At 36.4% G+C, this 144179-nt stretch overlaps 6 protein-coding genes, 1 long non-coding RNA gene and 1 other non-coding gene across 15 annotated transcripts; 6 read left to right on the top strand and 2 right to left on the bottom strand.

The window, feature by feature from the left end:
• Positions 1 to 58184: 58184 nt before the first annotated feature.
• Positions 58185 to 58256, top strand: TRNAD-GUC (transfer RNA aspartic acid (anticodon GUC)). The gene has a single exon. It is a non-coding gene; the product is annotated as a tRNA-Asp (tRNA).
• Positions 58257 to 71053: 12797 nt separating this feature from the next.
• On the top strand, positions 71054 to 93359 carry LOC110793438 (anaphase-promoting complex subunit 4). Of its 2 annotated transcripts, XM_021998315.2 has the most exons (20): positions 71054 to 71212; positions 71381 to 71469; positions 71592 to 71703; positions 73275 to 73366; positions 82881 to 82964; positions 83160 to 83399; positions 84328 to 84402; positions 84973 to 85124; positions 85988 to 86148; positions 86229 to 86329; positions 86428 to 86502; positions 87563 to 87742; positions 88633 to 88715; positions 88823 to 88921; positions 89305 to 89409; positions 89906 to 90044; positions 91030 to 91257; positions 91364 to 91516; positions 92748 to 92829; positions 93065 to 93359. In XM_021998315.2, exons 2-20 carry the CDS (start codon positions 71401 to 71403, stop codon positions 93166 to 93168), a joined length of 2334 nt encoding a protein of 777 aa, XP_021854007.1. In that variant the 5' UTR covers positions 71054 to 71212; positions 71381 to 71400; the 3' UTR covers positions 93169 to 93359. The 2 variants fall into 2 exon arrangements, with proteins under 2 accessions (XP_021854007.1, XP_056687160.1); XM_056831182.1 differs by lacking the exons at positions 71054 to 71212; positions 71381 to 71469; positions 73275 to 73366 and having other exon boundaries at positions 71611 to 71703.
• LOC110793439 (uncharacterized) lies at positions 73970 to 76675 on the bottom strand. 2 transcript variants are annotated; one of them, XM_021998316.2, is made up of 3 exons: positions 76057 to 76675; positions 74423 to 75889; positions 73970 to 74339 (listed from the first exon to the last, which is right to left on the bottom strand). In XM_021998316.2, exons 1-2 carry the CDS (start codon positions 76155 to 76157, stop codon positions 74899 to 74901), a joined length of 1092 nt encoding a protein of 363 aa, XP_021854008.1. In that variant the 5' UTR covers positions 76158 to 76675; the 3' UTR covers positions 73970 to 74339; positions 74423 to 74898. The 2 variants fall into 2 exon arrangements, with proteins under 2 accessions (XP_021854008.1, XP_056687161.1); XM_056831183.1 differs by having other exon boundaries at positions 74423 to 76675.
• Positions 93360 to 95723: 2364 nt separating the features above from the next.
• LOC130464069 (uncharacterized) lies at positions 95724 to 97697 on the top strand. Its single transcript, XR_008924363.1, has 4 exons — positions 95724 to 95977; positions 96137 to 96186; positions 96651 to 96925; positions 97399 to 97697. It is a non-coding gene; the product is annotated as an uncharacterized lncRNA (long non-coding RNA).
• Positions 97698 to 101213: 3516 nt separating this feature from the next.
• Positions 101214 to 107024, bottom strand: LOC110793436 (calmodulin-binding protein 60 C). 6 transcript variants are annotated; one of them, XM_021998311.2, is made up of 9 exons: positions 106799 to 107024; positions 106366 to 106542; positions 105341 to 105416; positions 104991 to 105055; positions 104148 to 104644; positions 103885 to 104045; positions 103587 to 103790; positions 102745 to 102982; positions 101214 to 102420 (listed from the first exon to the last, which is right to left on the bottom strand). In XM_021998311.2, the coding sequence occupies exons 2-9, from the start codon at positions 106488 to 106490 to the stop codon at positions 101855 to 101857; spliced, it is 1932 nt and encodes a 643-aa protein (XP_021854003.1). In that variant the 5' UTR covers positions 106491 to 106542; positions 106799 to 107024; the 3' UTR covers positions 101214 to 101854. The 6 variants fall into 6 exon arrangements, with proteins under 6 accessions (XP_021854003.1, XP_021854005.1, XP_021854006.1 ...); XM_021998313.2 differs by having other exon boundaries at positions 104148 to 104641; positions 106799 to 107010; XM_021998314.2 differs by having other exon boundaries at positions 106366 to 106484; positions 106799 to 107010.
• Positions 107025 to 120767: 13743 nt separating this feature from the next.
• On the top strand, positions 120768 to 122144 carry LOC110793443 (protein FAR1-RELATED SEQUENCE 5-like). Its single transcript, XM_021998321.1, has 2 exons — positions 120768 to 121564; positions 121667 to 122144. The coding sequence occupies exons 1-2, from the start codon at positions 120768 to 120770 to the stop codon at positions 122142 to 122144; spliced, it is 1275 nt and encodes a 424-aa protein (XP_021854013.1).
• Positions 122145 to 129953: 7809 nt separating this feature from the next.
• Positions 129954 to 131520, top strand: LOC110793432 (uncharacterized). The gene is made up of 2 exons (XM_021998303.2): positions 129954 to 131120; positions 131235 to 131520. Exons 1-2 carry the CDS (start codon positions 130034 to 130036, stop codon positions 131252 to 131254), a joined length of 1107 nt encoding a protein of 368 aa, XP_021853995.1. The 5' UTR covers positions 129954 to 130033; the 3' UTR covers positions 131255 to 131520.
• A 3055-nt stretch (positions 131521 to 134575) lies between these two features.
• On the top strand, positions 134576 to 135700 carry LOC110793442 (F-box/kelch-repeat protein At3g23880-like). Its single transcript, XM_021998320.1, has one exon. It carries the CDS (start codon positions 134576 to 134578, stop codon positions 135698 to 135700), a length of 1125 nt encoding a protein of 374 aa, XP_021854012.1.
• Positions 135701 to 144179: the final 8479 nt, after the last annotated feature.

Here is a 144179-nt window from a genome sequence, read left to right as displayed (position 1 = left end):
GCCTGCTTTTGCATTGCTTGGGCGAGCTAGGCGCGCTGTGGCGCAGCACCATCGCTGCCCACACGCGTCTTGCTCGTCGCTTGTGCCTTGCCTCGTCGCCCTCGCCCATCGCATAGCACACACGGCCAGCAAAAATGCCTCGCGCGCGCCCCATGCTATGTTGCTTGCTGCATTCGTACCGCACGGGCAACGAGCTCCCTTGCTCGTCGTCGAGTGCCCGCACTATACAACACCCCTTAAGGGTAACACGTAGCGTCCTTTGCTTTGTGCATGCAACATTCATGAGCGATTTTTAATTTAAAATTAACGACAAATTAATAAATCATATTAATTTCATAATTTTAGGGCGAAAAATCAAAAATTTATTAATCAATTAATTTCCGATTAACATGGATTCAAATCTAGGTCATAAAAATTTTAAATTTATCACAAATTAAAAAATTTTATGGTGGTTTTTAATCATGGATACCTAATTAAATCGTCAATGAATTATGAAAATCAAATCAAATTCTAAATTATTCGAATTTCAACAAATTAATTACAATTACAAATTAGGTTGTATAATTAACAAGCTTAGGCATTCAAATTTGTTAAACATATACAGTAGGTCAATCAAAAATTCAAGATTTAACAACAAGAATTGCAAATATTTAATTTAACATCTTAAAATTATAAACTTTTGCGCTCGAAAAACTAAAGCCTCCGGAAAGTCATAGCTAAGCTTCGAATTTGGGAATTCTGGTTTTGGCCGAAAATTAATATTTTTGTCAAAATTTTAGAATGCCATTTACATGCGGAGTTGACCCAAAAATCACTCGATTTGGTTGAGTAACGAAGAAACTGCCGAAAAACTGCGTACATATAATTAAATAAACGCAATTTGCAATTAATTAACTATTACGAAAATTAATCACCCGTTTTAATTCTTTGCAAATTTGTAAAATTTAACCATGTTAAGCAATAATTGATTATGCAATTAATAAGAGGCTCGTGATACCACTGTTAGGTTATGATACATATGAACAACATAAATCATGCAGAAAAACCTATATGCCAGGATTCAAATTAATTTCACATAACCAAATAATTAGTCTAGAATGCATACACTTTGTAGCGTGCCCTCCCTAGCTGCGCCCGAACCGAACAAGAACAAGTCTTTAGGACTCCAAGTGTCGTCCCTCCGTAGAAAGTCCACAGCACGTCCGAATCCGCCTTAAGATTGACCAACTAGAATCGCCCTTAAGGTACTAGTAATATTCGGCTGATATGGGACAATAATATGACTGAATTTTGCTCTCAAAAAGTCACTTTGAATACTTGAAACTCGTCCTTAAATTGTGAACCTAGGCCACATATTTATAGGGGTGTGGAAAGGGAATTGGAATCCTACTAGAATACTAATTAGCTTAATTAGAATTATATTAAAACTCTTATTAACTATTTTATCCATTAGGATTAGGAATTTAATCATTGAACAAATCCCTTTAGATTTAGGTTTTGTATCGGACACAAACACACGCATACGAGCATGGCGCACAGCCCACGCAAGCCTTGCGGCCCACGCGAGCAGCGCAGCTTGTGAGGGGGTCGAAAAAGCACGAGGATAATGCGTGACCTCGTCCCTCGTGGGCGTGACGTTTCTTTTTGTCAAATCAAGTGTAATTGGATTTCCTGTGAGTTTACACCCAATTGACTAGTAATATAGGAGTCGCCATTCAGTTTTTAACGATAATGAGAAAAACTGACAAAACCCGGTTACCGTGACATAAAGGGAGTGCAATTATGTTTGACCACGACGGCCATAGGTTCCCTTGTGATCCCTGGTGTGGGGATCGCTCAACGTACACCCGCAAGGTAGAGATTGAGGGTTCGGGGGACTGTAACTACCGAGAGGAGTACTCGCTCTTCGATAACTCCAGAGGCAGGATATCCTTACTAGCTCAGCATAAATAATTGAAGGGACATGTGTTGACTATTAAACTAATCTGAGTTGATTTTAACAATATGCAACACATAATACTAGATCGATCACGATTATCTGGTTTAGATTATTTTAAGGGACCTAGCATGATAGTTCAATTTCCCAAAATATTATCTTCATTAGGCGTGATAGAACAATCAAATTTAATAGTTTAACAGTTTATAAAAGGGCGAGGAAAGCAATTAAATCATGCGAAGGGACACATTACGACGCACCCTTGAGAGGTGCGTCACGGTTCTCAGAAAACTAACCACTTTGGCTTTGCTATTTCTCCTTTTATTTAACGAATCTCAAGTTCCCAGGCTTAATTCTTGAACTACAAGGGACAGGATACGTTCTGTTCGATTTTTGGATCGATTGCGACAGAACGCGTGATCAATTTCGCAGCGTGAGGCTTAGGCTTAGGGGTTGGAGTCAATACTCAAAATATGAATTGTGTGTTGTGTTCACGTCGAATTTGGGGCTGTATTTATAGGGAAGAGTTCGTGGAAAGATAGAATTGTAGAGCTCTAATCCAAGATGAATTAGGAGAGAACACGTACCCAGATAATTTCAGCGCCCAGGGCTGGGCGTTAAAGATTTCGGCGCCCACCTCTGGGCGTTGAAAATGGGATCCAGGCAATTTCAGCGCCCAGGGCTGGGCGTTGAAAATGATGTTTGGGCCGAGTTCTTTGTCAGATTTGGACTCTTAGAATCCGGAGTGTTTGAGATTTATCCGAGTCTTTTAGTGCGTATTAACTTTATGACGGAATGCGTCTGGGCCCGTTACGAACTCTAGGTTCGTTAGGATTTTAATTAAAACGTAACTCTTATTTTCGAATTATACTAGGAATAGGATTTCTCTTGCAAATTATATATCTTTTAGGATTTATGTTGGAGTGAAACACCTAATTCTGACATGTTTCTATCTTTTATGTCTTGCCACTTTTAGCAACTACCCGTTACGGCAATTACTATTTTTAGCAGGTTTCTATAAATAGCAAGTTCAGGTGAAATGAAAAGGGTGATCGAGATTCGTTATTTTATAGGAGATGTGTTTCCAAGTGGAGATTTATGTTCTCATCATCGAACCTTCCCTTTCGGGAATGGGGACAAAAGTAGGTGTCTACAGTTAGCCCCCACTTTGACTGAGTCTCGGGATGAGACGATGGTCAAAGTACTGGACGGAGTGCGTCACACAAGCTATAGTGTTTGGGCCGAGTTCTTTGTCAGATTTGGACTCTTAGAATCCGGAGTGTTTGAGACTTATCCGAGTCTTTTAGTGCATATTAACTTCATGACGGAATGCGTCTGGGCCCGTTACGAACTCTAGGTTCGTTAGGATTTTAATTAATACGTAACTCTTATTTTCGAATTATACTAGGAATAGGATTTCTCTTGCAAATTATATCTCTTTTAGGATTTATGTTGGAGTGAAACACCTAATTCTGACAGGTTTCTATCTTTTATGTCTTGCCACTTTTAGCAACTATCCGTTACGGCAGTTACTATTTTTATCAAGTTTCTATAAATAGCAAGTTCAGGTGAAATGAAAAGGGTGATCGAGATTCGTTATTTTATAGGAGATGCGTTTTCAAGTGGAGATTTATGTTCTCATCATCGAACCTTCCCTTTCGGGAATGGGGACAAAAGTAGGTGTCTACAGTTAGCCCCCACTTTGACTGAGTCTCGGGATGAGACGATGGTCAAAGTACTGGACGGAGTGCGTCACACAAGCTATAGTGTATGTGACTTGTTTTGCGAGGGTCTCACAAGCCCCCGAGTGATAACATTTGACTTAAGGGTCATTACTTGAAGTGTCGACATATCCCTCACGTGTCATTGGGATTTGTCAACGGATAGTATAGAAACTCCCTCACTTTGTTATTGGAAGTATCTAAAGCTGTGTAGAAACTCCCTGACTTTTTCATTGGAAGTAGCTACAGATGTTTTTGAAATCAAAGCTATAAAGTGTAACTGGGCCTGGCCAAGCCCAATCACGAGGTAAAATGTTTTTAAAGATTCTCATTTTCAGGGTTAGCTAAACGAGAAAACCCCCTTGTTTTTATAGGACGTAAAACGAAGGAAAATCCAGCACATCGCTCTTTTTTGGAAAAACGGAAAACCAATCCTTTAATTTTCGGAAAAAGGGAAAACCAGAAAAAATTATCGCTGCAGCGACTAAGGCCCTGCGCGGTTAGTGGCGCAGACCCCGCCGGCTAAAGATGGCGAGCCTGTCCGCTAAGGGTGGACACCCCCTCCGATAGAAGTGGACGAATCTATTTTGAAATTTGTTTGTGTTTTTTTTGAAAATAAGGACCTACGCGGTTTGTGACGTAGACCCCGCCGGCTAAAGATGGCGAGCCTGTCCGCTAAGGGTGGACACCCCGTCCGATAGAAGTGGACGAATCTGTTTTGAAGTTTGTTTGAAGAATAAGGACCTACGCGGTTTGTGACGTAGACCCCGCCGGCTAAAGATGGCGAGCCTGTCCACTAAGGGTGGACACCCCGTCCGATAGAAGTGGACGAATCTGCTTTTATGTTTTGAAAATAAGGACCTACGCGGTTTGTGACGTAGACCCCGCCGGCTGAAGATGGCGAGCCTGTTTTTGTTTTTGAAAAATTTATTTTCTTTTCATTTTCGAAAACTGAGGACCTGCGCGGTTAGTGACGCAGACCTCGCCGGCTGAAGATGGCGAGCCTGTTTTTGTGTTTTGAATAATTTGTTTTCCTTTCGAGGGATGCTCGGATTTAGTTGCAACCTGAATGTGGGTTGACAACGTGCTCAGACGGACCATTGTCTCGTGGTCATCATCTTTTGTGGTTTTGAGCTAGTCTTTACGGCTCGATTTTTCCACCACTTGGTCTTTGATCAGAGCACCATGTGCAAGTATCAGCGACCTTTGTCTTGAGGTCGTAATCCGGTTTTATCTTTTGAGATTATCCAAACACGGGACTTCGTACGGCGTAGTCTGGGAATGTTGTTTTAACTTTGCATACTCTCTTTTGAAATATGTATTTTTTTCGAGCCTTCAAGCACTCGTGCTTGACGGTCATTTCTTTTCGAAGAGGTTCCTTGGGGATACGCATTTTGTAATGTCCTTGATCGTGTTTGGAATCGTGCTCGTGAGTGCGAGTGATCTTTGTAGTGGTGTGCTACTCTTAACAAAGCCGTGAGGTGCGGCCTTCAGTAAAGAAATCGGCAATTTCGAGTCGAGTGGATATGGCAGGGCCTTATAGAAGTTTGGGTCTGGGATTATTTTCGGCTCCCATGCCTGGGCGTCAAAGATTTAGGCGCCCAGCTCTGGGCGCTGAAAATGATTTCTGGCGAGGTTTCTTGATGACGCAGTCAGCCTCTTGTTCGTTCGTTCGTTTGCTTCACTTGGAAATTCTACGTTTTCTCTTTTTTTGTTTTTCTTTATTTTTGGAACGTAGAATTTTATTAGAGATCACAATGAGCTGAGTGATCGTGATGATTTCTCGAGAAGCCGTAGCCGATTGGTGGACTACGGTGTTTGTCTCTTTGGGGCGTTTATTTAAAGGAATTATCGCTCTTAAGGCGTACAGTTATTGCAATAGTTGGGCGAGTCTATATGGCTTGAGGAACATACCTTGAGGCGTAAGACTTTGATCGTTCTTGTATATATTTTTCCTTTTGAACGCGTTCGTGAATGATGATATGTATGTGCGAACGAGCGTTCATAGAATGGCCGTTGTGTGCGGTCCATTAATCAGTTCGCTAGAATCATTTTTTTTTTTGAGCAATGACTGATTTTGAATAGTTTGCTTAGAAGCTTGATAGGGGTCAGGCCCATTCATGAAGTGGGCTCAAGCATCGTGCCCCTTTCGATCGTTCAAACATTTGCAATGAGTTTTATTTTGCTATGGTCGTTTCGTAGCTTGGAGCCCCCAAGTATGCATGTTGGGATGCTTCCTTTTCGCGTACGATTTTTGGTAGGTTCTTTCGAGAAAAATGCCTTGAGGTTTCGCTCGTGTAGGTGCGAGCTATCCCTTCCGTGGTAGGTAATATTTTGCTACCTTTAATCCTTAATGTAGAAGTCGTGTGGCTTGCATTTTGAATTTGGGCGATAAGTAGCCTTTGCCTCATGCTCTAGGTCGCGCCCGAATAAGTGCAATATGCCTTACTCTTTTTTAGACTTGTACCGTGGGATGGTTGAACTTATGGTGCGACGTAGGCTTGTGTGGCCTAACAAGCGTGTCTTAGAACATTCCTCCAGGTGTTGGGATATCATTATTATTTTTTGCATTGGAGTACTTCATCACGCCTCGTTCAAGTAAGTGTAGCACCTTCTGCGTGGGTGTGCACAGCTTATTACTTCGTTCGATGCGAGGATTCATAGATGTTTCTTTCTTGTTTTTATATCTGGGCAAAACTTGGCTAGCAGAGAGATTCAGCGCCCAGGCTGGGGCGTTAAAGATATCGGCGCCCAGCTCTGGGCGTTGAAAATGATTTCTGGGTATAATTTGACCGTTCTTATCCTTGATTTTTCTTTCTCTTTTGCTTTGGAACGACGTAGACTGTGTAACGGGCGCTTATAGGGCGAGCGTTATGTGCAGTAGTTTGATCGGAGTTTTGGTGACTCGCGATTTTCAGTTACCCTTGTTAGTGGGGTGACATTATATATTCTAAGTAGTGCTTAGAATTTGGGAGGGGTTGTAGCCATTCTAAGGTTCGTTTTACACGATTAAAGCTTAGGATTGTGCCCCTATGACGTGTGTATAGCATTAGCGTCGAGAATTTGCGCTAAAATCGTCATTTCGAGCATTTTTAGAGTGTTTTTCTCAAGCCCCCAATTGTAGCTACAGGATTGGCTTGGTGCTATAATGCTTGGCATACGTTTTTATGCATTCATGGTGACATGGATCATGAATAGTTTGAATCAGACTCGTTTAGCGCGAGGTACATTCGAGTAGTGATTTGCATAGCTTCAGTGACCTGAACTCCATGTTTCTTCACTATCTAATAGAAGAATCTCATAGTTTCAGTGACTTGAACTCTATGCCTACTTGGGTATAGAACATCAAACAATAGAATATCAATAGCCACTTGAAAGTCTTTTGAATATTCTGTTCTCCTTGAAGCACTTGTAAAGTCTTCTAAGAGATGTCTATTCTTTAAAAGCCACTTCTAAAGTCCTTAAAGAATACGTGTTCGGATTTTCTAAAGAACTTCGAAAAGCCTCCAGATTGTCCGTTTTATGTTTGTTGTTCGCCTCGAATACTTTCGAGGTCTATTTTCTCCCACTTGTCATTTTGGAAACGAATCTCCAAAAGGACATCATTTGAGCAAACAAACATTATGTTCTCAAAAATTCGTGGTAGAAACAATACCCTTGTGTCTCATTTGAATAAATCACAATGAAACATATATCTATATTTGGGCCTTAGTTTGTCGAATGACAAACACTAAGCTCCCACTGAGTTTAGCAACTCTTTAGATATATATAATTGAAAAGATATCCTGAAATTACTTTTCAATAGCTTTGACGAATTTGGTTTAGTTTGGTGGTAGTTGAGTATTTTGTTTTAGAAATTATAGGAAAAGTCTTTATGATTCATCATTGATCGAATCAAGTACTAATTGACTTCGATCATTCCACTTAGATATGCCACATCTCATGGAGCTAGATTGTGAAATTACAACACACAATCATTGATGATCATTATTGGTCTCAAGCAATCATTAACATGATCTATTCTAGATCTTTATGATTTCTTACCAAGTGGGATTTATACTTCTGAATCTTTGAACTAGTCAATCAGATTCAACTTATATCACATTTGAGTAAATAAACCTATATTCACTCAAATCCATGTGAAATAATAAAGTCATAAAATCTTTCTTTAGCTTTGAACTCTATTGTCTAGGCGTTCTAACAATAGTTCATATCTTTTGTTACTTTCAACCAGTAAGACTAGTTGTCTTAAATTGATTTAGAAATCAATGAACTTTCAAAAGTCCATCAAAATAGAGCTTTTGAATGTTAACTTATTGATATGGTCTAAGCAACAATGCCAAAGATTAGTGGAACTCAAATCAAGGGGTTGATTTGAACCTAGTAAAGTTCTTTAAAGAGTTGTTTGTTTTAATCAAGCATATTGACTCAACCCGTAAATGACCATTTTATTCAAATAAACAAACAAACAAGCATTGTTTTTGTTCTTCTGAATGTGAGTCTTTCTGTGTTTGAAGCAGAAATTTAGGGATGCTGATTATGGAATAAAATAGCCATTAAGTTCCAGCCTTGAAAGGACTTAAAACAAACTAGATGACCCTACAACTAATGTAGCATTGCCATGCTTCATTTCCCACTTGTAGGTCATTAGTGTGGCCTAGCTTCCATTGTTTGAGTTATTACCGAAGTAAGAATCCAAGCGGTATATGATACCAAGGAAGTTTGATTGCTATGTCACTTCTCTTTAAACACTAACTTTTAGGTAGAAACAGAATCGAAAATTCCTTTCATTTGTTCCTTGTTTTCCTATTTCTTGTACCATTTCTTATAGTCTTAAGAATTGATTCTTTAGTGTTGACTTTTATACTTTGTTAGACATGTCCAATGTCACTCCAACAAGGTTCTTACCATTTAATTTATGTTGAATATTCTGTTTCAACTAGATGATCTTACCAGAAGCTTCTAAAGTTCTCTAAGCATCGATCTATTAGAATGTCTAGTGTCTAGACTCATTCGAGAATTAAATGGAAAAAGATTTTAGGTTGTTAACCATTGGTAAAGCTGAGCGTTTAAGCTCAATGCTTTATGATCTCAAAACTATAGTGTATTTTGAATTCACAAGCACCAACTGGTTTGCCATTCGATTTTGATACTCGAAAACAACCATAAAAGTCGCTATAAGAAACATACATTTTAAATTGCTCATTTTCTCTCATTTCCGTGAATCGTTCTTGGATTCACTACCAATCGAGGAAATTTACTGTTACCTTTCTAAAAGGATTTACTGCAGTGCAAGATATTTAATTATAAACAATAATTAAAACATACATTGAAGAATGCAAAGTCTTAAACATTTATCGTGAATAATAACTTGAAATTAAAGCAATCATGCAATTTTAAACAAGTTGTTGGCATTTCATTCGAGTTTATTGTTCCGGCAGGTGTGAATAAAATGATTCCAAGATCCTAAAATCATTGAAGAATTAAGCACAGTTTGTCGACTCAATTCTAAAACATTTTAGGTAAGCAAAAGCCTTTTGCTAATAGTCTAGAAACTACTCTTGGTTGATAGGTACGTCTAAGAACTTATTAGGTAAACCTATTGATTTTTCCACGACATAAAAGGACTCCTTACTTATATCGTTGAGTTTCACCAAAAATAAAATGTACTCACAATTATTTGTGTACCTTGCCCCTTTAGGACCAATAAGTAACACCTCGCTGAGCGAAAACTATTACTAGATTGATGTAAAGGATATCCAAGCAAGTGTATATTTTGGCATGGCACCTTTTAACTCAATTTTTAAGTTTGGAACTTAAGGCTCTTACTATGTTGGTTAGATTTTAAGTGAACTAAAATCCTTAATCATGCAACATAATCAAGCCGCAATCTCATGCATAATTAAGACATATTTAAAGCAATAAATAACTTAAAGCATGCATAAGATAAATGTGATCTAGTATGGCCCGACTTCATCTTGAAGCTTCAACTTCAAAGTCCGTCTTGAAAATCTCCGTGGGAGGCACCATTTTCTTCAAATAGGATAAGGTATAATTAAAACTAATTACAACTATTTGATGGTACACAGACCATATTTGAATTGAAAAACAATTTTGGTACTTTAGACCAATTACATTCAAATTAATGGCACGCAGACCATATTTTCTATCCTATTTGGGCCATACTAGTCACTTCATAACCTGCAAAACAGTACATATACAATATATACCATTCACCCATTCATTACCATGAATGGCCCACATAGCTGGTTAGTAAAACACATTATGCATCACATAAACATTTGCAGCAATTAATCAAGGGCACCAATAATTTACAAATTATTCAGTCCTTATTAATTCTAATCAAGTTGTTTTAACCTTAAGGATTTGTAGACCTAATCAAGAGTATATGACTAAAAGGGCTCCCACTTAAACCAATAAATTCATATGCTTTACTAATTTTAAACATAAAAATGTATTTCTAGTCTAACCGGAAACATACAAATTTAATTAAAATTTAAAGCTCATATAAATTTATAATTGAATCCATAAATTTAATTTAATTTCAGTCGTATTTAAATTAATTCATGATTTTAATTTTAGTAAAATAATTAGAATAAATAAAATTTATTATAATTACAATATTCAAAATTAAAATCCAAGAAAATAATTTAAAGCATTAATTTTAAAATTAATTAAAATTACGTAAACTGAAAATTTCAAATTAAAATTTCAAAACGATCTAATCGCAACGCAACAACCCCACGCAACGCACGCCCATGGGCCACACGCACACAGCCATCGCTGGCCATGTGCGCGCAGCCCATGCGCTGCGTCGCATCGCTGCTGCTCCCCATCGCAAGGCGCGCGCCAGCGCTCGTCGCAACAAGCATGCTGCTGACCATCGCTGGGCGCAGCGCTCGTCGCACGTCGCAACAAGCACGCTGCTCGCCATCGCTGGGCGCAGCGCTCGTCGCACGTCGCAACAAGCACGCTGCACGCCATCGCTGGGCGCAGCGCTCGTCGCACGCACACTAGCGCTCGCTGCGCGCGAGGCTCCGCACGCTTGCGCGAGGCAGTGTGCGCTGTGGCGCAGCACGCTTGCTGCCCACACGCGACTGCTCGTGCCTTGCTCTCGCCCTTGCCCATGCGCCCATTGCTCACAGCCCACGACACAAGGCAGGGCTGCTGCCTTGTGCTCGTGCACCATGCCCTTGCTCGCTGCATTCGTACCGCATGGGCGACGAGCTCCCTTGCTCGTCGTTGCATGCCCGCACTATACAACACCTCTTAAGGGTAACACGTAGCGTCCATTGCTTTGTGCGTGCATGTTATATGAGCGAATCGCATAAAAATTAAGAATTTATTTTCAAAATTAATGACAAATTAATAAATAATATTAATTTCATAATTTTAGGGCGAAAAATCGAAAATTAATTATTTAATTGATTTCCGATTAACATGGATTCAAGTCTAGGTCAAAAAAAATTAAAATTTAACATAAATTTACAATTTTTATGGTGGTTTTTAATCATATGTATCTAATTAAATTATAACTAATTATGAAAATCAAATTAATTCTAAATTATTCCAATTTTCAACAAATTAATAATAATTACAAATTAGATTGCATAATTAACAAGGCTAGGTATTCAAACTTGTTAAACATATATAGTAGGTCAATCAAAAATTCAAGATTTAACAACAAGAATCGCAAATATTTAATTTAACATCTTAAATTTACGAAATTTTGCGTTCGAAAAACTAAAACCTCCGAAAAGTCATAGTTAGGCTTCGAATTTGAAAATTCTGGGTTCGGCCGAAAAACATTATTTTTGTCAAAATTTTAGAATGCCTTTTACATGCGGAATTGACACAAAAATCACTCGACTTGGATGAGTAACGAAGAAACTGCCGAAAAACTGCGTATGTATAATTAAATAAACGCAATTTGCAATTAATTAATAATTACGAAAATTAATCACCCCTTTTAATTCTTTGCAAATTTGTAATTTTTTAACCATGTTCATGCAATTTAGATTATGAAAATAATAAGAGGCTCGTGACACCACTGTTAGGTTATGATTCATATGACAAAACATAAATCATGCGGAAAAACCATAAAGCCAGGAAAGCATATTATTTATACATAATCATTTAGCATAGTTTAGATGCATACACTTTGTTGCGTGCCCTCCCTAGCTGCGCCCGAACCGAACAAGAACAAGTCTTTAAGACTCCAAGTGTCGTCCCTCCGTAGATAGTCCACAGCACGTCCGGATCCGCCTTAAGCTTGACCAACTAGAATCGCCCTTAAGGTTGCTTAGGAATTTCGGCTAATATGGTGCAAGTGTATGGCTGATTTTTCTTCAAAATCTTACCTTTAGAATACTTCAATTGTGTCCATAAGTTATGACCCTAGGCACCTATTTATAGAGGTATGGAAAAGGAACTGGAATCCTATTAGGATACGAATTAATTAAACTAGAATCCTAATCGAACTCTTATTTAATTAATTTATCCTTTTAGGATTAGGAATTTAATCATATATCAAAACCTAATAGCTTTAGGATTCGTATAGCACACAAACACACACACGCACGCACAACAGCCCAAGAGGGGCGCCATGCGCGCGCGCGCAGCCCGCGAGCTCGCAGCCCATTGCCTCGAGGCCCACACGCTGCCGCAGCCTTGGCGCGCGCTGGGCCTGCCTTGCGGTCGGCCTGGCGCAGCCTTGGCTGGTGCGTTGTGGCGCGCTGGCTTGCTGGGCGATGGCCCGGCTTCGTGCTGGGCCGTCGTCTGGCAGGCCTCGTCCGATGCTAATTCGTACGATACGCTTCCGATTAATTTCCCGATTCCGGAATTCATTTCCGATACGAACAATATTTAATATTTCCGAATCCGGAATTAATTTCCGTTTCGAACAAATATTTAATATTTCCGTTTCCAGAATTATTTTCCGATTCCGATAATATTTCCGATTCAGACTATATTTCCGTTTCCGGCAATATTTCCGATTCCGGGAATATTTCCATTTTCATCAATATTTTCCGATACGTACCATGTTTCCGTTTCCGGCAACATCTACGACTTGGATAATATTTATATTTCCGATGCGATCCATATTTCCGTTTTCGGCAATATCATCGTTTCCGGAGTATTCATTTCTTGCTTGTGACGATCTCAGCTCCAACTGAAACCAAGATCCGTCGATTCCGAATATCCATAGATGGAGTATTTAATGCCATTAAATACTTGATCCGTTTACGTACTATTTGTGTGACCCTACGAGTTCAGTCAAGAGTAAGCTGTGGATTAATATAATTAATTCCACTTGAACTGAAGCGGCCTCTAGCTAGGCATTCAGCTCACTTGATCTCACTGAATTATTAACTTGTTAATTAATACTGAACCGCATTTATTAGACTTAATATTATATGCATACTTGGACCAAGGGCATTATTTCCTTCAAGAATTTGTATCTTTAACGACAACCTAATTACGACTGGTCAAAAATCCTGTCGCAAAAGACTTTTGCGACAGCGCTAATAACCAAACAAAGACGGGAACAACCGTCGCAAATGTCTTTTACGACGGGTTAACGACAGGATTTTTCATTAACGACGGCCCCCTTTTATGACGGTTTCGCGAAAGGAAATCCCGTCATTAATCAATGATTATTGACCTTTAGCGACGGGATTTTCCGTCGTTAATGGTACAATTTTTTGTAGTGTATATTAAGTTAGTTTATGATTTTAAATTGAATTTCATTTTAGATTTATTTTTTAATTATTAGAGTGTTTGATTTTGGACGAAACCATTAGATTTCCTTCGTGCCGCTCTAATATTGGATTTAATGTTTGATTTTGGATTGAATTTTATTTTAGATTATTGTTTGATTTTGGATGATTTTTATTTTAGATTTATATTTTTAACTATTAAAGTGTTTGATTTTGGATGGAGTTGTATATATTAGTAATTAAATAATTAAAATATCAATGTGACACATAATTAATTATCTACGTGGCACTCGAATTTTTTAATTCAAAATTAAATTAGAAATCTTATTTTTCATTGGCCGAAACCAAGAGTAATCTTACGTGACACTCTAATATTTTAGCAAATATGTCTCCTTTATATATAAGACTAGTTTTGAAGCCCGTGCGATGCACGGGTTTCGTTTTATTTTTTCTTTTTAGTAACGGTTTTGTATTTATGTTATTAGGTTGTCTTACGGTAAATGAATGATTTAGGGTTTTTTTTTGTGTGGAAGGCAATTAGTAACTATTAAAAACTAATAATTAAGTTCATTTGGAAGATAAGGACGACACAAAGATATTTTAATTATGTTACCCCACTTTAAGTTAGATTGATAATGCCGTATAATTTAAACACAGTGAAGATAAACACTATTTAAACTTATCCAAACATCAATAAACCGAATGAAGAGACTAAGATATATGCATCTTTTCCTCTACGTCTAACACCCACAAACATGGAAACAAAGTCAACCAAACCCACGCCAATTGCAAGAATAATTAATTAGCTTATTTAGTGTACCATATATATGAACTATACCTCTATATGTCAATTTACGAACCTCCGAAACATCAAGATTTATATATATCTTGGTTGACGGTGAAGTGGTTAGATTAATTTTTCCTGTATAAAGTAAAATATATAAATATATGGTTCATAAAACAATTTTTAAGAAATACATGAGACATAATATGTGATACCATTACCTAAAAATTGTTTTACCATGGTAGATGTAACAACTATAGCAAAAGGCTTAGTGGAATCACCAAGTTGGGTTTTTTGTTGCGAATTAATTAACTCTTTAGAATAAGAAAAAAACTAAATAATAATAACACCATAAATAATATATTTAATTAACTCTTTAGAATAAGAAAAAAAATGTGTACCACTGGTCTTCTATTTCGATAGAATCTTCAACTTCATTCACAACCATACCAATGACATCTAAAAAGAGAAAAAAAACAACCAAGGAAAAAAAAAGACAAAGTGTGAGGGGGTCGAAAAAGCACGAGGCTAATGCGTGACCTCGTCCCTCGTGGGTGTGACGATTCTTTTTATTCAATCAAGTGTAATTGGATTTCCTGTGAGTTTACACCCAATTGACTACTAATATAGGAGTCGCCATTCATTTTTAACGACAATGAGAAAAACTGACAAAATCCGGTTATCGTGACATAAAGGGAGTGCAATTATGTTTGACCACGACGGCCGTCGGTTCCCTTGTGATCCCTGGTGTGGGGATCTCTCAACATACACCCGCAAGGTAGAGATTGAGGGTTCGGGAGACTGTAACTACTGAGAGGAGTACTCGCTCGTCGATAACTCCAGAGGCAGGATATCCTTACTAGCTCAGCATAAATAATTGAAGGGACATGCGTTAACTATTAAACTAATCTGAGTTGATTTTAACAATATGCAACATATAATACTAGATCGATCGTGATTATCTGATTTAGATTGCATTAAGGGACCTAGCATGATAATCCAATTTCCCAAAAATATTATATTTATTAAAAGTGATAGAACAATCAGATTTAGTTAGTTTAACAGTTCATAAAAAGGGCGAGGAAAGCAATTAAATCATAGAAAAGGGACACATTACGACACACCCTTGATAGGTGCGTCACGGTTCTCAGAAAACTAACCACTTTGACTTTGCTATTTCTCCTTTTTATTTAACGAATCTCAAATTACGGGACAGGATACGTTCTGTTCGATTTATGGATCGATTGCGACAGAACGCGTGAACAATTTCGCAGCGTGAGGCTTAGGCTAGGGGTTGGAGTCAATACTCAGAATATGAATTGTGTGTTGTGATTTCACGTCGAACTTGGGATATATTTATAGAAAAGAGTTTGTGGAAAGATAGATTTGCAGAGCTCTAATCCACAAAGAATTAGGAAAAAACACGTACCCAGGTAATTCCAGCGCCCAGGCCTGGGCGCCGAAGATTTCGGCGCCCAGAGCCAGGCGTTGAAAATAGGGTCTGGGCTGTTTTCTTAGTCAGATTCGAATTCCTGAAATCCGTAGTGTTTGAGACTTAATCGAGTCTTTTGGTGCGTATCAATTTCATGACGGAATGCGTCTCGGCCCGTTACGAACTCTAGGCTCGTTAGGATTTTAATTAATACGTAACTCTAATTTACGAATCATATTAGGAATAGGATTCTCGTAGTTTTCTATCTCATTTAGGATTTATGTTGGAGTGCAACACCTACTTCTGACAGGTTTCTATCTTTTATGACTTGCCACTTTTAGAAGCTACCCTTTACAGTAGTTACTATTTTTAGCATGTTTCCATAAATAGCAGGTTTCTATAAATAGCGGGTTTCGGGTGAAACGAGAAGGGTGATTGAGATTCGTTATTTTATAGGAGATGCGTTGTCAAGTGGAGATTTATGTTTTCATCATCAAACCTTCCCTTTCGGGAATGGGGACAAAAGTAGGTGTCTATAGTTAGCCCCCACTTTGACTGAGTCTTGGAGTAAGGCGATGGTCAAAGTATTATACGGAGTGCGTCACACAAGCCATGGTGACCTGTTTTTTGCGAGGGTCTCACGAGCCCCCGAGTGATAACATTTGACTTAAGGGTCATCACTTTGAAGTGTCGACATATCCCTCACGTGTCATTGGGATTTGTCAACTGATAGTATAGAAACTTCCTCACTTTTTCATTGGAAGGATCTAAAGGTGCGTAGAAACTCCCTCACTTTGTCATTGGGAGTAGCTACAGATGTTTTTCGAAATCAAAGCTATAAAGTGTAATTGGGCCTGGCCAAGCCCAACCACGAGGTAAAAATATTTTTAAAGATTCTCATTTTCAAGGCTAGTTAAACGAGAAAACCCCCTTGCTTTTATGGGACGTAAAACGAAGGAAAATCCAGCACATCGTTCTTTTTTTGGAAAAAACGGAAAACCAATATTTCAATTTTTTTTGTGGAAAAAGGAAAGCTACTCACATCGTTCTTTTTTGGAAAAAACGGAAAACCAAAAGCTACTCACATAGTTTTCGGGAAAAACGGAAAACCAAAAGCTACTCACATCGTTTTTGGGAAAAACGGAAAACCAAAGGCTACTCACATCGTTTTTGGGAAAAACGGAAAACCAAAGGCTACTCACATCGTTTTTGGGAAAACGGAAAACCAAAGGCTACTCACATCGTTTTTGGGAAAAAACGGAAAACCAAAGGCTACTCACATCGTTTTTGGGAAAAAACGGAAAACCAAAGGCTACTCACATCGTTATCGCTGCAGCGACTAAGGACCTGCGCGGTTAGTGACGCAGACCCCGCCCGCTGAGGGTGGGCGAGCCCTGTCCGCTGAGGGTGGACGTCCCTGAATTCATTTTTTTGATTTGGGAACTCGCGTGGTTCGTGACGCGATCTTGCCAACTGAAGATGGGCAAGTTCCTATTTCTTTTGTTCTTTGTGATTTCTTTTTGAGAATTTCTTTTTATTCATTCTTGTAGGAGCGAATTCTTTCGAGGGATGCTCGGATTTAGTTGTAACCTGAATGTGGGTTGACAACGTGCTTAGGCGGATCATTGTCTTGTGGTCATCTTCCTTCATGGTTTTGAGCTAGTCCTTACGGCTCAATTTTTCCACTACCTGGGTCCTTGATTGGGGGACCATGTATAAGTATCAACGGCGACCTTTGTCTTGAGGTCGTAAACTGGTTCTTTTTTAAGATTATCCAAACACGGGACTTTGTACAGCGTAGTCTGGGAATATTGTTTTAACTTTGCATAATATATATTTTCTTTCGAGCCCCCAAGCATTCGTGCTTGATGGTCATTTCTTGTCAAAGAGGTTCCTTGGGGATACGCATTCTGTAATGTCCTTGACCGTGTTTGGGATTGTGCTCGTAAGTGCGAGCGATCTTTGTAGTGGTGTGCTACTCTTAACAAAGCCGTGAGGTGCGACTTTCAGTAAAGAAATCGGAAATTTTCAAGTCGAATGAATATGGCAGGGCCCGATAGAAGTTAGGGCCTTTTTTAGCCTGGGTTCATTTTCGGCGCCCAGGCCTGGGCGTTGAAATAATTCACGCCCAGGTGGGGCGTTGAAAGTGTTGTTTGGGCTGGTCTTTTGATGACAGAGTTGGCCTCTTGTTCATTCGTTTATTTCACTTGGAAGTTCTATGTATTCTCTTTTCTTTTGTTTTTTCTTTGTTTTTAGAACGTGATGATTTTCTTGAGAAGCCATAGCCGATTGGTGGACTACGGTGCTTGTCGCTTTGGGGCGATTATTTTAAGGAAATGTTGCTCTTAAGGCGTACAGTTATTGCGATAGTTGGGCGAGTCTATATGGCCCGAGGAACATACCTTGAGGCGTAAGACTTTGACCGCTCTTGTTGTTGTATATTTTTCCTTTTAAACGCGTTCGTGAATGTTCGATACTTAGAATGATGATATGTACGTGCGAACGAGCATTCATAGAATGGTCGTTGTGTGCGGTTCCATTAATCAGTTTGCTTGAATCATTTTTTTTGAGCAATGACTGATTTCGAATAGTTTGCTTAGAAGCTTAGTAGGGTTCAGGCCTATTCACGAGGTGGGCTCAAACATCGTGCCCTTTCGATTGTTCAAACATTTGCTTCGAGATTTTTTTTTTTTTTCTATGGTTGTTTCGTAGCTTGGAGCCCCCAAGTATGCATGTTGGGATGTTTCGTTTTGGCGTACGATTTTTGTAGGTTCTTTCGAGAAAGATGCCCTGGGGTTCCGCTCGTGTAGGTGCGAGCTATCCCTTCCGTGGCAGGTAACGTTTTGCTACTTTCAATCCTTAATGTAGAAGTCGTGTGGCTTGCATTTTGAATCTGGCGATAAGTAGTCTTTGCCTCTTTTACACATGTTCTTGGTTGTGCCCGCATTAGCGCAATATGCCTTACTCTCCCTTTTTTAGACTTGTACTGTGGGATGGTTAAACTTTATGGTGCGACGTAGGCTTGTGTGGCCTAACAACATGTATTAGAAAATTTCTCCAGGTGTTGGGGTATCATTATTATTTTTTGCATTGGAGTATTTCGTCATGCCTCGTTCAGGTACTCGAACAAGTGTAGCACCTTCTGCGTGGGTTTGCACGGCTTATTACTTCGTTCGATGCGAGGATTCATAGGTGTTCCTTTCTTATTTTTATATCTGGGCAAAACTTGGCTAGCAGAAAGATTCAGCGCCCAGGATGGGGCGTTAAAGATATAGGCGCCCAGCTCTGGGCGTTGAAAATGATTTCTGGGTATATTTTGACAGTTCTTATCCTTGATTTTTTTTTCTTTCGCCTTTGCTTTGGAACGACGTAGACTGTGTAACGGGCGCTTGTAGGGCGAGCGTTATGTGCAGTAGTTGGATCGGAGTTTTGGTGACTCGCGATTTTCAGTTACCTTTGTTAGTGGGATGACTTTATATACTCTAAGTAGTGCTTAGAATTTGGGAGGGGTTATAGCCATTCTAAGGTTCGTTTACACGAATAAACCTCAGGATTGTGCCCCTATGATGTATGCATAGCATTAGCGTCGAGAATTTGCGATAAAATCGTCATTTCGAGCATTTTTAGAGTGTTTTTCTCAAGCCTCCAACTGTAGCTACGGGATTGGCTTGGTGCTATAATGCCTTGCATACGTTTTTGTGCATTGGTGACATGGATCATGAATAGTTTGAACCAGACTCGTTTAGTGCGAGGTACGTTCGAGTAGTGATCTGCTACTTCTCTTGTAAATGTCGTATTGTGCGACATTGCCATGGTCAAGGTAGCCACATGTTGAAGTGTGCCTTGACCAACAGCTAGGTGCCTTTCTTTACCCATAATCATATTTAGAAATCTTCTTGACTCACTTGCAACATCGAGATAAACGCATACTTAACATAAACCAACGACACTTTATTATGTTTGAAGAAGTCTTTGAAAATCATTTGAAAATTATTTAAAATTCGAGTCCTACTGTGTACAACCCGAGGTGTCCTAAGTAGGTTGACTTATAGAAGGGTTCGTACAGGATTACATGAGTGAATCAAAATACTGTTACAATTTTTGGAATGCTGTCTAAGGATTTGCTGGAAGCCAAGGTGCAGGCGTCAAAATATACTTGTGCCCGTTTGGCATATGCTTTAGGCTTTTAGGGCCATCTTTTCCAGAATTACGGGAATATAAACTGTTTTCAAATTCACTTAGATTTACTTGGTGTATGTCTGCACAAAAGGTCAAGGTATACTTAGTTCTTTCCCTAGCCCTTTCATTTTAATTTTTTAGCCCCCAGTTGCTATTATGTCTTCCCATTAACGATGTTTTTAGATTTCGATCTTAGATGCCCGTGTCATATGTCTAAGTAGGGTGGGCCTTGGTTAAGTTCCAAGTCCTATTGACAATGTCTGATTTTCTTTAAAGGGGATTAGCAAGCATTTGAGTTGCCATGAACGGGTGCCCTCAGTTTGAAGGAACGATGGGGTGATGCCGTAGAACAATCCTCTTTATTGCAAGCTTACTGCCTTTACTACTTGTCGGCGATTATGACTGTGTCTAGTGGTGAAAGAAGGTCTTTAGGCGAACGACTATGTCTAGTGGTGAAAGAAAGTCTTTAAGTGAGTTAGTTCGCTTTAGGGAGGGTCAAGTCGAGTACTTTAGAGGTCATGGACGCTTGCGCTAGCCCTCATTCAATTGAGGCAAAGCGATCTTTTTGAGTCTTGGCTAAGTGCCTAGGAGTGTGAGTGCTCCTTCTGGCAAGGGTACGTGCCCTTATTATTTTTCGATGTGTGCTCATTAATTCTGGCATTTTGATGACTTGGATTCTTCCTTTGACTTAAATTTTTCTTTCGACTTGGATTGCAAGTAATTAAATTTCAATAAGGGACTTCCATTTTTATTCTTGTTTTTCTATAGGCTTTAATATTGGTTGGACCGAATCATGGATTGCTTACGTATCTGCCTTAAATAGATTTAATTTGGAATCAGGTCTTGTGTAGTTCTTAGCCAGAAAATGGTTTCTTAGAATGCCGATTTTAAATAAGTACGTTCTGAGGTGGAAATATATTATTTGAAACGGTAGAATAAGTGAATTTTATTATTATTTTAATTTGCTGCCTTGCCGTAAGCCAAAAATTTATTTTATATTTTATAATTTTTTTGAGTTTTTTTGAGTACATGTATTTTTGGTGGTACGTATATCTGAATACGTGTTGTACCCCCCCCCCCCCCAAGTGTTCGTTATTGTTTCGTGTATGTGCGGATAAAATGACGAGCACTTCTGGACAAATTTTAGCAAGCAGAGAGATTCAGCGCCCAGGCTGGGGCGCTAAAGATTTCGGCGCCCAGCTCTGGGCGCTGGAAATGATATCTGGGCAGATTTTTTGGTTTTGTGCCAAATATTTGTGAATCTTTTTTTGTGCGCTAAATGTTCTTTTTCTTTTTAAACGAATTTTCAAAGGCGCTTTGCAAAGTTTTTTTTATTATTTATTATTTTTTTGTACTTTTCATTTGTTTTCTTTTTTATTCGTGACTCAAGACGGTTTGAAAGATTGGTTGAATGAGATAGGATAATTTGTATAGGTAAGCACGAGGATTATATCTGTTAGGACTCACAATTTGCAGCCTCAAGCTAGTGTCATGAGTTTACATCAACCAAGGCCAATGAGAAGCATGGAGACGGCTCAAGGGTATATCAACAGGATGTATCCAAACGAGTTATATGGTCATTATGCCAACGGTGGTGTAAGAGCAGGTTTGGGCTTTGGAAATGATGGGTATGACGCACGTGTCAATGACCGTACGTGGTTTGCAGTTGATAACAAGTTCAGAAACAAGAGTTGAAGTAATGGTTTCTTGGCGATGAGAACATGGATGGGTTAAATGAGCTGAACAGGGGCCCCAGAGCGAAGGCGTCTAAGAACATAAGGATTGGAAGGGGTAGACATCGTAGAATTTTATGATTTGGATTGGTTGATTCAATTCTTTTCCTTCGTTTACTTGGGTAAATTTCGTACTTTGGGAGGTACGGGCTGTTAGGTTATGATACATATGACAATTCATAAATCATGCGGAAAAACCATAAACCCAGGAAAACATATTATTTACACATAATCATTTAGCATAGATTAGATGCATACTCTTTGTTGCGTGCCTTCCCTAGCTGCGCCCGAACCGAACAAGAACAAGTCTTTAGGACTCCAAGTGTCGTCCCTCCGTAGATAGTCCACAGCACGTCCGGATCCGCCTTAAGATTGACCAACTAGAATCGCCCTTAAGGTACTATTATTTTCGGCACTTTATAGGCAAATGTGTGACTGAATTTTTCTCTCAAAAACTCACTTTGAATACTTTTAAACTTGTGTTATAAATTGTGAGCCCTAGCCTCATATTTATAGCGGTATGGAAAGGGAATCGAAATCCTATTCAGATACAAATTAATTAAACCTAGAATCCTACAAGAACTCTAATTTAATTAATTTATCAAATAGAATTAGGAATTTAATCATTAACCGAACTCTGCATGTTTTAGGAAACGTGCACGAACACAAACACTTGCACACACACGCACGGCAGCCACGATGGGCCCCATGCGTGCGCGCGAGCAGCAGCCCACTCAGCGCCCGCGCGCGCTGCGCGCTGCGCGTGCTGTGCGCGCTGTGCGCGCTGCGCGCTGCGCGTGCTGTGCGCGCTGTGCGCGCTGCGCGCTGCGCGCAGCCTGCTGGGCCTGGCCTTGCGCTGGGCCTGGCGTTGCTGTTTGTGCGGCGCGCTTGGCTTGTTGGGCGATGGCCTGGCTTCGTGCTGGGCCTTGTCCGGCAGGCCTCGTCCGATGCTTATTCGTACGATGCGCTTCCGATTAAATTTTCCGATTCCGGAATTTATTTGCGATACGAACAATATTTAATATTTCCGATTCCGGAATTAATTTCCGTTTCGAACAAATATTTAATATTTCCGTTTCCGGAATTATTTTCCGATTCCGGTAATATTTCCGATTCTGACAATATTTCCGTTTCCGGCAATATTTCCGATTCTGGCAATATTTCCATTTCCGATAATATTTTCCGACACGTACCATGTTTCCGTTTCCGGCAACATCTACGACTTGGATAATATTTATATTTCCGATACGATCCATATTTCCGTTTCCGGCAATATCATCGTTTCCGGAGTATTCATTCCTTGCCTGTGACGATCTTAGCTCCCACTGAAACCAAGATCCGTCGGTTCCGAATATTCATAGATGGAGTATTTAATGCTATTAAATACTTGATCCGTTTACGTACTATTTGTGTGACCCTACGGGTTCAGTCAAGAGTAAGCTGTGGATTAATATCATTAATTCCACTTGAACTGAAGCGGCCTCTAGCTAGGCATTCAGCTCACTTGATCTCACTGAATTATTAACTTGTTAATTAATACTGAACCGCATTTATTAGACTTATCATAGAATGCATACTTGGACCAAGGGCATTATTTCCTTCAGTCTCCCACTTGTCCTTAGGGACAAGTGTGCATTTCCTAATTCCTTTGTCGCTCGATGCTTGCTCTTGAACATAAGGTAAGAGTTGTCATCCTTATTATGTCCAGAGGTGTTCCTCGGTTTCAGAGTTCAACTGATCAAATAAACAGATAATCATAGCCTATGATTCATCCGAGCACGGCCATGCATTTCACAGTTTCTAGCTCTCCGAGTGGCCTTGTACAACTTTTAAGCATCTCATCCCGATTTATGGGAGGACAATCCCAATCTTGCGATCTTGAGATTAGACTTCGTTTGATAGGTGATTACCTGAGCGTTGCCTTTATAGCCTCCTTTTACGGTGCGACGGTTGGTCAACGTCAAAGCAACCAGTTCTCAAACAAGTAATCTCAAATCACTCAGGTATTGAGGATTTAGTGTCTAATAATTTAATGAAATTTACTTATGACAGATTTTCATCTCTTACAGTAAAGTTTCATAGGTCTTGTCCGATACTAGTCTTCCCAAAGTAAGTATCTATGCAAATGATTATGACATTGCCATGTCCACATAGTTCAAGAAACAGAACTACTAGTCATCTTGCATTCTAATCGTCTAACGTTTTCTATGCGTCCAATTTTATAGAAAACTCCGATTAGGGACCATTTTCAACCTTTGACATTCAAGTTCACTTGATAGACATTTCTTAGTCACAGGACTGGTCCTGACAGTCTATCTTGAATATATCGTCAAATTTGAAGGGACTCATCATTTAATACTAAACCAAGATTAAATGGAATATGAAAATACATTTCATATATGATAAATGTTCAACCCAAATGTTTTATAACCATGGGCCTCAAACCCATCTTCTAAAACAATTCATGGAATTCAAAGCTATGCTTGATTTCCAGTGCGACAATGTGAGTGTTGCTTCTCACTTGTTGCATAGGTTTAGTTATCATTCTTTGCCAATCTTAATATCCTTTTTCATCGAATGTCCTTCGAGATATGATGAATAAGATCTTTTGAGTTTGTTTATTATGCGATCTAGTCTTTCTTACTTCGATGGTGGTTTTACTCATTTTGCAATGAAGAACCATCAAGTTAGCAGACGTTTTTCTTGCTTCAAGAGTGGTTCTACGCATTTTTCAATGAAGAACCATCAAGCCAGCAGATAGGTGATCTATCCAAGTTCAGTGAAGAACTTTAAACAACCCTGTTTTATTGCTTCTTAGGCAACAATCACTTTTACTTCAACTGTATAGGTTGCTAGTGATGCTTTGTTTGGATTTACCTATCCAAGCAGTTCATAGATATGTGGAAGACTCTCCAACTATATCTTAGAACATAGAAATTAATATTTTAATTTCCCACGCAACAACTCATGGTCTCCAATCCATGTTGCCATTTCAAAACACGATGCTCTATAGCTCGTCCTTATCAATGGTTAACTCCAAAGGGTCTTGCTTGATCCTTTGCCAGTGTTTATGCGTGTAGCATCAATATTTAGCATATCTTTATTTCCTTGAATCAAGAACTATTCCTATGTACTTTTTCAAGTACCATAAGTATTCTTGATCTCAACCTAGTTGATCTTCACTTAGATCAATAGAGATTGGTATATGTTCGTCATGCCTAAAGTCATACGATACGTTTTTGGCGATCCTCATATTATATCATACATGATAAATTCTTTTTCAGAATAATTCCCAATTGAATTCTATTCATATAACTTTAGCTTATCTAGTTTCAGTAGATACTAAATTCAGCTAAATTCTTTGACATATAATATAGGTGAAGAATCTCATTAGATTCTTTGATGTTAACTTAGTAAATGCTTATACATAGTTCAAACATCCTTTACTTAGATTTATTCACATGGGTCGAATATCTCCAATGGAGACTTTCGTGTTTGATTTAGTAAATGCCATTACTTAATCCAAAATAATATCATAAGATCTTTGTAAATAGATCTTAATACCCAGTATGTACTAAGTTTCGCCATGGTCCATCATTGATGAATAATTTCAAATCTAAGTCATTAGCATTTGAATGTTATTTTACAATAGAGAGATATGTGTGTGATACACATAGGACCAATTAAGTTTTATGTACTCCCACTAAACTTCTTATATATCTATAAGAATCATGTACATTTTTATGAAACTAAAATACTTATTAGCTTCACTAAAATACATTTCTAATTCCCAATTGCTTGCTTAAATCTGTACTTAGATTTCATAAGCTAGCTTTCCTTTTTAAGCATTTATTTGGATCCACAAATTCTATGACATACCATGTACATATTATATTCCAACATTTGATTGAGGAATACGTTTTGTCATCCAATTGCCATATGTACCAATATGCAATCATTGCTTGAATTATAGACTTAAGCATTACGATTTTGCATGAGGTTTCAACACAATCCACGCCGTGAATTTGCTTGTAACCTTTAGCAACTAATCTAGCTTTGTGTGTGAACACAATTTCATGTTTGATGGTTTTTATCCTTAAAACAAACTTGCAACCAATAGGTGTGAAACTATTCTTGCAAATCAACAAAATTTCAATTTTGTCATAAAAACATTGAGTATGTTTTATGGCCTTTAACCATTTAAAACATTTGAGTCTATATATGGCCTCTAACCATTTTAGGGAATCTGGGTTTCGTCATAGCTTTCTTACAAGTCACAAACTCATTAATCTACATGATAATAGTTTGACTGCAAGTTGTAGGTTTCTTCACTATTTAATAGAAGAATCTCATAGTTTCATTGACCTGATCTCTATGTTTCTTTACTATCTAATAGAAGAATCTCATAGTTTCAATGACTTGAATTCTATGCCTACTTGGGTATAGAACATCAAACATTAGAATATCAATAGCCACTTAAAGTCCTTTGAATATTCTGTTCTCCTTGAAGCACTTGTAAAGTCTTCTAAGAGATGTCTATTCTTTAAAGCCACTTCTAAAGTCTTAAAGAATAAGTTCGGATTTTCTGAAGCACTTCGAAAAGCCTCCGGAATGTCCGTTTATGTTTGTTGTTCGCCTCGAAAACTTTCGAGGTCTATTTTCTCCCACTTGTCATTTTGGAAACGAATCTCCAAAAGGACACTATTTCGAGCAAACAAACATTATGTTCTCAAAAAAAATTCGTGGTAGAAACAATACCCTTGTGTCTCATTTGAATAAATCACAATGAAACATATATCTAGACTTGGGCCTTAGTTTGTTGTATAACAAACACTAAGCTCCCACTGAGTTTAGCAACTCTTTAGATATATATAATTGAAAAGTTATTCTGAATTTACTTTTCAATAGCTTTGACGAATTTTGGTTTAGTTTGGTGGTAGTTGAGCATTTTGTTTTAGAAATTATAGGAAAAGTCTTTATGATTCATCATTAATCGAATCAAGTACTAATTGACTTCGATTATTCCAACTAAGATATGCCATATCTTATGGACCTAGATCGTGAAATTACACCACACAATCATTGATGATCATATTTGGTCTCAAGTAATCATCAACATGATCTAACCTAGATCTTTATGATTTCTTGCCAAGTGGATTTTATACTTCTGAATCTTTGAACTAGCCAAACAGATTCAACTTATATCACATTTGAGTAAATAAACCTATATTCACTCAAATCCATGTGAAATAATAAAGTCATAAAACCTTTCTTTAGCTTTGAACTCTATCGTCTAGGCGTTCTAACAATAGTTCATATTCTTTGTTACTTTCAACAAGTAAGACTAGCTTGTCTTAAGTTGATTTAGAAATCAACCAACTTTCAAAAGTCCATCAAAATAGAGCTTATGAATGTTAACTTGTTGATATGGTCTAAGCAACAATGCCAAAGATTAGTGGAACTCAAATCAAGGGTTTGATTTGAACCTAGTAAAGTTTTTATTGTTAAAGAGTTGTTTGTTTTAATCAAGCATATTGACTCATCCCGTAAATGACCATTTCATTCAAATAAACAAACAAACAAGCATTGTTTTTGTTCTTCTGAATGTGAGTCTTTCTGTGTTTGAAGCAGAAATTTAGGTATGCTGGTTATGGAACAAAATAGCCATTTAGTTCCAGCCTTTAAAACAAACTAGATGACCCTACAACTAATGTAGCATTACCATGCTTCATTTCCCACTTGTAGGCCATTAGTGTAGCCTAGCTTCCATTTTTTTTTTTGAGTTATTACCGAAGTAAGAACCTCAAGCGGTATATGATACCAAGGAAGTTTGATTGCTAGGTCACTTCTCTTTAATCATAAACTTATAGGTAGAAACGGAATCGTAAATTCCTTTCATTTGTTCCTCGTTTTCCTATTTCTTGTACCCTTTCTTATAGTCTTAAGAATTGAATTCTTTAGTGTTGACTTTTATACTTTTTTAGACATGTCCAATGTCACCAACAAGGTTCTTTACCATTTTAATTTATGTTGAATATTTTGTTTCAACTAGATGATCTTACCAGAAGCTTCTAAAGTTCTCTAAGCATCGATCTATTCGAATGTCTAGGGACTAGACTCATTCGAGAATTAAATGGACAAAGATATTAGGTTGTTAACCATTGGTAAAGCTGAGCATATTAAACTCAATGCTTTATGATCTCAAAACTACATTGTATTTTGAATTCACAAGCACCAATTGGTTTGCCATTCGATTTTGATATTCGAAAACAACCATAAAAGTCGCTAAAAGAAACGTACATTTTAAATTGCTCACTTTCTCCCATTTCCGTGAATCGTTCTTGGATTCACTACCAATCGAGGAAATTTACTGTTACCTTTCTAAAAGGACTTATTGCAGTGCAAGATATTTAATTATAAACAATAATTAAAACATACATTGAAGCATGCAAAGTCTAAACATTTATCATGAATAATAACTTGAAATTAAAGCAACCATGCAATTCAAACAAGTTATTAGCATTTTATTCGATTTTATTGTTCCGGCAGGTGTGAATAAAATGATTCCAAGATCCTAAAATCATTGAAGAACTAAGCAAAGTTTGTCGACTTAATCCTAAAACATCTTAGGTAAGCAAAAGCCTTTTGCTAATAGTCTAGAAACTACTCTTGGTTGATAGGTACGTCTAAGAACTTGTTAGGTAAACCTATCGATTTTGCCACGACATAAAAGGACTCCTTACTTATATCGTTGAGTTTCACCAAAACTAACGTGTACTCACAATTATTTGTGTACCTTGCCCCTTTAGGACCAATAAGTAACACCTCGCTGAGCGAAAACTATTACTAGATTGATGTAAAGGATATCCAAGCAAGTGTATATTTTGGCATGGCACCTTATAACTCAATTTTTAAGTTTGGAACTTAAGGCTCTTACTATGTTGGTTAGATTTTAAGTGAACTAAAATCCTTAATCATGCAACATAATCAAGCTTTTGATCTCATGCATTTTAAGACATATTTAAAACAATAAATAACTTAAAGCATGCATAAGATAAATGTGATCTAGTATGGCCCGACTTCATCTTGAAGCTTTGACTTCAAAGTCCGTCTTGAAAATCTCCGTGGGAGGCACCATTTTCTTCAAATAGGATAAGCTATAACTAATTACAACTATTTGATGGTACGCAGACCATATTTGAATTGAAAAATAACTTTGGTACTTTAGACCAATTACATTCAAATTAATGGTACGCAGACCATATTTTCTATCCTATTTGGGCCATACTAGTCACTTCATAACCTGCAAAACAGTACATATACAATATATACCATTCACCCATTCATTATCATGAATGGCCCACATAGCTGGTTAGTAAAACACATTATGCATCACGTAAACATTTGCAGCAATTAATCAAGGGCACCAATAATCTACCAATTATTCAGTCCTTATTAATTCTAATCAAGTTGTTTTAACCTTAAGGATTTGTAGACCTAATCAAGAGTTTATGACTAAAAGGCGCTCCCACTTAAACCAATAAATTCATATGCTTTACTAATTTTAAACATAAAAATGTATTTCTAGTCTAACCGGAAACATACAAATTTAATTAAAATTTAAAGCTCATATAAATTCATAATTGAATCCAAAAAAATTTAATTTAATTTCAGTCGTATTTAAATTAATTCATGATTTTAATTTTAGTAAAATAATTAGAATAAATAACATTTATTATAATTACAATATTCAAAATTAAAATCCAAGAAAATAATTTAAATTATTAATTTTAAAATTAATTAAAATTACGTGAACTGAAATTTTCAAATTAAACATTCAAAACGATCTAATTGTAACGCAAACACCCTACGCATTGCACGCCCATGGGCCGCTCGCACACAGCCATCGCTGGCCATGTGCGCGCAGCCCATGCGCTCGTCGCATAGCTGCTGCATTTCCATCGCAAGCCCTCGCACGCTGCGCGCGCGCCAGCGCTCGTCGCACGCGAGCCACCGCTCGCAGTGCGCGCGAGCCATCGCTCGCTGTGCGCGCGACATCGCTCGCTGGGCGCGCGACATCGCTCGCTGGGCGCGCGACATCGCTCGCTGTGCGTGCGAGCCATCGCTCGCTGTGCGCGCGACATCGCTCGCTGGGCGCGCGACATCGCTCGCTGGGCGCGCGACATCGCTCGCTGGGCGCGCGACATCGCTCGCTGTGCGCGCGAGCAACGCTGGGCGCAGCGCTCGTGGCACGCGAGCTTGCGCTCGCTGCGCGCGAGGCTGCGCGCTCTTGCGCAAGGCAGCGCGCGTTGTGGCGCAGCTCGCTTGCTGCCCACACGCGACTGCCTTGGCTCGCCCTTCGCCCATGCCCATTCGTCCATTGCTCGTGGCATACGACACAAGGCAGGGCTGCTGCCTTGTGCTCGTGCACTACGCCCTTGCTCATTGCATTCGTGCCGCACGGGCGACGAGCTCCCTTGCTCGTCGTCGCATGCCCGCATTATACAACACCCCTTAAGGGTAACACGAAGCGTCCATTGCTTCGTGCGTGCAAGTTTTATGAACGAATCGCATAAAAATTTAAAATTTATATTTAAAATTAATGACAAATTAATAAATAATATTAATTTCATAATTTTAGGGCGAAAAATCGAAAATTTATTATTCAATTGATTTCCGATTTACATGGATTCAAGTCTAGGTCATAAAAATTTAAAATTTATCATAAATTTACAATTTTTATGGTGGTTTTTAATCATAGGTTTCTAATTAAATTACAATTAATTATGAAAATCAAATTAATTCTAAATTATTCTAATTTTCAACAAATTAATCATAATTACAAATTAGATTGCATAATTAACAAGACTAGGCATTCAAACTTGTTAAACATATGCTGTAGGTCAATCAAAAATTCAAGATTTATCAACAAGAATCGCAAATATTTAATTTAACATCTTAAATTTACGAAATTTTGCATTCGAAAAACTAAAACCTTCGAAAAGTCATAGTTAGGCTTCGAATTTGAGAATTCTGGGTTCGGCAGAAAAATACTGTTTTTGTCAAAATTTTAGAATGCCTTTTACATGCGGAATTGACACAAAAATCACTCAATTCGGATGAGTAACGAAGAAACTCCCGAAAAACTGCGTACGTATAATTAAATAAACGCAATTTGCAATTAATTAACAATTACGAAAATTAATCACCCCTTTTAATTCTTGCAAATTTGTAATATTTAACCATGTTCATGCAATTTAGATTATGAAAATAATAAGGGGCTCGTGATACCACTGTTAGGTTATGATACATATGACAATTCATAAATCATGCGGAAAAACCATAAACCAAGGAAAACATATTATTTACACATAATCATTTAGCATAGATTAGATGCATACTCTTTGTTGCGTGCCTTCCCTAGCTGCGCCCGAACCGAACAAGAACAAGTCTTTAGGACTCCAAGTGTCGTCCCTCCGTAGATAGTCCACAGTACGTCCGGATCCGCCTTAAGATTGACCAACTAGAATCGCCCTTAAGGTACTATTATTTTCGGCACTTTATAGGCAAATGTGTGACTGAATTTTTCTCTCAAAAACTCACTTTGAATACTTTTAAACTTGTGTTATAAATTGTGAGCCCTAGCCTCATATTTATAGCGGTATGGAAAGGGAATCGAAATCCTATTCAGATACAAATTAATTAAACCTAGAATCCTACAAGAACTCTAATTTAATTAATTTATCAAATAGAATTAGGAATTTAATCATTAACCGAACTCTGCATGTTTTAGGAAACGTGCACGAACACAAACACTTGCACACACACGCACGGCAGCCACGATGGGCCCCATGCGTGCGCGTGAGCAGCAGCCCACTCAGCGCCCGCGCGCGCTGCGCGCTGCGCGTGCTGTGCGCGCTGTGCGCGCTGCGCGCTGCGCGTGCTGTGCGCGCTGTGCGCGCTGCGCGCTGCGCGCAGCCTGCTGGGCCTGGCCTTGCGCTGGGCCTGGCGTTGCTGTTTGTGCGGCGCGCTTGGCTTGCTGGGCGATAGCCTGGCTTCGTGCTGGGCCTTGTCCGGCAGGCCTCGTCCGATGCTTATTCGTACGATGCGCTTCCGATTAAATTTTCCGATTCCGGAATTTATTTCCGATACGAACAATATTTAATATTTCCGATTCCGGAATTAATTTCCGTTTCGAACAAATATTTAATATTTCCGTTTCCGGAATTATTTTCCGATTCCGGTAATATTTCCGATTCTGACAATATTTCCGTTTCCGGCAATATTTCCGATTCTGGCAATATTTCCATTTCCGATAATATTTTCTGACACGTACCATGTTTCCGTTTCCGGCAACATCTACGACTTGGATAATATTTATATTTCCGATACGATCCATATTTCCGTTTCCGGCAATATCATCGTTTCCGGAGTATTCATTCCTTGCCTGTGACGATCTTAGCTCCCACTGAAACCAAGATCCGTCGGTTCCGAATATTCATAGATGGAGTATTTAATGCTATTAAATACTTGATCCGTTTACGTACTATTTGTGTGACCCTACGGGTTCAGTCAAGAGTAAGCTGTGGATTAATATCATTAATTCCACTTGAACTGAAGCGGCCTCTAGCTAGGCATTCAGCTCACTTGATCTCACTGAATTATTAACTTGTTAATTAATACTGAACCGCATTTATTAGACTTATCATAGAATGCATACTTGGACCAAGGGCATTATTTCCTTCACGGGCTAAGTATTTCATGGCTCGCTCTTTTCGCTCTCCCTTTTCTCTTTCTATTTTTTTCTTTTTGCTTGGGATTTCTCCCCAACATAAATCCTTCAATCAATTTGGGCTAAAGGGTAGATGGTTGTGGTCTTTGAGTCACGAGGCGAGACTGAGTGAGCCTCGTTTGGTGGGCCCATAGTGGACCTTTTAATTTTAGTAGGCCTAGGGTGGACCTTTAATTTTAGTAGGCCTAGGGTGGACCTTTAAATTGTCTTACTTTGCAAGCGTATTTATTCGTTTCTTAAAATGTGCAAATAGCATAGATTCAAAATGTTGTTTTTACCTTATTGAAATTTAAAGAAAGAATTACATCGAAAATAATTTTTTTTGTTTCTTTTCAGACTTCAGTTTCTGGGATTTAATTGGAAGTTGTGATTTAGACTCGAACTTTCATTAATCTTTCTGATTATAATCCGTGTATGAATACAAGGAGGTGGCCTAGACTCAAAATGATGACGTGGCGTAAGCCTATAATACTTGACCAAGCGACTCTCAGACTTAGGCTAATTGAACCATAACTTTCGTTGGTTGACACTTTAGATTTTAACCCTTGGGTGTTCATTTGTCATGCGCCATTTTGCTTAATGTTGGCAAGGTAGTTAGTTGGGGAGATCGAATTTTTATTTTTGCAAGACTAGAATCATTAGTGCGGCTTCCCTCTTAGTGTGTATTGCCTTACCCCAATGTAGCCTTATGGTATGCCGATTTGGGTATTTTCATGGTTGGTCATGTTGCATTCATGGAAAATCTTTTAGTCCGTACTTAGGAGTATTTAAAGGAGTGAGTGGCTCGAGAGGACTACGATAGTCGTGACCCAATGTGATCATAAGCCTTGAGGCCATTAATTTTTGCTAATGGTATTGACACCTTAGGTTCACTTTGGGGGTTGTGCGACTATGGGAGAATGATTTTCAGAATGTGACTGTTTCCGTTTTGCAAATACTATAATATATTCTTTTTATTGGTGAGAGAGAGTATTGAGGCCGTGGATTCTTAGCAAGGGATGACAATTACATATGGGTGCTTATTGATTTAAATGTTAGGAAGGGAGACTCAATATGGTTTAACATTTTAACTTGTAGAACGACACCAAGCATTAGGACCGATTATATGGATAAGACAACTAAGACTTAGGATTTGGATTGTACTTTGGCATAGCCTAGTCTAGACTCGGATTTTATTTTTTTATTCGAACATTATTTTTCCTTGAAAACTTTATTATTTTTCGAATTCTTTGCCCATGTGACATTCAAGGTTTAATTAACATGCTCGGTTTTGGTGCCGAGCATTGTCGTCGTAGGAGGCCTAACAACGACACAAAGAGTTATTTTTTTTTATATAAGTCGCTTTTGGAATCGAGTGCTTTTCTTACGCCCTCGCAGCAATTTTTTTTTTACGAACGGTTTTTTTGCTACGTGTTTTCTTTTTCGCGGGCACCGAGGCTGCTGCGCCTGACCAGAAGGCCAAACAGCAACTTCAGCGCCCAGCGTCGTGTTAGGTTATGATACATATGACAATTCATAAATCATGCGGAAACAACCATTAAGCCAGGAATACATATTATTTACACATAATCATATAGCATAATTTAGATGCATACTCTTTGTTGCGTGCCTTCCCTAGCTGCGCCCGAACCGAACAAGAACAAGTCTTTTAGGACTCCAAGTGTCGTCCCTCCGTAGATAGTCCACAGCACGTCCGGATCCGCCTTAAGATTGACCAACTAGAGTCGCCCTTAAGGTACTAGAATTTTCGGCACTCTTAGGTAAGAAATATGGCTGAATTTTTCTCTCAAAACTCACTTTGAATACTTGAATTAATCTCTGAAAATATGTGACCCTAGGCACGTATTTATAGAGTTATGGAAAGGGAATTGGAATCCTAGTAGGATGCGAATTAATTAAACTTAGAATCCTACAAGAACTCTAATTAATTAATTTATCCTTTTAGGAATAGGAATTTAATCATATACTAACTCTAATAGTTTTAGGAATCATGCATGAACACAAACTCACACACACACGGCAGCCACGAGGGCCGCCCATGCGTGTGCGTGCGAGCAGCAGCCCACGCAGCGAGGCCATGGCCTTGGCGCGCGCTGGGCCTGCCTTGCGGTGGGCTTGGGCGCTGCCTTGGCTGGGCGCGCGTTTGGCTTGCTGGGCGATGGCCCGACTTCGTGCTGGGCCTTCGTCCGGCAGGCCGCGTCCGATGTTAATTCGTACGATACGCTTCCGATTAAATTCCCGGTTCCGGAATTCATTTCCGATACGAACAATATTTAATATTTCCGATTCCGGAATCAATTTCCGTTTCGAACAAATATTTAATATTTCCGTTTCCGGAATTATTTTCCGATTCCGATAATATTTCCGATTCTGACAATATTTCCGTTTCCGGCAATATTTCCGATTCTGGCAATATTTCCATTTCCGATAATATTTTCCGATACGTACCATGTTTCCGTTTCCGGCAACATCTACGACTTGGATAATATTTATATTTCCGATACGATCCATATTTCCGCTTCCGGCAATATCATCGTTTCCGGAGTATTCATTTCTTGCCTGTGACGATCTCAGCTCCCACTGAAAACAAGATCCGTCGATTCCGAATATCCATAGATGGAGTATCTAATGCCATTAAAGACTTGATCCGTTTACGTACTATTTGTGTGACCCTATGGGTTCAGTCAAGAGTAAGTTGTGGATTAATATCATTAATTCCACTTGAACTGAAGCGGCCTCTAGCTAGGCATTCAGTTCACTTGATCTCACTGAATTATTAACTTGTTAATTAATACTGAACCGCATTTATTAGACTTAACATAGAATGCATACTTGGACCAAGGGCATTATTTCCTTCAGTCTCCCACTTGTCCTTAGGGACAAGTGTGCATTTCCTAATTCCTTTGTCGCTCGATGCTTGCTCTTGAACATAAGGTAAGAGTTGTCATCCTTATTATGTCCAGAGGTGTTCCTCGGTTTCAGAGTTCAACTGATCAAATAAACAGATAATCATAGCCTATGATTCATCCGAGCACGGCCATGCATTTCACAGTTTCTAGCTCTCCGAGTGGCCTTGTACAACTTTTAAGCATCTCATCCCGATTTATGGGAGGACAATCCCAATCTTGCGATCTTGAGATTAGACTTCGTTTGATAGGTGATTACCTGAGCGTTGCCTTTATAGCCTCCTTTTACGGTGCGACGGTTGGTCAACGTCAAAGCAACCAGTTCTCAAACAAGTAATCTCAAATCACTCAGGTATTGAGGATTTAGTGTCTAATAATTTTAATGAAATTTACTTATGACAGATTTTCATCTCTTACAGTAAATTTTCATAGGTCTTGTCCGATACTAGTCTTCCCAAAGTAAGTATCTATGCAAATGTTTATGACATTGCCATGTCCACATAGTTCAAGAAACAGAACTACTAGTCATCTTGCATTCTAATCGTCTAACGTTTTCTATGCGTCCAATTTTATAGAAAACTCCGACTAGGGACCATTTTCAACCTTTGACATTCAAGTTCACTTGATAGACATTTCTTAGTCACAGGACTGGTCCTGACAGTCTATCTTGAATATTTCGTCAAATTTGAAGGGACTCATCATTTAATACTAAACCAAGATTAAATGGAATATGAAAATACATTTCATATATGATAAATGTTCAACCCCAATGTTTTATAACCATGGGCCTCAAACCCATCTTCTAAAACAATTCATGGAATTCAAAGCTATGCTTGATTTCCAGTGCTACAACGTGAGTGTTGCTTCTCACTTGTTGCATAGGTTTAGTTATCATGCTTTGCCAATCTTAATATCCTTTTCATCGAATGTTCTTCGAGATATGATGATAAGATCTTTTCGAGTTTGTTTATTATGTGATCTAGTCTTTCTTACTTCGATAGTGGTTCTACGCATTTTGCAATGAAGAGCCATCAAGTTAGCAGACATGTGATCCACCAAAGTTCAATGAAGAACTCATTAATATAAACAACTCTGTTTTATTGCTTCTTAGGCAATAAGTACTTTTACTTCAACTGTTTAGGTTGCTAGTGATGCTTTGTTTGGATTTACTTATCCAAGCAGTTCACAGACATGTGGAAGACTTTCCAGCTGTATCTTAGAACATAGAAATTAATATTTTAATTTCCCACGCAACAACTCATGGTCTCCAATCCATGTTGCCATTTCAAAACACGATGCTCTAAAGCTCGTCTTTATCAATGGTTAACTCCAAAGGGTCTTGCTTGATCCTTTGCCAGTGTTTATGCGTGTAGCATCAATATTTAGCATATCTTTATTTCCTTGAATCAAGAACTATTCCTATGTACCATTTCAAGTACCATAAGTATTCTTGATCTCAATCTAGTTGATCTTCACTTAGATCAATAAAGATTGGTATATGTTCGTCATGCCTAAAGTCATACGATACGTTTTTGGCGATCCTCATATTATATCATACATGATAAATTCTTTTGCAGAATATTTCCCAATTGAATTCTATTCATGTAACTTTAGCTTATCTAGTTTCAGTAGATACTAAATTCAGCTAAATTCTTTGACATATAATATAGGTTAAGAATCTCATTTAGACTCTTTGATGTTTAACTTAGTAAATGCTTATACATAGTTCAAACATCCTTTACTTAGATTTATTCACATGGGTCGAATATCTCCAATGGAGACTTTCGTGTTTGATTTAGTAAATGCCATTACTTAATCTAAAACAATATTATAAGATCTTTGTAAATAGATCTTAATACCCAATATGTACTAAGTTTCGCCATGGTCCATTATTGATGAATAATTTCAAATCTAAGTCATTAGCATTTGAATGTTGTTTCACAATAGAGAGATATGTGTGTAATACACATAGGACCAATTAAATTTTAAGTACTCCCACTAAACTTCTTATATATCTATATGAATCATGTATATTTTATGAAACTAAAATGCTTATTAGCTTCACTTAAAATACAGTTCCAATTCCCAATTCCTTGCTTAAATCTGTACTTAGATTTTATAAGCTAGCTTTCCTTTTCAAGCATTTATTTGGATCCACAAATCCTATGACATACCATGTACATAGTTTCTTCCAACATTTGACTGAGGAAGATGTTTTGTCATCCAATTGTCATATGTACCAATATGCAATCATTGCTTGAATCATAGACTTAAGCATTACGATTATGCATGAGGTTTCAACACAATCCATGCCATGAATTTGCTTGTAACCTTTAGCAACTAATCTAGCTTTGTGTGTGAACACAATTCCATGTTTGATGGTTTTTATCTTAAAACAAACTTGCAACCAATAGGTGTGAAACTATTCTTGCAAATCAACAAAATTTCAATTTTGTCATCAAAACATTGAGTATGTTTTATGGCCTCTAACCATTTAAAACATTTGAGTCTATATATGGCCTCTAACCATTTTAGGGAATCTGGGTTTCGTCATAGCTTTCTTACAAGTCACTTCTTTTAGTTTGACTGCAACTTGTAGGTTTCTTTACTATCTAATAGAAGAATTGCATAGTTTCAGTGACTTGTATTCTATCCCTACTTGGGTATAGAACATCAAACAATAGAATATCAATAGCCACTTGAAAATCCTTTGAATATTCTGTTCTCCTTGAAGCACTTGTAAAGTCTTCTAAGAGATGTCTATTCTTTAAAGCCACTTCTAAAGTCCTTAAAGAATAAGTTCGGTTTTTCTGAAGCACTTCGAAAAGCCTCCGGAATGTCTGTTTATGTTTGTTGTTCGCCTCGAAGACTTTCGAGGTCTATTTTCTCCCACTTGTCATTTTGGAAACGAATCTCCAAAAGGACATCATTTCGAGCAAACAAACATTATGTTCTCAAAAATTCGTGGTAGAAACAATACCCTTGTGTCTCATTTGAATAAATCACAATGAAACATATATCTATACTTAGGCCTTAGTTTGTCGAATGACAAACACTAAGCTCCCACTGAGTTTTGCAACTCTCTAGATATATTTTATGAAAAGTTATTCTAAAATTACTTTTCAATAGCTTTGACGAATTTGGTTTAGTTTGGTGGTAGTTGAGCATTTTGTTTTAGAAATTATAGGAAAAGTCTTTATGAACCGTCATTGATCGAATCAAGTACTAATCGACTTCGATCATTCCAACTTAGATATGCCATATCTTATGGAGCTAGATTGTGAATTTTACTACACAATCATTGATGATCATTCTTGATTTAAGTAATCATCAACATGATCTAACCTAGATCTTTATGATTTCTTACCAAGTGGATTTTATACTTCTGAATCTTTGAACTAGCCAAACAGATTCAACTTATATCACATTTGAGTAAATAAACCTATATTCACTCAAATCCATGTGAAATAATAAAGTCATAAAACCTTTCTTTAGCTTTGAACTCTATCGTCTAGGCGTTCTAACAATAGTTCATATTCTTTGTTACTTTCAACAAGTAAGACTAGCTTGTCTTAAGTTGATCTAGAAATCAACCAACTTTCAAAAGTCCATCAAAATAGAGCTTATGAATGTTAACTTGTTGATATGGTCTAAGCAACAATGCCAAAGATTAGTGGAACTCAAATCAAGGGGTTGATTTGAACTTAGTAAAGTTCTTTAAAGAGTTGTTTGTTTTAATCAAGCATATTGACTCAACCTGTAATTGACCATTTCACTCAAATAAACAAACAAACATTGTTTTTGTTTTTCTTGAATGTGAGTCTTTCTGTTTTTGAAAACAGAAATTTAGGTATGTTGATTATGGAACAAAATAGCCATTAAGTTCCAGCCTTTGAAAGGACTTAAAACAAACTAGATGACCCTACAACTAATGTAGCATTGCCATGCTTCATTTCCCACTTGTAGGTCATTAGTGTATCCTAGCTTCCATTGTTTGAGTTATTACCGAAGTAAGAACCTCAAGCGGTATATGATACCAAGGAAGTTTGATTGCTAGGTCACTTCTCTTTAAACATAAACTTATAGGTAGAACCGGAATCGTAAATTCCTTTCATTTGTTCCTTTGTTTTCCTATTTCTTGTACCCTTTCTTATAGTCTTAAGAATTGAATTCTCTAGTGTTGACTTTTATACTTTGTTAGACATGTCCAATGTCATTTTATCAAAGTTCTTACCATTTATGTTGAATATTCTGTTTCAACTAGATGATCTTACCAGAAGCTTCTAAACTTCTCTAAGCATCGATCTATTCGAATGTCTAGGAACTAGACTCATTCGAGAATTAAATGGAAAAAGGATTTTAGGTTGTTAACCATTGGTAAAGCTGAGCGTTTAAACTCAATGCTTTATGATCTCAAAACTATATTGTATTTTGAATTCACAAGCCCCAATCGGTTTTCCATTCGACTTTGATACTCGAAAACAACCATAAAAGTCGATATAAGAAACGTACATTTTAAATTGCTCACTTTCTCTCATTTCCGTGAATCGTTCTTGGATTCACTACCAATCGAGGAAATTTACTGTTACCTTTCTAAAAGGATTTACTGCAGTGCAAGATATTTAATTATAAACAATAATTAAAACATACATTGAAGCATGCAAAGTCTAAACATTTATCATGAGTAATAACTTGAAAATTAAAGCAATCATGCAATTTCAACAAGTTATTAGCATTTTATTCGAATTTATTGTTCCGGCAGGTGGAATAAAATGATTCCAAGATCCTAAAATCATTGAAGAATTAAGCACAGTTTGTCGACTTAATCCTAAAACATCTTAGGTAAGCAAAAGCCTTTTGCTAATAGTCTAGAAACTATTCTTGGTTGATAGGTACGTCTAAGAACTTATTAGGTAAACCTATCGATTTTGCCACGGCATAAAAGGACTCCTTACTTATATCGTTGAGTTTCACCAAAACTAACATGTACTCACAATTATTTGTGTACCTTGCCCCTTTAGGACCAATAAGTAACACCTCGCTGAGCGAAAACTATTACTAGATTGATGTAAAGGATATCCAAGCAAGTGTATATTTTGGCATGGCACCTTTTAACTCAATTTTTAAGTTTGGAACTTAAGGCTCTTACTATGTTGGTTAGATTTTAAGTGAACTAAAATCCTTAATCATGCAACATAATCAAGCTTTTGATCTCATGCATTTTAAGACATATTTAAAAGCAATAAATAACTTAAAACATGCATAAGATAAATGTGATCTAGTATGGCGCGACTTCATCTTGAAGTTTTAACTTCAAAGTCCGTCTTGAAAATCTCCGTGGGAGGCACCATTTTCTTCAAATAGGATAAGGTATAATTAAAACTAATTACAACTATTTGATGGTACACAGACCATATTTGAATTGAAAAACAATTTTGGTACTTTAGACCAATTACATTCAAATTAATGGCACGCAGACCATATTTTCTATCCTATTTGGGCCATACTAGTCACTTCATAACCTGCAAAACAGTACATATACAATATATACCATTCACCCATTCATTATCATGAATGGCCCACATAGCTGGTTAGTAAAACACATTATGCATCACGTAAACATTTGCAGCAATTAATCAAGGGCACTAATAATCTACCAATTATTCAGTCCTTATTAATTCTCATCAAGTTGTTTTAACCTTAAGGATTTGTAGACCTAATCAAGAGTTTATGACTAAAAGGGCTCCCACTTAAACCAATAAATTCATATGCTTTACTAATTTTAAACATAAAAATGTATTTCTAGTCTAACCGGAAACATACAAATTTAATTAAAATTTAAAGCTCATATAGATTTATAATTGAATCCAAAAGTTTAATTTAATTTCAGTCGTATTTAAATTAATTCATGATTTTAATTTTAGTAAAATAATTAGAATAAATAAAATTTATTATAATTACAATATTCAAAATTAAAATCCAAGAAAATAATTTAAATTATTAATTTTAAAAGTAATTAAAATTACGTAAACTGAAAATTTTAAATTAAACATTCAAAACGATCTAATCGCAACGCAAACACCCTACGCATCGCACGCCCATGGGCCACACGCACACAGCCATCGCTGGCCATGTGCGCGCAGCCCATGCGCTCGTCGCATAGCTGCTGCATCTCCCATCGCAAGCCATCGCACAAGTGGTGCTCGCTGCGCGCGCGCCAGCGCTCGACGCACGCGAGCCATCGCTCGCTGTGCGCGCTCGCCAGCGCTCGCTGCGCGCGCTCCATCGCTCGCTGTGCGCGCGACCCATTGCTCGCTGTGCGCGCGAGCCATCGCTCGCTGTGCGCGAGCAATTCCGCGCGATCAACGCTGGGCGCAGCGCTCGTGGCACGCGAGCTTGCGCTCGCTGCGCGCGAGGCAGTGCGCGTTGTGGCGCAGCTCGCTTGCTGCCCACACGCGACTGCCATGGCTTGCCTTTCGCCCATGCCCATTCGTCCATAGCTCGTGGCCCACGACACAAGGCAGGGCTGCTGCCTTGTGCTCGTGCACCATGCCTTGCTCATTGCATTCGTGCCGCACGGGCGACGAGCTCCCTTGCACTACAACAAAAGGGTACATATTTAGACGGAATAATTGTGACGGTGTGACAAAGGGTCGCAGGAGTTTTGTCAGCGCGTATATGAATTTGCAAATTGCGACACTCTAAGCAGTCGAAATATATTTCGACGTTCTAAACCGTCGTTATTAGCAAAAAAAAAATACGTGGAACCCACGTGTTTGTAAACCCACAAAACCACTTACACATTCAGGCTAAAAAAATCCCGCTTATTCTCCTAAAATTTTCGTTGAATCGCGCTTTACCCTCACTCCATCTCCCACGTTTCCCTCAACCTCCTCACCGACCTACCTCCAAAACCTAACCTCCCTCTTCAGATTTCCCGATGAATCCGTCTTCACCCCTCCTCACCTTCAGCACCATTAACGAATTCCTTGGATTTCGTCTTCAACCTGTACGTTAACACAATCAAATCTCTCAATTCTCTCAGTTCATCCCACTTTTATCTCACTCCTTATTCTATGTATTCATGGAAAATCCCAATTCAATTCACAATTCGCCCAACAAATTCAAGTTAAATTCGCTTCTTCCACTGGTTTTTTTTATCGGAGAGCATCCTCTGATTTTTTATTTGCTGCTTCCTTGGCGCATCGGACAAATTCGCTCCAGTATCTCGATCTTTCAGGTTAGTTTTTTTTATAACATTTGTTGCAGAAATGAGGCTTTGCATAGTAAATTTTATGTTTTTTCTTGATTGCAGAACGATTTAAGTTAATCCTGGGGTGGGAGGTTGCTTTTGATTCCATCTCATATAATAAACATGTCTTATTATAAATTTTGGGGCTCGTTTTAAGAATAAGATCAATAGTTCTCCCTTTATTTTGTTATTGCGAGGAACCCTAATTTCAATAGATATTTGAGGTTCAACATTATGAAAGAAATTGTTCTTGATGTTTTGCTGATTTTCGTGGATATCTTGGAAAGGATATTTAATCCAACATATGGGATTGGTGGATTTGTTGATGAATTTGGATAGCACTGTGTTTTTGTTCTTGTTGGCGAGTTTGATTTATGGGTCTTATTCTAGTGCTCTTGGTCAAGTTCCCAGGTTGCTAGTTGTTGCTGAGAGCCTAAGAGGCAAGTCCTTTAAAATTAAAAACCTACTTAATTTTTTTCACTAAGATTATTATTGTTGTGTTGTTATACATGCTACTCCTAGTTACAAAATTGTATCAAAGTGTTGTATGCTTTTGGAATTATTGAGCTGAGGGTAGTTTTGCTCTATCTTGATGTTCTGATATAAATAACTGAGCTGAGACTCTGAGAGTAGTAAAGTTGGAATTTGGGAATTTCCCTTAAGTTGAATTGTTGGTTGATCATATGAATTATGCATTTATGTTTTGCTTGAATTTTGACAGTAAAAAACAGAGACCGAGTTATGACCCTAGTGTTTCATACATGGTTATCATAGGGAGCTAGATTAGAGGCTGATTGCTTGTATACACTGCATTGGCTGCATATGCACAGAAAAAATGTTAGTACTTGCAGTAGCTTTTATGTAGTGGGGATTGCAGCAGTTGCTAGCATACAACATGCTAGTGAGGGCCGATTCTATCAGATTTTGCAAGCGTGTGGTTGTGTCTTGTTATGAGTGTGTTTTTATGAGACAGAAAAATGCTTTGATTTGACCTATCCATTTGATTACTTCAATTCCGAGAAAGTAGCTATGTTCTCCTGTGTCTTTCATATAAAACTGAGCTGAGATAAGAGATCTAGCATTATCTATGGCCCTTTGACAATTTCCTGCCAAGATTAGATCATCCACATACACTAGAACAGCTACAAACTTTCCATCTTTGTTCCTTGCGAATAATGAATAATCAGTCTTTGATTGTTCATATCCAAAAAAAATTAATGCAGAGAGGACAATTTAGTAAATCAATGCCTTGGTGCTTTCTTTAAGCCATAAAATGACTTCATCAATTTGAGTACTTTACCCGGAGATTGAGTACGTTTCCCGCTTCACGTATTATGATGCCCTGGTCATTCATAGCATTCAGTGGTGGCCGACAATTCAATCTGGCCGGCTGTACAGTTTTGGGAAGGAGAGCGTCTATTTGTTTTTGTTAATTTGTTGAAACTGCTGGGTTGTTTGATGCATGTTATGCTGGTGATGTTGAATTGCTAATACTTGTTGCTCTGTATATTGATCTTCTGATCTGCTGCGTCTTTGATCTAATTTTATGTTTGGTTCTGTTCTGCCTAATCTGCTGTCAGTATGTTGTTCTGTGTGTTTTATGCTGTTTTTGCCTTTGTTGACTTAGGTTTCACTGAAGTTTTTTTGTTGCATTTTGTTTTTGATGATTAGGTTGTTTGTGTTTACAACATAGAATGTTAGTGAGGAAGTGATGCCTTTTATAGCTTCAGTTTTTGTGAGATAAAGTTGTTGTACTACCCTTGTTTTCTTACCATAAACAAAGGCTTCTGAAATCTGGCTGGCTGTAAAGTTTTGGGAAGGAGAGCGTCTTCTTAGTTTCTCTATTTTTCTACTAGAAAAAAATGGTATACTGCTTATTTGTTATCTCTTTTTGTAGTTTCGGTTGCCGATAGTCTATTCTTGGGACGGTAGTTGGAGCAACTGACCAACTTCTCCTTCCCTGTTGCTACTCCAGGTATTATCATTCCTTTTCAAAAAAATTGGATTTTTATGTTGTATTTCTCTTGATTACCTTTGTACTTTCTGAGACCGATAGTCTGTTGTTGGCACGTTTGTTCGGGCAACTGGCAAACGTCTCCTTCCTTGATGTTGCTATTCTCATATTACAACAGATCTGTTGTTTTTATGTTGCTTTAATTTCTAATTTTATGATATAATAGCTTCAATTTGCCTTTTGTGTCATTATGTGAATGCCTTATTACTTAAGTCAAATCATTGTTCTTCTCTAAGAAGGGGGTTGGTTCTGACTTCTGCTTATCCGTTTATTTGGTTAATTACTTAAGCCAAATCGTTGTTCTTCTCTAAGAAGGGGGTTGGTTCTGACTTCTTCTTATGACTTATTGCTTTAATTTCTAATTTTCTGTTTATTTGGTTCCACCCTATCCATTTCTGCTATTAGTAATTTACCTTATCCGTTTCTGCTATTAGTAATTTACCTTTCAGAACATCTGAATCCAGTTTCTATTAAAGTCCCCATCACATCTTTTGCCAATTTATTCACGTGCTAGGGCTACTCTGCTATCTTGTCTATATTCTGAGCTTGCCTCTGGTTCTGCTTTCTGTTAGGCTCCTCGATCAAACTCGAGTAATTTTTTTTTCCTGAGCATTTATATGGTATATTGTCTGTCAGCAAGGTTACACTTACAAATTGTGCTTTCACACAGAATTAAGGAATTGACATGCCTTTGGATAGATGACTGTAATTAGATCAGTACGCCCTTTAGCCAACACCCTGTGAGTGTGCAGTCTCATGTTCTTATTTTTTCGATAGTTCTATGTCTTGATTTTGCTGTTTTCTGATTGCGTTTCTGTCTTAATTTAAAAAGGATGGGGGTGCTATTCTATTACACTTCACTTGTTGCTATGCCATGCGATTATGTTTGCACTTGCTTAGCAGTGGTAATTCTACTTTTCTCATGCACTAAGTGAACTTTTTTACTATAATGACTATCTGGTTTGCCCACCCGCTCTATTTGATCCAGTGGCTGCTGTTATGTGTTGTTATTGTTCTTAGTTTGGTTTGATTTAAAGAAAAGAATTCAGTGAGCTTAGTCTGTAATTTTCTTAGTGATTAGAAGTTCAAGATCAGAGTAGGTGAACAGGAACAGACTGTTCTTACATTTACCTGATGAATAGAATCATAGATAAGAAATCACAAATTATATTTTCTTGTTTGCCCCTTAATTATGCGGTAGCAAAGTACAAGGTCATATTCACAACGGTGGTGCTACAAGCTTTGCTAATCAGAGAGCTGATTTTGATTGTTTTTCAATCTTATTTGGTTTGTTACATTTCAGTTGCTACAGGTGCTAAGGAGATAAGAACATAAAAACACGAATATTGTGGCATAAGTGATCTCGTGGCACATGTGATCTGTTAGTTTAAATTAACCAAGCATGTCTACTAACTTATTACAGAGTAGTAATAAGTTAGTAGATATGTTTGGAAGTAATCAAAGAGTCCTAGGGCCAATTTATTGCAGCAAACAAGAAAGACGGCACCTGAGTTTAAGTTAAAAGGATACCAGATCTGTCACATATCATAACCCTTTAAAAAGCAAGAAAGCCTTCCTAACATTTCCTTAACAATAGTAGAATGACAATAGAACCCTTGCATTACACTTGAATTAAATAATTTTCCCTCTAGCCTATCTCCCTTGGTCGGTTTCACTTTTGCTCTTTGGCCCTTTCACGGCTCTTCATTTTCTTTCCCCAGTGAAGTTCCTAGAGGTAGTCTACATCGCTGTCCACCAGCGACAAAAAAAACCCATACCCACCAAAAACAAAAACAAAAATTGGAAAGGTGGCCCACACTTAAATAAAAGTGTACAAGTGTTGCTAACTTGTTATATACTGTCATTGGTGATATAAGTATTGTCATTGTTATATATATACTGTCATTGTTGTATTAAAATACTGTCACAATCACCCAAAAAAAGGAAATTATGTATACAAGTGTAATGAAATAGAAAAACTAAAGGGACAACTTAAATTAATGGATAAAAGTGTTGCATATTAAATAAATGGATAAAAGTATGTATACAAGTGTTATATAAGTATTATAATGGTTTACATAAATACTGTCATTGTTGTATTAAAATACTGTCATTGTTGTATCAATTACTGTCATATTGCCGATATTTAATAATTTGTTTGACTTTTCAACTCATATAGCGAAAATACAATTTTGCCCTGGGTATGGGGTCTTTTTGTCGCTGGTGGACAGCGATGTAGCCTGCCTCGAAGTTCCTACACTCCCTCTCTCTCCTCTACCTTCCTCTCCCAAATATCTCTCTTACTCCAATTAATATATTCGTTGCTGTACAGATTCTTCTGCCGAAATGCCGAGTATGTCTCTCACTATCTTGCAGGCCTTCCGATCGACGAAACTCTGATTGAATTCTACTCCGATGTTCTTCCTCACACTATACATTGACACTTGTTATGGCGATTCTTCGATCAATTCCGGATATATCAGTGGCGAATGTTCAAATTCTGAAGGTAAATTTCAAAATTCGTAACCAATTTTGCACTCTTTCTCGTCCATCTTGTGTGTGCGGGTGAATTCTAGGGTTTTAGTGTTACTTTTTTTTTGGTTTATCTCGGATTGAGTAGATCACAATTAGGCTAACAGGCGCGAGATTAATGATTTGAATTTGGAAGTTGTTTCAATTTTCTAGAATTTTTGTAATCTGTTTAGTAAATTTTAGGGTTTCAACATTTCTTGAGGATATCATAGAATACTAAGGTGTTAATTTCTGTTCTATGGTACAACTTTAACCAGATAATAAAACGTTTTGATTTTGTATTTCAAATTAATCATGGGGTTTCAACTGATTTTTAGCCAATTACTGATTTAGTTAATACTTTTTGTTCCTAATTAGTGATTTCTTTGCATGACCGTTCATTAGATCCAAGTGGAAGTGTGTTGTGACTTGTTGATTGGGGTACGTAGACGAGAGAATCAGGAAGGAATTATTCCAGATGCCGATTTAAGGTATTTTCAGCTAAAATTATGTCTTTGCAAGTTACATATATCTTCATCTTCTGCTATTTTTTTTCTCCATGATCCCTTGCTTCCTTTGATTTGGGAACTAAGTACTTAAACAGAGACTACTGATTTAATCTTAAGATGGACGATCGATGAATTCTGATCAATCGTGTTGGTTGTCTCTAGAATAGGCTTTGACGACTCTCACTTTGCTTTTGACTCAGCAAAATAGCAAATGAAATTGCTTCAAATTATTCTTTATTCATTTTGATTTGATTGACTCTTGCATCTGACAAATTTTTGTTTTTCGAAAGTTGTTTTAATGCAGTACGTACTTGTTGCTGAATAAGAGGCTTGATCAAATTTGTTTTTTTTACTCCGCATAAAGTTATCCGGAGGATGTGTTACCTCTAGCCCTTCAGGTACTAAACACAATCTAATGTTCTCCTATAGGACCCTATGGACTCTTGAGATTTTTCAATGCTGCTGTGAAAACATCCATTTTGAATTATTCCTGCATTTATTTTTTAAGAATGATTGTAGTAAGCGCATTTCCCTTGACCATTGTAGTAAGCATGTTGTGGCCATTTTGTAGTAATAACAAAGTAGCCCCTGGTCTCTTACTGTTTTGTGAGCTCATTATGCTAACTTGATTAATATTTTGATACATGCCCGAGATGACAAGTCACAATATGCAAGGCATTTGTTGTCTACTACGGATTTCATTTAGAAATAGGGAAAAACATCAGCTAAGTAGCAGTAGTAGTCATTGGGTGAATAAATATGGCATTCGTTAATTCTCTTTGTTTCTTGAGGGTACTACTATTCAATTTGATAGATAACTCGTCCGCGTATCACTTTTGTTCCAAATAGTTGTGAATCTATGATATTGTTTGTCTTTCTCTTACTTGGATTGTTTCGGTTAGATGTAAAACGGTTTCTCAAAGTCCATGTTTTATTTGTGTAGGGGAATTTTGAACCTTGGTCTTCTTTCATCATTTGATTTATCTGATTTTTAGGGGACAAAGGCCAAACTAAAAGACTGGCAACATTAAGAAATACTGTTGAGGTTCTGCTTCAATAGCTTGGGAAACACCTGCAGCCCAATCTGGCCGATCATTTGTAATGAAGTTTCTTTATGGATAAATTTGTTACTTTTGGTGCTCTGAAAAGTCAAAGCTACTTGGTAGTGACTTGATTTTGAAGGTATTTTGATTATAAGAAGTCGGTCATTTGTAACTCTTTTATTTTTTAATTTTTCTGGGTCTTTTTAGGGTTTACATAGGTGTAAATGTGCATGCCTTTATTTTCAGGGGTTTTTTTGCTTTTAGTATCCCGAGTATTTGAAACTTGATTTCCCTAATGATTAATTTTAGTGGGTTTATTTTTGGACTTTGCAGGTTTTCCTTAAGGAATGGTGGCTTTCGAAACCTGAAGGTGTATATCTCTCCTCCTAGTGTGTATTTAATTGTTTACTGTATTCATTAACAGTTTGATGCTTGTTCATTATAACTATTTCTAGCTTATGTGGACTCATCTTAGCTGTTTCGTGCATAGAAACCAATCTCTCCCCTCCAGCATACTAATCGGTCCTAGATTCTAGCTTAAGGGTGCGACCAGATTCAGAATTGAGAAGATCCCTGATATTCTTGTTATAGATTTCTAGTCCAGAAATCCTGCTAGTGAATTCTCTTTCCGGGGTCTGTAATCATGGGACAAGCGATTAGTTTGACATATCAACTATAGGTATATGTATATATTCTCTAGCTGCGAATCTGCGATACCTAACTTTTTTTTTTTTGTATATATATATATATATAGGGTCAACCTCCAATGAGAAGTTTCTTAAAATGAGAAGAATGAGAAGGAGTATAGACTGTACAAATTAAATTGATCCAATGGCGGATATTTCACGGAGTCGTGAGTCGTAAACTGACCGAAATTAAATCTCATTTGAAACAAATCCCATCTCTTCTTTCTCTCTCCACAATCTTCCACCTCCTCTTTCTCTCTCCACCATTTCTCATCCTGAAAAGTTCTACAATTACCAGCTTTTTCTCTTACAACTTCTTCACCGGCAATCTTCTATTTCTTCAATTTATTAAAAATCCATTATTTGAAAATTCCCAACTTAGTTTTCAATTGGTATTTTAAGTAAAGATATTGACTAAATTCCTACGCTAATACCAATGAAGCAAACACTTATACTAATACCGATGAAGGTTTCCCCCTTATAACAATACTCTGTACCTTTATTTCATGATGTTTTCGATTAAATTACTGTACTGTTGATTAGAAGAAATATTGGGTTTTTTTCTGGGATTTTTTGCGAAAGTTGAGTGTGTGGCAGTGAAAGGCCAAGTACCTGATAAGACATGATTTAATAAGAAGGGTTTTAGCCAAAATTAACTTATTGGAATTAAAGGTGACTTCACAAGAAACACTGAAACAGTATATTTTTTTAATTTGCTCATTTTATTCAAATGAGCACAAACAATTTGCTCATTTTATCCAAATGAGCAAAATTAATTTGTTCATTTTATCCAAATGAGCAAAATTAATTTGCTCATTTTAACAAATGAGCAAAAATAATTTGCTCATTTGATGGTGACTTCACAAGAAACACTGAAACAATATTTTTTTAATTTGCTCATTTTATTCAAATGAGCACAAACAATTTGCTCATTTTATCCAAATGAGCAAAATTAATTTGTTCATTTTATCCAAATGAGCAAAATTGATTTGCTCATTTTAACAAATGAGCAAAAATAATTTACTCATTTTATCAAATGAGCAAAAAAAAAAATCAAATGAGAAAATTTCCAAAAATTAATTAGCAAATTCTGTAAATTACCATTACTTGTCGAAAATTATGTGTTCAATTGAATGGTGATTGTCGATTGAATTAATAGTATCTCCAATTTAATTATCCATACACAAAACTACACCTTTTTTGGTTTGCAGTGGTAGTGTAATTGATGATTGGGCTGATGAGAGGAGAGAGAAAAATGGGGATATTAGCTTCCATTGTTGAAAGCTTGAGGAGGAGAGAGAAAACACAACTCAATTATGGAAGTTTGGAAGTTGACCAGTTAGGCGAGATTACGATGGTGGTGACTGGTGGTGCGGCGATAGGTTGGGCGGAAATACGGTGGTGATGGGGCGGCGGCGGGTTGGGCGGAATCACGATGGTGACGGTGCGGTGGCACGTTGTACGATGGAGCGACCGGAAGGGAGAATGAAGAGGGTAAGGGTTTTGCTTCCATGGTAATTGGTTGAATGCATGAGGAGAGATACAATGGAGCTCAAATAAAGGAGTATGACTGTTGAGAGGAAGAAGACCGAAGGAAGTAAAATAAAAGAAAACATAAAGTATAAAACTCATCGTTAATCTCGACGGTTGATTTAAAGGGCTAAGATTCCTTCTCATTCTTCCTATTATAAGGTGCTTTCTCATTTGAGTGTAAATCTATATATATATATATATATATATATATATATATATATATATATATATATATATATATATATATATATATATATATATATATTTGACATATATTTGACATATTAAATTTTCTTTGCAGATTATTGATGATTCAAGTGGTAATGGTATATGTAGATCAAGACCAACAAGTTATCTTGAAGCTAAGCTAGCATAGCAATAGGTTTACTTGGTAATTAGTTTGTACGTAGTCAGGAAGTAGTTTTTATTAAATTTTGGACTTTCTTGTAGAAAAAATGATGTTAGGAAGTTGTTTTTGTTTTAACATATTCCTTTTATTTCAGTTAACTAGACTCTGAAAACTAATTTAATGTATGGATGATTTATATCGTTATCGTTATAATCAAAGCACGACGTTACGGTGTTTTATGATAATGTAGTAGAGTATTTGATTACTACCATCTATGGTCAATATATATTTTATAAATAATTTGTGATTTTAGATTAATTGATTATATATATATATATATATATATATATATATATATATATATATATATATATATATATATATATATATATATGTGCGCAAATTGTGACGCTCTAAAGGGTCTAAATTATTTTGGAGGGAATGAGGAGAACTCGCACGAAAGTGAACATAGAGGGACTCTAATAAGAGTCCATATATTTCGGGTGTCTAAAGCGTCTCTATATGGTTTATAGTGGCGGAGAAATGTGTCTATAAGTGTGCAAATAGTGACGCTTTTTGCTGTCTAAATATTGCGACTATCTATAGAGTCCCTATATCCCAAATAGCGGCGGCGAAATTCATCGATATTTTGCAAATTGTGACGCTCTAAAGCGTCGGTAAATAGCGGCAATGAAAATAGCGACCCCCTCCCAAAGCGTCGCTATGTGAAATAGCGACATTCTATACCGTCGCAATTTGTCCCAAAAAGCGTCACAATGTGCCGCGTTTTTTTGTAGTGTTGCTCATCGTCGCATGCCCGCAATATACAACACCCCTTAAGGGTAACACGAAGCGTCCATTGCTTTGTTCGTGCAAGTTATATGAACGAATCGCATAAAAATTTAAAATTTATATTTAAAATTAATGACAAATTAATAAATAATATTAATTTCATAATTTTAGGGCGAAAAATCGAAAATTTATTATTCAATTGATTTCCGATTGTCATGGATTCAAGTCTAGGTCATAAAAATTTAAAATTTATCATAAATTTACAATTTTTATGGTGGTTTTTAATCATAGGTTTCTAATTAAATTATAATTAATTATGAAAATCAAGTTAATTCTAAATTATTCTAATTTTCAACAAATTAATCATAATTACAAATTAGATTGCATAATTAACAAGGCTAGGCATTCAAACTTGTTAAACATATACAGTAGGTCAATCAAAAATTCAAGATTTATCAACAAGAATCGCAAATATTTAATTTAACATCTTAAATTTACGAAATTTTGCATTCGAAAAACTAAAACCTTCGAAAAGTCATAGTTAGGCTTCGAATTTGAGAATTCTGGGTTCGGCAGAAAAATATTAATTTTGTCAAAATTTTAGAATGCCTTTTACATGCGGAATTGACACAAAAATCACTCGATTTGGATGAGTAACGAAGAAACTGCCGAAAAACTGCGTACGTATAATTAAATAAACGCAATTTGCAATTAATTAACAATTACGAAAATTAATCACCCCTTTTAATTCTTGCAAATTTGTAATATTTAACCATGTTCATGCAATTTAGATTATGAAAATAATAAGAGGCTCGTGATACCACTGTTAGGTTATGATACATATGACAATTCATAAATCATGCGGAAACAACCATTAAGCCAGGAATACATATTATTTACACATAATCATATAGCATAATTTAGATGCATACTCTTTGTTGCGTGCCTTCCCTAGCTGCGCCCGAACCGAACAAGAACAAGTCTTTTAGGACTCCAAGTGTCGTCCCTCCGTAGATAGTCCACAGCACGTCCGGATCCGCCTTAAGATTGACCTACTAGAGTCGCCCTTAAGGTACTAGAATTTTCGGCACTCTTAGGTAAGAAATATGGCTGAATTTTTCTCTCAAAACTCACTTTGAATACTTGAATTAATCTCTGAAAATATGTGACCCTAGGCACGTATTTATAGAGTTATGGAAAGGGAATTGGAATCCTAGTAGGATGCGAATTAATTAAACTTAGAATCCTACAAGAACTCTAATTAATTAATTTATCCTTTTAGGAATAGGAATTTAATCATATACTAACTCTAATAGTTTTAGGAATCATGCATGAACACAAACTCACACACACACGGCAGCCACGAGGGCCGCCCATGCGTGTGCGTGCGAGCAGCAACCCACGCAGCGAGGCCATGGCCTTGGCGCGCGCTGGGCCTGCCTTGCGGTGGGCCTGGGCGCTGCCTTGGCTGGGCGCGCGTTTGGCTTGCTGGGCGATGGCCCGACTTCGTGTTGGGCCTTCGTCCGGCAGGCCTCGTCCGATGCTAATTCGTACGATACGCTTCCGATTAAATTCCCGGTTCCGGAATTCATTTCCGATACGAACAATATTTAATATTTCCGATTCCGGAATCAATTTCCGTTTCGAACAAATATTTAATATTTCCGTTTCCGGAATTATTTTCCGATTCCGATAATATTTCCGATTCTGACAATATTTCCGTTTCCGGCAATATTTCCGATTCTGGCAATATTTCCATTTCCGATAATATTTTCCGATACGTACCATGTTTCTGTTTCCGGCAACATCTACGACTTGGATAATATTTATATTTCCGATACGATCCATATTTCCGTTTCCGGCAATATCATCGTTTCCGGAGTATTCATTTCTTGCCTGTGACGATCTCAGCTCCCACTGAAAACAAGATCCGTCGATTCCGAATATCCATAGATGGAGTATCTAATGCCATTAAATACTTGATCCGTTTACGTACTATTTGTGTGACCCTACGGGTTCAGTCAAGAGTAAGCTGTGGATTAATATCATTAATTCCACTTGAACTGAAGCGGCCTCTAGCTAGGCATTCAGTTCACTTGATCTCACTGAATTATTAACTTGTTAATTAATACTGAACCGCATTTATTAGACTTAACATAGAATGCATACTTGGACCAAGGGCATTATTTCCTTCACGTCGGGCGTGAGAAATTCTGGCGCCCAGTCAGGGGCGTTGAAAATGCGTCCCTGGCTGGTTCTCGTTTTCTGTTTGCGTCTACTTTTGTTTATGCGACTTCGATTTTGCGTGCTTGCCTAATAACGTCCTTACGCGTTGCGCAGCGTTTGTGGGATTCGTTACAGGCCATCCCGAGCTTCGCTTATTTTTGGTGGCGATCGTTCGGGTTTGCGGAACACGTATTTCGGTATAACTCTTTGGCCAATTGGTTTATGAATGTTTGGGCAATTTTTTAAGGTCGTTGGTTTTCTAACATTGTTTATCACACACAATCACATATTTCACTACACATAACTAACATTCCATCATGAGGCAATAATAATATGTCATGTAGTTTATGATAGGCTTCTATGGGTAGTTATTTGCGCCTGGCTTGGTACCGCTTCTATCGCAGATCCACCACATGCCCCGGTCGGGGTAGTGCTTTCAACAGACGAATTTCGTCCCAGAAGGCCAACCCGCAAGTGCAAGCCAAGGGGGCGTGCAGGCGAGAGGGACCTAGAGGGCGAGCGATTGGGTTTGGGACGGGTGTACTACTAGCGAAGGTGCCGAGTGGACAACATTCGAAGCGTATGCACCCCCCGATTGGCGATGGGTATCCTTAGTCCAAACTCCCTGAGGGAGCCAAGATTCATTATGCGGTTCTGCCCGTTCACATTAATATGCTGATTTTCAGGTCGTCCCAACTTGATGGGGAAATAAACGCGGGGTAGGATCGTTTCACCCTTCGGCTATTTTGATTACCTACAAGCACGAGTATTTCCTTCACTATCCCCAGTGGAGTCGCCACTGTGAGGGGGTCGAAAAAGCACGAGGCTAATGCGTGACCTCGTCCCTCGTGGGTGTGACGATTCTTTTTATTCAATCAAGTGTAATTGGATTTCCTGTGAGTTTACACCCAATTGACTAGTAATATAGGAGTCGCCATTCAGTTTTTAACGACAATGAGAAAAACTGACAAAACCCGGTTATCGTGACATAAAGGGAGTGCAATTATGTTTGATCACGACGGCCGTAGGTTCCCTTGTGATCCCTGGTGTGGGGATCTCTCAACATACACCCGCAAGGTAGAGATTGAGGGTTCGGGGGACTGTAACTACCGAGAGGAGTACTCGCTCGTCGATAACTCCAGAGGCAGGATATCCTTACTAGCTCAGCATAAATAATTGAAGGGACATGCGTTAACTATTAAACTAATCTGAGTTGATTTTAACAATATGCAACATATAATACTAGATCGATCACGATTATCTGATTTAGATTGCATTAAGGGACCTAGCATGATAATCCAATTTCCCAAAAATATTATATTTATTAAACGTGATAGAACAATCAGATTTAGTTAGTTTAATAGTTCATAAAAAGGGCGAGGAAAGCAATTAAATCATAGAAAAGGGACACATTACGACGCACCCTTGAGAGGTGCGTCACGGTTCTCATAAAACTAACCACTTTGACTTTGCTATTTCTCCTTTTTATTTAACGAATCTCAAATTACGGGACAGGATACGTTCTGTTCGATTTATGGATCGATTGCGACAGAACGCGTGAACAATTTCGCAGCATGAGGCTTAGGCTAGGGGTTGGAGTCAATACTCAGAATATGAATTGTGTGTTGTGATTTCACGTCGAACTTGGGCTATATTTATAGAAAAGAGTTTGTGGAAAGATAGATTTGCAGAGCTCTAATCCACAAAGAATTAGGAAAAAACACGTACCCAGGTAATTCCGGCGCCCAGAGCCAGACGTTGAAAATAGGGTCTGGGCTGTTTTCTTAGTCAGATTCGAATTCCTGAAATCCGTAGTGTTTGAGACTTAATCGAGTCTTTTGGTGCGTATCAATTTCATGACGGAATGCGTCTAGGCCCGTTACGAACTCTAGGCTCGTTAGGATTTTAATTAATACGTAACTCTAATTTACGAATCATATTAGGAATAGGATTCTCGCAGTTTTCTATCTCATTTAGGATTTATGTTGGAGTGCAACACCTAATTCTGACAGGTTTCTATCTTTTATGACTTGCCACTTTTAGAAGCTACCCTTTACGACAGTTACTATTTTTAGCAGGTTTCCATAAATAGCCGGTTTCTATAAATAACAGGTTTCAGGTGAAACGAGAAGGGTGATTGAGATTCGTTATTTTATAGGAGATGCGTTGTCAAGTGGAGATTTATGTTTTCATCATCGAACCTTCCCTTTCGGGAATGGGGACAAAAGTAGGTGTCTACACAAAGTATTTAGCAAAATTGTTACGCAATAACTCAAATAAACTTTACTACAGAATAAATAACAGAATTATACATATCATGAGTGAATAGTTTTTAACAAACTGATCCAAGTGTTGTAACTGTACACAATCAAATCGATGCATTGGTATCTTATCTATATTTCCAATGGCATTTTGAAAAAATTGTATCATTATTTAGTTGTCGCCGACAATACAATATTGTTCCTTATTAGGTTGGACCGAAAAATATCTGTTTGTGTAGATTTTCCCCTCAATTAATTTTGGACGAAAGTGTTGGACAAAATTTGCTTTAATTGAGGCATGCATATAATCATCCTGCAGTTAAATAATAGCATTATAAGTTAATTAAGAAGTTTATTTTAAAATCATAAAGTACATATTAGAAAAATTATACACCTCTTCGTCGATGAGGACCATGTCCAAACTAATTAAACTATTTTGTTTGCGAAAGTTCACCACATCAATCAAGCGCGAAACACGAATGAATTGAACAATACGATCAATTTATAGGACTTAATCAATTATAAATTTGAATATGATTAGAACTTCCAATTTTTATAAATTTATCTAATAGGATTATCAATCTGACTATTGTGTTATAATAGGACTATAAGTAGGTAAGCAATAGTAATTAATTTGTTAATATCTAATAGGAGTTTACGTAGGAAAATTGTGTTATAATAGGAGTATACGTAGGAAGCAATACTAATTAATTTGTTAATGAATAGGAGTATACGGCCTACTTCATTAGATCTAAGTCTTTTTTTTAGTTTCCTGTATCTAATAGATTATACGGCTTAATTCATTAGATCTAAGTCTTTTTTTTTTTTTTTTGATTTCAACACGTGAGTCTATAACTTTTTTGATTGCATTAAAATATATCCAGGTGTCATCTAATTAATTATCTACGTGGCACTCAATTTTTTTAATTCAAAAATAAATTAGAAATCTTATTTTTAATTGGCCGAGACCATTAGTAATCCTAGGTGGCGCTCTAATATTTCGACAAAAATGCCTCCTTTATATATGTATATAAGATTAGATTAGATTAGATTAGATCGTAGACAATTGAAATATCCCCAATTGGGATGTGACTTCTAAAAGTCCTCCCATTTGTCATTACTAATGAATTCCTCGCCATTTAACTACGTACACTGTATTTCTGTAAAACACATGAGCCAAGGAAATGAACTTCTCTTTTCAAGAAACCGTTTCACATATCATTAAGTGTAAGCTAATTAAGATATGCTAGCTCTTTAAACATCGTCTCATTAAGACCATAAGTCCATAACATTATAGAAAGATCCTAAACATTAAGTGATTTGTGACCAAATTGGACACAAATCACCCAACACAACCTTTTCTAATTAATTAGTATTTCGGCTTGGGCAATACTCTGCGGAGTATTATGTGAATAACAATTAATTATTATATTAAATGAAATTATGTGTGAAATTTTTCCACAAAATATTTTTTTTCTGTACTATATTAATATCAATTTTGCAAAGATAACTTATAAAAAATTATAATTCAATTGGATAACACTCTAATATTAAAAGCGGAGGTCGCAGGTTCGAATCTTCTGAAACTCATTTATCTCATTTTTCAAGTAAAGGTGGATTGACGACAATATTAAGATTTTCCCTCGAGGATGCATCGTGATCAGAGCCAAGAATTGAAGGAGATGCGATGAAAATAATACATTAAAAAACTAAGTCTCGAAAGGCAGGCGCAAATATCATATAGAAAAAGTTTATAAAAACACAATTAATAAGAGTAGCAACCAAGTCGTTGTAGTATAGTGGTAAGTATTCCCGCCTGTCACGCGGGTGACCCGGGTTCGATCCCCGGCAACGGCGCGTCTTACTTTTTAGGAAACTTTTTTTAATACACTACACTTCTCTAGTGCTACTGTCATAGGCTCTTAGCTTGATTTTTTTTTTTTTTTTTCATATTACTTGCACAGTATTTTTATAATACAATATTTGTATGACTAAAATTTCTTTTAACGATAAAAATTGTATTGGATTATACACTACGAAGTACGAAGTACGTACATGCATTGTGGTATTTGCTAACAGTAACTCATTTACCCAAATTATAAGCAAACAAAGTTCCTAAGGTCATAAATATAATTCTAGATAAAACATGAGGTTTTTCTTTTCTTTTTTTAAGCTCAAAACATGAGAAATTGAGAAAAACACAAGAGTAAAGAAATAGAAGAAAACAAAAAGACAATAAAATTTTAAAACTAGCCTTTACATTGCATAATAGTTTACGAGTTACGACTCTAGTGCAACGCCGACCTATCTTGTACTTGTTGCTTCAAATGTAACTACCAAAATTAGAGTGCGTTTTTGCACGTGTGTTAGTTTTGTGGAGTTCCACAAGAGGGGGGGTGAATTGATTTTTTTTTTTTTTGCAGTTTTATAAGAAATAAACAATAAGGAACAGACACAGCAAATAGAGCAAGCACGATTTAGCGTGGAAAACTCTCTAGGCCCAATAGAGAGGAAAAAACCACAGCCCCTTTGGGGACTTAAACACTTCTACTAATTAGGCAAAACAACTCAGTTTCTTTACAAGCCTAATCTACTCGGGCCACAATCTGTAAATCACCTCAGATTACAGATAACTAGGAACAACCCCTCGTTGTTCCTTTCTCCCAATGAAACAATCCCTCAATTGTTCCAACTCACATATCTCTCTTGAGATCTTTCACTCTTGCTTGCTAGTAAGCCTGACTCAGGCTTAACATACATCAATTCGACTTAATGTAAAAACGGAATAAATAAAAACTAAGATGAATACGAAGACACAAGACCTACCAACCAATATTGCTCTATCTGGGAACAGGAACAGACTCTTAAAAATAAAGACTTTAAAGGCGATACCTAAAAGCTCCGATTTAATGCTTATGAGTCTGATAAGTTTTACGAGAAGAACTTTAGGTATATTTATAGAGATTCTGTGATTTACCCTAGTAAACCTAGACTTCCAATTTCTAACTAGATTAGGACTCTCCTAAAGATAAGTTTCTGTTAAGAAACGATTTAATCTTCTAGAGTGTTTGATACCAAATTGACTTCTATCTTTATAAACCTAAAGACTTGAACTTCTCCTCGACTTTTTCCAAAGATTATCTTTAATCACGATTAACTAATTTTAGACATATTAAAACCTTTCTTTAATATCGATAATCATTTGGATTAAAACTTAGTTTATTCTGCGACCCTAAGAACTTAGGTGATAACTCGACTCTTTAAAAACAATGTTTGCAGACTTAGCAGTATGTTTGATACATTGGCCTTGTACCTTTGCGTATTCATCAAATACTTCTTAAGCCTTCACAGAAGCTTAATCCTTGCATCCACACTTGAAGCTTCTTGACTTGTTATATCATTTGATGCTGCTTCAAGGATTTATTGGACTTGTTTTCCTTCCTTCGAGGCTTCTTCATCCTTATCAATATAAGTTGAAAGTAACCACTTCACTCTAGTCCTGTCATTTCTAGAATGTAAAACGTAAGCACAAATAAGCTTGTCATCATCAAAACTCAGGGACCAACAATTTCCCCCTTTTTGATGATGACAACCTTTCAACTTGAATAAAACATAACATTCTTTTAAAGTAAACATGGTGAGTTCCGAAACATGTAATGAACATGGAAACAGACATCCTAAAACTTTGATCGAACCATGTATGAGTAAAATCAGAATGAAACAAGTTGCCAATAGTAATATCTTCCCCCTTTGGAATGATCAAAAAGGTGGATTTGAAAAACGATTTTGAAGAAGGAAAGGACCAGAATCATGTTACCCTTCCAAACAGTGAATCTTATTGCAGCTCAAGTCGGTCAACGAGTTTGGCTGCACCCCTGCAAGCAAAATTTAGGCAAAAGAAGCATAGAAAACAAGACAAGTAAGCACCCTGCATGTTAGTGTGATCGAACCATCAGAACGTAGGAAAAGCGCACTAATGAATATTAGCCATGATAAACCCGGCGCAGCAAAACAAAACACAAAGTTCCAAAGTTTCACACAACAAAAAAACCGAAAAAAATAGTTTATATGTAACAGGAAGGGGTTTTTTTTTTTTTTTAGCAGGGTCTGGGCAGGATCGGGCTTGAGGAGAGGCAGGGCTGGCTTCAGCAGCTTCATCAGTATGGACCTCCACCTCCTGGATCATATCAGCTAGGCGCTCAGTCATATCATTGAAGAATTGAGCTTGATCCGTCTGCACCTGGACCATAAGCTCCTATAGTGACTTGAGTGATGCATGGATTGCTGTATTGTCCTGCTGCAACTGATTGAAACTATCCATTACCTTTGTAAGGATGCCATCTTGGGAAGGAGCTGCAGACTGAGTTTCCCCATCCTTATCTGATTCTGAGTCATCAACCTTGTAGACCGATGGAGGTATAATCTTAGAGGAGCTGGCAGTACGGCGGTTGCGCCTTGTAGGTAGAGTAGAAGCAGGAGAATGATGGATTGATTGCGGTTTTGCAGGAACTTGAGGGGGGGACCTTTCTCGAGGTCTCAAATCAGCCATCCCACCCTCAGAAATCCCTTCTTTTTCCGTACAGGGGAACACTGTCTCTCCCTCTTCCTCAGACAGATCGTCCTCCTCTTCTATCTCTTCACCTTCGTCGTCCTCGAGCTGAGCCTGGTCACCTGGTCCCATTTTCCCCACACAGACAACACCATCTATAACCCTCAGACTAATCCCATTTAGACAGGCTCGAGACAGGATATGGGCTTGGAAAAGTGGCTCAGAGGTGTAAGAAGTGAGATCAACACCCATTTTGCGCATGATGAAGGTGAGAAGAGACCCATAACCAATGAAATTATTTTGGGAAATGCAGTGGGTAAGGTGGGCAATGAAAACAGCAGGGAAATTGATTTGGTGTTGGTTTTCAAGCAGGTAGATGTAAATGAGGTCGAGTCTGCTAGCCAAGGCCCTTTTATCAGCACGAGGAACCAGACCTCTATGAACGACATTAAACAAGACTTTTTGAAATGGTGTAAGTAAGGACTGATTGTGAGCTTTTGGTACCTTCCCTGGTCCCCCAAAATACGAATAAACCTCCTTCATGGTAGTACCCCCAAGTTCAATTTGTCCCTTCCCCTTATAATAGACTTCTTCCCCCAGCATAGGAACCTTAAACCATGATCCCAATTTTGCAGCATTAAACCTAATTTTTGTTCCATTAACAAGTGAATCGCAAACCCCTTCAGAATAGGTAAAATTCGAACAAAACTCCCCCATTGCTTCTGGAAACATACAAGTATTTGAATAGACCTCAAACAAATACGTCCACCCCTGCGACTCTAGACATTCCATTAGTTCGACAAACCCTACCTCTCTACACCAAGCAAAATCGACACTTAAACCATGAAGCATGCGATCAATAGGAAAGAAATGATACCTAGGTTCAGGTTTGACTTTCTTCTCCATTGGTGGTTGGAGTTCCCCCTGAACTGGTGCTGGCTGCTCCTTCTTCACCAAAAACTTTCTCTTCGTTGTCAATTTAGCAGCAGATTTTGAAGTAGGTTGCTTAGTTGGAGGTTTTGGGGCCATGTTATCAGTGGATGGTGGTGGAAGAGTTTGAAGAGGGACGGCGGTGATAATCGGAATTGAGGGAGAGTGAGGGTTTGTGGAATTGGGAAAGGTGAGGCGGTAGAGTGTCATGATTATATAGGAGAGGTGGTTGACGAATAAATAGGGGGTGATAAGGATGTGGGTTTGAAATTCAAAATTCCGGGAAGTGTGAGAGGTTTGATTTGATGCTCTTCAATTTTATAGGCGAATAATTGGAATATGAAGGGTTTCAGAATTGGGAATTGGTGTGTGGGAAGCGTGTGTAAGTGAACAAAATGAAAGTTCATGCATGCACCGGGTTCATATGATTCATTGAACCAAAAATGCTTTCCATTCATTTTTGATTTTCCCACACAGATGCAAAATAAATACAAGTCTAGTAATTAATGCATTTACCTTAGTAATGCACAGACGTGACTGTGGTAATGCACAGCTGGGTTTTGCAACAAGATTGTATTTGTTAGTCCATTCAGAGAAAAATAAAGCATAAAAAAAAAAAATTAACTTTGTTTTTTTGTTTTTTTTTTGTGCTTTTTTTGTTTAAAATCATCCAAGTAAGGTTAGAGAAAAGAAATTGGCTCGACGTATCACTTAATTTTAATCATACCAAGTTCTAACCTCAGTTTGTCGTGTCTGTCCCTATTCAAGGGTTTTGTCAAGATATCAGCTACTTGATCTTCAATAGGACAGAATTCGAGTTTTACCAGTTCCTTTTCTACATAGTCTTTTAGAAAATGATGCCTAATATGTATGTGCTTGACTCTTGAATGATGAACTGGATCTTTGGATATACAGATGGCACTTGTGTTGTCACATAGTATGGGAACACACTTTAGTCTCATGCCAAAGTCCCTTAGTTGTTGCTTGATCCATAGAATTTGGGAACAACATGAAGCAGCAGCAACGTATTCGGCTTCTGTTGTGGATAGTGCAACAATGTTTTGTTTCTTCGATGCCCAAGAGACGGCACATGCTCCAAGGAACTGGACCATTCCCGATGTGCTTTTCCTATTTACCAAATCACCTGTATAATCAGCGTTTGTGTATCCTTTAAGGTCAAAGTGATCATAGTTAGGATACCATAAATAAGTCGTCAGTGCCTTTTAAGTATCTTAGAATTCTTTTGACTGCTGTAAGATGAGATTCTTTAGGGTTAGATTGAAAACGAGCACAGACACCAACACTAAAGGCAATGTCTGGTCTGCTGGCTGTGAGATAAAGCAAGGAACCAATCATACCTCTATACCTCGTTTGATCTACACTTTTACCTTCTTGATCCTCATCTAGCCTTGTGGTGGTTCCCATTGGAGTATGATTGCTTTTTGCTGACTCCATTCCATATTTCTTGATGAGATCCTTGATGTATTTCTGTTGGTGGATCATGATGCCTTGTTCCGTTTGCTTGATTTGGAGACCTAGGAAGAAGTTTAGTTCTCCCATCATGCTCATTTGAAATTCTTGCTGCATTAAGTCAGAAAACTCCTTGCAAAGATCCTCATTAGTAGCACCAAATATGATATCATCAACGTAGATTTGAACAATTAATATATCTGTGTTTCTTGATTTAAGAAACAAGGTTCTGTCAACCTTACCTCGATTAAATTGATTGTCTAATAGGAAATGAGAGAGACGTTCATACCAGGCTCTTGGAGCTTGTTTTAGTCCGTATAGTGCCTTGTCCAGCTTGTATACATGTGAGGGGTATTCTGGATCTTCAAATCCTGGTGGTTGTTCCACATAAACTTCCTCTTTAAGATATCCGTTTAGGAACGCACATTTTACATCCATTTGATAGAGTTTGAACCCCATGTATGAAGCAAATGCTATAAGTATGCGTATTGCTTCCATTATGGCAACTGGAGCAAAAGTCTCTTCAAAGTCTATTCCTTCTTGTTGATTATACCCCTTGACAACCAATCTGGCTTTGTTCCTGGTGATTGTTGCATGTTCGTCTTGTTTATTTCGGAAGACCCACTTTAGACCTATTACTCGATTGTTCAATGGTGTGGGCTCAAGGTGCCATACTTTATTCCTTTCGAATTCATTGAGTTCCTCCTGCATGGCAGTGATCCAATCAGAGTCAGTTAGTGCCTCTTTATAATTTTTAGGTTCTATCATGGATAAATAAGCATAGAAAGCACAAAAATTTTTGAGCTGTGATCTCGTTGTTGTTCCTCGTCCAAGGTCACTAATTATTTGGTCAAGTGGATGTGAGCTTTGATGTTTCCAAGGTCTAGGTTGGAATGGTGTAGTGACTTCTTCAGCAAGCTGTTCCACTTGTTCATTTGGTTCTGTGTGGTCTTCGGTTTGTATCGGTTCCTCTTCAACTACGCCACCTTCAGGTGTTTCTTCATTCTGAGCTCGTTCTTCTAGTTGAGAATTCCTTCTTATCTCTTCGTCTTCTATTTCTCTTGTAAGTCCTAGCTCAAAGTTTCCATCAGTGGCTGTACCTGTAACAAAGTTTTGGGAGTCAGTTTCATCAAATATAATGTGAATGCTTTCTTCCATGCACATGGTCCTTTTGTTAAATACTCGATATGCTTTGCTGTTTGAGGCATATCCTAAGAATATGGCTTCATCACTTTGTGCATCAAATTTTCCCAGTTGATCCTTTCCATTGTTGTGGACGAAACATTTGTAGCCAAAGATTCTGAGATGCGTTATTGAGGGTTTCCTTCCTTTGTACAGTTCATATGGGGTTTTGTTTTTGATGGCTCTAATTAGTACTCGATTAAGTATACAGCATGCAGTGTTTAGAGCTTCGGCCCAGAAACTTTTGGGGAGTCCACTAGCAATCAGCATTGTCCTTGTCATGTCTTCAAGAGTTCGGTTCTTTCTTTCTACTACCCCATTCTGTTGAGGTGTTCTTGGTGCTGAGAAATTATGATTTATTCCTGAATTTTTACATAGGTCATCGAACTTCTTGTTTTGGAATTCTGTACCATGATCTGATCTGATGTGGACCAATTTGTGATTGCTTTGACCTTGGACCCTAGAGGCAAAGGTCAGGAATTCTTCAAATGTTTCTTCCTTGCTAGCTAGGAAAATCACCCATGTGTATCTTGAGAAGTCGTCCACAATTACAAGCACATACTTCTTTCCACTCCTGCTCTGAGTTCTCATTGGTCCACATAAATCCATGTGGATCAGTTCCAGCGGTCTAGTTGTGCTGACTACTCCTTTTGATTTAAAGGATGTTCTCACTTGTTTACCTTTGATGCAGGCATCGTAGACTGATAATTTTGCAAACTTTGTATTTGGAAGACCTGTGACTAGATCTTTTGAATTCAACTTGTTCATTAGAAAAAGACTAGCATGACCAAATCTTTTGTGCCATAACAATGGATCATCTTCAATAACGCTGAGACAGGTCAGATTGGAGTGAGGAACAGAGTTAAGATTGACCACATATGTGCTCTCTCTTCTTTGTCCCTCTAAGATCATTGTCTCAGTGTTACTGTTTATAATTAGACACTTATCCGAGAAAAATTTTGCATAATTTCCTTTGTCACAGAATTGAGAAATACTTAATAGACTGTGTCCTAGACCTTCAACTAGAAATACATTATCGATGGAGTGAGACTTTGACTTACCGACTTTGCCAATACCAATGATGTTACCTTTCTTATTGTCGCCAAAAGTCACAGTTCCACCTTCATAGGTTGAGTGAGAGAAATTTGTTCCTATCTCCTGTCATGTGCTTGGAACAACCGCTGTCTAGGTACCATGTGTTGTTCCCCCTCACTTCGACCTGCATGATAATCTTAGTTAGAGTTTTTAGGAACCCAGCTTAGCTTGGGTTCCTTACTTGGAATTAAATCACTTTTCTTTACCCATTTAGTCTTGGTAAAATTTATGTTCCTTTCCAGATACTTTTGGTTCTTAGGACAGTTGACTCTATAGTGGCCAATTAGTCCACAAAAGGTGCAAACGATGTCACTGTAGAGATCGACTCTGGTCTTTCTATGGTGACGTTTTTTGTAGTTAAAACCCAATCCTTCTGTGCGTTTGGTCCTGGCTTCTTCTATCCATTTTGGTGTTCCTTCTATTATGTGTTTAGTCTTTTTAGCTAATTCTACTTCTAGGTAGGTCTTTTCTTGGTGGACCTTGACTAGTTCTAGTTGAGTCTTTTCTAGTTCCTTTTTATAGAGAGTTTTAGTCTTGGCAATTTCTAGATCAATCAGTTCTTGTTTTAGCCAGGAGTTCTCATTTCGCAAGGCCTCACACGTTTCTTTTATTTGAAGGTTCTGATCAAAAAGGCTGAAGAAACGGTTGTTAATGTCTATGTTGGTGGTTTTGGTCCATTCTAATTCTTCAGAGAGTTTCTTAACAGTGGACTGATGTTCTTTTTCAGAATCTAATTTTTCTTTTAAGAGATCCTCATAATCACTAGTGAGACAAGAGAGCAAGTCGAATAGTTCTAGTTTAGACAGGGAGTCAAGTTTGTTTTTAATTTGAAAAAGACTTGCCTGAAATTTGTCTGACTCTGAATCTGAACCATCTTCTTCGTGATCAGCTACAAGGCACAGGTGAGCGATTTCTTCATTTGGTTGTTCCTGTTCCTCATCTGAGGAAGAGTCACCCCATGCAGCAATCATAACTTTCCTTACATCAGTTTTTGAGAAGGAGTTCTTGTTGTCTCTGAATCTTTCTTTGTGCGCTTCCTTTCCTTTTCCTTTTTCTTGTTCCCAGAGAGGACAATCCCTAATGCGATGTTCCAAGTTCCCACACTTGTGACATCCATTATCAGTTTTGGAGAATTTCCGATTTGGTTTGCCTCGATGATCTCCTTCTTTGTAGTTCCTAAACATCCTTCTGAACCTTCTAGCAAATAAAGCAGTTTCCTCATCTTCTTCTGAGTTTCATCATTTTCAGTCTTTAGAGCCAGTGCTTTATTCATTGGGTTCTCTGAGGGTCTGGCATTTAATTGCAGCTCATGGGTTAAGAGAGATCCAGCCAGTTGTTCCAGGTTGAATTTTGTAAAGTCCTTAGTTTCCTGTAGGGCAGTAACTTTGGCCATCCAAGGATCCCGAGGAAGACTCCTCAGTACCTTTCTTACTTGTTCCTCAGGAGTTATAATTTTTCCCAGAGAATTCAGTTCATTGATGATGTTTGTGAACCGATTTATCATGTCCTGAATTGATTCCGACGTCTTCATTGAGAACAATTCATATTGGTGCATCAAAAGGTCAATTTTTAATCTTTTGACTTCGTTTGTTCCTTCGTGGGTGACTTGGAGCAGATCCCAAATTTGTTTTTCATTTTTGCAGCCCATTACTCGATTATGCTCGTTTGGACCAAGTCCACAGTGAAGAATCTTTACAGCCATGGCATTAAGCTCAAGTTTCTCGTAGTCTGCTTTGTCAAATTCTGCTATGGGTTTAGGAACAGTTTCCCCAGAGGTGTTCAGTTTGGTGACTTGGAAGTCTCCTACTTCAATGACTCTCCAAACTTGGTAGTTTTCAGCCTTGATGAAAATCTCCATCCTGTTCCTCCAATAAGAGTAGTACTTTCCACTAAACATAGGTGGTCTTTGGGTAGAGTACCCCTCTTCCAATTTCTCCGTAGTATTCATTGTTCCAGAATCGTTTTTCCCGTCAGAGTTACCTGCAGTAAAGGGTTCTGGCTCTGATACCAATTGTTAGTTTCGTGGAGTTCCACAAGGGGTGGGGGGGTGAATTGATTTTTTTTTTGCAGTTTTATAAGAAATAAACAATAAGGAACGGAAACAGCAAATAGAGCAAGCACGATTTAGCGTGGAAAACTCTCTAGGCCCAATAGAGAGGAAAAAACCACGGCCCCTTTGGGGACTTAAACACTTCTACTAATTAGGCAAAACAACTCAGTTTCTTTACAAGCCTAATCTACTCGGGCCACAATCTGTAAATCACCTCAGATTACAGATAACTAGGAACAACCCCTCGTTGTTCCTTTCTCCCAATGAAACAATCCCTCAATTGTTCCAACTCACATATCTCTCTTGAGATCTTTCACTCTTGCTTGCTAGTAAGCCTGACTCAGGCTTAACATACATCAATTCGACTTAATGTAAAAACGGAATAAATAAAAACTAAGATGAATACGAAGACACAAGACCTACCAACCAATATTGCTCTATCTGGGAACAGGAACAGACTCTTAAAAATAAAGACTTTAAAGGCGATACCTAAAAGCTCCGATTTAATGCTTATGAGTCTGATAAGTTTTACGAGAAGAACTTTAGGTATATTTATAGAGATTCTGTGATTTACCCTAGTAAACCTAGACTTCCAATTTCTAACCAGATTAGGACTCTCCTAAAGATAAGTTTCTGTTAAGAAACGATTTAATCTTCTAGAGTGTTTGATACCAAATTGACTTCTATCTTTATAAACCTAAAGACTTGAACTTCTCCTCGACTTTTTCCAAAGATTATCTTTAATCACGATTAACTAATTTTAGACATATTAAAACCTTTCTTTAATATCGATAATCATTTGGATTAAAACTTAGTTTATTCTGCGACCCTAAGAACTTAGGTGATAACTTGACTCTTTAAAAACAATGTTTGCAGACTTAGCAGTATGTTTGATACATTGGCCTTGTACCTTTGCGTATTCATCAAATACTTCTTAAGCCTTCACAGAAGCTTAATCCTTGCATCCACACTTGAAGCTTCTTGACTTGTTATATCATTTGATGCTGCTTCAAGGATTTATTGGACTTGTTTTCTTTCCTTGGAGACTTCTTCATCCTTATCAATACTAGTTGAAAGTAACCACTTCACTCTAGTCCTGTCATTTCTAGAATGTAAAACGTAAGCACAAATAAGCTTGTCATCATCAAAACTCAGGGACCAACAACGTAGACACTACATTTAAAAAGGTTTAGTTGTTAAATGTAAGAGCTTACTTTCTTCTTGCATGTGAATTTAGTGTTGAATCATTATACTTCGTATTTAGTTTCTTTTTGAATAGCTCTTTGTTTCTACTGCTCTATTTAATCAAACCTAAGTTTGTTAGAAACGTAATTGAAGCTTGAATGAAGTTATAATTTGCTTGTTTGCTTATATACGAGTAGCTTAGTTTGATAGTTTTAAGGCATGTTCGGTGATAGTATTTAAGATAGTCGGTAGTATTTTGACCTATTTAACACACTAAATATAAATCTTTGGGAGTTGTGTGGCACTTAGAGCAGAAATTATGGCGCTAATAAAAAGGAGTTGAGTTGGCTCGTAATTTGCAAATTACTCATCTTGCCTTTTTAGATACAATTCACTAGATAGCCTAGCTTGTGTGTAAGCATTACAAATTAAGTAAGACATCTGATTGCAGTGGGTATGCACACGACATCCACCATGTCCGTAACATGCTTGAAATGCTAGAGTGGAAAGTGAAGGTAGCCCATGTTTATCGGGAAGGAAATCGAGCAGCGGATTGGATAGACAACCAAGCGGAGAAGCTGTGTCGTATTAGAAACTAGCTTAGGGCCCGTGCAACGCACGGCTACTACTAAAATAATTTATTATTTTAATAGTAACTAAAAGACTTGTGATATTAGGAAAACATGAAAGTAAAAAGGATATATGAAAAAGTATAAATTCAAAGTTGTGTAAAAAAAATTCAATTGAACCAAATTTGCATATTACTATACAAAGTTAAAAATTATAGTCGTTTACTTGTATGTAGAACGATCTAACAACGTTAACCACACCCGAATGACTCAAGACTAATTTTCGAAAAGACCCGAACATAACCGAGTTAGTCAAATACAACATATTTTGAATTGAGTAAAATCTTGATAAATAAACTTATATGTTAGTCTACTTACCATGTATTATTATTTTAATTAACATTCCTACTTGCCAGTTACCATGTATTATATTATTAATAGTAGACTAACATTAGAAGTTCATTTATCAATATTTTTTATATTTCTTATCAGATTAAAAAGTTATAATAATACATAAATAAAATTATATCATAAAGGAAAAAATAATATTGATTTAGCTTTCCTCCAATAATATATTATGCAGTACACATCTATGGTAATTAAAATACATTTTTATCTTAGTTTCCTAAAAAATGTAATGTAATTTATTTATTTTAAAGTAAAAAAAATAAAAAAATATTTTGGTGGGAAAAAATCGCACCAGGAAATGACACGTGTCATTCCTGGTGTCTCTTTTAGTATATAGTACTTCCTCCGTCTTTTAATACTCGCAACGTTTGGACTTTTGCCACTATTCATATAATCTACTTTGACTATTCGTAGTGTTTTTTGTATAAGATAAAACATAGTCATGTGAGATCTTGTTAGATTCGTCTCAATGTGTATTTTCAAAATATCAACTTTTTATAATTTTTGCGTAAAGAAAATTTAAGATATAAATGATCAAAGTTGTGCATTAGCATGCGTGAAACTAACAAACGTTGCGAGTATTAAAAGACGGAGGAAGTAATAGATTGTTCCAATATAATTATGTAGAATATTTGAGGATGATATTTGGAAAGCAGCATTCCCTAGACTAATCCCTCCCTAATTTAGCTCCTCTTGTATTATTTTTTTCTTGTATTTCTTATTTTGGCTTACCCTCATTTGAATTAAATAAAATAAAATTATAGGTTATTTCTTATAGTATAGTGAAAAGTTTCAAAATCGGAAGTACAAAAAGGACCAGAGGGAGTACAAAAGGTCTAAAGTTCGATATTATTTTTTAATATCTCTCATATGTTTTAGTTTTATTCAGCACATGTCCGCCTCAAATTTTTCACGAATACATACTCGGACAACCATATAAGTTTCGTTATTGGTGCGAATGAGCCACGGGGACAATATAATTACAAATGAGGCAGAAAGTTTGAACCTGATACCTATTGTACACATGTCATCAATCTTAACCACTAGACCAAGACATTATTGATACGGACAACCACGTAGTGATTAAGTGGGTAACAATGAAGTTTATGTCTTAGTTAATTGAGTGCTTGTTTTTTTTAGTGCAAATGAGCCACAAGGGCGTTGATTGATTGCTTGTGTATTTGCAACAAAAACCAACAACCTCGCAAAAAGGTGACCTTGGTTCAAACTTTAAAAACGAGCCAAAGCAACGATCTAGTCTCCACGGCAAACAAACTTTCCTCAAAATCCCGCCTTTTAGTTTCAGTTTACACTTTACAACACTTTCTGCTTGCTGCATTCAGTCGTTGTTCTCTCACTGTTCTTCTTCCCTCAGGTACTTTGACAGTTTCTCCGTCTTTTTTGATTCATTCAAATTCTTTTTCACTTCTTCAACAGCCTGAATTCTTCAGCAAAAACTTTTTATTTCTGTTTAATTTCACCTAGGGTTTTATACAAAATTTATTTTTCCTGATTTCGGGCTTAATTTTGTTTGAATTTGCAGAGTTAATTGCTTTCTCGGCCATGGAAACCGATGAGTCGGAGAGGGTGCTTCCATTTCAGCTTCAATTTGACAAACCGGCGCCTTCTCAGGTTCTTTAGAATTTGACAAATTTCTGTTCTTGAGTTTGGTTGCTAGTGTATTTGATTAATTGGAAATTTTTTTTTGACACTGTGTTGTTTAAAAATTTGATTTTGTTTATCCATTTGATTAGATAAAATTAGCGGAGTGGAATCCGGAGAAAGATTTATTAGCAATGGTGACGGAGGACTCGAAAATTATACTGCACCGCTTCAATTGGCAACGATTGTGGACAATTTCTCCTGGTATGAGTGTGTGTTATTGCTTTTTTCACCTTATTTTGAATCAGGTCATTGGTTTGTCTAATACTCCCTCCGTCCCATATTTATAGTCCCGTTTGACCAAAAACACGAATGGAATATAGTATATGGAAAAGTGGAATAAAGTGCAAATGATGATTAACTGGTATGGAAATGTGGAATAAAGTACAAGTGAAAGGGAAATATAGTACAATGGGAAGTTGAATATAGTACTTTTTTGTTTTGTTGGGTTTTCAATGTATTTTTTAATTAATATAGTACATAAGAAAGTGGACCTTAATAGCCAAAAATAGAAACAAGACTATAATTTTGGGGCGCCCGATTTGGAAAATAGGACTATAATTTTGGGACGGAGGGAGTACGAAGTACTTTGTACAAGTATAAAATCGTGGGCGTTACTTTTGGCTCGAGCATTCGCTACTTTGTTGGAGTATGTTGTTGATTATGTTGTGTTAATCATGTTTGAAATTATTGGATTTATGGATAGGGCAAGAGGCCTAGAAATGTAGGCTAGTTCGGTGTCAATGTTATGGTTTAGCTAGAAAAAGAAAACTGATGAGTATCATTATGGTTAAAGAATATGTCTCAGACTATGGAAACATGATTTGAAAGCTGGATAAATCGAAAGACGATTGCAAACATTATGTGGTAGGCTTGGGAGGCTAGAAGGAATAAATTAAAGAAATGGTAATGAAATTTGTGTTTTGATTTAACTTGGAACTGTCATGTGAATGTCCATGGTTATTCATCTTTAATATCAATCAATACTCAATAGTTGTTCTTCATACATTTCAATAGAAAAACTAATGCTTCATGGTTCAAATGTTTCAATGTTCGTTAATTTTACGATAGTTCTTTTTATCCTTTACAAGTTGAGCCCTTGACAATAAGAATAGTTTATTTACAATTTGAGTTATGCTGTTGTGAGGTTATCTCGCAATTTATGAAGTTTTCTTCTTTATCAAACCACTATTTCATTGGTTGATTCTAGCTCGTGGTTATAGTTCCCGTCCCTCAATCCAATCTCTAATCTGATCGTGAATAATTCATTTTGCTCTCTTGGTGCTATTCTCCATCATGTCAATGCTTATTTAATTGGTTTGGTATTGTACGAGGCAAAGCGTTTTCTTCTATCTTCAGATTTAGAGCTTCTTTCATTTTCACCAATCACCATTATTCTATTTATGTGCTGCCTCTGGACCTGCTGTGCTTACATGCTTTACAAAAACTCAAAAAGCTATAACTTTACTCTGTTGTTTTTATTTCGGACTACCGTCCTTTTATGGATAGGTGATCTGATGGAAACGCTGTGATCTGGTGGAAACGCTGTGATCAGATGCTTTATTCTGTATGTCTGAAATTGTAATATCTGGTGAATGGAACTTCTATCTAGTGATATACTTGTATGTATCTCTTGCAGCCTTTGTACGAATCTAACTTGGTTACACTTTTAATTTTATATATGTTTTGTCTAAACATGACAATCTATTGTGGATCAAACTGTCAAAAGAGTTTGAAAGAGTAACATATTAATTGATGTTTCAAAACTCATTTAGGAAAGTGTATTACATCATTATGTTGGCGTCCTGATGGTAAAGCAGTAGCAGTTGGCCTCGAAGATGGAACCATTTCGTTGCATGATGTTGAAGTTAGTATCCTAAAATATTGAAGTATTATACAGTTGCTTTTTATTACTCTGTGCTTCGTCATCTTGTTTTACTGCAGTATGTTTATTTATATGTCACTACTTTTTTTTCATGATTACTTTACTAGCTGTGCTATTCTGTTTCATACTGTTGTTAACTATTTTAAATATGTGTTATCTTCACGAGATTATGTCCAATGATATTCTTTTTTGTTCTTCATAGTTTATATTTTCTTTAAAAAACTTATATTTTCTTTTCCCTTAATGTTATTCTTTGATTTACAAGTCCTATGAAGTTTTCCATTGACAGTATTTGCATGTGTCTCTCTCACTCCCTTTCTTTTGAGGTGGGAGGGGGAAGGTGAGATACAAAGATGAGATGGGTACAATGGTTGGTCTGTTTCTACTTTGACTAGGTTGGTTGTTCCTAGGATGCTCGGACTCGGGTACGGGTCCAAGGGTCGGATCCTTACATTTCTAAAATGAAGGACTCGTGGACTCGTTTTTGAAGGGTCCAAAATATGGATATGGACTCGGGGACACGGGCCATTATTTTAATTTAAGTACATTAGACTGAAATATACTAAGTATATTTTAAATTGAAAAGTCACAAAATATTCCAATCATATTAATCAAAATAGTGGATTCCATAACATGCCTTCAAACTTTTAGAAAAAAAACCTCCAAATACCATATTTGGAGTAAAACACTTCAATATCCCAAATATTCAATCCAACAGAAAAATAAAACATAAAATAAAGAGTTAAAATTCAGAAAATAGCATAAGCAGCTTCCCTGCTCCAACTTCCTTCACTGCTCAGCAAGTCAGCATCTCAACTTCAACCTCAGAACCAAGCCTCCAACGATCAAACCTCTTCTTCGTCATTGAAAAAGGTTGCTTCAATATCAGGGTCATCCAGAAATAGATTCTCAAATGCTTCATTATACTCATTATCAACCAGAAGATCATCTCCACCTTAAAAATACATAAAAACAGAATCAGTAATTAAAAAATAAAAAGAAAAAATACAAAACTAAAATATTTATCTGAAAACTTACCCACATCCCAGTAGCTCGATGGCCCGGTTTTGTACTCCTCTTTCTTCTTAAAAATCATTCTCAGATTGGTATGGACGTACACAAGCGCTTCAGCTCTACTGGAAAACAATCTATTCCTCTTTATGCTTTGGATATTGGAGAAAGAACTCCAATTTCTTTCACAGCAAGAAGAAGAAGCAGGTTGGGACAGCAATTTGAATGCTAAAGCTTGCAGTAAGGGTGTTGAAGAACCATAACTGGCCCACCAACTCAAGGGGTCTTCAGTATCCCTTGCTTCCATCACGTGGGCTTCACTAAAAAAACCCAAGGTCCCCGAAAACTGACCGTACTCAGCATAGATTTTCTTAAGGTCGTCCGGGTTTGTATACATTTTCTTAAAGCATTTGTCTCTATTCAAAGAGACTTCTTGGTTTACATTGGGTGCCACCCTTGGAACAATTCCTGAACCACCTTCCAGCCACGACTCACTATAATATTTAGGGACTAAGTAATGAGCCATACAGTGAAGTGGAGTGAAGTGGAGTGTTGCTCTTGTTCCACCTAGATTCTAAAACCCCTTGAATCACATCAAAAAATGAAGATTTTCCAGTAATGGCATCTAAACCCTCATGTTCAAACACTTTCTCCCTCACTTGTTCGATCATACAATCCCACATGTCATAAATCAAATGCAAACATGGGGCATCCAAATCACCTTTCCTAATCATATTGTTAATTGGGTTTGTAAAACTTAAAACATACTCAACCTTGTCCCACCATCTGTCGGAAATAACACATTCTTTAACATGGTCAGCTTTCTCCTCTACTGCCGTTTTCCTAAACGTTTTCCAATCAGGATTCAAGACCATTTTCTCTAAAGCACTTTTAGTTAAAAATAGACGCTCAGCCATGATAAAGTGTGAAGCAAATCGGGTTTCAGCTACTTTAACCAACATATGCTTAGAATAACTATGGAAAATATCAAGTGCTTTCCCATGGTTTAAAACAAAATTGACAATTGCATTGCAGTCAGACATTAATGAGGAAATCCACTTACATTGGTCATATTGGGTTGAGTTCACAGGTGGTTCACATATTGCCTTGAGGGCCAAATTCACAGAGTGCACGACACATGGTGTCCAAAAAAGATGAGGGTATTTCGTTTCTAGTGCCAAACCTGCTGCCTTAAAATTTCCAGCATTGTCAGTGATAATCTGAACAACATTGTGAGCCCCTTCCTTATCAATGACCTCTTGAAATAGACTAGCTACATACTCCGCGTCCTTCGTATTCCCACTTGCGTCGAAACATTTAAGAAACATAGAGCCATATCCTGATGCAGCCATGACATTGATGAGAGGTCTCTTCTGCCTATCGGTCCATCCATCCGAACACAAAGATACTTCCTTTTTCTTCCAAGAATCCCGAAAAGGCTGAAGAAGGGCATCCACATGTGCTTTCTCTTGCTCAAGTAAAGAAAGCCTCATCCTGTTGTATGTAGGAGGAACATACCCAACACACTTACTGTTTGCCAATTTGCTTACAAATTGACGAAAATACGGATTTTTAACAAGTGAAAATGGAAGGGCAAAGGCATAAAACATACGAGCACATTCTTTATCTAACTCATATCTGCCAGCAGCATTAAAACATACCTCCAATGTATTTTTTTGCTCTTTTTTTGTTGTTTTAAATCTGAACCAGGAGGCAGTGTTGCATATTCGAGCTTCCTCTGTGTCCATGGCTTTCCTAGCATTCAAATTCTCAGCTTTGTCATGCTCCCTTTGTAGTTGAGCTTTAACTTGATCCGAGATTGTCTTGCATCCTTCAACACCATTCCCAGATAAACCCAAAAGATGGCTTTTCACTTTTGTGTATGAACCTGTCACTAATTTGTGACAATAGTTCAGGTCCATTTTCTGTTACCACCACTAGTCGGGTTCCCGATGACCGTGACATGGTTCCATAAGGGTTTTTCATCATAGCTTGAAAATTGGGTAGGACTTGGCCTTCTTGGTGTTGAATTTTTTTGGAGGTTGAGCATGGCTGAGTTTGGTGAAGCCATTGAAATTGGAAGATTATGAGAATTAAAGAAGTTTTTGGTTGAGGTGTGAGAAATTGGAGATGCAAGGTCATCATTTTATAGATGGGGGATTAAGGAATTGAAGGGGGAATTTTTTTTTCAATCGCCAGAGGAAGGAGAAGAGTCTGTATTGAAAGAGGGTTCTTGAATTGGGAAAGTGATTATATCATGGGTAATTGAAAGAGGTTGATTACAAAATTTATAGAAAAGATAAGTTATAAGGTACAAAGTACCTGATTCCTTTCTGATTTCACGTGACATTTTCTATCTTTTTCTTTTTTTTTTTTTTTTTAATAATTAAAGTTAAAAATGTTGTAGCATGTAGGTAGTTAGGTAACGTGTAACACACTAAGACCAATTGTGACATGCTACATTGCTATATATATATATATATATATATATATATATATATATATATATATATATATATATAATACTTGTCATCTTTTTATTTAAAGTATAATATCTAATAAATAATTATGATTATAATTATAATAATTTTATAATATAGAGTAACCGTACATCTAAATCATAAATCGTGGAACACGGACCATGGATCTATAAAAATGATCATATGTGTTACATTAAGGTCGATTGATGTTATGAGTGACATATGTTATTCTTACTCTTGCATCCGATGATTGTAGATCGTGGATCATTGATCTTTTGGAATGGTCATAACTTACGTGTAATGTTATGTAATATTGATATATGTTAATCTCACATTGAATGATTGTACACCGTGGATCGTGGATCTTTAGAAATGATCATAACTTGTATTACATTAAGGTTTACTAAAATTATGTTCTAATCTTACATCAATTGGTTGTAGATCGTGGATCTCTTGAAATGATAATAACTACGATGCACTAGCGTCGACTAATGTATTGCTATACTTATATATGTTAATCTTACATCGAATGAATGTACATCCCAGGTCATGAATGAACGATCATAAACTTACGTTACATTAAGGTTGATTAAAGTTATGTTCAACCAATACAAGTTAAATTTTACCTTGATTACATCAATAGAATGTTCATAGTGCATAACTTAGGGTTTAGGGTTAGGGGTTAGGGGTTAGGGTTTAGGGTTTAGGGTTCTAATATCACATTTTATACCATAGATTGATGATTATAAGTTACATAGCGTTGAGATTATTCTTATCAATATTTCGCCTAATGGTTACATGTCGGAGATCATGGAAGTAGAATGAATGTAACTTTCACTATTTGAAGTTGATTAATTTTATGTTATAACGATATACTCCGGGTTAATCTCAAATTGAATTATTATGAATCACGAATCATATAAATCTTACAGTATTTTTTTAAATCTATATTAGTAGTTTTTATCTATAGCAATTTTTAATTATTTAGGGTGAAAGTTGATGTGAATAATTCATTACAATAACTAAAAATTTAAACCTAATATATTTAATTCAACAAAAAAATAAATTAAAAAAATAAATTTAATATATTTAATTCAACAAAATAATCAATTAAAGAAATATATATATATATATATAATTTAATTCAACGAAAAAATGAATTAAAAATATAAAATTAATATATTTAATTAAATAATTCAACAAAGAAATCAATTAAAAATATACAATTAATATATTTAATTCAAAAAAGAAATCAATTAAAAATATTAATTCAATATATTTAATTCAACAAAAAAATGAATTTAAAACATAAATTTAATATATTTAATTCATAAAAGATCAATTAAAATTATACATTTAATATATATAATTCAACAAAATAATATATATATAAAATATTTAATTCAACAAAAATCAATTAAAAATATTAATTCAATATATTTAATTCAACAAAAAAATGAATTTAAAATATAAATATAATATATTTAATTCAACAAAGAAATCACTTACAAATATAAATTTAATATATTTAATTCATAAAAGAAATCAATTAAAAATATACATTTAATATATTTAACTTAACAAAAAAATCAATTAAAAACATACTACCTCCGTTCCTAAAAGTTCTTTACGCTTTCCGTTTTAGTCCGTTCCTGAAAGTTCTTTACACTTCTACTTTATTCCATTTTTACTCTTATTTGGCCCACCATAACTTACCCACTCACAATACTTTAATATTAGTTTCCACCCACTCACATTGGTGGACAATTTATAGCCACTCATTTTCCATTTGTTACCCCACCATCACATGTTCACCAAAATTCCTTAATTACCGTGCAAATAGTAACCGTAAAGATCATTTAGGAACGGAGGTAGTATAAAATATGTTGATGTGAAATATTCATTATAAGAATTACAAAAAAAATAAAAATAAAATCGCCATGAATCAATTTTGAAGCTACCCAATTCAATGACGTGAATATTATTTTAGGTTTTATTGATGCAAAATTACCAATTAATAATTTTGATAAATTAATTTTAGTGAAACTCCGTCACGTGTATTTTATTTAAAAATTTACTGTCCTCTAACAAAAAAAGTATCGTCTAAGTATTCTTAGTTGACAAAAACATAGTACTTTGTTATCTGTATAAATTATAGACTATTCCATTTCCACCTCCAATAGAACCCGAAAGACCTTTATAAAATAAAATTTCAAATACTATTTGTTACTCTGTATTTTCTTTTTTCGAAATTCTTTATTTGTTTGTGACACCTATATGGCAAGTATAGGTCCCTCGTATGTAAATATTTTTGTACAATATTTTTTAAAGAGGTTAATATATATATATATATATATATATATATATATATATATATATATACACGAGAGGAGTATGTATATATAACTACGGAATACGATTGACATCTAACATTTTGTTGATAACTAATGCACGTAATATTCTTGTAAAAGTTAACAATGCGGTATCGATATTTCAATTTTCTTTTATACTTTTACGGTAGGCAATCTAACATTGCTAATATTTGAATCAAAATTATTTTATTTATTTGGAAGAGATTTATTCGAGTAAATAAATTAGACTTATGAATTACTCCGTATGATCTTTAATAAAATGTGAAGTGGAGTACAGTTACAATAATGTTTACAGCTACAAAATTAATTAATTTGCAGTTTAAATAAAAGGAAAAAACAAAATAAAGTAAAAGTAAAATTAATCATAAATACGGAGTAGTTAAATACATTGAACCATGTAAGCTGTAGCTATAGAAAAAATGAATAGCAAAGTAAAAGAAAAATCAGTCAAGTAGTCAATAAGTAGTTAAATACATTTAATACAACTTTTACTAGGTTTAATGGAGGACAGCCGTCAAAATCTGGACCACACATCCTTTAATGAAGATTAAAATTAGGTTTGGCCCAAAAAATTTGAAAAAAGCCCAGCAAATCAGATCTACGAGAGTAGGAGGCTACGACTTATCTTCTTCCCTTCTCCCTTTTCGAGCTCTTCCAAAACCCATCAATGGAGTCTCTTCCAATCTGCAGCAAAGGACGACGACGTCACCGGAAAAGTGATACCGGAAGGGTCATGCTGAAGGAGTCGTAGTGTGGGAGAAGTCGTACCGTTTATAAGGGTTGGATCTCTGAGTCTGTGATGTCAAAAAGGGCGAGTCCGTTTTCTGTTGCAAGTGTCCGGTCCGGATTCCGCACCGGCACCCGTGTCGTGTCGTGTCGACACCGGTACGGTGGGTGCCGGTGGCGAGTCCGAGCATCCTAGGGTTGTTCAACTTCCCTACCCTTATCAGAAGGATTCTTCTCTTTCATGTATTACAAACACAAGCTTAGCAGAAATGCGCTTGGCAATGAAACCTTTTGGTGCTTTTTCCCGGTTGCAAATGCAATTGCATAGAATGGCTGGTTTGAGATCCATATATGTAAGTGATAAGTGGGCATTATTTCTTAGTTTGCAATGACAAATATTTCTCAAGAAAATGAATATGTCACAATAAGGTGACAGGGTCCTAGAGCCTACTTAGAAAGTGCAGGTTTGAGGCATTTACCTTATTTTAGTGTGGCATACTGAAACCTAAAATTCTATATGTGAAAGCAATTTGCACAATGAATTTCGTTTCTTGCATTTTATAGTGGTATATGAATAAAATATATGCCTACATAGTGTGATGGAGTTCATGGTAAACAAAAGTAAAAAAAATTGTAATAAGAAAAAAATAGTAATAAGTCTTCACGCTTCAATGCACCCATCAAAAGTTCCTCGCCAAGGCCTTCTTAACATCTTTAGAATTCCAAAAAACCGATTTAAAGAAAAGATTTCACCTTCTTTATTATTTATTATTTAGAATATGAGGTGTGAAGATGTAGATGACCTCAATCGTCAATACTAAGATAAAGATTTAATTATGTCAATCTCCAACAGAGTTAAAGATTTACTACTCTTCATTTTTTTTTTTTATTATAAAAGACTAAAAAAGTGGTTTTAAAACTGTAAAAGGTCGGTTAGAACAAGAGGTTTCAAAGTTATGTAATTGCATGTCGAACCAGGGTCATCAGATGAGAGAGAAAGTGAGATTCCAGAGTTATAGTTAATCGATGATCGAGAAAATGAGGTGTCAAAGTAAAAAACTAGGAGGGGATGATATATATATATATGGGTACTAAATTTGGCGTTGAGGCAATGGAAGAAGAGATGGGTTCATTAATTTGATATTTGAAAAGGGAAGGGTGTGAATGATAAAAATCTATATGTGTGAAAGCAATTTGCACAATGAATTTTTGTTCTTGCATTTTCTGGTGGTGTACGGACGGAATATATACCTAATGGTGCGGTGGAGTCCATGTTAAACAAAAAGTAAAAAAATAATAATCGGTATTCACGCCTCAGTGCACCCCATGAAGAGTTCTACGCCAAAATCTCTTATCTCTTTAGAATTACAAAAAACTGATTTCTTAAGGAAAAGATTTCACCTTATTTATTAATTAGTATTTAGTATTTAGAATGTGAGGTCCCGAGGAAAACATATTTAGTAGGAGATCCATATCATTGATTATGTGTAGGAGATCATTATAATTGATTATGAGCTTTGAAGGATCTAGATGACCTAAATAGTCAATACTAAGAGAAAGATTTCATTCTGTCTATCTTCAACAAGGTGAACGATTACTCTTTGATTTTTGAATTATAAAGGACTAAAAAAGTGGTTTTAAACTGGCTACAATTATGTATTGTGAAGTCTCATAAGGTAATTGCATGTCGAACAAGGGTCAACCAGAATGAGCCTTATCGGTGATTAGATTATGTCACATGCTGCTTATTTCAAAGCCCTAAGCACGCTGCCCACTAGCGTCACAGTCCCGTCAGATCACTAGTCAAGGCTACCCGATGATTTTTTTATGCTAAGTGTGCTACGAAATGGCTTAGTAAGGAAATTTCTAAGTAAGTAAGCAAGAGTGTTTGGGAAAGGTTTTTAGATTGTTTGAGAATGATTGCAACTGTGTTGGTTGGTTGTACAAGTGAATGGGATAACCTATTTATAGGCTCCCAAGTCCCTAGAACATTATACTCTAGAATACTCTACACTATTCCTTACAAGGAAAAGCATACAAGCTAGAATGCCTAAGAACCTCGTAGAGCATTCTAGAACCTTCCAGGCCAAACCGGACTGATCTGCTACGAACCGGGCCTTTTGGGGCCTAATCCGGGAATCCGACCTGGCCATCATCTTCATTGGGCCAAAACTGGTGGGACTCCCAAGTTACAGCTCCATTGGACTTCATTTGGTCCCCAACCAGCCCATTATTACACTACTAGAAATTTATCCCTATTCAAACTTCAAAGTATTCCTCGGCAGGGGGTGGGTGCTCCTCCAAGTTGCTGCCCAGGCACCCCCTTCTGTCCACGATGCTGCTTATCGATGCACTCATGTTGCCTCGACGACCCACACGACCCGTTTTTTCAATGGTGCACCACGTTGTACGGTTGTGCCCAACGACCTTGCTGATACCCTTGGTGGTGCACCTCGTTGCCTTGCGATGCTTGATGCCTTGCATACTGCTGAATGCGATGGTGTGGGAGGTCATCCGTGACGAGGAACTGTTTTAGAGTAATTGGGGAAACGGCCGTAATGTTGATGTTGGTGTATACAAATATCTGTGTTGAATCCTTAAAAGAAAAGTATAGATGATCGCTAAAGACATCTTGAAGTAGTGTTCAAATACTGAAATCTTTCTTTGAGGGCAGGTTTAGTAAAAAGTCGACTAAAGAAAATGAAGCTACTTTATTGTCTAAAGTTGAAGAAAAGTAGCATTTACCAGTTTCTCCAAGTCAAGGCTTCTCCCACTTGACTTGTCTATTGTAGGAAAATCACCAATTTGTGCTTCGTAGGATGAGAAACTTTCTGCAGTAACAGTGTCTTTAAATTGTATAATAACATATACTATTATCTTTCGTTCTGAATGCTTCTGTTTATGCAGAATGGGAAGCTACTAAGAAGTGTGAAGTCTCACAGTGTTGCTGTAATTTGTCTTAACTGGGAGGAGGATGATGAACTTGGACAGGTGACTATAGTGTTTAATTTTAATGTATTCAATCCTTTACTCTTTCCTGCTATCAAATTCCTTCCAAATCCCTCTGATTTTTTCACGTAGGCTTGGATACTCTTTGTCTTTGCACTTATTTATAAGCATATCACTTCACATAGTCCTTTGTATTATAGGCTTTATAGCTACATGTGGTTTCATTTTTTCTTCCAGGATAACGAAGACACCACTGTGTCTTATGAAGACCGTACATTGCGTTTCTTCCCTCCTGCTCCAAGAGTCCCACGTATGCCTGGAGTAGTGTCAGGAGATTCCACTCTTACAGATAACACTGAAGATTCATTTCAGGACCTACTAAATACTTCACATCAACGATTTAACATTCTATGCAGTGCTGATAAAGATGGAGGTGTTTTCTTTAGCATATTTGGTATATTTCCCATAGGAAAAATTGTGAGTAACTTGAAAACTTTTCGCAATGTATTGATTCTGATTGCAAGATTTGTGGATGTACCATTCACTTTTCGTATTGTGGATACCATATGGTATAAGAACTTCAACTGTGGTTAGAGCTGTAAATGGAAAACCTGAATGAAAAGTAGGTTGAAAAAAATGGAATGGAAACCAAATTTATGACGCAATTTAGAAGGTGGACCATGGTGCACATAGATGGTGCACCTTAAGAACATTAGTATAGAATTAAAAGAACATCTGGTTACGTAAAAAGAACATGGACATATTTTTTTTATATTTTTAATAAATTGTGATTTTTTATAACATAACAGTAAAACATTATATTGCATGTTCTTTTGTCGTAGTGTCATGTTCTTTTGTTTATGCACATGTGTTCTTTTGGTGCACATGGTGCACCATATTCTATGTGCACCATGGTCCATAGTCCACGGATTAAAATTTATGATCCACAATCGGAAATTCTGCAAGCCTGGATTACCCTACAATAAATGGTCAGATGTGCATTTTTTCGGGCTGACCCATTTGGCCATTGTTCTGGTACATGAGTATAAGTAGAAACAAACAAAAAAATTATATTAACCCAAAGGTTAGTTATAGAAAGGTTAGAATAGGAAAAATTATATGCAACTTGAATTATTACATAATTTCAAGGTAAGAGTTTGACTTTTGTTATTTAGATACTGTTATGTCTGTTATAGCCACTTCAGAGTTACAGTAGGAGCAGAAAAGATGTTATTGACCTGTTATGTTGATTCGAACCAAAAAGTTGGATTTCATATTATAGTAGGATCATTTTCTAATATATTTGTTTCATGTTGCTCTGTTTGTTTTGTGTCAGTGCTCTTGTTCTGCAATCTATCATTTTTCTGATTTCTACCAATCCTGACCTCAATTGGAATTCTGCCAGAATATACACAATTTATCTCTTCCACTGATAGGCAATCAAGTAGCATATCAAATTCTGGATGGTTCCATTCATAAGGTGAGTGTCTTCGATAGTAATCTGTCCTTATACAATATTCACTGTCATGCTCTTGACTCCAAAATGTAGATAGTAAGTAACATCATCTAATTTAGTATGAGTAAGATGCCGTTGAGTTTCTTTGATGGATAAATCAGCCTGAAAGTAAAGTTTACATTTGAATGACTGTGGTTAAAGCCTGATGAGTATGCATATGCATGTGACCTTTCTATTAATTGAATTTTCTGTGGCATACTTAATGTATGTTAAGCATTCCATCTGGTTGACATACTTGTTTGCTCCACATTGATCAACTTCGTAGAGCTGACTTAAATTTTAAGAAATGATTTCTTAAGGAGGCATCTGATGACATGGAAATATTTAACCGAAAAGTGAATTCACTTTTTAGGTGTCAAGTTTAAAACGATAATTTTTCCGTTTCAATCTAGATTTAGTTAGTCTAGAAAGTGACAAAAGTACAGTTGATGCTGATTCTGTTTTACATTTTCCTATAATTTTTTTTTACTTGGACCGTTCTCCTATGTAAGTAAATTACAATTTTGAATGCTAATTCCTTCCTTATGGCATTAGGTTGCTTTGTCAAAGGATTTCTGTCGTCTAATTATTGTCTGCTCTGGAGAAACTTCTAGCAGCAGCACTCATTTCAATCACGGACCTTTGCCTGGACATAAAACTGAGGGTATGCATTGCTTGGTGCTGGATACCTCTATTTTCCGGAAGAGGTAATGTAGTCACTATGTAGATATTGGAGTTAATGGGATCTAGTTTTGTAGCACTTCCTGATTATATATTGTCTCCTAATGATGATAGAACTTGATAGTCGTTATTTCTGTTTCTATGCTTATATCTTTCTTACTTCAAAAGTACTAGTGTCTGATCCTTGAACTCGAGAGTCATGGTTTCCCGTGCTTTAAGGCATCGGGATGATTTTGATGTCATTGAAATATATCTTTCAGTGTAAGTGATGCATGCAAAACATTTTGTTTGAGTCCTCTTGTAACTGGAGTTTTTTTTGATAATTACCTTGAATACAACTTGTAATATTGTCACGTCCGGTACACATGCAGATATGATCTTTCCTTTGACCGACAGATTTTCAATAATTTCAGTCTAGTTGGATGAGGGAATTTTCATTAAGCAATCAAATCTTTATCTTTCAGACGTGAGGTCCTGAAATTGTTTCTATTTCCAAATATTAGTTGCTTGTAGATGAGTAATGAAACATGAAAAGGAATTGAAATAGCTTATCCTGATAGTTGCATGAATAAATGGTTCATAGTAGCTATTCAATGGTTGAAAGCACTTATACTTCATATACGGAGTATATAGCAATTTTCCAGCTAAATCTGTTAGTTGCTCTATAAATGTGAACATGATGCCTGTGTAGATTGTAGAATTCTGGAGAAAAGTTCATCTGACCCTTTGAAATTGTAACAATAACTGTTCATTCTTTATTTACTAGGAGTCTTTGATATGTATATTCTGCTTACATGTATTAAAAACAATAGATTCTGATCAGTGATAACTAAGTGAGGTTGTATTTAAAAAAAGGATTAGCATTTTGCTGAAGACCTTACTTTTGTAGGAAACAAGAGCTTCATCAAGTCGCTCAACAAGCTTCCAGCATTGAAGATCTAACCGAGGTCATTCGAGCGTCACTTTCGATCATGTATAAGCAGTGGTGTGATGCCATGCAGATATTCCATGACAAATTCAATTCTTTATCTACACTAATTGTTGATAACGGTAATGTTAACGGGACCACACTACTGCAGCGTCTACATTTAGTTTTGAATACTTCAGAACTCCATTTGTTTCGTTTATAGGATTGGACTCGACACCTCAAGAGGAGTTTTTGAGTCTTCTTGGAGGCGCTCGAACTAGTCCACCAGTTCATCAATTCCTGGTCAATTCTCTTGGTGAATCGGTATGACAATTTTCATGTGTTGTGTACTTGTGCATCTGGGGGAGGGGGGGGGGGGGGTGTCAGATTTTAAGATACTTATTCTTGTTTATTCTGGACAGGGACTCAAGCGTGTGATGAAGGCTGTTTCAAATGCAGGAAATGAACTTCAGCTCATTCTCCTTGATCATATTCAGGTACCCCTCTTTCCCTCTACTTTCTCTTCTCATGCATTTTAATTTTCTAAGTTCCTACCATCTGTTCCATAACAAGAGGTAATGTCACTAAGGAGATTACGCAAGGGGGCAAGACTATCCTCCTCAGTCCTCAATGGGTAAACCAGAAAAAAAAAAAAAAAAATATACGCCTCTATGAGAATTTAATGATTTAAAGAGAGATAGTGCAACGTAGTGTGAGAATTAGTAGCCTAGAGGTGCTCAAGCTATCTTGTTGGAGGTTGTATAATGGGAGTAAGGCTACATGCTCGTGTTATTGGTGTTTGCTAAAGTTCCTGATTGCTTTGACCTGAATGAGCGTCAACTTCTCTTATTTGCAAAGGCCTCTAAACGAGGCTTATTTTGTACAAAACTTCTGGACTCCATCGAACTTCTGAATAACTTCTCACTTCTCTGCAGAGAATGTAATTTACCCACAGAAAATTTTTAGATGGTGGAACTTTGCATTATAGTGTAGCAGTTTAAGTATCTGCAAATTGAGGTCATCTGACACGAAAAAATGGCACAACTGTCAACTGGCAAAGATTGGTTGGCTGGCTGCATACCGCTTTAACCTTTTCGGAACATTGTATGGCATAAGTTCTAGACTCTCTTTGAGTGTGAAAAAAGGATCTACGCTCCAGTAATGCTCAATGCAAGTTAAGCAAATCAAAGCGAATATAATGTTATATGCCTTTATTCATAACCAGCATGAACATCCCTAATCATCAATAGTAACCCAATGCCTCTAAAGACGCTGCCTAGCAGAAGAAGTTAGGGGTGTTGGATGTATGCATCCTTATTCTTGCAATAACAAAGAGGTTGTTTTTAATTAACTTAATTAGATGTGCAACAAGCCTTCGGTACTTCACAGTAAGTACGAAGCACAATCAATTTATATAAGCCTTTTGATGTAGTCCGTAATAGTCCAAAAGTCAAAGTGTATTGACTTTGGCCTTATGGAAATGGTCATTCATGAGACTCATGACTGCTTCCCTAACTCGTGCGAACTGTTAACCACTATTGCCTCTGCTTTGATCAGCCAGCAGCAGAAATGATTGGATTTAGAATGGGAGAACTTAGAGGTCTTTCAAGGTGGAGGGCACGCTACGGGGGCATTGGCCTGGATGAAAAACTTATAGATAATGCAACAGAGAGAGTAGGAATGTTGCTTGTACAAGTTGTACGCTTTGTGCAGATTCTTTCGTCTGCTTCCCAGCAGGTATGCTTGCTAAACGTTCTTTTTTTTATATGATAAATACTACTCCCTCCATTCTTGAATGTTAGTCCCCTTTCTTTATTGAGTTGTTCTTGTTTATTAGTCCCTTTTGGAATATCTCCTTATTTGTCTAACTTTTAGCCCTTTTATACCCTTATAAATATCCAAATGACCCACTTGTTTACTCTTAAGTAAACTTTAATCCCCATTAAACTCCTCAAGTATTTCTCTCTCCCACCCACATGGGTTATATTATATTGAAATTCATGCGACAATTGTAATTTTGTTGGATTGTCTTAGATTCCAAAAGGGACTAACATTCAAGAACAGAGGGAGTACGTAGGTTTTATAGCTTGTTTTTAGCCTTTTTCTTTCATAATTTTTTGGCTAAGTTCTTTTGCATAGATAAAAATGTATTATTGTATGATTTACTTTCAAGTTGTTCAATATAACCTATAATTAGATTCACATCTTAGTCTTTAACCTATGTCAATGTTCAACTCCGGCGCAACTTGATGTTGACGAGACGAAGACAAGTACCACTGTATCAAATCTATTTTCTCCAACTAGAGCCAAAAGTCTCAAACTTCATCACCTTGTCTAGAAAGTTCCAACTAAACCCATCGCAACAAATGAATCTGTTATTATGCTTTTGAATTTTTTCGCTGTTGATTCAGAACAAAGAGAAACAAACTGAAGACAGGCCCCTCCTAATCTATTTTTTCCACCTAAAACCAAAACCGCTAAACTGCATCAGCTTGTTCAGAAACCAACTAGTCATATCAATTTATCATATCCAAGTTACTAAAGAATTCATCAGCCTGATAAGAATTTATATCAACTTTGTCTCCATTTTCATCCTGTTTTAATTTTTCTCTTAACATCTCTTTCAGTTCTCAAATTTTTTCTGCTGGCTATTAAGGTGTATAAAGATACTTATGTCAGAATCTAGTGATCAGCTTCCACCATATAACAGGTATTTAGCAATTAGCTTTACTTATTTTCAAATGCTGTTTGGAAACTGGACAGTTGATTGGTCATACGCCTCTCTTGTAGTTATGTTTATTAGCTTGCACTTTGCAGTGAACTTGTGATAATGTTTTTGAAGTTCCTCTATGATCGGGATCCAGTAAAGCTGCTCCTAGACCAATCTGTGGCTGACCATTATGTACAACTTAATTTGTAAGTCATCTAAGCATAAGAAAGGCATGTGCCTTTCCTAATCGTGTTGTCTATACTATCTCTTTTTCTACTTGTCACTGTGTGATTATGTACATTTGCTCAAAATATGTGCAAGCTCCTTCCTGCACTCCCCCGTCCTTAAGTTCGAGAAAGAATGAAACTTATTATGGATTAGGGCACTCAATGATATGCTCAGGCTTGCCTGATTAATCACCATGGCATCTCCAACATGTGACAATCATATTGGTAAAAAAAAAAAATTATTAAGGCTCGCATTGGTTTCTGGGAGTGAACCTTGAAATGCGAAAGAATTTAATTTACTTTCCAGAAGGAACAGATTGTGATCACTTTGGACTGATTGTCTCATATTGCTAATGCCTCAGGGATACAACACAGCGAGTTGAAGAACTTGTTAAATTAGGGGGATTTGCTGATACTGATTGCCTACACAGAACCTTAGCTAAAGAATTCCAGAATATGGAATCCAGGTATCTCTTTGTATTACCGTATTTGGTTTGAGAATGTTCATCATAAATATTTTGAAGTGTACTGTGTATTTGAAGCTATATTTTATAGTCTGGAAAATGTTTTTGCATATTTTCATTTCAATTTTTTTGTTAAGATGAGAGTAGTTTCAGTTTTTCATGCTTCCCCTTTCTGTACTTTAGCTAAAAGTTCCTAGAAAACACTAATATTAGCTGTGGACCAACCTTTTTGTGCTCTTTTTTTAATAGAAATTCTTTCTTGTTTATGTATCGAGTATACTGCTGTAAAATAACCTTGAAAGATGTTACCCAATGTATAGTTAGAACCATGAGATGTATTTCTCTCTGCTGTATTTAGAAGGGAATGTCCTCAGTCTGGTCAACCATCTCTATTTTATAAAAAATCGTCTTTGTTACTGTGATTTATGCAAGAATGTTCATTTCTTCGAAAACATATTCTCCTGTTTCCTTTAGTTTGATGTGATGTCTCACTTTCCAGTTTCAAGGAGGCTTTCAATATGCCCTATACAACAATTTCTAAGGAGATAATATGTGAGCAGATGCTACCTCTATATTCCTTTCGATCCTCACCGCCATCCACCCCTAGCAGTGTTCCGACATCAATATCATCGTATTGGGTAAGTATTTACACAATTCTTCTCCGAAATTAGTTTGCCTTTACATTCAGACAAGCTTGCAACTGATGCAATTCATCATCATCTAAACACTAAGTGAGTTTATCCCTAGATATGCTCATAGATGTCTGCTTAGTTTCTTGTTTTAACAAATCATTTGTTTGATTTACCTGGTCTACACTGATTCTTGTCTTAGTCAAACGCAATATGACTCTAGAGTGTTCACCCGAAAGGGGGGTAAATGATGAGAAAGCTGAATAATAGTGGCGGCTTGTAATCCTGTTGCTGAGAAGCAAATAATAGCTTATCTGACTATGGACACAAACAGATCTGTTGTGATTTGCGAATAGCTAACTGGGTCATATGCTTCTTCAGGCATGTTTTGAAGGTTTGTGCTACAGATGCTTCTAAAGACTGTCAGTGCAAAGAATAGATATGGGAAACTGCACAGCTTGACTTGTATTGATGCGTTCATCCATCACTAATATTTTGTACTTGAGATTAAAACAAACTTATAGGGTTTGACTTGGCTATTTAAATGAAGATAAGAAGACATGTTATCCCTTAAACCCCTCTAGGACTCATATCTTTGCTGGAAAACTCTAACGCAGTGGTGTATAACATGTTGATCCCTCTTGGTTTATTGTTATCTTGCTATGGTGTATAACTGTTTTCGATGCAAGTGAGTATTTGATAAATCCTCTTACATAGTGCCTGAATTACAGACCTTGTAGGAAAATAATAATATTTTAACCCATGTTTGCTACATTCAAATCTAGTTCATAATTAAAGAACAAAGAATGGCAGAATGCCGAAATGTAATCAATGTTGTGTAACCCGGATCAGATATCATGTTCGTGCAAACTAGACATTCAACCACTTTCCTGTTTTATCTTTGAGTGTTCTACTGATACTGGATATACGATATCCTCTTAATAGTATCATTTAATAGCATTTGTGCAGTGTTTAATGCGTTGTTCTGATATAGGATGCTGCACCTGATGTTTCAACATGTGAGACCAGTAAAGGAAACCTTGTGGACTATGTCACTTTCCAAATACCTGAGTGGTCTTCATCAGAAGTTTCAAATTGTATATGCATATTACGAGGAGTTACAAATGAAGCGGATAATATTAGAAACAGATATTCTAGAGTTGAAGCCTTGCTGCTGTCTGTGTCGAATGATTTCAGTTGCATGGATTTGTCCCTGTATAAAGTATTTCCCTAAACAATTGAGCCTTATTTTCTCCTTGTATCCAACTTATGCTTCATTGTGAAGATTTTTTCTGGATATTAAGACGGTGTTCTTCCCTTTAATACAGGAACGTCAGATTGTTTTGCTGTTGAACGAAACGACAGCCACTTCTGACAGCAGTGGAAATGCTCTTCTCATGATGGTGCAAACAACCGACCTTCCATTTATATCTATATCAAGATCAACCAGTATGAATTTTTGGAATTTGGATCAGTTGCAGGTAGGTCTTTCACTTAGCTATTGTCATCAGAAACCTTCTGCTTGATATAGCTCCCTCTGTTAATTTCCCACTAAAACCGTGTTTTTTATTTTTATTTTTTAGAAAAAGATAGTCTAAACAGTTTCCTAGATCCTCAATACATTTACGGCATGTTTGGTAGCCGGTAATAAATGGTGGAAATGAGAATAAATCTAAGTGTTATTTGGCAAGAAAATAACATCATGATGTCCATGGTAATGAAAATTTGTCTCAAACTTAGTGTTTTTCTTCATATATTTGTATTCCCACCTAATACCACTCCCCAAATAGTAATGAGTGGTAATGGAAATTTATAAAGAAAAAGAGATAATTTTGAGTGAACTAGCACTACTATGGGAATGGATATTGATTTTCCTTGCAAATTTACAAATAAAATCATTCCCATTGACACTATTTGTGATCGGCTACCAAACGGGCCGTCAAAACTTTGATGAACGCTCCCTAGTCTTTCATGATACTAGATTGAAGAGCTGGTTGGAGACTTTTGGGAAACAATTAAATAAAAACAAAGTATTAGAAGTGAAAGTGAAGTACTCATAGAAAATTAGAATCTCAGAGGAGTAAATCACAACTTTTTATGACGAGAAAGCATATGGCTGGTTAACTGAATAATATTTTTCCGTCTTTGCAACTAGCGAGCCAGCAGAGGGCTGAGCTCAAGGGTCTCAAAGTGTCATGGTCATGGACAAAAATTAGTTCGGGCAGGTGAAAAAAGGTGGAGAAAACATAACAGTGGGCAAATTGTGTGACCTATGCTAGCATTTGATATGAACAATTACGGATTATCTGATAAGGCAAACCAGTGAATATGTCTATCTTCACGCTGAAGTAGAATAGCCGTACTCCTTTTTGCAACCAACGTGTACCTTTTTCTGGATGACTGTTGTCTTAGGTCGAACTCTGAAGACCCGTGACTATTGATTCACAAAAGCAGCCAGATTTAGATCCTTTAGCTATCAGGAATTCAAGCTGAATGCTTATATACTTTCTGTCATTAACATCTATTCTGAACATCTAGTTGATAGAGGATGTATTAATTATTAGAACGCTTTTGAACTTTCTTACACTGATTCATTTTTTACACATTCGGAAACCTCACAATATTGGTGTTTGTGAGTATGATGTGTACTTTGTCTGTTGAAGCTCTTGATATCTATTTTATAATAACTGCTCGTATTTTTGCTAATTTCAGGATCAAATATTGCCCTTGCAAATGGAGAGTGCAAAGGTTCGAAGTATTCCTCACGATGTGGTTTCTCCACTTGCAATTAGTTGTAAGTAACCAATCTGCCTTAAGCTTTACGCACATGGTCTTTATCCTTGAATAAAATGGTTTTGAACATTTGTTTTTTTACAGTGATGCTTTTGATGAACTGCCCTTTTTCTTTTCTCTCCCGTCACATGTTTTTCTGCGGTGAAACCACCTTGAGATTAGCCTTAGTAGCGGCATTAAATACTTTTAGTTAATGCTAATATATAAGCGGTTTACAATGTTTGATTTTGCATCAGCATCGAGAGGTGTTGGCTGTGTTTTTGCTGCTAGAAAGCGAGCCTTAGTGTACATTCTCGACGAAGATGAAGAAGAAGAAGAAGATGCCTCAGATATGGATTAAAATACTTGTTCACCAAGTGCTGTATATGAACTTCTCTGAGCAAGAAGATACCTCAAAAATGTACTTGTTACTAAATTGAAGGTGAATAGGCTGTCTGCGACAAACCTGTTTGTGATGGCAGCTTCATTATGTTTTACAGTTACTAAATTGTGTAAAGAATTTTATTTATTTATTTATTTATTTATTTATCAGATATATGTGCTATTTACATAGAAGTGTCAAGGCCGCTATGCTTTATGTTTGAATACTCGAAAATCCTCCAGAAATGAGATCTTAGCCTGTTGGCAAGACAAGTCTATGTGTCAATGTTAAATGGATGATGTTCTCTCCAGAAATTGTTGGCAAGACAAGTCTATGTGTCAATGTTAAATGGATGATGTTCTCTCCAGAAATTGGTAATACTTGTAAAACATATTTGAGGGTGGAGTTAGAGAGAGCATCATTCATGTAACATTGACATTGATGTTAGTTTTTTGAATTTCTGGAGGTAACTTGAGCAAAACTCTCAAACTTTTCATGTTAGTTTTCTAAAAACAATGAGCGATAAGTTAGGATAAAAAAATAAAAATAAAAATTTAAGAAACCCTAATTTTTATGAAAAAAATCTCCTTGCTATTAACCTAACAAATAAATTCTTTCCAAATCATATGGGGAAAAAAGACACTAAAAGTAATTTTCAGGAACAAAATTTTATTAACAAAAGATTTCTTTTCGATGTACTCCCTTTGTTCCTAAATAATTATTGTTTTTTCATTTGCACATTAATTTAGGGTGTTGTTAAATGCAGAAATTAATTTCTTAACACAAAATTAAAAATGACTAAAAAGCCCAAAAGAAAATAACGGAGTAAAAAAAATATCAACTTCGCCCCTTTGCTGTACCCATAAAGCTAGAATAGTAGAACACGATCTTCATTTTAATGACACCTAGTTGATTGGAAAATTGACAAATTAGGTTAATGTGTTTTCACGGTTTGTATTTCTTATCATCAGGTATTATATACAACCTAGAAATCTATACACAAAATCCCACGGCATTACTAGCTACATGATTCTAAATACAATGTGAGCTCAAAAGCCCAAACTAATTAAGCCTAATCTCTATTATATAAAGGAACAGCTGAGGTTATTTCAGTAATTACACTTTTCGTGTCCCCTTTGGAATTTACAACAATACCCTCCACATCTTTCACATTTCGTGTCCCTTTGACGCCTTACTGGCCATTGTTCCAAAACCCTAAATCAAGAGAGAATGAAAACGTGCAGAGGAGAGAGAAAGGAAACTGGAATCTTGAACTTTGACGGCCGAATACCCTCTCAACACTGAGAACAACCATTGCTCTATCGCGAACTCCGGCGGTAGAGTTATCCGTAGCCCGGCGCTCTCCTTCTTTTCCCCTTTTCTTTCTTCACCGGAGTTCATTCAATTTTTCTAGGGGTTTTAATCGATCCCCGATTTTCTAAAAACGGTCTAATTTTCTCGAAAAGGTGAAAACTGGTGGTGCGGCGTTTGCGACATTAGGGGAGGAGAAGCAGAGTGTTTTCTCGCATATCAAAGGTATGGTTTGACGATCCGCCAGCGCCGCCCGTAGAGGAGGAAAAGAAGGTGGAGGAGGGGGAAAAGGAGGAGAAGGTGGCGGAGGAAGAGAAGAAAGCGGAGGTGGAGGAGGAGAAAAAAAGATCAGGAGGTTAAAACTGAAGAGGAGAAACCACCGGTAGCAAATCCACCATCGGATAAGGCAGTGGAAGTTGTTAATCCGCCGGTTGCCAAAAATTTATCTCAAGAATTTGTAGGTATCTCTTTTCTCTTTCTAATTTTGTTGATTGATTTTATTAGTTGATTTTCTTATCCATACTCATTGCTGAACTTATGGAAATTTAATTGGATTATTCTAGCTTGAAATTTCTGGATTTTTCAGACTAATTTGACTTGATTATAGAAAAATATGATGCTTTAATGTGTATCCCTGACTTTTTTTTTCAGAGTTGAAGAATTTGGTTCCACTTAATTAGGCAAACAATAATTATTGTAGTGAAGTTCCTGGTACTTTGAGGAATTTGAGTAGGTTGAAAATAATCTAAGTGAGATGCCAGAATTGAAGCTGCAATTGGACCAATTTAATGTGTGATAAAATAATTTAAATGGGTCAATTCCGGTTAGTGTTAGCTCAATGCCTGTTACTGCTTTTCAGGGTTATAAGCTTTGTGGAAAATCCCTTCAAATTTTCCCTGGCCTTGCTGTTTGTAATGGGTTTATTCCATCGCGTGTATTACTATTACTGATGTTTCACGAACCCAAGACTAAGATAGTAAGATCAAATCCCGTATACATCGATCATTGTCTTTGTGGCTTATGTTGTTAGTTGGATGTTGTTTACTATATTTAGTATGATTAAATTCGGAACTATGTTTTTTTATTCAATTAATTTGGTGTTGGTTGGTGTTGGTGTTAGGTGGTCATATGGTTTGTTGTTGTTGGTGGTGTTGTGTTAGGTGGTCATATAATTTGATCCTCATCACCTTCTTTAAGACATGTTTGTTTGATGAATTGTAAAATCCAAAGTCTCTACATTTATCAAACAGAAATTATTTTGGTTTCAGGTGCAGCTCATATGGTGTTTCTTAGGCTGTTCATTCCAGATTTGGGCACTCTTTGGGAGTGTATTGGCTTGCTTCCCAAACTGTCCATGTGCTTCGTAATCATCATGTATGTAATTTCAGCTTCATTTTATGTGTGAGGGAACAGAAGGACATACATTTAAATTCTTATTTTCTCAGCGCATGGAACTTGATATTGCCTTCTGTCTGAGGTTAGTTGTTTCATCAGATTTTGGTTTTAGTTTCCTTCATTTTTAGTATGAATTTTGATTTATTATCAAAGAAGATGAACTTCGGGTGGAAATTAAGAAATTTGAGTTTATAGGATTTGTGTAATTGCTGATAAAAATTTGTTATGCATTTTTTTACAGAGCAAAAAGTAGAAACGAGGTGGTGGATTCAGTGTCAGAACCTCCTAAAGGTGAGATCTTTAGCTGGTTTTTTGGATATTTAATGCTTAATATTCTTTCTTTTGGATAATTAATGCTTAATTACAACTTTTGAAATTCTGGATTTTGTATGTTTGAGCAGAAAAGCTGTTTCTCTTTGATTTTTGTAGAAAATTTCCAAATCAATTTTCTGGGGTTTTGTATATATTTAGACCCATAAATTGGCCTGAAAAAAGGTTGATGAAATGTATTATTTTTCTATTTAACAGAAAAGGAGAATGTGAATCAGATTCTATATTCATGTTCACCGCCCCAAAAGGTTTGATTTTTTAAATCAGATAGAGATAAATTATTTTGGGGAGGATTAAGAAGTTTATTTTAATTTTATTTCTATTTATTAAACTTAAATGATTTTGGAATTAAACCTGTAAATGAGCTTCATTTTTCTCAATTTTAATGAACTAATTTCCCCATTTTTATTTCTCACCGTCGTCAGGTTGCACCAATACGGATTTTCGGCTACTCTTGCTTTCCTCATTTCTATTTGGGTTTTCAGGTATGTATGCCGGTTGCCGGCTACTCTTGCTTTCCTCATTGTCTATTTCGATCAATAATTTGAAATTTCAGGTATGCTCTACTCTTGCTTTCTTCATTGTCATTTTCTAAATAAATCTCTACCGTATTTAAAAAAATAAGTTGTGTTCTCACTAGATAGTTTAGCCGGAGTCCGGAGACACCACTATCAGTGTTTGAGCAACCGTTAATCCCCATGTAAGTCCCCTTACCTTTTACTGTTTTCTTCATATCGTTTTCTTTTAATTGTAATTTGAATTTAATTAGTTCAGTTGAAAGAAAGATTTCAAGTTATGTTACCTCCTACATTCTATATATAGGTGTCAATGTTCATCATTCTAGATCATCTAAACTACCTTTCTCTTATATCATTCTATGTATGTCTTGCAACCTCTTTTCCAAATTGTAATCTGCAATCTCTAAGAAAGAAAATGGAACTATGGATTTGGCGACAGCTGCAGCTGTGATGACTGCAACTGCAACATATATATTCCCTTCTTGAAGATTTCTTCTAGCATAATAAAGTGCTTACAATCTATGTTTGGTTAGCTACTAAGTTTGAGTTGTGGATAGTGATTGTTCTTCTAAGACAATTAGATTATGCTAGAAAACATATTGTATTTGCATGATTAATATATGTCAGTCTGACATAGTTCGAATTCATTTTGCAGGATGTATGGAAGGACGGGGTGCGGATGTGGAGATGATTGCAGCTGCGACCCATGCACCTGCGAATAAACGCACTTACCCTCCTGACTCCTGTATTACGAATATGAGATGTTTTATTTCCTATCAAATATGATTGTAATGTGAACCGAATAAATAGGCCATGGCATCTTCAGGTCTGGTGTATATCTTGATCCGTTGATGTTTCATGGTCAATCAGTTTGTGACTGTAATTAATTCTGTACTGATTGCTGAACTAAAAGAAATTTTTGAACAGGTAATAATTGAATTGATCTGTGCATTTCCAGGATGAACTTAATTTGGATTTAGAAAGCTGCTTAAGTACAATGTTGCTGGTTATTATGCATTTTATTGAAATAAGCATATAATCTCGCACGCATCGCGTGCATATAAGACTAGTTGCATATAATATAAGCCTCAACAGAAATTGATTTTAACAACTCAATTTTTTGCAAAAAAATTTATTCTGGCCATATGGAAAAACTCTGGTTTCCAATTCGAAAGTCTTTGTTGTGTTAAAACATGGCAGAGAGGATAAGGGTAGAAGATATTGGTTTCCATGGACATGGTGTTTCAGCCTTTCGGGTAGAAGAAGAGAGGTATATTAATGGTTGCCATGAAAGGATTAAAGGGTTAGTACAAGCTGTAGTCAATGATTTCACATTTTTACTCTTTCAAGTGGAATCTACAGTATAAATGAAAACTAAGGATTTTTTTTATTATTATTTTTTTTAATCAAGATAAAGGGCAGTTTTGACCTTTTTATTTTTGCAAAAAGAAAATATTTTCTGCATTTAGAAACTATGTTAATTTAGGAAGAGAAAAACTACTTCATAGCTGTTTTATGTTGGAAACTGGTTTTGACACACCACTTTATTGATATTGGCACACCTGTATGTGAGTATAGCACATTATCATGTGCTATCATAGTGAGTGTCGATATCGCTTTTTGGTGTGCGAAAATCATTTTCCGTTTTATTGGGTTATAACTAACATCATTATTAAATATATCAATCTCAATACAATGTTATTATTGAAATTCTCTTGAAGTTAATACGGAGTACTTCGTATTTCTTTTTAATTTCTTTCGAAAATATTGTAATTTTCTCATACTTTTAATGATCAATATTTTAACGCAGTAATTTAAGTTATCAATGTAAAACTACATTGATGGTTCAAAAGTAACAATTAAAAAGGAACGGTGAGAATTAGTTAAAAAATAGAGGGGATAAATGGTCATCGATTTACGGAGTAATTGGAAATGAACAAGTAATGAATATGTTGGCGCAAAATATAGGATGGGTTATGGGCACATGGAGCGCATGTGACTAGAGGTGTCAAATCGGGTCACCGGATGGGTTGTGGTTTGACCCATGACAGTTCGGGTCTATTCGGTTCGGGTCAAGTTCGGGTTAAAAGTTTTCGGGATCAGATCGGGTTTGGGTCAGGTCTATTCAGTTCGGGTCAATTTCAGGTCAATTGTTGTCGGGTCCGGGTAAATTTCTGGACGGGTCAAGTTCGGTTCTGGTAAAAAACGAACCCGGTGATCCCGTGTCGGGTTGTAAACAGGTTTTGTCGGGTCAAACTAGGGTCGGGTAACTTTGGGTCGGGTAAACTTTGACTCAGGTCATTTCAGTTCGGGTCAATTCAGCACCAGTTCGATTTCGGTTCGGGTCATCTCAGTTAGGTCTCGGGTTAGATCGATTTCATTCTAGATCTTTTCAAGTCATTATCGATTAATGTTTTCATTCTATTTCTAATTAATCCAGTTATTAATCTACGTATTTACGAGTATTTTTAATTTACTAAACTACAACATCGTTATATCAATTAGAGTTTGTTTTAAGTTATAAGATGATTAATGATTATATAACGAGAACCATATGTAAACAGTAGATACACAATATATATAAATCTACAGTAGAATATAACTCTTTGAGTTGACACAAAATTCAACTTACTAAATAATAACAGTTCGGGTGGAGTTTAGGTCGGGTCAAATCGGTGTCGGTTATACAACAGTTCGGGTCAAATCAAATCGGGTCAAATCAGATATTTACCGGGTCAAATCGGTATCCGGTGAAGTTCGGTCGGGTCAAATCGGTGTCGGGTGGAGTTTGGGTGGAATCTAACCAGTGGCAGGTGGAGATCGGGTCGGATCAAACTGGTTACGGGTGGAGTTCAGATCGGGTGAAACGGGTGTCGGGTAAAGTTAAATCGGTTACAGAACGGGTTTCGGTCTTGAAATTTCCGGGTCAAACCAGTTCGGTTAGAGTTCGAAACAGATGGTTTTTCGGAGTCGGGTCAACTTCTGACACCTCTACATGTGACTCATGTAGTCATGTGTGATGTGTGTATAACTGTATATTGCACGATGCATTATACCGCGACAACTATTGAATACTCATTAACAGTATTAACGGACAAACAAAACCAAAGTAGATAGTATAACATGTGCTGATTGTGGTTCATTTGTTGAATCGACCTCCTTTCTTCTAATTCTCCTTCCTTTCTTCAAATATTGCATTTTTTTTTATGAGTGTGTTTTTTTTTTAAATGGGTCGTTTCTACATTTAATAATTTTTATCAATATTGTATTACTTCTCTTTCTTTCATTAAACTCAACTCAAAATATTTTATTGTTTCTCTTTTCCTCATGGTCCCCACTTACAAAATTAAAAAATAAAAAAAAACAGCATCCTTCACCTATTATTTCTATCATGGTCCTCATTGTTATTTTACTACTCCGTATAACATAATTCCGTATAAATTACTTCTACCTATTTGCCAACTTACACCATTTAATAATATCTTTGCATGAATCTCATAAAACTGTGTGCTCATTTAAGTTATGCATTAAAAAATCAGGGGAAGTAGACCAAGTAAAATATATTTATCAATTAATACAACTCTTAATAACTTTTAAGGGGCGAAGGGGATAAACATAGTGCCATTTTGCATGTCAAGATTCTCAAATGTCAACAGATTCTAGGCTATACAATCGTTTTTATCCTAGTTTTCTTTAGTACGAGAAATTGTGTCCCAATCGTTTTTATCCTAGTTTTCTTTAGTACGAGAAATTGTGTCCCAAATTAGTGGGAAATACAATATTATTTTATTTTATTTCCTTTGACGACTCAACATAACTTTCTTTTTTTTGAGGGCACATAACTTCTTTTTTCATCTCTTTCTCTTTTTACTTTTTTTTCAATTCGTGGACTATAGACCGTGGTGCACCAAAAGAATATATGTGCATAAGCAAAAGAAATGATACTACGACAAAAGAACATGCGATATAATATTTCACTTTTTTGTTATAAAAATAATATATTATTTTACTATTTATTAAAAACCTAAAATAAAAAAATATTCATGTTCTTTTCTCGTAATCAGATGTTCTTTCAATTATATACTAGTGTTCTTAAGGTGCGACATGCTCTATGTGCACCATGGTCCGCCTTCTAAATTGCGCTTTTCAATCTATTTCCTTCGTAAACTCCTCCTATTTTTCCAAAACGTATTTACACCACTTCTTTAAATCGGCCAATCTATTTTCTTGTCCCTCTTTTTCGTGTTTCATGTTTACTTCACTTTTCTCAAACAGTTCCCTATGACTGTTCATGTTACCCAACCGAATCATTTTGTGATTAAGGATCGGTTGTTGCCGTTAGTAATTTCTTTCCCTACAGAGAACATGATTGAACTCAACATCCCCATCAGACGCAGCTAGTGACCAATTGTACTGAGTATAAATTGAACAGAGATTGAAAAACAAATGAAGAATTAAATCAAGCATCAATAATGTTCGATCTGGTAATCAAGACAACTACCACTGCTAATTATTGCTTCAAAAATAATAAATACAACAGATTTTGTTACGTTAGACCTCATCTAACCAGTCATAATACAAAGTAACACTGGTAAGTAAAAAAAAATTGAAGATAGAACAGAAGAGGCCTCTTATATTTAAGGTCCTTCGTGTAGAGGTCCAACGACAAAGATGGAGAGACGAAAGAATCCTCTAACTTCTCCTTCTTTCCGCAGAAGATATCTCTGACGGTAAACTCTCTTCTGCAATACTACCATCTCGACTCAGCTCGAGGTCCATTTATCATCAATCAAGGATCCATAACCAAGCAACCCAAGAAAAGAAAGCAGGCATCATTCCATTTATATACTCATCATCATAGTTTTGATACTTGGCAAAGCGGGATCCAACGAGCAGCTTGTGTTATAAAACAGGCCTTCTTAGTTTAATTCCTAGGTTGCACAGACACGGGACACAGATACGGATTCGGATACCGGGAAACGAGAATCAGAGTTTGGTATCATAGGGTAATAAGCCCGCTAAAATTGACCCTTTTCATTACCTGACCCGCACTGACCCTGACCTGACCCACCCCGCCCAATAACCAGGTCTACTGGGTGGGGGGTTCAATTCTATGAATCATCCAACTCAACGAGTTGAGCTCGTCTCTCAGCAGCCTTCTTCCTGATAAAGATCCCCCATCTAAGAGCCGCTTTAAGCTTGAGCCATCCCACAACAGCTTTCCCAGAAGAGCGACTTCTATCCTCGTCAAAATTGAAGTTGATTGCTGGTGATGGTGCATAACCTGCTGAGTATGGGTACCCTTCTTCACCCACACTGACAGGATTTTGACCTTGATTTTGAACACCGCCCATACCAAAGATGCGAAGCAAATGTTGCATGTCTTCATGTTCAAGCATCTGATTACTTCTCATGCGGATGTCATCTTCTGATAGCAAGTTCTCACTTCCCCGGTAATCTGCAAAGTTGGTGGTGGTTCCAACAGGCTGCATTCCTGAGAAGGACGATTGTGCAGATCCAAGAGATAATTCACTGTTGTTTCTAGGTTGGCTTAGACCCGAAGCACCAATAAAATGATTTGGTGGCAAAAGTGAGGTGGCATCAAAATGCGCAGATCCATTATGGTTCATTGTTTGTGAATGTGCAGAATATCTTGTACCAATTGCATCATGTAAACCTGAAACATACCAAAAAAAAAAAAACTTGTATTAGAATGGCTGCATTTTATGTTCATATCATTTGCTTTGACAAAAATCTTTCGTTAGCAGAAATTAAAAAAAAAAATAATAAATAAATAAAAGGAAAATTTGTTTTGTACCGCCTAAAAATATTGAAAATTTGTTTTTTACCACCTAAAAAAAAAACTTGTATTTTACCACGTAAAAAAAAAAAAAAAAAAAAACTTGTTTTTTACTACCTGGAAACGGAAAAACAGATGAAACAACTTTTGTAGGTGTGAAAATTGAAATCAAATGCTTTTCATGAATGCCAGGATATATACCTTCCATCTTGAGACCAGGAACCACAGAGGGCTGCTCCACAGGAGGAGGAGCAACGGGTAAATTGGGTAACGAGAGTTGATGGGTGTAGAAATTAGGGTTTGGTTGGGAAACGGGTGCTTCCATCCTCGAAGAATCTTCAATCGTGTTCTGTTTTAAGCTTAAGAGAGATTTGCCATCGTACTCCACAACATGCATCCAATTCTCATATGCTTTCTTTATTAAGGTGTCTGTGTATACCTGCCAACATACTAGATATTCAGCCACCCATACTTGACATGCATCTGACATAGCTTGATTTTCTTTTACGGCCCGTTTGGTAGCCGGCCATAAATGGTGTCACTGGGTATAAATTTGTAAGGAAAATCAATATCCATTCCCATGATAATGATGGTTCACTCAAAATTATCTATTTTTCTTTATAAATTTGTATTACCATCCATTACCATTTTGGGAGTGGTGTTAGGTGGGAATGCAAATTTATGAAGAAAAACATCAAGTTTTAGATTAAATTTCATTACCATGGACATCATGATGTTATTTTCATGTCAAATAACACTTCAATTTATTCTCATTCCCACCATTTATTACCGGCTACCAAACGGGCCGTTAAGGTTTTCAAAAGTCGTGCTTCTTTTAAAGCTAGGGGTTTCCTAAACTACACATGCTGTTATTGTGGTCCAATTCTAAGCCTATCACTCATCGGATGATCAATCAAGCATCGAATTCAAGCATTTAGGCATTAATAAGAACAAAATTTTCACTACACTAGTTTGAACATTTTTGCTTAAGTTGAAAGCAACTTAAAAACTAATATGAGATGTTTGTTTCAAGGAACACTCACCTTCTGTGTGTCTGAAAGAGAATCAGTTGAGTAGTATTGGCCACCAGCAAATAAGCCACTAAACTCATAAATACTGTTGAAAATTACACCAACCCCTTGTGGACCATCAGGATAGTAGATAAAAACCTTTCCACTAAGTACACACGTTTTTGCGTGCTCCACGAGTGCATCCCACATCTTGTTTGACATGCCACTTCCAAGTATCTATAAAAGGGTTCACATATGTTAGTCAATTCCCCGACATTAGATTAGATATCCTCATATATATCAATCAAACAGCAAAAATATACATTCTTACATTTCGCAACCGTTGTGGATCTCTGACAACAAATCGCAAGAAATCCTCAACACTAACTATGCCGGCTTTATTCAGTCTCTTGTGAAAAGCCCCGTCTTTTCCAATCTTTTCTAATCTCCAAACTTCATCATGTAATGCAGGAGGGTAATGTTTTTTGTACACTACAGAAGACAAACACCACAAAGGCAAAGATATATAAGATGACTTGTAAAAAATGTGATAAAACTTATAAAAAAAACATTGGTTTGAGAAATTTGACTCACATTCCCCTCTATGATCTTTGACAGTGAAAGCTTCTGTTTTTGCTTCACGAATACGAACACCTTCACCATAACCTGAGACAACCTTCAGACCTAATCTGAACTGTCTGCTTCTAATCCAGCTTGAATTATCAGTGAATGTCAGTTCTCCAAGAGTTCCTACACCTTCTTTCATTGTCACTTGCACATCTCCAGTTAAAAGGGGCCTCTTTCCTTCACGCTCTTTCACTACATGACTGTCGAAATCTTCTTCAGTCCAGTCAGCATCATCTTCATCGTTGAAATCACCTTCGAGCACAACAATATCCAGTTTTGCAGCTGATTCTGGACCTGTTGTGACAAGTTGTCCACTATTTGCATCAAGTAACACGATGTGGATCGCAGCTCCTTGCTCACCTTCTACTTTTCCTCCGGTAAAAAGGGGTAAAGAAAGCCTAGTTTTAAAATGAAGCTGCAAATTTCTTCCATCACGTGCTTCTATCCGCTTGGGAGAAGACCTACTACATTTAGAACACAGTTCAGCCTTCTTAATTACTGTTCTTTCAAATAATAATCAGACTACAATTTTGATTAGATTGTGGGCTTTTTAATAAGCCGAAATCAATGATGATATTTCACAGCGTAACATTACATTTGCAAGTGTTAAAGCATGCCAAAACTTGAAAGACCTCTTTGACTCTTATCAATAGAAGTTGATATTTTCAAAGAACTATCTTTCATGCAGCAATGTAGGTAGGTATACACCTTAAAACCCTTTAACTATATCCAAGGTACAACTAAAATGCAAGAACTATAGCAAAAATGAGGAAATACTCTTTAACATCCAGAAAAAGAAGTGAAATTTACCTTCCATTTCCAACAAGCCTAGCAGGCCCCAACTTTGCCAAAGCACGTTCTACTTCCTCACTAACCTGTTCATTGTTCACGAAGACCGGACATAAGAGAAGTACGAAGCGACATTTTCCATAAAGTAGAACACCCAAGTAACCAGGTAGGTTTTACTGAGGTCAAGAAATATGCACTACCCTACCCAGTGCACCCACCCACCTTAGAAAGAATAAGGATATCAAATTGAAGATAGCTTATTTCCATAATTAAAATCATATTTGTGGAGTTTTTTTTATTATTTCAAACTAATCATCCAAGGATGTCCCTTACAGAAAGAAAAGAATCATACATAAGTTTGATTATCTTACAACTCTCCGAAGAATGGGTTCCAAGGATGAGCAGAGTCTCTGCAGACTATCCACCTTCAGGGCTTCGACAATCACACTGTAATGGAGTGAAAAATCACTTAGTAGTTAGTACTGTGAACTTAAGAAAAAACACACACACGTATAGAAGCGACACCAAATCATTAACAACAAAGACAATGTAAAATTCTCTAGCTACAAAACATGCTACACTGCAAAATGGCACCCATTATAATGTCTGTTGTTTCAAAACCTCTCCACTCAAAGTAAAACATAAGTCTCCACCAAATCATTAGGGTACTTAAGCTTTGTCAACGAATTCCTGTTCATACTGCTGTTTGTTTTCATTTTAGAAATTCCACAAGTTGTATGATGAATTTAAATGAGTCATATTCGACGCCAGCCGTGTTAATTATGAAAACTAACAACAGAACCACTCTTTCTAGTTCCCACATTAACTGAAGAACTCAAAACTCGCATCGACGACGAACAAGACTTTAGTTGATTAAGAAATTTATTTCACTTGAGGAGTTGAGGTCGTGTTCTATTCACCTTATTATCACTACTCCCTATTCTATCTATTCAGAACTAATGAACTTAAGTAACTATAGGAACCTCAAAACTTCAACTAATATCCACTACACCAACCCACCAAAAGAAAAAAGAAAAAAGAAAAAAGATTGACCACTTCTAACAGAACTCTTGCACATCCAAAAGGCCCAAAAAAGTATGCCAAAAATAACAAGAGATAGCTCAATACTCAACAAAAAAAAAATCAAATTTTAAATTAAAAATACTCACATGAGGAAAGATTCAACTTTTAATACTTCTAAAAAATATTGATAAAAATTAACCGACACCCAGAAAAAATCATCCAATACCCAGAAAAGTTCATCAAATACCTAGAAAAATTCATCCCATACCAAAAGAAGTTCATCAAATACCCAGAAAAAATCATCCAATACCCAGTAAATCAAACAAAGTCAAGAATCAAATTAGAGTAAGAAAGAGAGAGAAAAGGAAAGAACCTAGCTAAAGCAGGTCTTTTGCGATCAGGTTGACTATCTTCATCAGCAGTTGAGCTCGAATCCAGAGTTCTCTTCTCTCTTCCACCACTCATACTATTCGATCTTTCCATATACCTTGTCTGCATTTTTTTTTTCAATTTCTTTTGTCACTTCCCTTTATAAATCAAACAAATGGATCTGAACAAAAACCAAACCAAAAAAAGATAAAAATCTTCACCAACTTAAAAACAAAAAAACAGAAATATATCCCCAGATTCACTAAATTATAACCAACCCCTTATGGCCTTATCTCATCCTAAAAATAACTCGTCTAGTACTAATTATTAAAACTCGATGACAAATTGACAATACATGTAATCGCACACACTGCGAAACATATAAGAGTAGTCAGGATACTAACTAAAGAGAGCGGGAAAATGAAAAAAAGCAGTACCTTTTAGAAAAGATTGAAATTAAATTATTGGATTGGATTTTATTATTTTTGGAAGGAAGGCTAGAACATTCAACGAAAGGTCTGGGAATTTTCCTTGAAAAATGACGGCTTTTTTAATTTTTTGATCAATCAATCAAAGGTAAGAAAAAAGATAGAGAGAAAGACGCGCTTATAATGATTTTGTTTTGAGAGTTTTTTTTTTGTATTGGAATTGTTTGGGGGGCTTGTCTTGTCTATTTGAGAAGTCACTCTCATTTTTTATATTGTATAGATTGCCTAAACTAACCTTATAGAAAATACCAAGATTTGTTTGTATGATACACTGTATAAGTTTTGTAAAAGATGTATAGTATACCATGTGAAAGATGGGAATGATAAACCATAGATGCGGTTGGGGATAAATAGGATTCTATTTTGGTGGCGTACAATTATTCGAATGTGTTTTTCGATAGAAAGTTACTCGTAGTTGTTTGAATAGATAAAAAGTATATCCTCGTATAAAGATGATCGAGTATGAATTATTGTTAGGATCGAGACAATTTTTTTACTGATAAGTAGATAGATAACGGGGATCTCTTAGTTAACTCTTAAAAAATAGAGATATATTATATATCTTAAGTGAAAAATTAGAGTCTCGTAGTTGAGTCAATGAAATTTCGAAATAAGAGCTAGGTTTCTGGTTAAAATCTAGCTAGTGATGAGTCATTCCAGAATTTGCTTGAGCATGACACGTGTTCAATGGTTTTGAATTACTACAAAATAAGATAGAGGAATAGGAGAAAGATCATGAGACATGGCTTTAAATTAATTAAGTCGGTGTATCTTTTTCATGTTTAGTGACGACTCTTATATTCGGAGGGAGATGAGGTTGCATAAGAGAGAAATTAAGAGACCTGAAATTAAAAGACCTTAATATGTGAAGAAAATTTAAAATTGTCACAAATCATAACCTTGGCCTTTAGATTTGAATAGCCTTTTGTTTTCAATTTTGGTTAATTTATATAAGTTAGAGCATCTTTATATAAGTTTGGTATGCCACATCATTTTTTCAAGCAACAATATTTTCTAGTTACAACCTGCTCTAGTGGTTAGCAAGTGGCTTGATTTTCCCCTCAAAAAAAAAAAAAAAGTGGCTTGATTTTTGTTTAACTTCTTTTCTAAAAAAAATTATTTTATTCTTACGCTTACATAATTACAATCTAATAATTAGGGGGAAAGTAGTTGTTTTTTTCCAAGCTAATTAGTTGGTAGAGATAATTCGCTTTGTCTAGCTAATTTAACAAAATTGCTCCAATGGTTTAGCTACTTGCTTGGAAGTTTTGAAAATTGCAAGCAAGTCCCTAAATGTAACCATTGGAGTTGCTCTTAGAGCATCTCTAATGGTAGGCTAATTTGATAATTAGCTTGTTATGCCACATAAGATAAGATAGAGGAATAGGAGAAAGATCATGACTCATGAGACATGGATTTAAATTAATTAAGTCAATGTATCTTTTTCATATTTAGCAATGATTCTTGAATTCGAAGGGAGATAAGGTTGCATAAGAGAGAAATTAAGAGACCTTAATACGTGAAAGAAAAATTAAAACTATCACAAATCATATCGATCCTTGGCCTTTAGATTTGAATAGCCTTTTAAATTTGACAACATCTTTAATCATAACTTTGACTAATATACTTGAATAGCCATTAAAATTAAACTAGACCATTATTAATTAAGCATTCGTTAACATTATCCTCTTTTTTGTTTTCGATTTTGGTTAATTTATATTAATCCAACCTTTGACCGATTTTCTTTTATTAAGCCCACCTACGACATATTTTTTAATAATCCCACATTTATTACCCAACAACTTTTATTGGGCCCAACATGTCATAAAACTGTTGTAAGCGGCATTATTTCTCTACATGGCAGTACTCTCTCTCGATATATTCAGTCATCATCATCAATTCATCACCATCTCGTTGACTTTTTCACCGATTACCGGCCACTTAAGCCCAATAAAAGTCGTCGGGTAGTAAAGGTGGGATTATTAAAAAATATGTCGTAGGTGGGATTAATAAAAGAAAATCGGCCAAAGGTTGGATTAATATTACCAAATTTTCCTAATTTATAAAAGTTACTAGTTTCTTATTTTAAAAGTAACTTGTTTACTTGTTTAGTGTGAGGTTGATTGTTTTATTGTCTCACACTTGGTGTTAATTCTTGTAGTACAGAGTCAAATTTTATCCTTTTTCATACATCTTGTAATGGTGTGGTTGCTCGTCACTCCAAGGCTTGAAGTTATGTAATTGTTGATTCATGGGATTTTATTAACTGTATAAATTTAATTTGATCACCTCGTTTAAATAAGCATCTGCTGATGTTGAATAAGTGTAGGAAATTCATTGTCCTTATGAGATTTCTGGCGTGCTATATAGTGTCAATAATGATGTGGAGCGCTAAACTCTGTCCTATTAATACTCACCCGCCCTATTAAATGTCAAAATTACTCCTCCTTATATTTACCCCTTTATGTTTTACCTTTCACCTTACACTCACCATCTTACCTTCAACCTTACCACCCACCTTCAACCTTCCAACATTCCGTCGACCACCACTCCGGCGAAAAAATGCGTCGAATTTCTTACATGTACGAGTCATCCGGGGGAACATCCACGTCATCCCTAGAGATACATTTTTTTTTTTTTCCGGTAAAACTTACAGAGGCTTCTTCAGTTTGAGCTTCTACCATGTTAGAGACTAGACCTGTTCATTGGGCCGGGTTAGGGCTGGGTCGGGCCTAAGTTAAACGAGCTGGATTGGGCTGGGCTTCATCATCAATCTTAACATGCTGGGCCGGGCCGAGCCGGGCTAAAATTAAATGTATCGGGCTGGATTGAGCAATTTGTTTGGTTTTTTTTTTGGGAAAGAGTTTGGTTTTAATATGTATACATATTTTATATATCATATTTTATATAATACACCTAAATAATATGAAAAGAAAATAGATGGCATCCTAAATCATTTTTAGAATTTACGGACATGGTCAAAATTCTAAACATATTATCTCACTCCAACAAACCAAACAATATACATGAACCAAACAATATAAAGCCGGCCAATTGAGGAAATATTAATCTAATTACTATCAACTGGGAAAACATTAATCTAATTACTATCCAATATGAACAGTAATTACAATGGCTAATTGAAATTAATCAAAATAATTATGTAAAACACCCCTTTCCCCTTTTTAACTATTAACTAGTGTGTAGCCCGGGCGATGCCCCGGTTGCTACTTTGAATAATTAAAATTCGATTTTTTTTTTCAACTCAGTATTTGACTAAAATACGTGTAGACCATAAATGTGAAAAGATTTATAAGTTCATCAACTACACATGTACATTACCTGCACCATGCAAAGTAATTTTCCTAATGTTTTAATTGTTTAATTCACGGTTTTCCTAATATTGTAATGGATATTTTTATTCTAATATAGTCCATACGAAATACTCCCTCCGTCCCGGAGTAAGAAGTAACATAAAAATTTAGTTGTTTTAGACTCCATGTTAACATGTATTATAAATTAACGTGCATGGATAAACAACAATTAGTGGTTGGTTAAGATGGTAATGAGAGTTATTCTCCAAACTTAAGGTCTTGTATTCGAACCTTATTGTATTGATTTTTGGTTGTCAATAACATCACATAACCTTGGTGAGTGGATGATGTGGCGTAAGCAAGAGAGTTCTATGTGACACATAAACATTTTTCGCAACGCCTTTTAATATATTAGTATAGATTTGATTGATGAATCACCATGATCGACCACCAAATTCAATTAAACTACGCTACTTGACTTGCATCGAATCACTATGTATTAGTTTCAAATCTTATCTCGCCTCCTTCGACAATTCGTCTGTGTGTGAGTTACAGCAAAGATTTAACAAAATTAGATGGTTTAACCACGTTGTTGATGTTGCTTCTGCGGCGATGGCGGCAGATCTTTGAGATGACGGCGAAGTAGAGGAGGAGGAGGAAGGCGGCGGCAAGGACGACAATGAGAGCGGGCATGAGAGGGAGATGTGAGAAGAGGAGCCGTCATCATCACCGCCTCCTTCGCCGGGGTTGAGGAAGAGAGGTGGTGGTGGTGGAGGGAAGATGCATAATTTTGAGGAGAGAGAAAGTGAAAGGGGAGAATTGAACTACAGTACGAATAGAAAGCCCTGTTTGTAAATTCTCATAAGGACCCGGTAAAACCCAACCTAACCCTTTAAGAATCCATTTATTTATTAACCCTTTAAGAGCCTTACCCACTAATAAAAAATAAAGGGCTGAGCCCGTTTTAAAAAGGGCTGGATCCGGGCTTTAAATAGGCCTCCAGCCCATTGAACAGGTCTAGTAGAGACTTCTACAGTTTAAGCTCGTACCATGGTAGGAGGTCAAACTGCAGAAGTCTCCACCATAGTGGAAACTCAAAATGCAGAAGTCTCCCTTGGTAGAGACTTCTTTGTTTTAAGCTTCCACCATAGTAGAAGATTAAACAATAGAAGTCTCCACCATGGTACGAACTTAAAACGAAAAAGTCTAACTAATTTATTTCCGGAATAGCTATTTCAATTCAACACTTAATTACCAAAACTATTTCGTATTTAATATCACTAATTAAATAAAAATAAATAGAATAACATTTTTTTAGCATGGAGACTTCTACGTTTTAAGCTTCCACCAAGGTGTAGACTTCTTCATTTTAAGCTTCCACCGTGGTAGAAGCTCAAACAACAGAAGTCTCCACCTTGGTGCGAGCTCAAAACGAAAAAGTCTAACTAATATTTTTCAGAATAATTATTTTAAATTCAACAATAATTAAAATCGAATTAATATGCAGGCTTCTTCATTTTAAGCTTCCACCATGGTAGAGACTTATGCGGTTTGAGCTCCTACCTGGTACGAGCTTAAACTGCAGAAGTCTATACCATGGCGGAAGCTTAAAATGAAGAAGCCTCAGTAAGTTTACGGACAAAAAAAAAAATTTGGGATGACGTGGATATTTCCGGGATGACTCGTACATGTAAGAATTTTGACGCATTTTTTTGCCGGAGATTTGCGTCGCCGAAAAAAGTGCTTGTCGGAGTGGTGGAAGCCGCCGGATTTCGGTCGCCGGAATTTTGGCCGGAGGTCCGGCCAGTGTGGTGGCTGCCGGAATGTTGGAAGGTTGAAGGTGGATTGTAAGGTTGAAGGTGAGTTGTAAGGTTGGAGGTAAGATGATGAGTAAAAGTAAAGTGAAAGGTAAAAATATGAAGGGTTAAATATTAGGAGGGGTAGTTAGGACATTTAATAGGATGGGTGAGTAATAGTTGATGATTAACAGCAAATGAACAAACAACAATGTGAACAATAAACTGTTAATGCAAGAATTCTTTCAACCAAATATTTCTCTCATTCTCATTCATGGTTTGAGTGTGTACAATACATGTTTATATAGTGAGGCCACTTTAGGGTTTCGGCCACCAAATTCTCACACAAGAGGACAGCTAATCATTGGCTCACTTTCCTAGAAATTTCCTAAGGAAAAGACAAAACAACATTGTACTGAGAATGAAATATTTGGGATCATGTGACAATGATGTCACTGATTCTTTGCTGCTGTTGTTTGCTTGCACCTGCTGCTGTTTGCTTGCACTTTGATGGGCTGCAAGAATGGGCTATACTTTTAGGGCCTTCTTTACATCTTGCAGCCATCTTCAACACTCCCCCTCAAGCTGAGAGTGAGGAGTGATTGATCACTCCCAGCTTGGAAAGAAGATCTTGATGCTGTTTAGTGGATAAGATCTTAGTGAACACATCTGCAAGCTGATTCTGAGTAGAGACATAGGTTGGAGAGATGATTCCTTCATGCACCTTGTCCCTAATGAAATGACAGTCAATCTCCATATGTTTTGTCTTTTCATGATGGACTGGATTGGCTGCAATAGACAAAGCTGCTTGATTGTCACACAAGATTGATGTAGACTTTAGAGATTTTAGTCCCAATTCTTTAAGGAGTTGAGTTAGCCACATTACTTCACACACAGTCATAGCCATAGCTCTATACTCAGCTTCAGCAGTAGATCTTGCAACCACAGATTGTTTTTTGGATTTCCAACTTATAGGAGAATCACCAAGGAGAATGCAGTAGCCAGTAGTGGATCTTCTGGTGGATGGACAACCAGCCCAGTCACTGTCACAATAAGCAGTCAACTTAGCTGCAGAGTGACTAGCAAGGAGAATGCCCTGATCAGTTGAACCAGACAAGTATCTGAGTACTCTCAGTGCTGCTTGTTGATGTACACAAGTGGGGTTGTGCATGAATTGGCTAAGAATGTGCACTGTGTATGCAATATCAGGTCTTGTGAGAGTTAGGTAGATGAGTTTGCCTACCAGTTGCTGATATACTTCAGGATTGGGGAGTGGTTCACCACTGTCAGGTGTGAGTTTGGTGTGACTATCCATGGGAAGCTTCAATGCCCTACATTGACTGAGTCCATATTCTTCTAGCAGATCACATACATATTTCTTTTGGGAGAGAAATATGCCTTGAGCAGTCCTGTCAACTTCAATTCCCAAAAAATATCTCAACTCACCCATGTCTTTCATATGGAACTGAGAGGAGAGGAATTTTTTAGCTTGATCTATGAGATCCAAATTGTTGCTAGCTAGAATCAAATCATCCACATACACCAGTATACCAACAAAGTCTTCAGTGCTTTCTTTGATGAACAATGAGTAGTCACTCTTGGACTGAGTGAAACCATTTGCCTTCAGAGCAGAACTTAATTTTGCAAACCATTGCCTGGGTGCTTGTTTGAGACCATACAAGGATTTCAACAACTTGCATACCTTTGTAGAGTGATGAGTGGACTGCTCCCCCTTAAACTGATCACTGAATCTGAAGCCATACCCTAGGTAACCTGGTGGAAATTTCATGTACACAGTTTCTTTCAAATCACCATGTAAGAATGCATTCTTTACATCCATTTGGTGTATGAACCAGTTACTGAGAGATGCAACAGCCAAAAGAGACCTCACAGTGGAAAGTTTTTCCACTGGTGCAAATGTTCCTTCATAGTCAATTCCATATCTCTGCCTATTTCCCAACACAACTAATCTGGACTTATTTCTGTCAAGACCTCCATCAGAGTGATATTTAGTTTTGTATAGCCATTTACATCCTATGGCTTGCTTCCCAGGGGGGAGATCAGTTATTTCCCATGTATTGTTGCTTTCCAAAGCATCCAACTCATCATTCATAGCATGTCTCCATTTCTCACTGTGAACAACATGTTTAAAATGCTTAGGATCAAGCACTTTAGGTTGAATTATGTGTGTCATGAAGCAAAAAAATTGCGGGGTAGCTCTAGTTTGTGCCACTGAATGCACAACAGAAGGCTCAGTTACTGTGGCATGAGATACTTGATAATCTGAGTGCCAAGCTGGTGTTTTGTGTGATCTAGTTGATCTCCTTTGTTCAGGGGAGGTCACAATGGGAGTACTGCTTGCTTGTGTGTCATCAACAGTGTCATCACTTTGTATGGGATCATCACCTATCCACAGTGATGGTTGATTGTTTGTGTTGCTGCATGTGCTTGCATCAGCAGAGGTTGAGTGGAAAATGTGATAGGGAAATATACTCTCATAGAATCTCACATCTCTGGAGACAAAGACTGTTTGAGTGAGCAGATTATACAGCTTGTATCCCTTTTGAGTAATAGGATATCCAATGAAAATGCAAGGCACTCCTCTGGCTTCAAACTTGTCTTTGTTGTTGTTAGGATTGCTTGCAATTGCTAGACACCCAAATGCTTTAAGGTGTTTGTACTTGGGTTTTTTGTTGTACAAAATCTCATAGGGAGTCTTGTTCTGTATCACAGAAGAGGGTAGTCTGTTGGTAATGTGAACTGCAGCAAGTACACAATCACCCCAAAATTTCAAAGGTAAACCAGAGTGAAACCTTATTGCTCTAGACATCTCAAGTATGTTCCTGTGTTTTCTCTCAACTCGACCATTCTGTTGTGGTCTGTTGACACAAGATGTCTGGTGTATGACACCTAGTTGATCAAAGAATGGTCTGCACTTGCTATCATCAAATTCAAGTGCATTGTCTGACCTGATGACTTTAACCTTCTTCTCATGCTGTGTTTCTGCCATTTTCACAAAGGTGGAGATGGCTTGATATGCATCTGATTTGGCTTTCAGCAGGTGAACCCATGTGACTCTGGTATGGTCATCAACTATAGTCATGAAGTATCTGTGATTTCCTCTTGTGTTCACCTTGTAAGAACCCCATATGTCTATGTGCACAAGATCAAATGCATCAACAGCCCTAGATTTACTCTGTGTATAGGGAAGTTTGGTGAACTTTGCCAAAGGACAGCTCAAACACACTTCACTGTTATTCCCCTTTACATCTCCAATTCCTTCAATTTTCTCAATTTTCTTCATAGGAGCATGGCCTAGTCTGTGATGCCATAATACTGGTGCACTCAAAGTGGGTACATCTTTCACCACTGTTGGTACACTTGACACACTTGTCACATTTCCAGCTAGCTTTTCATTTGATTTCATTTCTGTTATATTCACAGTTCCACTCTTCAATTTCTGAAGAGTCTTTACCAGTGGTTCATTTATCAGATAGTATAAGCCATTCAAAGCTCTACCAACTCCTCTTACAGCTTTGCTGGTTGAATCCTCAATGACACAATAACCAGAGTAGAAATTCACTTTACAGTTTGCATCCTCAGCCAACTTATTCACAGACAACAAGTTGTGTTTAAATGCAGGAACATACAGAACCTTTTTTAGTTCTATATCACTTTCAAGTTTAACATTTCCAAAATGAGATATACTAGAAGTTTCACCAGTAGGAAGGTTAATATATGGACTGTTCTGACTCTTAACAGGATTAATCAAGGTGTTAAAGTTTCCAGTCATGTGATTGGATGCTCCAGAATCAATTATCCAATCTAACCCTAAGGAGTCAGCAAAATAACAGGACACCATACCTGAATAGTTCATGTCCATTTCCTCATCTGTGTCTGATCCACCTTCCTTGGAGGGTACAGGTAGCATTCTAAGCAGCCGCTCTAACTGTTGAGTGTTTATCTGTGATTTGTTACCTCCACTGGAACCAGTTTCACTATTTCCATGAGCATTTCCAGCAAGTTTCATGCCATTCCCTTGCTTCCATTTGTTCCATTTTTGTTGTCCACCACCTTGCATCTTCCCTTTTCCTTTGTAAGGTGCTTTTCCAGTTTTCTTTCCTTTAGGATGCCAGCTAGGATAGCCAACTACACTCCAACACTTGTCACTCATGTGTCCAGTTTTCCCACAAGCTGTACATGTCATTTCATTTCCCTTGCTATACATGGCAAGAGTTTCACCTTCTTCCTTGATGTGTCCCAAGATATCCCTCTGTGACTCTTCTTGTTGAAGACAGCTACAGGATGTTTCTACAGAAGGCAATGGAGTCATCATGAGAAGCTGACTTCTCTGAGGTGCATATTGTTCATCTACACCATTTAGAAACTGGAAGAGTTTCTGCTCTTCTTGTTGCCTTGACAGGGCTTGTATGAATGAGTTTATCTCTGCAGTCATAGTAGTGATAGGTGGGAAATCATTGAGAGATTCCAGCTCTTCCCACAAACCACTCATGACTGTATAGTAATCGCTGATGGGTTTTCCCATCTGTTTGGTTTCATACAAGTCCCTGTTGAGCTTGTATTTTCTCGAACCATTGGTCAGAGACAACCTTTGTTCTAACTGCTTCCATATTTGTGCAGAGCTATTCAGAAACATGATGGACTTTTTTATGGACTCAGATACAGTCCCAATGATCCAAGAGATAACTGTGTTGTTGCAAGTTTCCCAATGTTCAGCCTTTGTTGGGTCTTCATCTTTCTTATAAGCACCTGTAACAAATCCAAGCTTTCGTTTTGAAGCCAAAGCAATTTCCATAGAACGCTTCCAAGATCTGTAGTTTGTAGATCCTTGGAGCTTTTCTATGTTTGCAAACTGAGTGCCATCAGAAGGGTGAAGATACAAATGGCTTGTTGGATCTATTGTAACCATAGCTGAACCAGAATTTTCTACTTTAAAGAATTAAAAGATGAGATTTTTGAGGAATAAACTCACTGTATTTGAGGATTTCTGTGTTTTCCTTACCAAGATAGGTTGAAAGATTGGATTTTGGTGAACCGTAGCTCTGATACCATGATGATTAACAGCAAATGAACAAACAACAATGTGAACAATAAACTGTTAATGCAAGAATTCTTTCAACCAAATATTTCTCTCATTCTCATTCATGGTTTGAGTGTGTACAATACATGTTTATATAGTGAGGCCACTTTAGGGTTTCAGCCACCAAATTCTCACACAAGAGGACAGCTAATCATTGGCTCACTTTCCTAGAAATTTCCTAAGGAAAAGACAAAACAACATTATACTGAGAATGAAATATTTGGGATCATGTGACAATGATGTCACTGATTCTTTGCTGCTGCTGTTTGCTTGCACCTGCTGCTGTTTGCTTGCACTTTGATGGGCTGCAAGAATGGGCTATACTTTTAGGGCCTTCTTTACATCTTGCAGCCATCTTCAACAATAGTGGGGCGGGATTTAGTATGCCCCATGATGATGAATTGATTGTTTGTTGAGCAATGAATCGCTAGTCTTTTTACTAAATAAATATTTGTCATTTATTTAAATTTAATTACTTGTTTGGACTCCCTCAAAAAAAAATTACTGGTTTGGAGTAGTTTTTCTTTACGATGAGTCGATGAAGTATTATCTAGCTTATACTCGTATTTGTAAGTGTTCAAAGTGTTTCCCTTTATTATTGGTAAGAGTTTATCATTGGAGTGAGTATCAGACTAAAACTAGATTAGGTCCCGTGCACGTACGGATATTTAAAAATTATTATTTGATCATCTGTTTTATAAAAATTTTAATTGAATTATTTATCCCTTAAATCTATTGTGTAATTAATAATCTCCAATGTACTCATTTTATCATATTTTAACTTACTACGTATTATATATTTTATATGCTTAATATGATGATCTGACTAAAATATTTGATATATTTAATATGTTAATTTGACCAAAATATCGAGTAAGAATATTTTCTATTATTGATATAACAGTTTGACTAAAATTTTACCAAAATTTTAATAATGGCATATTCCATAATCCTATAAATTTTTTTCCATATATAAACATTTATACAAAAGGAGAGAAAATAAAAAAAGAATAAAAAAAATAAATTTTTAGGAAAGAGTTTTTGGTGGGAAAATTTTTCACCAGGAAGTGACACGTGTCATTCCTGCTGTCTCTTTTAGTATATAGTAATAGATGTGGGATGCCCGGGTTAGGAGGTAGGGCACGATTGATTCAAGTTTCGGGTCCTGGAGGCTAAACGTAACTAAAATAGGCTATACCGCTAGGTTTTTGGTCAAGTGCAGCTTCGCAGGTTAGACCACCCGATAAACTAGTATCATCAACAACAATAGCACGCAAATAAGTTGATATTGACTTTGTTTAGGTTGAACTTGGTAGTGAGGACCCGTGTTCGATCCCCCACAATAACAATTGGGAGGGGATTGAAACCTATCAACTCATAGCTCGCCCTGAATCGAAATTAGCCCTAAGGGTGAACCGGATATACACAAAAATAAAAATAAAAATAAAGGAAAATGACATACGTAATCCCTTAAAATGAAACATCTATGCCTAGTCTATAAAAAGGAAGACGTACCATAGATTATTAAATGACATGTGTCATCTCATCTTTCATCCATTAATTTTTTTCCCCTTTTCTTTTGTTGTTTGTTATTCGAAATATTTTAAGTTTCAACAGCTCTTCCACTTCATCTTCCTTATTCAACATAAATTCACCATTTAATTCATATAACCTCTTCCCCCTCATCTCCCTCTTTAAAACTCGATATTAATCCACTATCTAATTTATATATTTTCTCAACTTTTAAATTTCACCTCTATATAAATCCTATATTCCCACTAAAATCACAAACCCTCAACAAAAATAGCACTTTAAAATGTCATTTAACAACCACTATAAAATTGCCCCTTCATTGAACGGGCTCAGAAGCTAGTTAACTTATATTAACCACACTAATTGACACATGTTTTTAGCATTCATTCTAAACCTAATCGAAAGAATCGAAACTGGTCTTGAACTAAATGAAGCCTCTTTAAGTTTTTTGACATAAATATAAAACTTACTTCTTATGTTCTGTTTTTGTTTCAACCTTTACTTTCCACTCTATTCTTTGCATTGCAAATGAATACTTAGTAAATTGCATTCATGCCTCTATTTTTATACATAGTTAGAGAAAAGTGTATGATGTTGGATATGGATGAGGGTAGTTTGGCAAAGTCGTGTGGATAGGGTTACTAAAAAGAAAGGTTGCAAGTTGCAACTACATATAAATAACTCAAAACAGAAACGTTTCAACTAAAAGATTGCGGTGGAAGTATATACAGATTATCCACCCTCCTTCCCATAATATAGTGCTTGTTTTTTTTTTAGCATCTTCCAAAATGTTGCGCCTACTTTGACACTTTCCTATATACATAGTAATCATCTATTTTTTTCCCCAACATACCTTATCAAACAATTTAAATATCCAAATTGTCCTACTTTTACCTACAAATATACGAAGTATGCAATAACTAATGCTTCTACCGTGGAAAATTGTGTTTTTTATTTTAATTATGTATTCAACAACTCACCCTCTTCCCTCCATATCCTTATTATTTTTATTTTTTGTTTAAAAAATAAAATTAAGTGTGTATTTTTCTACTCCCTCCGTTCCTTTAAGTTGTATCCGTTTCCTTTTTAAGCGTTTCTTTTTGTTGTATCCGTTTCTATTTTTGGACATACATTTTATCTTAAAATACCCTTACATTTCTATCTAATTACCAAAATACCTAAAGATTCTACCCATATTCCCACCTAAATTTCCCCACCCCTATTATTTAATTCTTTTCCCTTCCCCATATACCCACTCTCTCACCTCCTTTATCACCCATCATTATCACTCCTCTCTCTTACCTTATTTCTTTATTATTTTCTCTTTTTTTTTTTTTTATTATAATCTCTTACATACAATCATTTTTCTTACACCCAATCATTACCGAAAAGGCTACGTATACACTCAGGGTAGGGAATAGTTCCATACCCTGAGTTCTGATTGGTCCAAAATATTTGGGATGAGCGGCAAAGATGGTGCATTTGGGGGGGAAATAAATTAGTGGAATGGCGCCATTTTCACACTCCTTCCCTTTGACGCCAATCTTTATCCAATAAAAAAAATGTAATTAAAATTTTCAAACACAATTATCTCCCCTAATTAGTTACCTTATAATTTTACACTAATTAATTGTAATCCTTCTTGCCATTCTAAACCCTAAAATCGACCGCATCATCTACGGAAATCATTGTGAAGTGAAGTACCGCGACACCAGAGAGAATCAAATTCCGGCGACCACAACTGAGAGCCGGTAACAATCAAATTCCGGCGACAACAAAAGATCCGGCGACCGCAACTTAGAGCTGGTAAATTTCCTCCAATTCTGTAATATTTGTTCGTTCGTAATTGACCTGCTAGTTTTAGGTTTTATTTATTTATTATAAGAATAAAGTATGAGGTAATTCAAGTTATTTGTAATAATTATCATGGGTGGTTATTACTTATTAGGTTAATGTGGAATAACAAATGTCTGAAATTTGGGTGGCGGAGTTGTCGAAGCCATTCATAGCAGACTAGAGGGGACAACGTTCTTTATTTTAGTATGATTAATTAATTACTGAAGATAACATTTAGTATGACGTACCTGCATGCATGTAATGATTAAATGAATATTTAAGATTGATATCAATAAATTAGTATGCATATTAAATTATATTTGTTTAGTGGCAGCGGGATGGAAAACATAGTAGAGCATCCTAGTTTACCCATAGACCTGAATCAAAGTGGTGAACCAGAAGGAGAAAGACCTAGAGTAGGGATGTGCTTTGCACCAGGGATCGACTTTTGTAGATTTTGCCATGAATATGCTTACAGGGAAGGGTTCGAGCTTTTCATAAAAAGCAGTGAATTGCTGCCAGAGTTTAAGGCAAAGGGGGTTCGTAGAGGTGGCGTAGGAGAAAAAGAGGCGAAAGCAGATATGACGAGTCGTATCAGACTTAAATGTAAGGGGGGGGGGGGTGCGGCAAAAACTGAAGGATGTAATGTCACTGGTTGCAAAATGTTTGTGTATGGGGTTTTGAAGGGTGGAAAATTTGAGATACTCGGTTGCGACCTGAAGCATAACCATGATCTCAATCCTGGTTGTAGTTATCTAATGGTTAACTATAGAAGTATTGATCAAGGAACGTTTGAGAGAGCGATCATCAATGATAACGCGGGAATAAGCATAAATACGAACTTTAGTGCACAGGTTCTTGAGCGTGGTGGATTCGATAATATGAACTTCAACAATCGAGACTTGAGGAATGCAATAAATTTAGATCGACGTATGTCAAGGTGTCTGGGAGATGCAAAGGCACTACAAGACTACTTGAAGAAGCAACATGAACTGAATAATGACTTTTATAGTTGTCTTCGAGTTGATGACGGTGGGACGTTGTTGCATGCGTTTTGGTCTGATGCTCGGAGCAGAGAATCCTATAAATATTTTGGAGATGTAATAACATTCGACACAACCTTCTCCGTGAACAGGTGTTGTGCTAAATTAATTTATCGTAGATTGCTTAACTTCTTTGAACGAATAACATGAAAGAATGATTTTTTTCGGTGCTAAAATGTTGTTTCCCCATGTAGGTTCCGTATGCCCTTTGCACCCTTTATCGGTATCAACCATCACGGATCATCTATAATATTTGGGGCTGCATTAATCACGCACGAAGACACCGATACTTTTGTATGGGTGTTTGAGAAATTTGTGAAGTGCATGGGTAAGAAACCAAAAGGGATTTGTACAAATCAGTGTAGGGCAATTGGGAGAGCAGTTGAGGTTGTGTTCCCCGGTGTCCCGCACAGATTTTGTTTATGGCATCTCCTCCAGAATGCGTCGAAGAACCTGGGAACCAATGCTAATTGGAAAGATATTGACCGTTTAATACGTACAGCGGTCCATGATATGATGCATCAGGAAGAATTTGATGAAGCTTGGTGTATAATAATGGACAAATATTGTCTAAGGGAAGCAGGTTGGATGAAGGAGCAATATGAAACAAGGACTCAATGGGCTCCCGCTTACTGTAGAGGGACGTTTTGGGCTGGGATGTCTTCCACGTAGAGGAGCGAAGGTATGAATAGGTTTTTTAAAACTCATGTTAACTTACAATGTGGCTTGGTCACATTTGTGAAACGGTACGAGCATGCGTTGAAGATTAAAGCCGCGGAGGAAGCAGATTATAATTTAAAAACAAGGGAAAAACCTCTCAAGTTTAACAAGTCAATACTAGCGGAGTATGTTTTCCAGAAGTCGTACACAAATGCTATGTTTGCAGAGGTGAAGAAAGAGTGTGAAGGTTTGCTTCACACAAATGTTACGAAGAAGGACTATGCACTGGGGTCAACAGTATTCTACGTAGCTGTTGAAAGGTTTCCCACTGTAATTTGGCGAAAAAAATTCAAGACCTACGACGTGACATGTGATAAGGTTAAGGGTGAATTTTCATGCTCGTGAAAATTGTTTGAGTTTAGAGGTATACTATGTAGACACATAATCCGTGCCATGTCGACTGAAGATGTGGAATTTATCCCAGAGAAGTACATCTTAAATCGCTGGAAGAAAGACGCGAGTTCGTATGAGAACATAAAAGTGTCCTACTATGATCCAGAAGAATCCGCAGTGGCGATGAAGGCGAAAGAGCTAGGTCAAAGGCAAGGCTATTTGAGTACGCTAGCTATGCACAATGACGTTACGTTAGCATTGTACAAGGAAGCCACGGATAAAATTCGGCTAACTCTTGAGGATGTAGTTGGAATACGGAAGACTGGGGAGCTTGGTGATGAATCAAAAGCGTGGTGGGATCCTGCAGCGCGTAGTGTATTTGGGCGTCGTAGATTACGGCCAAGGGAGAACAATGAACGAGAACTTGTACGAAATGCACAACCTGCTGATGAAGATGAAGAATGCATTAAATCCACTGTGGATAAGCGACGGACGGGAAGGGCGAAGACTAGACGAACATCGGTGTTAGGGGATAAGCGTAAGAAGGTGGCAGATGGGGTTGTAGCCGAGGAAATAGCTACAAAGGAGGTATGTAACATTAGATAATCCATATGTTGTTAGTGTACACCTTGATAATGAATGTAAAATGTGTAAAATGTGCAGGCCCTAATACGTACGACGTTCGGTTCGACTTCTTGGTACCAGAAGAGTATGGCGAACAATCCTAGTAGTTCCAGAGAGTACCTGTCTCAAAATATCCCAGGTAGTGAGCATGGGGGTAACGGTGCAGGAACCTCCCAGGTGCACTTGTCTCAACAGTACCCAGCAAATGGGGCTGATGTCTTTAGGAGAGAAAGGTATCGGCTCAACATGTCCCAGGACAACCCGCCTAACGGGTTTGATTTATTCTTGCGACGAAGCTCTCGGCTCAACACCCCGCAAGATATGTCGCAACAATCTGATTATAGTGGTTGTGAGTGGAGTCACCCCTTGACTAACTGGTTTGGGTTTAATTTTTAATGTGTATTTCTATTTAAGTTTGTAACTAAAATTGATAATATGTAATGGTCTAGGTGTTTAAAAGTTTGTAACTTCATATTTTTTAAATATGTAGTTCCAAAATAGTTTGGAACGAAATATATTAATTAGTTTGCCATCTTAGATTTAGTTTGTCTCATGCATGAGAGTGTGTGATGTCTATGAAGTTATGATTAGTTTGATTCGGATAAATTTTAGTATGACAATTATAGTTATTTCAAAAAAGTCATTTCAAAAATTTAGCCGTTGGAACAGTTTCTTTGTTTATATAAACCCTTAGAAACAATAATGCTTTGCTCACAATTAATCTTTGCTCACTTTCTTTTTCAGCCAGTTTGTTTCTTTGCTAACTTTCTTTCTCATATTTTAGTAGTAAAAAACGTCGACTATACTAGATGATTAATTGTGATTGTCAGCGTCGGGTTTTTCAGAGGGTGTCTAGGACTGTACACCATCCGTTCATGAGGTTCTTGATATGCCAAAATTACAAGCAGCCTAATGGTTGTTCCTTTTATGAGTGGATTGATAACCCACATCCTATTGAGCTTAGTATTGAAATGGTGAACATGATTAAGAGGAACAAAGAGATGGAGGAAGATGCATCTAACCAGAAGAAGAAGATTTGGGTCCAGAGTTTAGTGATTATTTTTCTTCTTGTTATTTTGACTTTGGCAATTTTGTTCAAGTAAAGTATCTCAAGAAATTATTATTATGGTGGTGTATCCATTCCCTTTAGGTAATTGGGTGCAAAAATGAATGAAATTGGTTTATTATTATTACGTTTAATTTTTTTGTGACACAGATTATGAAACTTGTTTATTGTTATTAATGCTTTAATTAAGTGATTAAATCAAATTTAGGGACACAGATTAAAAAGGTAGTTTATTGTTATTAATGTATTCATGTAGTGATTAAAAAAAATTTAGAAAACAAAGGTTGGAATGAAGCCATAAATAAGTATTTTCGGCACTAGAGTGTTGCGAAGGATCGAACTCATGACCATAAGAGTCGCATGTGCTAGCAGTGACCACTGTGACGTGAGGCCGGAGCCAGTACTACATGTCAACTTGTGATGTATATATCTGATGACCGGGCGTTAAAGTAAATAGTATTTCATACTAACTTTGTGTAGAAGAGAGTTAAAATGAAAGTGATTATTTGTGAACCTAAGTAAAGTGATATTTTGAGAACTACAGTGAATACAAAATGAAGGACATAAAATGGTTTATTATACCTTGCTCTTGATAAAATCATTATCCCACCTATTCTATTGACGTAATATTAGTAATTCGATGTTTTGAAATCAATAAGGTATAAAAATCATTTACCAACCTTTATTTAAGAGTTTAGTATGGCGATTTAACATTATTTTAAAATAGACATATTAAAAATGAGCCTTTTGAACAGTGTGCTTGCTTGTAGTTATAAGCCTTTACCAACGTTGATGTGCTTATTATTATTGTTTATTAAATTATGATTAAAAAAAATAAAATAGGTGGGGGAAAGATCGAATCCCTTGTAACACTACTCGTGCTATCACTTTCTTGAACTTTTTATCGTTTTTATAGAAAAGGATTATAAAATCATTGTGTAGTTATAATCAGAAATGGTGTGAGAATACGTGATCATGGTATTCTAGGATTAATAGTGTCTTTGAATAACCTAACATACACATATTATTATTATTTTAAGAAACATAAAAAACAAAATAATTTATTTAACTTCTCATTTAAAGTATTATTCCCTGGAAAAAATCTAAATTTCATACAACATCCATCTTATCATTGTCGGCTGTAATTATTACATTTTATACCAAATTCCAATGCACATTTTCATCTTTGCATGGGGACATGACGGATCCGTCGAGATAGTAGAAATTGTATAAGTTAAACTAAATAAAAGTATGGATAGAAAACAATTCAAAATTCAGACTAATGGCGGTTAAAGCATACTGTATTTGTTGATCGAAACAAAAAATCTTTTTACCTTCTCATTTAAAGTACAACGGGCTTCAAAATAAAGTTAAAGTCATACCGCATCCATCATACCTTTGTCCCATGTAACTATATTAATTAAATTTACCATGTTCCAATGCACATTCTCATCTTACAAAGTACGATCGTACCCTTTGTTAGTTCGATCATCGTTGCCTGATGGCTATTAAAATTCCGATTTAAGTTGTTAAATCTTGTGATCTAACCCTTCAAACGAGTATTACCACTATATGATTTTGATCTAAGCATTTTGCCACGTTGGTAACAAGCTAGAACCCTAGCAAAATGATTTTTACGACGGAAACACGACGAGATTATTTGTTAACGACAGCCCGCTTTTACAAGACTCTACACCTTTTCATGATAAAAATCTAATCAATGTCGGCTGTGATTATTGCTCATTTTTACCTATTCCCAACGCAAGCACAATTTGATCTTTGCATCCACACTAGACGGATCCGTCGAGAGATATGTGAAATAGCCTAAATCAAACTAATATATAGTTATGACAGGATTATAACGCTTAGGTCATAATAGAAAATATAAAGTCCCGTTTTAAGTTTAGATAAAGCTTACTAGAACATTCTACTTTATTTGGCAAACATAAAAAACTCAATGTATTTATTTTTGTGTCATTAGGGATTTGTTTGTTTCACATAGTGTTTCTTTAAATATAGGAATGTCTTACAAAGTACGTATTTTGATCTTTAAGGATCGTCCCTTTTGTTAATTTCATTTTATTGTTACCCGATGGTTAATAAAATGGAAATTTATGTCGTTAAATCTTTTGATCTAACCCCTCGCAAAACCCGTTTAATTTGTATTTTAGGGGTCAATAGTTCCCTCGAATTACCCGTTTTGTTATTATTATACAGTCTAACATGATATTATACAATTGGAATTGTTATTATACACGATTCTACACTCTAACATGATATGAAAGTAAATACTTTTAAAATAAATGTATACCTACAAAATATTGATTCTTCTGAACTTCTCGTTAAAACTAAAATGTGCTGAAAATAAAATAATTTAATCCATCAACCATGTAATAAATAACTTTTGTTTCCTATTCCCAATGCACTAAAAAATAATCCTTTTCAGACTACATATTAAGAGAACCATAGAATAGATATACCTAATGCATACTAATTAATTAAGGATAAATGTTAATACCTTAAACGCATAACATTTTGAAATCAGAGTAATGTGGACGGTCACTATGAGGGTGCTATAAATACAGCTTACCTGCACTAAGAATTACTCACTTAATTTTTCAGAAAATAAGTTTCTTTCCCTCTCTATCTCTTATTATTTCCCTCTCCATCTCTTATAAATTCTCTCTCTAAAAAACCCAAAAAAAAGGAAAATGGCGGAATACCCTTGTGAATGCCCAAATCACCATTTGCAATTTGATCATATTCAGGCGACTAAGGTGGCATGGGTTGAGAAAAGGAGGAAGTTATATGTCGCCTATTTGGATAAAAAATTCGGGCCTAAACCCGAGCTCCAATTCAGTGATGTATCTTCTCCGACAAGGGAAAGTGCTTCTTTGGTTGGTTCAATCCCAGAAATTCGGCATCTCATGACCAGGCGTAATTGTGTCGCTGTTTGCAAGGAGTGGGGAAAGCAGATTAAGTACGAATTTTTCCACCCTTCGTTTGAATTGGAATTTGAAGGTCGTTTGCGTCATGCAAATTTTCTCTACTATCAGATCATCTACTTAAGGAGTAAAGATCGTGTTGGCTTGGAGTCTATGCTCAGCTATAAGTGCGCATGTATGCTGTGGGAGGCGGTGACAGAGGTGGGTGACCCAATTGCTGATGAATTGCTCGAACCAAGTGATGATGAGTTCGAAGATTATGATGAGACTTCCCTTTATTCCAAATTAAGGTGGACAATGCAATATGACTTTTATTTTGGTACTATTATCTTATCGTCTGTCTAGTACTATTTTAGTATGAATATTTTAATTTCTGTTTTTGATCACTAAGCTTACGCTATTATAATGTAAAACCTCGAAGGCTTATGAATGAACAAGTAATATCGTATTATGTATTAATCCTTGTGTGCTTTAATTTCCATATTATTCCTGACAAATAAGGATTTAATTTAGGCTTATGAAGGAACAATTAATTTTTTTATCAAGGACTAAGAATGACCAATAAAGGATTCAAGTCAAGTGGAATAATTTTGCAAACCGTTTTTTATAGTCAATTAAGAATAAACAATTTTGGATTTTGTAAGTGGTAACTGTGTACAATGTTTGTAAGATTATTGAATTCAACCCTAACTATGACAATAATCGACTAAATGAATGAACGTTAAGTTAAGTTGGAGTTTTAATTTCAAACTTAATGTTGGTTGTGAGATCAATCAATGCTTGGGGATGAAACACAAGCACACGTGCATGTATTTATCGATCAATTCAGAAATATTGAAAGTCCAATCAATACATTTAACATTTTCCTTAAGTTCAATCGAATTAATGTAGACGAGCTCGTTGCCGATACCGAGCAATAATTGAACGAAAAGCTCAAATATATAAACAAGCTCGGTTTTAGTGGTTAATATCTTAATTTTAATTTATTTATTTTGACGGGGGGTTAAGATCTATTTGACAAAAGATATTCGGAATCAACTAGAATTGTAATCCATAATTGGTAGTAAGAAGTGTAATAAATAAAGTAACAAGAAGTAAATGGTGGGAAGCTTCAAATATAAGAAAATCCATTTCATTGGCGGACTCGAGGCATCTAATCAATGTAGGTTGTAATTCGGCTATTCCCAATATATAAGTTGATCGTCGCATTCAAATTAAGTTGATCCGTGAGTAAAAGAGAATTAATCAAATCATATTTTAGTTAGTTAAGATCATGAAAATAAAACATAAAACATAATGATTTACCAAATAGCAAACTATTTATTTTAAAAAATTATGCATTAAAACGCTTACCCTAAGAGCACAAAATGAAATGATCTTAATTAGTACTTTCTAGTTAGTGTACAATAACTACATAACTAATTTACGTCAATACCCTTTCATTTTAAAATATATAAATGTTTTGCATGAGAATCAATCCTCGGCTGGCACTGAATACTAGTTTATTATATAAACTAACTTGATTGTTATTTTGATTTAGCCTTTAAAGTTTAATGTGTATGGTATAGTGAGGATTAGGGGTGCAAACGAGCCGAGCTGAGCCGAGATTAACCCTGTTCATGTTCATGTTCATTTAAGCTACGGGGTTTAGAGTTTACAAACGCCATTTTTTCATGAACGACCTATCTTAAACGAGGTTTAGAGTAAAACCACTTGAAAATCTAACAAATTATAATCATATCTAATATTAAAGATTATAACTTTATTACTTTCATGGCACTATTCCATACCCTCGTGTTAAATAATTGAGAAAGAGTCAAAGTGCACTAATTTAGCAATTAAAATATTTTTTCAAAATATTATTTTTCTATTCTGCATTTCAAAAGTTAATAATTTGATTTTGGTTTAAATTTGAAAAAAGTATACTCCCTCCGTCCCGGAATACTCGCAACGGTTTGACTGAATACGATTGCCAATGCACAACTTTGACCATCTATATCTTCAATTATATATTATAAAAACTTATAAAATATTAATATTTTGAAAATATATATTAAGATGAAGCCAACAATATATTATATGCTAACTCTTATTTTCATATACTATAAATAAAATAGGGTCAAAGTGAATTATGTGAATAGTGCAAAAAGTCAAACCGTTGCGAGTATTCCGGGACGGAGGGAGTATATGGTAAAATATGATACATAACATAACTAGGCGAACTTATTCACGAACATAAATGAAAGAGTTATTCATGAACATAAACGAACGACTTGTTCATGAACGGCATACCTATGTTCATGTTCAAGCTCGTTTATTAAGCTAGCATCAAATGTTGTTCAAGATCGGCTCGTACGATAAATAAACGAACGTGAACGAGCTTTAAACGAGCCCAAGCTCATATGCACCCCTAGTTAGGATCGTTAAGGTTGTATGATATATGGTATATGATAGATCCTTTGCGATAATGGTATGGTATATTGTTTAGGGTTTAGATTGCATGCATACTATTATTATTGTCTCCGTACTATATTTGTACTTGGTTGGTTATAGAATTATTAAAGCAGCTTAATGTTATGGCGTACGTTTGTCAGAAATAAGAAAGAAATACTAAAACAAACAAAAAATTGATTCCAAAGTTTACACTGACTGTTCAGATTCCAAAGTAAATAATGATTGTTCAAATTCAATGAGAAATCTCAACCAGTCGTTTTTTACCACACGGTTTAATCCTAGCCGTTGAATACAAAAACATCCTCTATAAATAAAATTTATACTTACAAAGTTGAGATTAACCCAAAATAGAGCCTCTCTCCCTCCCTCTAGATTAACTGAATCTATCCACACTCTCCACCACTCTACCCCTTCCAGAAATGGCTTTCCATAGTTCCTGTAGTTCTTGTGGTTCTAACCTCCCTGAGTTTCCACAACAATTGAACCTAATTCGATCTCCACCAGTTCCCCCAACAAAACCCGTTCACACTCTTATATTAAGCACTAATTGGACGGGTGTAACCACCACAACCCCGCCTAGTTTTACCTTCCCAGGTGTTAATATTAACCAGACAATTTACTCTGGGATTAGAAATCAGGGGGAATTGTACAAAATATCCACTTTCACCTTGAGGGATTTTCTGATGAATCCATTGGAGGTCCCTCAAAGTTTGTGGAACCTGTACATGGTTGTGCCGGGTGACGATGGTCCAAAGACTTTGAGGCCGGCTCACATTCCATCTCTTCAAGATGTTGATTCGATGTCAAAAGTTGCTGGAATTGTACTGCGATGGTGGACACAAAGGTTGGCTGCTTGTTCTGTGGATAGGCTTGTTATACCAGCTGAACTTCAATTCCTCTCCGACCCGGAACCAGTATTACCTGGGAAACTTTATCGGTTGCTCATTACTGAAGATTGGGTTAGGGCCCAGTATGAATTGAGCTGTAACAATGTCACCTTATTCACTTGTGCCCATAGTGACAAAAAGGTAAACCGACAGATTTCCCTTTCCTGTGCCTGGGGATGGAAGAAGGGGTCTGAGAAGTTGATGGGTGGATTGAAATTGCGGGACAATGTCTATGAGATGTATAGCCCTTACCTTGAGAGGTTTGTCACAAAGGACAACATTTCATTCGATGCCAGGGTTGAAACTAATAGCCTCCCAAAGTTGAATCGGCTTATGGTTATCATGTTGTGGAATTCAAGGGGGGTTGCTCGAAGATGGTTCAGACGGGACTTTGATCAACTTATGGATGATCACTCCCCTGATATCGTGGTTCTAACAGATACGAGAGTTTCGAAACGGAATGCTGAAGAAATCCTGATGGATATACCCGAATTCGATTCGGTCAGCGTAGTCGAGGCTTTGGGATTTAGTGGTGGGATTGCGATCCTATGGAATTCTTTGCATTACACGTTCATCAGAATTGGCAAGGAACAGAGAGCCCTCCATGGTGTTATTCAAGGTAAACAATGACAACCCTTAGTTATTTGGATTTTTTAAACAATCTTTTTACTTTTTCATACTATGTTAATATATATGCGTAATGCTTAACTTAAATTTCGTTGACTCATTCCAGGTGCTGAGAGCTACGACTAGTATGCCTTCGTCAACGTAGAGGTTTGCGAAAGGTGGATTACTGGAATTAGTTGAACCCGTGTGCATATTGACCAAGGAATGATGTTCTATTTAATTTTCATGCTTTTGTTCGAACATATCATTGTTATGCCGTCAAGTTCAATTAATTATGGGAAGAATTGTTTATAACTTCAATTTCTGGTTTTGTGATCGGTCAGTGTAAACATTTTGGTATGAAATCTTTCTTATTGAGTTATTTTGCAAATAGTCAAATTGGTGCTTTTCTAGTTATCTATTCACTACCTTGTTTATTTTGATATTACCTTGTTTATTTTTGTGCATTTTATCCGCTGTATCAAAATTTAAATGACGCATTTTGGTTTATATTAGTATGAAGATGACAAAATTTTATGCTTACTTACAAAATATCAATGCCGAATTTTGGTTTACTTTAGTATTAAGATGCCATTTTGTTTACATAAAAAACTGTGGTATAAAATTAAATAAACTCCATTTGAGATTCGTAACTAAATTACATCACAATATAGAAATGTCGGGATTTGTTTCTTTTATCGGGTACAAGTCGAGTTCGGGTAGAGTCATGTTCGACTCGGCTTTATCTTCGGGTATGGTTCTTATACGATGGGGTTTATCTTACACTTGGGGTCAAGTTCGGATCAGATAATTATAGGGTCTGTTATAATTAATGTCAGATTCAATCTCAGACACGGGTTTGAAGCTAGTCAATATTTGATTTATACATCTTAATATATCGATTGCCTTTAGTCCGGTCCGGTTGTGGTCGGTCCTGTCCCTTCCGGTCCATTATTCCGGTCCGGACCACTTATTACACACCCCTTAATTTAATTGTAGCATTCAAGTATATAATTCTTAGACAAATCATAAATTGTATATATCCAAGTGTTACTTGATTCTGATGGTTACGAACAAAATACGATTGAATCTTAATAAATAATAACAATCAACGTTATCGATATGATTTAATTTATCATCGTCCATACTAAGAAAGTTTTATACGTACAATTTTATGTTTACTACTAATGAATGAATTTAGAAAACAACTTATTCACATGACGTTTCACCTAGTGGAAAAACAATTTCTTGTCTACTACTAATGATTGAATTTAGAAAATAACTTTCTACTTTTGAGAGGTTAGTATTTGTATTTTAGAAGTCATGCAATTGCACGGGTTCTATACTAGTAGACCATTAATGCAATTAATGGTGTATGGGTTAGGCCAATTTAGGGTTTAGGGTTTAGGGTTTAAGGTTTAGGGTTGAGGGTTTAGGGTTTAGGGTAAATTTCGTAAATGAATCGGGCATACTACGAAAGTTTTATACGTACAACTTTTTGTCTACTACTAATGATTGAATTTAGAAAACAACTTATTCACATCACGTTTAACCTAGTGGAAAAACAATTGCATACTAATTTTAAACTTTATTACCGTATTGATAGTTCCATTTAAGACATTGCACATTAATTGACAATTATGAATTGAAAGTTTGCGCCATGGCAAGTTTGAAATAAATAAGGGTAAATAACCTTTCAAATATACTATCTAAATGGATGGGGTTTAACTATGATTTCATCCCCTTAATTTCATCGTCCATACTAAGAAAGTTTTATACGTACAATTTCATATCTACTACTAATGATTGAATTTAGAAAACAACTTATTCACATGAAGTTTCACCTAGTGGAAAAACAATTTTTTGTCTCTTACTATTGATTGAATTTAGAAAATAACTTCCTACTTTTGAGAGGTTAGTATTTGTATTTTATAAGTCATGCAATTGCACGGGTTCCATACTAGTAGAGTACTACCATTAATGCAATTAAGGGTTTATGGGTTAGGACAATTTAGGGGTTAGTGGTTAGGGTTTAGGGTTTAGGGTTTTGGTTTAGGGTTTAGGTTAATTTTCGTAAATGAATCGGGCATACTACGAAAGTTTTATACGTACAAATTTTGTATGATTTGACATTTCACCCTCATTTTACTCTCTTTTTTAACTACTAATATCTCAAACACCAAATAAAACAATAGAGTTTCTTTCCATTTTTACGCTTGTATTTGTTAAATTGGATTCGTTTTTCTTAAAGTGTGAAAAAAGAGTATGTTCCAACTATAAAGAAAATGGGGAAGTATATCTCAGAACACCACTTCCATACTCTTCCACAAGTCTTTTATTTAATCCTCACTCCGTTCCTTTTATTTGTCCTATATTTATCTTTAGGATGACTCATTGACTGTACTCCATACATTTAACGAAATTTTTTTCCACTTGCTCTATCTTTATCTCTCTCTTCATATGACAACTTTAATTATCAACTCATGTGCAAATTTTTAAATAGAATTTTAACAAAGTGAATTATTGCTATGAGGCGCTCAAAAGGTTCAGTGGGAGTATATTCGAAAGTTAATTGAAGGTAACATGGATTATTTACCACTTATAGAAATGCCAGTTTAATTATCAGTGTGTGGGTTTTTAATTTATCACTAAGGCAAAGATGGATTTTAGATTAAACCCTCTCGGCTCGCATATCCTTCATCTAATTGATTAATTATGGATATCAATTTTTAATACTAACCTACATTTTAACTTTTTGTTTATATATTCAATTACTCCAATAAGACATAAAAAAGAGTTTTAAAATAAAAAACTCTCCTACTAATTAAAAAGAAAAACAGGTATAGGATGGGTTTGTGGCGAGTTTGGATAAACAGGTAGGTGATGGAGCAGAAATGAATTTTGTGGGTTCGGGTTATGGTTTAGGCAAATTTAGGGTTCTGGGTTAAGGTTTAGGCCAATTTAGGGTTCTGGGTTAGGCCAATTTTGGAAAGTTTTATACGATGTTAGGGTTTAGGGTTTAGGGCTTAGGGTTAAGGTTTAGGTTAATAATCGTAAAAAATTTGGCATACTAAAAACGTCCTAACAGTACTAATCCTTTAACCGTTTTCAAGTAAGAAATTTTAAAACATTTAATTAACATGAAGAATGTATCCCAGAAATTACATATGCATAATAAAGTATTTCCGACCGCTACAGTATTTATCGTATAAGCAGTTCAAGTTCTGAATATATTGATAAAAATGAAATGATGGAATTTTTAAATTCGAGGTGTATTTAATATAATCCTATCATAGTAAAAAGTCGATTGGTTATCTTGGCTACGTTTCGCACTAAGTATTCAAGCTGTGAATCTTATAGTTATAAATAATCAATGCTTTAGAGGAGTTTATTGGAATTTAAAATTGGGAATCATTCAATAACCTAAAACCCATATTTCTAATTCCGCCGCTTCACACCCTTGGGAAAATGTCGAATTCAAAGATGAAGTATGACCTTCCGATCCCTGAAGACTTGATTTCCGATCACATCCTTCCCCGACTTCCGGTAAGGTCCCTAATTCGATTCAAATCCGTTTGCAAAAGTTGGTTACGTGTAATTTCTAGCCCATCCTTTGTGAAATCCCATCTACTTCAGTCTTTATCATCGCGTACTTGTTTCTTTGTAAGAGGCCTTCCGATTTCAAAAGATATTCCGATTAGGACTGCGCCGACGTATTGCTACCTATATTATTCAAAAAATAATGAAAATAAGTTAGTTCCATTGGATGTTCAAAGGGAATTTCAATTGGATCTTGAATATGGTCGTAAAAGTGTCGTAGGATCTTGTAATGGGTTGATATGCTTCTATGGTGATGGTGGTACGTCGGTTAAGGGTAAGTTTATCTTGTGGAACCCAGCTACCAAATCAAGTCGCTTTATTGAAACTCCTTGTGTGGAACACATAGCTAAGTATGGTTTTGGTTATGCTTCTGATATTGATGATTATTTGATATTCGCGTCATTTCAATCTGTTTATATGAAGCCAATTGAATCACAAATCCAGGCTTGGGTGTTCAAGGTTAGTGGTGGTGAATGGAACCCTGTCAATGATTTGCCAACGGATATTGGTTTTTATCCCACGGGTGTAACTAATGCTATTTACAGTGGTGATCATCTTTATTGGATTGATGGGGACTGGAAGGATAGTCGCCTTCTGAGTTTTTGTTTGTCTGATTATAAATTTAAAGATGTGAAATTCCCGGTGGGTAACCATCTTAGGTTCAAGCTGCATGTGAGTGAAGGGTCTCTAACTTTGTTGTCTGACAGTGATCGTAGTCCCTCTAAAGATCTATGGAGGTTGGTGCAACATCCATCCGTTGAATGCAATTCTTGGGTATGTATTATGACAATCACTCGGTTGTTCCCACGTATTCTAGCGTTCTCACCAACTGGGAAATGCCTGGTGCAAGATTATGAAGAGACGCTAAAGGTGCTTGACTATGTTTCTGCCGAGCATAGACAAGTTGAAGGTGTGTATTTTGACGATTATCCGATTCACGCGGAGAGTCATATTGAAAGCCTTGTCTCTCCTTTTGACCGCCTCAATGTTTAGAGGAATGAATGACTATATGTATAAATGTATTCCAATGCTGTAATTTTGGTTGTAAACAACAATTGTAACCCGGATTTATAAGTTAGACTAAGTAATGTTTATCCGGTTTGAGTAATTCATTACGTTATAAATGAAATTATTATCATTTTGTGGCTCATTTATTAACAACTCTAGTGAGTTTTCCCGGGCGGAGGGCGTATAACTTGGACAAGCAGAATTTGTTGAATATGATAATATGGTTAAACGTTATTCATATTAAGAAAGACTAGTTTTGGTCATTATGTATGCCTTTAAATGTTAAAATGTTATGGGTCCTGCCTTGCACCAGCAGGAAAAAAAGTCCGAGGGCATGTTAATAGGTAAACAAAACATGTGGCATACTAAAATATTTCAGTGATATGCATTTATTTAAACATTGCATCATTATTTTTCTTACAATTACCTTCGTATAATGTAATCGGCATACTAAAATTTTATTTAGATCTCTACAATTTATTCACATGACGTTTAACATGGTAGCAAAACCCCAAGTGTGGAAGATAATTCTCATTACCATCTTAACCAACCACCAATTGTGGTTTATCTCTTCACATGGAAGAACATGAAGTCATAAGTATCATAAAATACGTAAAATACGCATGCATACTATAAACATCGTTCTTTTGCAAAACAACTTGTCTTTAATGTATATTTCTATTTTGAAAACAACTTATTACCATGACCCTCGCATTTTTTAATTTACAATCGCATACTAAGACTTTATTAGATGTCTTAAAAGTTTGCGTTGAACTTTGAAATTAGGTTAAGGGTAATTAAGGAATAGGACAAATTGGTTGAACTGTTTAACCAATATAACAAAATCCGCCGTATTTCCACAACACACTCCCATTTTTTATTTTTCTTTTCCACTGTCTTAAACTTCGAATAGGATAACTGAGTCCACCGGCGCACCTAACTTCGCCGCGTCGACACATCACTTTTCATCGGGCACAAATGGCTGATTCGAAGATGAAATACGACCTTCCTTATATCCCAGACGATCTGATTGCCGACCATATCCTTCCCCGACTACCGGTAAGGTCCCTTTTCCGATTCAAATCCGTTTCCAAATTTTGGTTGCATGTATTTCTAGCCAATCCTTTGTGAAATCCCATCTACTTCAGTCATTATCATCACGTACGTGTTTCTTTATAAGGGGTACGATGAGGAGGGATACTAGTACGGGTAGGAGGTTCCAATATGAAAGCTTTCTTTTGACATATGATGAAGATAATCAAATTGGTAACCTATTGGTTCAATTGGACGTTCAGAGGAAATTTCAATTGGACCTTGAAATATTTCGTCAGGAGTGTTTCGTAAGAACTTGTAATGGGTTGTCATGTTTCTACGTTGATTGTGGTGCTTGGCTTAAGAAAACATTTATCTTGTGGAACCCAGCTACGAAAATTTGCCGCGTTATTGAGACGCCGTGCTTGATCACCTAACTATATGTGGTTTTGGGTATGCATCTAACATTGATGATTATAAGATATTTGCTTTATTTCAATCTCTTCAAAGAGATGAAGATACAACCCAAATCCAAGCTTGGGTATTTGAGATTAGGGGTGGTATATGGAAGCCAGTTCTTGATTTCCCAGTTGGTGTGGGATATTGTAATAAGGGTTATGTACCGGGTACTTTTTGTGCTGATCATCTGTATTGGAATGTGGCAAATAATCACATTATGAGTTTTTGTTTGATGGACGATACATTCAAAGAGGTAAAATTCCCTGCTGTTGAAAAAATTAGGTACAAGCTTTATGTTATTGATGGGTGTTTGACTCTATTTGCTGATCGTGGTAAACATGATGAGCGTAATCGTGTTGACGACATTTGGAGATTGGTGCATCCACAAACTGGTAATTGCAATGCATGGGTGAAGTGGTGCACGGTCAGCTGGACCTTCCCAACTATTCTAGCATTTTCATCCACCGGGAAATGCTTGGTTGAACATCGTTTTGGGGAGTTAAAGGTGGTTGAATCTGTAATTGGTGATTTTCAACATGTCGAAGGGGTCCCTTTTCAGAATTTCCTTATGGACGCGGATAGTCATGTGGAAAGCCTCGTTTCACCCTTTTATCCCCTTTAAGTTCTAGAGGCATGAATGATCTTATGAATTCATATTTTGTAATATTGGCGGTACTGTTATTTAGAACTACTTTTGTGTATTGGACTTGTGATCTACATATATTTGGAATGCCTTATTATCGTTTATTTGTGGTAAATGGTAATTTTCATTTCGGCATACTAAGAAAGTTTCATAAGTACAATTTCCTGTCTACTAGTAATGTGTAAATTTAGAAAACAACTTATTTACATGACGTATAACATGGTTGAAAAATAATTGCATACTATTTTTTTTTATTTTACTACCGTATAAGTTGTTCAACCTATGAAATTGCATATTAATTGACAACTATAAAGTGAAAGTTTGTGTTATGCCAAGTTTGAAATAATTAAGCGTAACCCTTTCACATCTACTGTCTAATTGAATGGGGTCTAAATGTGATATCATAACCAATTTAAAAATCTAACAATAATATCATCACCTGTTTATAAATTTGTATTGTTGAGAGGTTAGTATTTGCATTTTACAAGTCATGTAATTGAACGGGTTCTATACTAGTAGATCATTAATGTAATTTAGGGTTTACGCGTTAGGGTCATGTTTTAGGCCAGTTAAGGGTTTTGCGACTAGGGTTATGGTTAAGGCCAATTAGGGTTTAGGGTTTAGGGTTTAGGTTTTAGGCCAATTGTTGCAAATGAATCGTGCATACTAAGAAAGATTTACAAGTACTATTTTTTGTCTGCTAGTAATGATTGAATTTAGAAAACAACTTATTCACATAACGTATAACATGGTAGAAAAATAATTGCACACTAATTTTTAACTTTATTACCGTATCAATTTTAATTGCATATGAATTGACAATTATAAAGTGAAAGTTTGTGTTACGGCAAGTTTGAAATTATTAAGCGTAAAAAGGGATGTCAATGAGCCGAGCCGAGCCGAGTGTTAATTTGCCTGTTCGAGCTGAGCTTGAGTAGAAATTAGGCTATTAACTAAATTTATTTTTTTCATTTTTTTCCTTTTATTTATTTGTAATCTATTTTATTTCAAATAGTATAATTACCAACTAAATATCAAATAGTATAATTAGTGACACACGAAATCATCTAGAATTTCCTTCTTGCTTGATGATGAATTGAATCATCATAGTCACATTTAAAACATAACAATAGCTGTGCATGGAACGGGGTCAATAGTTACAAATCATTGTTATCATAATATACAAACCTTGCTATTTACATACACAATGATGATGCAATTAAATAAACACTATTTACATACACAATGATGATGCAATTAAATAAACCTTGGTCTATACAAATGGAGTAACTACATAACCGTTGTAATGAACACACACAAACAAATCAAAACGACAAACTATCTTGATGAACACACACATAGCAAACTAATATAGAGTACCGTAATACTAACCACCCTAACTATTCTAGCGTACCATAGTACGAACCACCTTAACATTTCTAATGAACACACACACACACTAACCACCATATCGAATCTTACAGGTCAGCATGATGTACTCTACAAATTAGGGTAGAATTTGGCGAGTCCGCATCGAAGTTATTGAAGTCGACGTTACTAGGGACTGAAAGAAGGGCGTAGCGCTCACCTCTTGAATAAATCATCCTGGCCTTCTCCCACAGGTCACACACGCACTCATAGCGTATGCAAGTGAAAGTACCATCATTTTCTTTGTATTCAAAGATCTTGTAATAGCGGAAATCTGAAACCCGCACTTTTCGATGGAATTCATATACGAAATCAGGTTGGAAGTACTCTTTCGTGACTTCCGTAGCCCATTTCTTACATGCGAAAACTGAACTTACCCTTGTTGGTCGATCCATCTTAGACCATATTATACCCATCAAATCATCGTTCGCGGCTACGCTATTTGAACTCGTACACCCGTGCTCGTCTTCTTCAACAATCGGGTTGTCTCCAAACTTCTGCCTAAGTTCGACATCGAACATATCAAGGATATTTGGTTTACGGTCAGTTTGGTGTTGTTCGACAATATCAAAGCGTAAGTGGTGGTTGGGGAAAACCTTTGGATATTTTTCCGCTCTAATATCATCATCCATGGTAATAACTACCTAAATTTATTTTCTTTAGAGGGATAATGTTTAAATAGGTGTGGGTTGGTGTAGGGTATATATAATACGAGCACATAAATAACTGCCATATAAAATGCTTAAAGTAATCCCTTCAAGTAAAATGTAGGTTGGCCTTCTCAAATGGCATACTAACTAGTAACTGTTCAGACTACACGATTGGCCAAATGGAATATATAATCATCAGAGACACTCCAAATATAATAAAATTTATTACCCCTATTGGGAAAAACAAAATGTTGTACACAATCAAAAAATAATAAACAAATTAATTAATTGTACATGTGAGATTACATAAGTAAATATATTTCACTTGTGTAAATAAAAAGCATTTTCAACCACGGGACTGTTGGAAAGTTTCTATATCGTAAATCTCAATTCTTGAAATATGGGTTTTGGATCCTCTAGAGTTCTAAAATAACTCTACAAGGTAGAGTTAGAGCATATCAACCATTAAATGAAAAATCAATGGTTGATATATTATCTTTCCAAAATTTCCCGTGGTTTTTCTCATCAATATCAGCCATTAATTTTAAAATTTATGGTTTAGATACAACTCTACCTTGTATAGTTTTATTAAAACTCTAGAGGATCCGGACTCTGAAATATGTATACTATTATGGAAGCTGAATATTCTATGAACTTGTTTCTCTCACGGTTGCATGAAAAATAAATTTTGGCGATAAAAATAAAGATATTTGGGGGTGTTACACGATATGGATCCGAACCCGTTATAGGTCGTCAACAATCCGTCCTGTACCAATCCGATACGACCCAACCCGAATACAACCCGACCCGTTTACAATCTAGACCGATATTAACCCGTTTACACTCCGAACCACTTACAATCCCACCAACCCCACTATAATCCGACCCGTTTACAATTCGACATTCAATTTGTTATCGTGAGTTATACTAGTAAATGGTTTATACTATTTATCTCCAAATAAGTAGTTTCATTGAAAAATCTGAGCCGTTTATCAAAATTAATCATTTTAGCTGAAATCATTCACTACACATTAAAAATTAAATTTAACCACTTGAATTAAAAAATCAAAACAAGAACTTGTTCACTCAAAAGCCATTTTGGATTTAACATTAAACATGGCCGCAAAATACAGCGTTAGCTTAAAGATACAAAATACACAAATTAACACAGTCATACTAAACTAAAATAAAAAAACACACATTAACATCAAAATACAAAACTTAAAATAAAACACACATTAACATCATAACACTAAGTTAAAAATCATATTGTAAAAGCCACCTAAGTCTGGGATTCCCGGGAGTCGCATCATAATCCTCGAACTCATCATAGGTTGGTTCGAGCAATTCATCAGCCTTTGGATCTTCCCTCTCTTTGGCCTCCTTCCATAGTTGACATGCACACTTATACTTGATCAAAGCCTTCAAGCCAACACCATCTTATCTTCTTAAGTGGTGACTTTCATAGTAGACAAAATTGGCATACCGAATACGACTTAAAAAATCCCATACGTAAAGGGGCTGGTTGAAATCGTAATTAATTTCTCTTCCCCACTCCTTGCAAACAGTGGTACACCTTTCCTTGGTCTCATAATCAAGCTTAGACAAGATTTGCTGCCTAATTTATGGAATTGACCCAACCAAGGACGCACTTACCTTCCTGGGACAGTAGATATCATCGACATGGACCAAGGGTTTAGGCCCAAATTGGTTATCAAGTGATTGGACGAAGGACTCCCTCTTTTCAGCAACCCAATCCTTCAGAATGTCTTCGAAGTTATCAAATTGAAGATGGTGATTTGGGCATTCACAAGGGTAATCCTCCATTTTTTGGGGGTTTTTTGGAAAGAGAAAATTATAAAGGAGAGAGGATGAGAGAGAAGGAGAGACACTAGACTTCTCTTAAATGATAAGTGCGTAATATTTACTGGAGGTAAGCTATATTTATAGGACCCTTACAGTAACTTTCTACATTCCTGTTATTTCATGTAGTAGTTGTGAAAATAGTCTGCGGGGGATTTTTAATAATTGCTTGTTACTATTATCTTTAGTATGCATCGGATTAAAATTATGGCCTTGGATCAATTTTTTTTGCACCAAAGGTAGATTACTCTTGTAACACATACGGTAGATCATAAGTACTTGCATGCCTATATTTAAAGTCACACTAACCAGAAGACATATGACAGAATAATTGAATGCATTCACATCTAAAAGGTCACCAACATTATCTAAAATGTACTACACCTAAATTTAGTATGCAATATACAAATAAGATTTTTAAATTAATTATTTACATATTCTTTGATATCTTAGTTTAGTATGAAATATTTTTTACCTATATCGACGGACTAACATGCAAATTTCAAAGGTCAAACTTGCATTGGGAATAGGTAAAAAAAAGTAATAATTACAACCGACATTGAGTTGATGGATTTGGTATGTCATTTAATATATTTTCAGTAACTTTAGCTTATAAGAGAAGTTGAATAGATTAAATCTTTTATATTTAAAAAAAAATTACCTTTACACAATCCAACGGTCCATATTTGTTTAACACATTCAAGGGTCCAGATCATTTGCATGTTCATTTAACCTACACAACCTCTAGATTCCAGTATTAGCAAATGACAAATTGACTATAATTTGAAACCTAGAATTATCGGGAAGGCTAACATAATAGTCTCTAAAATGAAAACATTTATGAGGTAGAGTATAATTTTAGTATGCATTTGTTTTTCAAGAGTAAAAGAGTACAAGATTAACAGTCACGTCGTTTCGTATTTTGATCCCTTACAATTATAAATAGGTTGCAATACAACATTTGAACACCATACCCAACAAATCAATTCATCTACCTATGACTCATTTCTATCTCTCTCTCCATCTCCCACTCACTCCAAAACACTCTTTCTCACCATCAACATAATCATGGCATCCAATCACCAAAATCTCCCAATTGTAGACCAAACTACACGTCTAGACACACAGGTCAACGTTGTAGATACCAACCCCAACATCAATGAACTCCCCACCACGGTCCTGCCGGAGAAACACCTTTCACCTGCTGAGTTGTCCCTTCTTCAATTGTTTGACGACTTGGAGCGCCATGAGCGGAAAGAGCGCCGTCGCTAAAGGAGACGAAGAATAAGGAGGCAAGCAAGGGCAGCGGAACGACGTAGAGAGAGGAGGAATAGAAGGCCCGAGAGGTTTCACACTTACAACTACATACGGTGTAAGGAGGAGGGCGACATCGAATCAGGAGCTAGCGACTCCGGTGAGCATTCCGGGATGTATGGAAAAGGACCTTGGTACTAAAGTTGGTGTTGGAAGTGACATAAAATTTGGGATTTATGAAATCCTGTAGTTTATGCTTTTTATTTTGTAGTTTATAGCATAATTTTGTAAACATTTTCACTAAAGTTGTTATTTTATTTTGTAGTATCTAATTATGAATTTTCCTTTAATACAAGTAAGAGGATGTATTTCATGGTAATATCTGGTTATAGTTTTTGGGCTTAGTATATTTTCATTTAGTACAAGTATATCGTAGTACTGCCACCAAATATAAGATTATTAGTTTACACCATATCCTATTTGTTTAGGCGTAGCAAAAGAGATTGTAACCTCTTTGATTAACTTCCAAATTTTTTCATAACAACACTCACCAATAATATCATATACCTAATATTATGTGTTACGGTATTACAGGTGTGCCACTATTACATAACCATAACACTATATTATGGGCGTTCCCCCGATTTCTGACTTTTATGCGGGTATATTTATTTTTTGAATATGTGCACATATAGATGGAATCTTCGTCGACATCGAATTACGGTGGTGACACAAGATGAGTGGCCGATCAACAACTTTCCCAAACATGAATCCCCACATTCTAAAATCAAAACAAATTTGGATACTTATCTTCAAATTTAGTTGATTGACTACACCGTTTTTCACCTAAGATGGTAGGGGGCGTAACTTTTAACAAAGAGGTCTAGTGTTCGATCCTTGTTACTTTTTCGCCTTATGTAATAAATACACATCCCTTTATAAAAATAATTACCTAAATTTATTATGAACAAACGAGCCTTAATAAACATACAAAATTGAATTTAAACGATCATATTATGATGAGAAACGTTATTTCCAAGAATTCTAAAACATATGGGTTCTGACCGTTTAGAATATTAATATATCCCTGACTGAAGAAATAAGAATAGTAAACATATACGGTTTTGGTAGTTTG

The sequence above is a fragment of the Spinacia oleracea genome, chromosome 6 (genome assembly GCF_020520425.1).
Source record: "Spinacia oleracea cultivar Varoflay chromosome 6, BTI_SOV_V1, whole genome shotgun sequence".
In the NCBI taxonomy this organism is placed as follows: domain Eukaryota; kingdom Viridiplantae; phylum Streptophyta; class Magnoliopsida; order Caryophyllales; family Amaranthaceae; genus Spinacia; species Spinacia oleracea.
Note: the sequence above shows the minus strand (reverse complement) of the source record. Positions and strands in the feature narration are given on the sequence as shown.

Bases quoted from the DNA above. Each gene is read 5' to 3' on its own strand.
- LOC110793438 (XM_021998315.2), top strand. From the start codon at position 71,401: ATGGAAACCGATGAGTCGGAGAGGGTGCTTCCATTTCAGCTTCAATTT. The intron at 88,922-89,304 runs GTAAGTCATCTA...CTAATGCCTCAG, and splicing joins CATTATGTACAACTTAATTT to GGATACAACACAGCGAGTTG. The intron at 91,258-91,363 runs GTATTTCCCTAA...CCTTTAATACAG, and splicing joins TGGATTTGTCCCTGTATAAA to GAACGTCAGATTGTTTTGCT.
- LOC110793439 (XM_056831183.1), bottom strand. From the start codon at position 76,317: ATGGACCTGAACTATTGTCACAAATTAGTGACAGGTTCATACACAAAA.
- LOC110793436 (XM_021998311.2), bottom strand. From the start codon at position 106,490: ATGCAGACAAGGTATATGGAAAGATCGAATAGTATGAGTGGTGGAAGA. The intron at 104,046-104,147 runs GTGAGTCAAATT...TGTCTTCTGTAG, and splicing joins CAAAGATCATAGAGGGGAAT to TGTACAAAAAACATTACCCT. The intron at 102,983-103,586 runs GTGAGTGTTCCT...GTATGTTGGCAG, and splicing joins CTCTTTCAGACACACAGAAG to GTATACACAGACACCTTAAT.
- LOC110793443 (XM_021998321.1), top strand. From the start codon at position 120,768: ATGGAAAACATAGTAGAGCATCCTAGTTTACCCATAGACCTGAATCAA. The intron at 121,565-121,666 runs GTGTTGTGCTAA...TTCCCCATGTAG, and splicing joins ACAACCTTCTCCGTGAACAG to GTTCCGTATGCCCTTTGCAC.
- LOC110793432 (XM_021998303.2), top strand. From the start codon at position 130,034: ATGGCTTTCCATAGTTCCTGTAGTTCTTGTGGTTCTAACCTCCCTGAG. The intron at 131,121-131,234 runs GTAAACAATGAC...GACTCATTCCAG, and splicing joins CCTCCATGGTGTTATTCAAG to GTGCTGAGAGCTACGACTAG.
- LOC110793442 (XM_021998320.1), top strand. From the start codon at position 134,576: ATGTCGAATTCAAAGATGAAGTATGACCTTCCGATCCCTGAAGACTTG.